This window comes from Pseudorasbora parva, chromosome 12, assembly GCF_024679245.1.
Source record: "Pseudorasbora parva isolate DD20220531a chromosome 12, ASM2467924v1, whole genome shotgun sequence".
Lineage (NCBI taxonomy): Eukaryota > Metazoa > Chordata > Actinopteri > Cypriniformes > Gobionidae > Pseudorasbora > Pseudorasbora parva.
Genome location: NC_090183.1, coordinates 27,604,707 through 27,717,296, shown reverse-complemented (window position 1 = coordinate 27,717,296; position 112,590 = coordinate 27,604,707). Strand labels below are relative to the sequence as shown.

Below are 112,590 nucleotides of genomic sequence, written 5' to 3'. Positions count from 1 at the left end.
TGTCAAGTTTTTTTTTGAACAGAAGACATACAAATATCAATACAAGTATAAAAAGATACATGTAAAAACATGCACAAACATAATATAAGTTTATAATAGGTTAAGGTTTATTTATCATAGGTTTATTTTCTCTTCTTTTTAATCTTTTTCAGGAAACATTTGGCTAAGTGGACAGCTGTTTTTTTATTAGAAGTTGGATACTGGGGGAATAACGCGTTGTAGGCTAGAGAAGGCACAAGTACCTTTTATTGGGTCTTGGCAGGCACAAAGTGCACAATTCTATTACTAGTAAAAGTAAAAGTACTACTGGTCAAATTTTAGAAAAGAAAGAAAACTGAAACACTTTCATATGGCCATGGGTGCACACACTGTGCCGAGGAACCATCTTCCATTTTTCTAAACTGATCAGTGTTCAAAAAATGTTGGGGAACTTCACATGACCTTACAAGAGTCATTACTGATAGGCTGTCTGTAAAACAAACAAACAAACAAAACAAGCTTTTAAAAGAAGGAAAAAAAATGACTTTCCACTGACTTCAAAGCTGCTACAGAAATTACTTTTGACTTTCAGGACTTTGAGAGAAATGTAGTGCAGTAAAAAGTATGATATTTGTCTTTCAAATGTAGTGAAAAAGAAAACTGTTTACAGAAAAAATAATAATAGTCAAGTACAGTACAGATACTCAAAAGAGTATACTTAAGTACAGTACTCAAGTAAATGTACTTTACTGTGAACCTCTGGGCAGGCAGAAAGGCTTCCTGTGAGATTCTGTGAGGACAGCATAGCTACCATGATTTTATTCTTCAGTATATTGTTTTTTCCCCCAGTATAAAAACATCAAAAAAGATCAGAAATGCATGAATTACATGATTCATTGGCATCAAAAGTAGAACATCCCTTATTTAATAACGATGGCCTTTAGTTCAGGGCCAGTTGCAAAAACTGCTCAGACTTAGTCATCTAATTTTTTTAAGCCACTTTTAAAGGTTGTCTAATTTGGATCAGAAAAGTAAGACTACATGGTTACCTCGTCTTACTGCCAGCTGGTCAAACTATAGTTCTCAACACACATATGCTATGATGCAACTGACCCCTGCATTATTCAGTATAATATTACAGATCAGGCATAACATTATGGCCACTGAGAGATGAAGTGAATAACACTGACAGCAAGAGAACATTTTGTCCTCAAAGTTGATGTGTTACAAGCAGGAAAAATGAGTAAGTGTAAGAATTTGAGTGAGTTTGACAAGGGCCAAATTGTAATGGCTGACTGGGTCGGAGCATCTCCAAAGCAGCAGCTCTTTTGGGGTGTTCAGGTCTACAGTGGTCAGTATCTATCAAAAGTGGTCCAAGGAAGAAACAGTGGTGAACCCGCGGTCATGAGTGGACAAGGCTCATTGATGCACGAAGGCTGGCCCGTGTGGTCCAATCAAACGGATGAGTGTAGCTCAAATTCAGTGTATCATTCAAGCATGTGCTGCTGACATCTTGGTTCCAGATACCACAGCACACCTTCAACACTCTAAAAACTAATACTATGATTTACTCAATTTTTTTGGTGAAACATTTTTACACTAAAAAAATTGAGTACATTTTAGAGCAGTGAAATCAATTATAGACACCATAAGAACTGAGTAAATGTAAGTAAAAAAATTAAGTAGATCTGAGTAACTGCATTTGTTACATTAACAAATTCAATTGAGTAGAAAAAATTGGGTAAAAAGCATTTTAAATACCAATATTTATGACTAATATGAACTGTTTTTATTTATGAGTATTACTAACTTGTATAGTATAACTTTAATTTCCTCTAAACCTTTGTAAAATACTCCACAGTCCACACAAACACACGTATACATGACATGGCCTTTATTGTCGACGAGTACAGCAATAACGTTACAGCATATATTAGGCTACTGTTTTGACATGTAAAGAATAACAGTTATTTTACAACACTTAACGCATGTAACAAACATTTTAGAAGTAAAAATTAAACATTTAAAAGTAATTCAAGTGTAATCAACCGGTCTGTTATCCCATTTCCACCGTATCAGCGCTGTTCCTCGAGCCTGAGAAGGACTAACGTTAGCGGTCTGCGGGTGGACTTTGAACTTGAGACCGCTGTCCTGCGTTTCATTCGTAGCTGAAAGATGCTGTGACGCGCCAGACTCCATAACCTGACAATAAACAAACAGTGCCCAGTTTTAATAAGATTTTATCATCCAAATTCATTATATTCATTATCTTTACGAATAAAGTTGTGTGTTTTGAGCAACACAGCAGCCGTTTCAAAGACCAATGCCACACGTTAACTTAAAGTGACTCACATTGTCCCTGTATGTTGTTTTGAATTAAATAAAATGACTTTTAGCACAGTAATGATTATATAGATTTTAAAAAAAACATACAAACCTGAATTTCACAGAGGAAATGCCCCAATTCTGCGACGCTGAGAAGAAGAAACTGCTCTGGTGACTGAGGAGAATTCAAATATCCGCACTCACTCAACCGTCGAGCTGTCAGCTGTCGTCACGTCAGAGGGTGGGGGAGGGGTGCATTGTTTTAATCGAGTAAACTTACTCAATTTCTTCAGTGTGTGTTAAATATTAATAATCTTGATTTTAATTAAGTAATATTTGTGGTTCTTGAAACAGATTGGTTTAATTCTCCATTCTCAATTATTTTGAAATAAATTTCACAAATGTATTAAGTATATTTAATATATATAATTGGTTATTTGAATACTAAATTATTTTAGTGAAAAAAACTTAAATATAACTATACATTTTAGACAAAATTAACTGTTGGATTTTTAGTCAATTATTTTGGTATGTTTAACTAAAACCATCAAGTAAATGATATTGAGAGATTTTATTAAGTTAATAAAGTTAATTATTACAGTGATATTTACTAAGCCACTGAATTATTTTTTAGAGTGAAGGGTCTAGTGGAGTCCATGCCTCGACGGGTCAGGGCTGTTTTGGCAGTAAAAGTGGAACCAACACAATATTAGATGTTATACCATTGGTGTAGTCAGTATATATTTTGCTCAGAGGTTTTTGCCAACATCTATCCATCTGTTCATCTATCTTCTGCAGTTGTTTGCATGAAAGTGTAGAAGCTGACAGGCATCTTCATATGATAAAATGAAAACAAAGTACACTTTGAAAAGTAAGAATCACCCAAAGAGCCTGGGTTATGTTAATGTTGATCTTGTTTTAACTCCTCATCAAGCCTAAAATGTATGCTTGTTGGCTTTTTAAAGATATTTTGGAGAATTAAGTTTTGATTAGGCTAATCTTGGCTCAGTTATATAAGAATTAGACACTTCCTGTCAATAGGTGCAAGTGCCTTTGGTATCATCATCAGAATTTGCTCTGAGCAAGTGACATGGTGATAAATTAACCAAATGATATCAGTTCTCAACATTATTTTTGCAAAACATTGTATAAAAACAGAATCACTTTTACATAGGCCTAGGCCTAATGTTCTTCAATAGGCGCTGGTCTCCTTGAGGAAATTAATAGGCTCCAATTAGCTTGGCAGACTATTTCTTCTAAGGCTATGTGGATTTTCCCAGAATAATCAAAAAAGTAAATCGAATAATAATTATTATTTTTAGAGGACTAATAAATGTAGATCTACCTAGGCTATTTCACAATTATTAATCTGGTATAAGGATAAAATGTTCCATAACCTCCCCAAAAGCCAAAATGTGAACCATAGAATATTTTTCGCTTTAACAAAAAAATCATAAGAATAATCAATACGTAATCTAAATAAAATCTCTCTAACACACGATTAGCTGGAATTATCGATGCACGTCTTCTTTACTGCTGATGAGTCTATTTTCGGTCACGTGACAATGACAAACTCAGACCAGAAGATCTAAGGTGTGTTCGACATCGGCTGCGGCTGGATGGATGCGATCGGCGAGAGTAGCCGAGTGCAGGCGGGGAGGAGCTGCAAACGGAGACGTGAAGTCGGACACTTTCTGCTTCCCGTGGTGACGCTTGAGCTGTGTTTGCAAACTTTATCACAGCTGAAGTTAAATAAATGCAGTATTTCTCAAATACACAGATGTTTCAAATGACATTTTCATCCAATACTTTATGTACTGTTTAATAAAGCGTCTATTTGGAAAAAGATTAAAGTTCAACATATAAACCTACACTATCAATGAAGTGTTGTCAACGGTTTTTATCAGTTTTAGTTTGATAAACATGACAATATAACATCGCGACTACTTGAAAAGAGGTTTTACTGTTATAAATAAATGATTTGTGAGCATTAGTGTAACATAAGGTTTTAGAATAAACATGAAACACACGTGGTCGCTGTCATGCGGTGAATCGGCCAATCGTGGATCAGCTGTGTCGTCATCAGAGCTCGAGCAGCCTCCTGCAGTCCACCTTGAGAATCTGCACCGGCTGCATCAGCCGGCTACTGGGCTGCTCTCGAATCGCTCTCGCGGTACTTTGTTGACATACGTCACAGTCACGTGCCGTCGGCGCTGTCTCAAGTCGGACAAAATTTCTAACCGGCATGCACTGCTTCAAGTCAGCCGCCGATCGGTCTGCGCATCGCTAGGTGAAGTCGAACAAGCCTCTCGTAAAGTGGCCAACTATTTTGTTTATTCAATAACACTGATTACATATCTACCCCCAAATCATGGGCCTAAATATGGACCATAGTACATTTTTTATCTTTAACAAAAAAATCACCCGAATAATCAAATCATTTGCGGTCACGTGACAATGGCAAACTAAGATCCAGTCGAGTATTATTTTGTTTATTCAATAACACATTACAAATGACATAAATCATAGGCTACAACAAGGGGATGCATCATGGTAGAAAAAAATATTACAATTTATTCCAAAGACAGTGGGCTACTTGCACAACAAAATTAAAGACGCATCCATGTTAGAGGCAGGCAACAAGTGTCATGTCGTGTCGCATACAGTCGCAACCAAGCAGGTCTAGAACGCTACTCTTTATTTTTTTACACTCTATGCTTTTTATTCATCAAAGCTAAAGTCGCGTGCTTACGTCACGTCTAGACTACTTTCAAGCCAAGCGCGTACATGTGGAACTAGCGACAGGACGCTGATATTTACGACACAGTTTGACGTGGACCGTCACCACAGCAATGGCGGATGCTGTAGGGGAAGTGCTTCAAGGCAGCTGGTAAGAAAACACCACTGATCAATTCTCCCGCTGAATGATTCACCGGTCCCAGACTGGTATTATCACTTGGAACTTGACGTCCGTTGAAGAAAGATTATTAATCTCGTAGCTTTTCCACGATATCCGTTTGAGTGGCAGTGAGACAGCGATGCTGTGCTAAGCAGCTATTCTGCTAGTCAAAAGCAGTTAGTGTATTGTTTTGAGACTCCAGCTGTTTATCAGTCCTTCTTAGCAGTTTCACATAGTCATTTTATTCTTATGGCGATCTTATAATAAGTCTTCTAAGATATTAAATATGTCATTGTTATGTTTCCTTAGGAGTTGGTTAACGTTATATTAAAACAGCGTTTGCTAGGTTAGCGTAGCTTTGCACACAATAGAGTTGTGATAATTATGATTATCTGATTATATAATCTAAGTTTTTGTGACCACGTCACTGTTTTTTTTTGCCACTAATATGGTATTTATGGTTTTGTTTTTTTTACGGTGTGAGGCTCTGTTTATTCTTGAAATTTTAATTCTTCTGTTTAGCTATGTAAGACATCTTTAGCTGTGTTTTTGGAATTGGAAAATGGGAGGCACGTTTTTTTGTAACGTTACTTTCTGTAGTGATTCTGTTGAATGGATGCTTTGATGAATGTTTTATGTACATGGATTTTATGTCTTGTATATGAGAGTTGAAACAAGTATGAACTCCTCCCAAGTTATAAATGCTTGAGGAATGAATGAGTAGATTGCCCTTTGATAGCCAAACTACACTGACAACTTATGTCAATACCCCCCCGCGCTTTATTGTTTATCTGAACTGTGGCAAAGAAATAAGTTCAACAGAATTATTCTGAAAATAATTTTGAATCTTGATGTCATTCACAGCCATGGCATTTGTAATCTGTCACCTGTAACTGTAAAGCACACATTTTCTTACAATAATCAATTATATAGTTTTCTAAAGGGGTTTGCTTAACAGTCTAGAGAGGAACTGTGTAATGACCAGTTAGTTTGGCAAAAGTAGTTTAACCCTAGATTTTGAATGATTCCTCTTAACTAAAGAACACACACACACACACACACACACACACACACACACACACACACACACACACACACACACACATTTACGCCTATTTTAGTGAGCCTGAATATGGACCTTCCTGTTTTCAGAGACAATGACCAGGAAGACGAATGACTCCCTAGAGGAGATAAACGGAGCAAAGTTTGTGGCAGGGTAGTCTATGTTAGCCTGTGATTGCTAAGTCCATTATTAACCACATATAGATTTACTTGATCTTTGGCGCCTGTTGCACCTAAAATGACGCTTTATTGAACTCTGAAGCTTCCAATCTCATTATTCAGGCATTCATCCAAAAGATCTAGGCTGGAGGAAGCAGCTTTCGCCCCGGTTTGGAATGCTTGTTGTTAGACAACATTTTTTGCTTGTATTATTTAGTGATTATTAATAATAATGATTATATAATTATTGTTGCTAAGAATATATTGTTCAACAAAATAAGACATATTACTATTACAATAAAATTTGTATTATTAAAAATACAAAATAGAGTATTTAATATTGCTGGGGAGTTTTTTTGGGGATTATTAGCATCCAAAATGTAAGTTGTGTTTACATAATATATTTGTGTGTACTATGCATAATATATATATATATATATATATATATATATATATATATATATATTATGCATAGTACACACAAATATATTATGTAAACACAACTTACATTTTGGATGCTAATAAAAAACTAAAAAAAAAAAAACTCCCCAGCTCTATTAAATAGTCTATTTATTTTTTTAAATACACATGCATGTATACATTTAAAAAAAATGTAAAAATATTTTTTTATTGTTATTTTACATGTTTGAGCAGCGTTTACTACTGATCACAGATGCGCTCTTTCTATGATTAAACGTGCAGCCCTAATCTGCGGTGTGTTTGCATGAGTGATGCACATTGTTTGATTTCAGCATAGTTGTTTTTAGCAGTTGTGTGTGTGTGTGTGTGTGTGTGTTTGTGTGTGAGTAGGGCTTTGTCTGAGAATTTCTTTACCTCTGCTGCCAGTATAGCAGATGGTAAAGAGACCTCAGAGGATTTCTTTCTGTTTTTTTCCTTAGCTAAAAATGCAATTTACTGCAAGTCGAGTGTTTTTTTTCTCTCTCCTGAAGAACCCTGTACCAGGCTCTTGGCTTCTGCTGCTAGTGTCTCTAGAATGTGTAGCTCTAGCTCTGAGAGAAACCCAGAGGAGAGGGAAGTGCAGAGAGATTGAGCATCAAGCTGTGCCTTTTTGAATTTTGAATTCTCAGTAATGTGGATTCATTGCACAGCCATGTCAGCTACCATGTGTACACACGCACACACACCCTATTTGTTGTGGTGATATACATTTTTGTATAGCTGCTCAGCATATTGCTCATAAATGATTCATGTCAGGGACTGTTCACACAAGATGCTTTTTGCCTGTGCTACTTTTTGTTTCTTATATACAAAAATGCATTAGACTATGGGCCCTATCATACACCAGGCACGACACAAGTGTTTTTTGCTAGTTTCAGCCCAACGCAGTTATCATTTTCATGTCCAGCTTGCGCCACGTTGTTTAAATAGCAAATGCACTAGCACCCATCTGTTCGCCCATGGGCGTGCTGGTCTGAGATTGGGGTGTGTTCAAGCACATTGTTGGTGAGTTGCTATTTTGAGGCAACTATAAATGACTGCCCGTCATTGACCAACAAAAACCAGGTCTAAAGTCAATAGCACAGTATTTTTTGTGTTATTTAAAGGGCAAGTTACTACGGTTATATGCGCCTATAGGTGGGTAAACAATGCTTGTACACTTTTTTGTACACCTTTTTGTTCACCAAAAATGAAAATGGTCATCAATTACTCGCCCTCATGCCATTCCAAAACTTTTGTTCATCTTTGGAAATAAACGTTAATCTTGATAACGAATTCTGAGTGATTTCTGTTATTAAAACTTCTTTGTTAAAATGTTTATTTAGGCTTTTATTATAAACTTTTTTAGTGATCGTTAGGGCTGTGCAATATTGAAGAAAAATGCGATATGCAAAATCTTGTTAAATAATGCGATATTTGATATTCGATACGATATTGCTATTAGTGTGTAAAATCTATTTAAATTATATTTAAAAAAAATATTTTTCCAAACAAAATTTGCATTGCAAAAAGCATCAATGACATTTAACTTTTAATGCTGATAAAGCCTGGCATAGTTTGGCATAGTGGGGGGACAATGCACACAAATGTTCCAATAAATCACGTTGAAACTAGGCCCTTAATCTCCTATTGTTTATTTTTTATATATATTTTTCAGTTAATGCAGGTTATAAACCAAACTTTATAGTGATATTTCAGAGCTTACTAAAATACTTTAGCAGTTAGCCGCAAATTCCTCTTCAGAGTGAAGACGGAGCGGTGTTTCTGATATCGGGGAGTGGGAGATGGTGAACCCGGAGCGGAGGGATTCTTGAATGCATAGAGCTTGGAGGGGAAATTGCTGCTGCTCCACTCCGTTCACATACTCTGGTGACTGGTGTTGACTCGCAAGACTCGCAGCGGGGCGTGGCATCACGATGGTGTTTTTCCATCGTGATGTCTGTGATGACATCATCCATCGGCACAACCCTATACAGCTCATGAAAACCCAAAATTCCTATCTCAAAAAATTAGCATATTTCATCCGACCAATAAAAGAAAAGTGTTTTTAATACAAAAAAAGTCAACCTTCAAATAATTATGTTCAGTTATGCACTCAATACTTGGTTGCGAATCCTTTTGCAGAAATGACTGCTTCAATGCAGCGTGGCGTGGAGGCCATCAGCCTGTGGCACTGCTGAGGTGTTCTGGAGGCCCAGGATGCTTCGATAGCGGCCTTAAGCTCATCCAGAGTGTTGGGTCTCTCTTGCGTCTCTCAACTTTCTCTTCACAATATCCCACAGATTCTCTATGGGGTTCAGGTCAGGAGAGTTGGCAGGCCAATTGAGCACAGTAATACCATGGTCAGTAAACCATTTACCAGTGGTTTTGGCACTGTGAGCAGGTGCCAGGTCGTGCTGAAAAACGAAATCTTCATCTCCATAAAGCTTTTCAGCAGATGGAAGCATGAAGTGCTCCACAATCTCCTGATAGCTAGCTGCATTGACCCTGCCCTTGATAAAACCCAGTGGACCAACACCAGCAGCTGTCATGGCACCCCAGACCATCACTGACTGTGGGAACTTGACACTGGACTTCAGGCATTTCGGCATTTCCTTCTCCCCAGTCTTCCTCCAGACTCTGGCACCTTGATTTCCGAATGACATGCAAAATTTGCTATCATCCGAAAAAAGTACTTTGGACCACTGAGCAACAGTCCAGTGCTGCTTCTCTGTAGCCCAAAAGTGGGTTGACCTGGGGAATGCGGCACCTGTAGCCCATTTCCTGCACACGCCTGTGCACGGTGGCTCTGGATGTTTCTACTCCTGACTCAGTCCACTGCTTCCGCAGGTCCCCCCAAGGTCTGGAATCGGTCCTTCTCCAAAAATCTTCCTCAGGGTCCGGTCACCTCTTCTCGTTGTGCAGCGTTTTTTGCCACACTTTTTCCTTCTCACAGACTTCCCACTGAGGTGCCTTGATACAGCACTCTGGGAACAGCCTATTCGTTCAGATATTTCTTTCTGTGTCTTACTCTCTCGCTTGAGGGTGTCAAAGATGGCCTTCTGGACAGCAGTCAGGTCGGTCTTACCCATGATTGCGGTTTTGAGTAATGAACCAGGCTGGGAGTTTTTAAAAGCCTCAGGAATCTTTTGCAGGTGTTTAGAGTTAATTAGTTGATTCAGATGATTAGGTTAATAGCTCGTTTAGAGAACCTTTTCATGATATGCTAATTTCTTTAGATTTAGATAAAAAAAATGAGCTGTATGTTTTTTATGAGCTGTATCCCAAAATCATCAGTATTAAAACAATAAAAGACCTGAAATATTTCAGTTGGTGTGCAATGAATCTAAAATATATGAAAGTTTAATTTGTATCATTACATTATGGAAAATAATTAACTTTATCACAATATGCTAATTTTATCAGAAGGACCTGTAGTTATATCAACCTAAAACTGAACATCAAGAGCATCCTGTTAAAAAAAACACCCTCCTGAACTAGGGGTGGACGATTATTTTTGTTATTTTAATTTATCTTTGTTATTAAAAATAAGAACTAAAAATAGTAGTCTTGGCATGCATTAAATATATACTGTGTATAGACAGTGGCAGGTTTACTGTATTAGCCGCCTGTCACTTTAAGAGCTAATGCATGGATCCTATTGACACACTGCTTCTTTCCCCGACTGATATTGTTCACTTAAAGCATAACCGACTGTGTTTGAATGAATAATCATCAAGATGGCCATTTTGACATAACTGTGTGTGTGTATATTCACAATGTTGAATTAGCCTATTAAAAGCATTCAGATATCGTGTGCCATATGCATATTGCTATATGTAAATTTGCGATATTTCGATAATTTCAATATATTGCACAGCCCTAGTGAACATACATTAATTTGTGAAGATTTTTTAATGAAATTTAAGGATGCATTTTATTGATCAAAAGTGACGGTACAGACATTTATGATGTTACAAATTATTTATATGTAAAATAAATTCTGTTCTTGTGAACTTTCTATTTATGAAAAATCATAAAATGATGGTTTACACAAATTAGCCGAACAACTGTTTTAAACATTGATTGTTACTTGAGCACCAAATCATATTAAAATGATTTCTGAAGGATTATATGACTGATGACTGGAGTAATGACTGCAGAAAATTCAGCTTTGCCATAACAGAAATAAATTACATCTTAAATTAAAATATATGTTTTCAATACCCTTCTGTTTTTGCTTGCATAGTTCTATGTAGGTAATGAAAGCATTTGATTTCAGAGCCCTTTAATGGGGTCAAAATCAAAGACTTCTGCTGATTGAAGACTTCTCATGTTTGCGTTTACTGTGTGTGTTTTCTGAAGGAATCAGGATCTGGCAGATGCTCTTGACTCGGCAGAATGTGATCTGGACGGTGATCAGGATGGTGTCATCCAGGTCCGAAATCTTCCCCCACCTCAGCGAGCCAAGTTATGGATGGTAAGTGTCTAAAGTCTAAATCGCTGTGTAGTCTCATGTGGCAAATATCTGAATAATGAAAAAGCTTTGGATGGAAAAACTGTACATGATGTGTGTTGATGACCCAAAAGTGTTATACGTAGAATACATAAGAAAATACATAAGAGATCCATCCAGGGCTCGGTTTCAAAGAAATTCCTTAGAGTCAATGGGTCCCAAAGGGCTTTAAAGAGCCTCTCTATCGATCAGATGGCCATTAAGGAAACTGTAGCTTAGCTTGGAGTGTAGGACCCTTTAAACTTCTACCCCATGGGAGATTAGCTTATATCTGATGGTGTGCTGATAGAGCCTGATAGAACTGTAGCTGTTTTCTTTGTTTAATTTCCCATACATGTTTCTTTTTTTTCTTTTTTCTTTTGGTTTCTGATGTCCAACATGTTTATGTGTTGACAGATTGCTTTGAACGTGTCTGGTAAAGGAGATAGTCTGTCCTCATGGGATGGGGCTTTGGACCTAGCAGAACAGACGCTTATTCACAGCCGCAGTCAGCAGATCATTGGTGAATAACCTTTGCACCCCTCACCTCATTTTCAATGTGCCATTTATATTATATATATATATTGGGGCTAAACGATTCCTCAAGTAACTCGAGTTACTCGAATTGAAAAAATCCTTGAGGCAAAATCATCTGCCTTGACGCTTCATTTAGTCCATTTAGCTACACACAGATGTTAAAGAAATACATTTTTTTTTTTTTTTTTTTTTTTTTGCGTAAGGACTCGGAATATGTGCGGATTGCGGTTATATCCGTGGTTCAAGTGGGTAAACGTCCCAAAAAATGCGGGTGGATTTTAAAAAGACACAGAAAGTGTCGCTCTTTAACTTTCGTTTTCAGCTCATGTCGAGATCAAAGACTGCAATGCGAGAGAGAGCGGCATCAACACTGCTAATATAATTTAGTCTCGCTATTTTTAAATGAAGACAACTGTGTGTTGAGCTTCAGGATGCGACGCTGAACATTCAAGTTTAATTCGCGGCAGTCCGCGCGTCAGCTGAGGAGATACGAGCAACTCCAAACACATGAACGCGATGGAGTTTGCACATGGATCACCGTCATTATGATGTGCGTGAAATCTTTAATGAGTATTTATATTTGATAATATCTTCGAAATACACCATTAAAATGTTCTCAACGCTAGGTGCAACAAACATCAGAACGAGCTGTTAATCGCGTGCGTGTGTGTGAGATGCGCATCGGTCATGCTGTTAAAGCTGCATGCTTTCATTGATTTGGTATTTTAAATCTCACACTTTAATCATATTTATATTACTACCAACTTAATAAAACAAGCTGTGTTACAATGATGGATGATTATCCGAATTAAATACAAACTCATATCTCTCACGTTTGCTCACGCTCCAGCGGTTTCTCCTCGTCTGCTTTAGGTTGTCAACCCTGTTATTTAAAACATGTAATTTTTTTTAAAGCAACATCATGCTTAACCTGAGGATTTGTATTTGTGATGATCGGGTGAGGGTGAATGGTTTGTTTTTAACAGCGGATTCGCTGATCCGCGCATCTCTAGGCCTACGCTTGTTCTTATTTCAAGTCACCTTCCTGTCCAATATTTTTTGCTTTTTACAAAAGCCACGAATCCTTCAGAAGACAGTAAATGTCATGCCTGAACTAAAGCTGAAACTTTTAAGTTAAGGTGCACAACATAGGTACAATGTTTAGGCATTATTGTTATTTATATTACTATTATTTTGGTTTATTGGCTGTAAGTTTAGTTTTAGAATGAACTATGTTTTTAAAGTCATTTGAAATAGATTTTTATATAATATGGCAATTGAATGCATTCAAATTGTTTAGTTTCACAGTTATTAATGTATGCAATTTCAGCAATAAAACATTTTTTCCTGAAAAGAAAACAAATTACAGCCGTTTCACACCGCAAGTGTGAGCGACGCGTGAGCAGCGCATATTTTTTTCGGCGCCCATGTTAATCAATGAGTGCATTCACACCGGGAGCAGGAGCAGCGCGTGAGCGTCGCGTGAGCAGCAGTGAAGCGGGGGTTTCGGCGGCGAGCCTATTTTTGCTGCGCTGCTGACGCTCCTGATGCTCAATTAAAGTAAAAGGACACGTTTAAAGGACAAAATAAATGTGATTTCAGACAAAAAGTGCCTAAAATGCACACAGGAAGCACGTGTAGTGTATTTGAACAATAACTGGAGTATGTCAGAAAAGAAAACGAAGAATAAAAAATATCTGTGGAAGATTTTATCAAATGATTATTCAGTTTGGGTGAACGTATTGTAATGATTATAAAAAATAAAGTAAACTAGCCAGAAAATATAACAAGCTTTCGTTTAGTATTTAATAGGCTATTCAGACAGGTAAAGGCGGAAAAAAAAAGCGAAAGCACACTTTTGATGGACAAAATAAATATAATATCACAAAAGCGCTCAATGCACACAAGAAGCACGTGGTGTGTTTTAACAATAACTGGAGTATGTAGCCTAATTAAAGAAAACGAAGAATAAAAATCATCTGTAGAAGATTTATTTAAACTAGTTTTAATTATTCAGTTTGGGTGAAAGTATTATAAAAATTATAGTAAACTAGCCAGAAAATATAATAATTTTTAGTTTTAGTTAAACTAGTTTTAGTTTAGTATTTAATACTCAGACAGGTACAGGCTCTATCATTGTGGGAGCCGCTGCTGTGACGCTGCACCAACGCTTCCAGTGTGAATACTCTCGCGCGTCTGCAGCTGCAGTCACGGTCTAGTTACGCTGAAGTGTTGCTCACGCGCTGCTCACGCTTGCGGTGTGAAACAGGCGTTAGATGTTAATTTTAAGATACCTGTCTTATTTTCTGTTATATATTTAGTATTACTTTTTAAATAACGAAAAAGTAATTATTATCCGATTACTTGATTAATCGATGGAATAATCAGTAGAATACTCGAATATTACTGAAAGAATCGATAGCTACAGCCCTGATATATATCTGTATTCATTAAAAAAAAAAAACTGTTACACAAATCCTGCCGAATGTTGTTCTACAAACAATGTTCATATTGAAGGCTATGAAAACAAATGTAGTGTATGAAGTCAGACATTTTACATTATAGGCCTGCTGGGTATTCAGAACAACGTGTGGCATATTGTACGTTCCGCACATTATTTCAAAATGTTGGTGTGTCTTTTTGCAGTTTTAAGACAGATACACTTACTGTTTTATAATAAGTTTAATTGTAAAGCATGTCTTTATTAGCAAACAATTTTTAGTTCAGGAGAACTTGTCTGATAACCACATTTTTTTAATGTAATGTTGTAATGCATCTACATCTAAGTATGTATTTTACATAGAAGGTTTTTTGGAGAATTTGTTCAGTAAACATGTTTGAAAGGTGCCCTAGAATGAAAAATTGAATTTACCTTGCCATAGTGAAATGATAAGAGTTCAGTACATGGACATCACATACTGTGAGTCTCAAACACCATTGCCTCCTACTTCTTATGTAAATCTCGTAAATCAAAAACACCACAGAAAAAAAGTGCTTGTCAACATAAACCCAACCGTGACGCAAGCATTGGGGATCATTTGTATGCATGCCCCAACATTTGCATCTGTCCAAACATGTTCATTGTCAGACGGAGCCGAATCATCAAACGACACTTGAGGATCGTAAAAATGGCTCTCATGACACACGTCATGTTCAGGCTGTGCAGGGGACTGTTGTTTATATATCAACAGTCATGGTTGAGGTTTATTATAATTGGATACCACAACAATTTATTTAAAAATCGTTTGTTTGTTCGGTCCATTTCAAGGAAGCTTTGCTCAGCATCTTAAACTGAAGAAAAGGGGCAACTATATTCCTGCAAGCAGTAAGTAGCCTAGTGATTTATCCACTTATTGACTAGCTGTTTAAACAATTTCTGATTAAATTGAAAGTTTCTCAGAGAGACTGCATTGTCTAGATAACTCAAGGTGCTAGTACAGTAACAATAGGAAATTTCAAGATTCTCGATTAAAAAAATTAATCTAATTAATTAGAGGCTTTGTAATTAATTAATCGAAATTAATCGCATTTTAATTGCATATAAATATTTGACCTGAGAACAGTGAGAAGTAATTTTTCAGATGGTTTTTAGTATACCATTGAATAATGACTGAATACATAAGCTTAATTAACAAAATATTGTTTATTTATTTCAGTCCGGCAGACCAGCGCAATGTTTGCCATTAAGTTTAGCAAAAGCGTTTTTGTGATATTTGATGCTCGATGTGCTGCGGGGAAACGCAAATTCCTTGTTTAGCTTGCACACAACCATTCTCTTGTCGATGCTTTCATCCTTTCGTTTTTTAAAACAAAATTTCCCATCCATGGGGCCAATTTAATTAATCTTAATTAACGCGTTAAAGTCCTGTAATTAATTAATCTTAATTAACGCGTTAAAGTCCCGGGCCTAATAAACATGCAATATCGTTGGCGAAAAAAGACTAGTCTAAAATGTAGACTGAATGACATTAAGCAGAACATCTCAAATGGAGATTTCTGAAATGCAGCTTACTTGTTTAGAGAGAGAGAGCTCGTGTGCATATGGTTGCTAGATTGGACATAGGTAAAACACCGGATATTATACAGGTTTTTTTCACAGAAAAGCTCTGTTTGCCGGATTTAACTACTGAAATCTGGCAACCACAAACATGCAAGCTCTTTTTCGCGCGCGGATGATCTGAAAACTTCAATAAACAAGTAAGCTGCATTTTATCAATCTCCATTTGAGATGTTTTTCTTAAAAGTGTCATTCAGTCGGTCTGTGTTCTGTCAGGACTCACGAGCCGCTTCGCAGAACTGCTGTGCTGTGAGCTGCTGAAATAAGCCAATCAGAGCAGAGTTCAGCATTAATATTCATGACTCTTCCAAATAAGGCAAAAACAGAGCATTACATCCTAGGGACTATTGTTTCAAATCATTCTAGGGCACCTTGAAGTTGGATTTAGGGGTGGGCGATATGACAAATCTTTTTTCATGAATGTGAGAGTTTATTTTACAATAATGTTATATATCACAATATAGTAATTTTTTGTTCTTTATTTTGTTATTAAAAATAATAAAAAAAGTCAGTTACAAATACAATAGAACAAAAATATCAATTAAATAAAGTTTAATTTTAAACATTTTTTATTTTAATTTTCAGTCATTTTATTTAATGTGTATTAAGAAATACTACAGAATAACCAAATGTAACAATGCATAGGCTTCATTGTATGAATTAAGTATAAATTGAGATTAAGGATGCAAAAGTCATTTAGACAAAAGCATTGAGTCTTTTGCTGTTAACATTAAATTACATAAATAGACAGTGTCTATGATCTAATAAACTGACACAAATCTAATGTTTTCACCAGGCTGTTTAAGGACATTTTATTCATTCACATATTGTCATGCTGGCCATCCCTTTTAAGCATGAAATTTAATTTAATCTTTAATCTGTAAATGCTTGTTATTGATCTTATTGTGATTTATCCACAATCGACTGCAAGCTCCCATTTTTTATAATTTGTTTTGTTTCAGTCACTATATCATAATGCGGAAGAAAAGATATATAATTTTTTCCATTTCATTGTGAATTTAAGTACAATTGAAAAATCCTTCCCCCCCCAAAAAATATATATTTTATGTGTATAGAATATTTAGTTAGTTAGTTCCTTGTTCTTTCTATAGCTGACATGGCAAGAACAAGGCATCAAGCAATGTGCTACTACTTTAACACAATAAAATAGCTTACAGTGTAATATAGTAAAATACAGCCCCATAAAAATCAGTAAGATTTTATCATGCTAATCTTTCATCTGCAATCTTTGCATATAGATGAGCTGGGGATACCAGTCGAGGAAGGGCGGGACCTGGTGTCAGATGTGGAGTCAGTGATCACCTTCTACTGCAAGTCCAGAAATGTCACCTTCACTCCAGATCTCAGCTGGCCACACATCCTCAAACCACTCTTGGGCTTACAGCTGTCCCGCAGAGACCTCTACAACTGCTTCTACGCCATCATGAATAAATACGTCCCACGGTAGGTGTCCTCTCATATAAAACAAAAAACATTTTTTTGCCATTCCAAAAGTTCCATTCTTACCCAATCCAGGATTTTATTTGTGCAATGACACAAGTTTAATTTGAGGTAATTTGATAAAACAATTATAATTATTATAATACAAAAATATTGTGTATCATGTATAAAATCAGAATGATCATGTCCATGATCCAGTTTTGAAATGTTCATTATTGCTCAAGGTTATACAATGGGGCGGCAGTGGCTCAGTGGTTCATGTAGGTTGTCTACAAACCAGAAGGTTGGTGGTTCAATCCCCGGTTCCACCTGACCAAGTGTCGAAGTGTCCATGAGTAAGACACCTAACCCCAGCTGCTCCAGACGAGCTGGATGGCGCCTTACATGGCTGACATCGCCGTCTGTGTATAAATGGGCTATAAATAAAAGCGCTTTATAAATGCAGTCCATACAATGCCATCAAGTTGGCATTGTATGGCTGAAAAGATCACTTGAAACACGGTTTGCAGAGGGAAAAGCAGGCTTTGTATCAGTTTCCTTGATTTAGTGTCAATTATCTGTCCTTTGCAGAGACTGTTTTGTGAAAGGACGACCATTTCACCTGTTCAGGCTCCTGTTGCAGTACCATGAGCCTGAACTCTGCTCCTTCCTGGACACAAAAAAGATCACTCCTGATTCCTACGCCATCAGCTGGGTTAGTCTTTCTCTGGTCTGTCTGAATAGTTTCTGAAATATTTGGCTTAGTACAGCAGTGTCCAAACCTGCTCGTGGAGGACCAACGAGCTTAGCTTCAACTCGAGCTTGTTTAACTGGTTCAGGTGTGTTAAATGGAAGCTAAAGTATGCAGGACAGTGATCGATTGGAAACCCCTGACTTAGTATATAAATACATAACTTATACATGCTATGGAGCAAGAAAGAAATGTATCAAATATCCATTATCCATTTTGCTAAAGAACTTGACTCTCATGTACTTTTTGTTTTACATTCCTGTTTCCTGCAGCTGGGCAGTCTCTTTTCTAGCCACTGTCTCCCTGAGGTCACACAGGCCTTGTGGGATGTTTATCTCCAACAGGCTGACCCTTTTCTCATCTTCTTCCTCATGCTCATCATCCTTGTCAATGCCAAGTATGTGAAGTTTAGACTCTTCAGCGCATCAGTTGAGTAAAGGTGTCCTATTATGCTCATTTACAGGTTCATAATTTGGTTTATGGCATCTACTAAATATGTTCATACATTACAATTTACATTGTTGCAGCACCTGTTTTCACCCTCTGTTGGATTTTTTTTTAAAACCCACCTTCTGAAAAGCCGAGTCTGCTTTGATTGGTCAGCTGCCCCAGTTTGTTATACAGTAGTTGGGCCACCACTTAAAGAGTGTAATGGGAATGTAATGCCCTTACCATGACCTGCGAGTAACAGCTCCGGAGACTTACTGTTACTACGCTAACCACGCCAGTTTAATAATAGTCTGATAATAACAGTCCAGAAGAGCACCTGATCAACCTGAACCACCTTAACAAGCACAACTTGTGCTGGATGTTTCACAGTGGTAATTATTTTATACCTCTTTACATTTCAGGTGTGATATTATAACTGTTATTTTTATCATCCGGCCTGCATTGAACTGCATGGTTCAGAAAGCAGTCGTTAGAAAAACGGTGAGATCACATCAAAAGGTTGTGATTTGTATACTTCTAAGGAATCATGTTAAAATAGTAAATGTATCCACTGTTTCCTAAGTTCGTCTGCCTTCAGATGGAAAAAAAAAGCTCTTGGACATGAAGACAACACATAACTAATGCAACCAGGTCTTTTTTTCTGTATGTCTTGAGCAAGATTTATTTAAATGAGAAATATTGACAAGTACATGTACGTCCAGAAAAGTGCTGATATAGAGAATAACTGCCTTTGGAGTGAACTTTGTGCTTTCTAACTTTGCAGACATATTTCATGCTCAAACAGCAACATTACATGGTAAAGAAAGTTGAAAATGTAAAAAAGCATAATAGGACCATTAAAATAAATAAGGCAGTTCATTCAAACCTGTTTAAGATGTTTATCCTTGTTTTATGACGTCCAGAGACGGCATTCTTTCCCAAGAAGGAGATGGCAGAGAGGAGATAATCAGTAAATTTTTTGATGCATTATTTAATTTACAAACACATTACAAAAACATTACATTGTCCTGGTTTACAAGTGTGCAGCTGTCATTTTTGTAATGTTTTTTTCTTTTCAGAAATGCTGGTGCAGTCACCGGCATTACTAGAGGCAGAGGACATTGAAGACTTGTTCTCTTTAGCACAGTATTACAACAGCAAGACGCCTCTATCTCTTAGAAAGGTAAGTGTTACATATAGCTGTGTTCTTTTGGCCGGGTATTACCAACTTCTTAGAGATATAATGCACATCACAATTGATCAGGAACCATGGTGTATCACAGTGACATCATTTAATAGCATAATTAAAAGTTTAAAAATCACTTTTGGCTGTTTTTCCACCATCAAATTTAATACCTTTTAAACTATTTAAAGGGTTAGTTATACCACTTAAGATATTTGGACCCACTTTATATTAGGTGGCCTTAAAGGTGGGATAAGTGTTATTTCAAAACCGTTTTAGAAAAATGACACGGGCCGAGTGGAATAACAAACTTGTAGCCAATCAGCAGGTATGGGGCGTGTCTACTATTGATGGTGAGAAGAGCTCTCGCTCTGTGCACATCATTATTCAAAACACACGAGTCACACATGACGGACATTAGCCGACAACTAGTCTAATATATGCTGCTTGACTATGCTCGTGTGTCATGTTCGCTTGTTAGTCCATTTGCGATCGTATTGTCTCACTTCAGTGATGATAAAGACCCGTTCATTTCCACACCCTATGGAGCATCTAAATCTCCTCACTGTGTCCTTCAAGCATCAGCTCACACAATGTCTCCGACAAGTAAGATATTATACTCCTAATATATGTTTGCTTACTCTTTTCATGATCTATATAACCCTTATCCAGTCATAATTGTATTATGTCGTCGTGCTTGTGTTCTATCGAGTTGTTCATGAGAACAGTTTGATCGCTATCTCTAATCTTGTCATAATTGTAATATAGGGGTGTGTTTGTTTTGGTGATTTGAAATATCAACAATGGTTACCATAAAGCACCTACCCCACCTTTAACTACTATGTACAACATTATAACTAATAATTTGATAAAATGCACTTATTGTATACATACATGTTTTTACATTGTACTTACATTTGAAAAAATACCTGCATGTATTTACATTTGTAATTAATTTCTGTAGTTACATTTGTAATTACACAGTTGGCATTTCCCACACCTAACCCTACCCTTAAACTTGCCCATCCCAACACACCTGTCCCTAACTCTACCCGTATCCAACCTCAGTATCAGCAAAGGTGTTTTGCAATACAATTTGGCCACCTTATATAAATCGGGCCAGATATTTTATGTCCTTACATTTCACAAAATTGTGGACCTGCAGGCAATGTTCCCTCTGATTTATTTTCTCCCTGAGCAAAACTTCTCAATTGGGTGGACATTTTGGTCACATGAGCAAAAACATTCTTTATATCAGATCTGTACAGCATATGTAAACACACACAAAAAGTGCTTTCTTCATGCAGTTATAACTTTTAACTTAAATGTGCCGTTTCTATTTTATTTAACCCTTGATGTAACTTAGTGATGTGTTATATATATATAAAAAAGCAAAGTCAGATGAAGCACATTTTAATTTGACTGAGATTTTGTTTGGCTTCTTTTTTTAAAAACTTTGTAATGGCAGATCCCTAAACAATCCCCTTGTGAGATCAATTCTTTATTAGACTTAGCTTATAATATAATTATAACAGCCTATAGTATAATATAAAAACTAACTGAAGTCTTTAAACTGATAAAGCCTATTATCCACTTCAGCTTAGCACCCCACTTTTGAGTACAAATTTGCATATGTCATACTTGTGATGCAGAGCTGAAGTGGTTAAATCAGTTTAATGCTTAAATTTGTAAAAAATAAATAAACTAAAGTCATTAAATAGATTCAATAGCTAAGTATGTTCAAGGGAATATGTGAACTCTTCTATAGTTATCTAAACACCTCTGAAACCCAAACCACACACACATCTATTTAAACTGATGTGTTACTGATGTGTTTTGAGTTTGCATGCTACACTTGGGGTGGGTGTAACTGTAAATGTCTGTTTTGTTACCATGCTGTGTGTGCCCATCATCAGTTATTTCCACCACTTAATCAAGCCATTCTTCTTTAATACATGATGACGTCTTACTTCAGGTCTTTGTGTTTCACGCTGTCTCTCATATTGAGCTATTTGGACCGCAAACATGACTCGCTGCCACTCACGCCATATCATTCTCTATGAAACCTGTAAACTGCAATCACTGGTTCTAACACTATAGCGATACTACATACAACACTATCGACTGTACTATAAAATATTCAAACTATCAAGCCATGAGGTATTACATACTATATGTAGTTGCTATTTTATCTTGTTGTATGTGTGTGCAGGAGAACCATAATCTGTTTGGCAGCAGTCTGGTTGCCCTGAAAGAAGAGGACATGGACCTGAGTCAAGCGCTTTGTCTGCCTGTATCTGTCCCTGAGATCCTGCAAGCCAACCAGCTACAACCTGTGAGTCTCTGCTCCAAGATTACTGTTCAAAAGACTTCTCCAAATAATCTTTGATGATTAATGTTGTTGATCAGGACTCAACATTAAAGGGATAGTTCAACCAGAAATCAAATTTGTTATTTACTAATTTTACTCCCTCATACCTTTTTTGGAACTATGGCAAATTCATATAATTTTAATGTTTTCATGTTATTCATGAAGCAATTTAATCAGTTAAGTCTTCTGAAGAGATTTGGTCATTTTATAAGCTGAACCGATTTAATTTAGGCTTTTATTCACATATAAACATTGATCATCGCACATACATAAAGCACATCAAATATGGTAAACATGCTTGACACGTGAGAAGAAACCTTTGTGTCAAGCATGCATGTTTGAGCTTCTGTTGACCACATTTGATGTGCTCTATGCATGGAAATAGCAACAATAAAACATGCATCTGACCTTAAAAAAATAGACATTTTCTAACCATCTTTCTGACAGCTGTGCATCAGAATCATCAACATAGAATCAGTTTTCAGCATGTGATGCCCTATTTCAAGTGATGTTATTCTTGTTGTTTTATGCTGCTTAGGAGGGTGTAAGGTTTTTTGTAGTCGACTGCCGTCCTGCAGAGCAGTACAATGCTGGTCACCTCTCTACTGCCTTTCACTTGGATTCTGACCTGGTAAGAATTTTTCGAAAATGCAATTGCATTTGTACATATTAGACCTAATATGAAATGGTCAAATAGAGATCGGTTTCCTTCAGATCCACTTTGTTTCCACAAAAATGCAATGTTTTTTATTTGTAGATAGATTCACATCAGTAATAGTGTAATGAAATGGTATTGGTTCACAGATGCTCCATAACCCCTCTGAGTTTGCCCTGTCAGTGAAGTCTCTTCTGGAGGCACAGAAGCAGTCTCTAGAGTCAGGCTCTGTGGCCAGCGGAGAGCATCTGTGCTTCATGGGCAGTGGACGGGAAGAAGAGGACATGTACATGAACATGGTGCTTGCCCACTTTCTACAGGTCAGAACTGTGTCTGCTGCTATATATTGAATTTTTGTGTAATTTATTATTGAAAGAATTTCATAACTATTAGAATTTTTTTTTTTCTGTTTGTCTAGAAAAATAAAGAGTTTGTGAGCATAGCAAAAGGTGGATTTATGGGTAAGTACTATTTTCAGTTGCAACATTAACACTTTTCTAAACTTTCATTTGTCTAGTACTGTACCTTGTGGCCAGATTTGGAAACAAAATATAATTGATGAATATAATATCAACAAACAATGAAATAAGTAAAACGAAAGCAGTAAAAATCTTTCCAAACAAAGATCACAGCAGAACCATAACGCATCTCACAGCAACAGTGTGTTACTGAATGATTCAGTGTTTTGAATGAATTGGTTGAATCAAAGATTAAAGGTGCACTATGTAGGATTTTTGCTGTAAAATATCCAAAAACTACTATGCCAGTGTTATATATTTGGATCAGATGAGGTCAGAAATGGCGCCGGCGACTGTCACATCAAAAGTCCCACTGCTCGTGAGCTGTTTTGCGTTAACCGAGTCCTTATCCCAATTCTTTTCCACTGGCTGTGAGATGAAAACCACTTCCCAAGATTCTGAGCTTGGCGTCATCAAGCTACGGCTTTGTTTTGAATTAGGCGCCCTCTAGTGGAAGAGAAAGTTACATAGTGCAGATTTAAATAACCTATTCGTAAACGACTGCAGCCCTGTCCCAAATGGCACATTTCATGTGCACTTTCGGTCTTGTGGATTTATGGCCGCTGCATGCAGGTGTTCGTTAAGTCTGCAAGACCTTCTTTAAGCTTAAAGAAGGGTGCCCGTGGGCGCCCCCTTTGCGGCTGCTATGCGCCCTCGATGCACAATTCCATGAGCTACTCAGATGACTTCTGTTCTGCAGTCAAAGCAGCATTAAGTCATGAAAGTGCGGACTCAGAGGAAGGCCATAAGGGTTTAGGATGCCGTTTGGGACAGGGCCTGTCTCATTCTTAAATGAATTAGCCGTTTGAATCGTTTGAAATTATGACTCAATGCCTTGCTGCCACCTACTGGTCATTTAGTTTCATTTTTTAAACATTCTTTCCAACATTTATTATTTGTATATTCAAAAATATTTAAAACAATGTCATAACTTCATCATTAATTAATTCGTAAATTATTTAATTTGATTGGTAACAGTACTATAGAGTCTTATTCAAATTTAATTTATAGATCAAATTAAAGAATATTTAATGACAGCTAAAGCATAGCCTATGCTAAGATTATGGAAAAAGCTGGTTGAACACTGGTGAGAATATTGCTTCAGAATAAGTTATATTTACAACAACAACAAAACAAAAACAATTCCGGACAAGCACATTTTTGTGAATGACATTTATTTGCTCCAAGAACTAGCACGTGAGCCGGCTTCATGTCGATCCCTATATGTTAATTGTTTATGGAACTGTCATATGAAATCAGTGTCATTTTGGTATTCAGGAAAACAGCACTTTTGGTGATGTTGCTTAACTATATATATATATATATATATATATATATATATATATATATAATATTTATTAACTATGTATACACATACTTACAATCTTATCAGCAGTTTTGCATGTTTACAGCAGCATTTTTTTGTGCTGATGAGACTGACTGCTTTTTTGTTTCTTTTATGCTCAGCATTGCAGCAGCACCTGGCAGATATTAATGTTGAAGGGCCGGATAATGTTTATATTCACTGGATTGTGAGCACCTCAGGATCTCACAGTAGCCTCAGCTCAGCTGATGTGAGTTTTGAGTGTGTGTGTGTGTGTCTGTGTGAGAGAGTGAATGATGCCCTTTACATCATCAGGTTGTGCATTAAAGCTGTGCTACTCATTTACATTTGTGGCCCATGTTCTTCCTCATCAAGATTTTCTTAATCCATTTTCAAAATATTTATGGTACTTCTCTGAAGATATATCCACCTTTTTACGTAAGAGCATGTATGGACATTTTTATCTTTCTGCTTCCAGTTACTTTAGCTGTACAAGAGAAATCTGTTGACTGCTTGATGTTGCAAAATTGTAATATATTATAGACATTTCTTATTGTAATTAAAAACATCGTATGTAGCTCAAATAGTTGTACTGCTTACTGCACTATTCTTCTAGGTAATTGTTTATAGTGGCTGCTGAATCTGCAGTCTCCACACATTCACAGGAAACAGCTTACTTCCCTTTTGAAAAATAAGCTGAATATCTGTAGCATATTCCTTTCTTTTTCTTTTTTGGGTGGCATTTAGTCCCATCTAGTGGACACTGTATGTAAAGCAAGCCATTCCATCTTTCAACTTCCATTGTGATAAGCAAATGTCTCTTTAGTCTTGCATTAAGTTTCCAAAATAATTCAGCCCATCTCTTATATTGATACAGGGGGAACTGAACAGCACAGATGGCAAAGGCGTTAAATCACTTGTCAACAAAATGACTTTTGCACTCAAGTCAAAGTCAGTTAATGTAAAGGAGAAGGTGATCAGCTTCATTGAAAACACTTCCACACCGGTGGACAGGTGAGCATCTTCAATCTTCAGTTTATTGAACAGGCATTCTTTCACATCCTTCTCTGTAGATATGTCCGTCTGTGGATTCAGATAAAGCAGAATTTATCCGATTTTTTATTTATTTATTTAAATTAGTAGATCTCTTTTGATTTGTTTAGTTATTTTAAACCCCTTAAAAAAATAACTTAAAGGGATAGTTCACCCAAAAATGAAAATTAGCCCATGATTTACTCACTCTCAAGTCATCATAGGTGTATATGACATTCTTCTTTCAGACAAACATAGTTGGAGTTATATTAAAAAAAATGTCCTGGCTCTTCAAAGCTTTATAATGGCAGTGAATGCCTGTTTCTGTTTTGAAGTCCATAAAAGTACCTCCATCCATCACAAAAGTGCTTCACACGACTCTGGGAGGTTTATAAAGGCCTTCAGATGCAAAGTGATGTGTTTGTGTTAAAAAAATTATCCATATTTAAAACTTTACAAAGTAAAATAACTAGCTTCCAACAGACGGAAGTACGCATCGATTTACGGCGAAAGGATAGACCCTGACCTGACACGTGATGTATTGATGAACGTGGCAGTACAGAGGATGGAGCAAAACACAACAGAGCTCATGAATTAGAAGTCTAAAACAAGAATTTTTCAAGAGAAAGGTGGAGGATTTCGATAAAGGGAAGAGGGGCTTGGATTGTTGCCCAGCCCTATTTGTTTGAACCGCAAGAGGCGACAACTTGCCATACTCCTACATCCTGCGTCATGGGTTATTCTTTTGCCATAAATCAACTTGCATAGGCCAGACGGTAGCTAGTTATTTTAGTTTTTCAAAGTTTTAAATATGGATGGCTTACACAAATGTTCATTTTTGTGTGAACTATCCCTTTAAATATTACATAGAGGTGTTTATTTAAAGTGATTGATTTTCTGAAGTTTTCCTTTTTTATTCCTCCCAACCTATGCCCTGTTATTTCACACTAGAATGTCTTTCAATCTACCCTGGCCAGAAAAGGGAATACTGGATCGGTAAGACTTCATTACTGTTTGTCTGTGCCCCCTTCAGCGTGCATCTGGTTTCCGCAACTTGCCCTCTCAAGGTGGCGCTGTCAGCTTTAGCTCATTGTATTAAAGATTAAATGGCACACTCATGTCTGTCTAACACCATATGCATCTGCATCTACAAATATCCTATTCAAGTCTTTTGAATTTCCTGTTTCATGCTAAAATTCTTCAGAGAATATCATCAGAGTTGAGTAATATTCTAGAATTTTTGATTTTTGTCATTCACCACCAGACATTCACATGCATGTATAGTAGAATTTACAAATACCACAAATGGTGGAAGCTGTGAACCACAGGTCTTTTTGTTACTTTATGACCTCTATCACTGCATTTGCCACTTCGTGCCTTTCTTTGTTTTATGCCAGCAGTTTCTGTCTCACAGCCTGAAGTCCTCTTTGATGCCCCTAACTTGTGTGCAGGGAGACTGCAGTCCTTTGTCTTTACACAGATTTGATCACTGCTGTGGAAGGCTAGGGCAATTGATTTTAATGTTAAAGTTGTTCAGTTTTACTGTTAAATGGACTCCGTCTTAAAAGATTCACTTTCTAAACTCTGGCCTTTCACACTGTGATTCTCATCCATGTCAAAATGCAAACATGTTGATTTTCCCCTCTTCCAACTAACAGTACTTGCCTTTCTAATCCTAGAGGAACACCTCATCTCACCTCCATGCTCTTAGAATGCCTGTATTAGGACAAGGAAGACAATGCTGCTGTGAAGGACAAACCTTTATTCTTCTAGTGGCTCTTGTAGGTACTTTTAATGTCTTTTCTTTTTTTTTTCTTTAGGCATGTAAGCAGCAGTGATCGGGTGGGGAAGCCATACAGGGGTGTGAAGCCTGTTTTCAGCATCGGAGATGAGGAAGAGTATGATACAGGTGAATACACCGGTCCATCAAAACCAGGGACATTCAACCTGCTCCAGGCAACTCTACTAGCTCTTTCCTGCAGTTTAGTTTAAACTCCAATCATACACACATTAGCTGATGTTTGAAATGAAGCTGAAATACTACATGAAATGTGTAAACTTGAACTTAATCGTTTCAATTAGTTGAACTTCCATAGCAACTTTTCTCATTTTCAATTGCCGAATCACTAAAATTGAAATAAAAATAAATAAAATCTAAATAGAAAATAAGAAAAACGAATCAAATTACAAAACGCCATAACAATTTCTAAAATGTCACTAAAATAAAAGCTGATTCAAAATTTTAATACACACTATAATAGTATATTAATAATACTAAAAGAGGAGAAAGAGAAAAAACTGACACATTTAAGCTGGAAAGAAATTCAATAGTATCACTGAATTTATCCCATGTGACAAACAAACTAAAATGTTTTTTGTGGAAATCTTTACATTGGATGTTACTCTCCTATTCCTGCCATGTCATACTGGTTCACATACCTTGCTTAATAGAAATTATGTTATGAAAAAGTTATTATAGAACCAAAAAAAAAAAAAAAGGTTTTATTACTAAATTAACAAAATAACCTACCCTTTATCCAAGACAATATTCAAAGGTCCTGTAGCAACTACTACTGTAATAACTGCACATCATTTCTATTATGTACATTTTTATAAAACAGTACATTTTTGAAAAATAAAAGCTAGTCTTAAACTACCTGCAAAATGCAACAATTAAATATTTATATTATTATTATTAATGTTAATAATGTTTAATAATAATAAGGTTTGCATGAATATTTAAATCCGTTGCATTTTGCAGGTAGTTTAAGACTGTATTGTGAGGGAATACTAATATTTCTGTTTTAAAAGCTATTACAATAATGGTAATATGACATGTTTATAACGTAAAACATTTCTTATTATGTAAAAATCTTATTACATTATGAGCACTTTTTTTACTTTGAGAAAATTATTACATTATGAACATATACAATAATAATGTAATGCGTATTACATTTATGTGCAGTTTTTACATTATGCAGTTATTACATTGAGTTGCTACAGGCCTTCTTCATAAGCTGACATGTATCCCTGTAACTTGTATAATGTATTATTTATATAATTATATAAAAATGTAATGTCAGTTTAATCTTGTTCATTATTTCTTTTTGGACATGTGTGTTTTTTTGTTAGCAGTTAATTAAGAGTAATTACATAGCTACAATGAATTTGTTGAGTCCTCGTACCCCAAGCTGAGAACCACTGTACTAGACCTAACTTCTAGATATTGATAAATTCAGCATTTGTTACTACACTCCATCTCATGTTTGGGTCCCTGTGTATTTCCTCATGTTTCCCTTTTAGATGAGATTGACAGTTCATCAATATCAGACGATGACAGGAAAGAGATTGTCAATATACAGACTTGGACCAACAAACCAGATGTCAAGCACCATATTCCATGCAATGAAGTTAAGGAGACTGGACACATGTTCCCAAGGTGAGGCCACATTGATAATGTACAATAATGTACATACGAGTATATCTGCGTTATTCAGAGAAACCTCGCTGTTGAAGCTAAAACAAAGCTTTTCCTAATCTATATGATTGAATGCATTTAAGATTAAATTAAATTGTATTATATAATTTTATATATGGATTATATAATACAATTAATGTACTATACTTGAATGTAATTATAGTTATGTTAGGATGAAATATAACTTAACATGATTATGAAGCCATACACAGAGTAAGTTCTTTTTGTGCACACGTTGTTTCAGTTCTTATGTTTTTTGGTAAATTTAGGGAAAAAATTATAACAACCTTTGGTGAATTGCGATTTTATTCTTAAAATCGTTTCTCACGCACAAATTTGTGCGTAAGCATGCTTAGTGAAAGAGACCCATTATCATTTCTGTCTTACAATAATTCTGTAGTTAGTGCTTCAAATGAAGGTTGTATCAATTACATAATTACACCAGTAGGTGGCGACAAGTGACAAAAATATATTTGTCATTGAATCATTCAAGAGATTTGTTCAAAAATATTCTGTAATGAAACAAGTCTTTATGTGCAAGTCATTGAAACTGTTTTTATTTTATTTTATTTTTTTAATGATTTTGAATGAAATATTTAGTTTGGTATTCGGAATAGTGAGAGAACTGTGATCTCTATTAAAAAAAAAAATTGGATTCTCAATTTGCTCTAGTGCAAATTATGAAGGGTAATTATTTTTTTTATTTTCCACAGCCATCTACTGATCACTGCAACACACATGTACTGTTTGAGAGAGATTGCCGCCCGCAAAGGTTTTGCTTACATCCAGTCCAGACAGGCCCTAAACTCTGTGGTGAAGATCACCTCCAAGAAGAAGCATCCAGAACTCATCACTTTTAAGTTTGGCAACAACAATGCTGCAGGAGTGGAGATAGTGGCTGTGGAGAGGTACGGTGACTATGACAAGGACTACAAAAAACGTTATGCATTTAAACTATTCACATTACCTTCTGGTCACAGTATTGTTTTAGTATTATTTATATACTATTGCTGTTTTTATTAATATTTTGAATTGGCACTTTCAGTTTTAATTTAATTCTATTTTTTTTTTTTTTCCAATTGCGCTCTTGCCATTTTTATATGTTTTCATACGTTTTCTTTTTTTAAATTTAAAAATTACTATTATAATAATTCTATTTAATATATGTTTTTTTGTTTGTTCAGTTTTGATTATTACTTAAAGGGATAGTTCACCCCTAAATTAAATTTCTGTCTTTAGTTACCCTTATTTCGTTCCAAACCTGCAAGATCTTTGTTCAGCATTGGAACACAAATGTAGATATTTGTGATGAAATGAGAGCTTTCTGACCCCTCCATAGACGGCAACACCACGACCACTTTCAAAGCACAGAAAAGTAGCAAAGACATCATTAAAATAGTCCATCAACCTTAAAGGGATCCCCTGGTGTTGAGACTTGTATGGCTTAATATAACATAAATGATGTTTCTTACTGAAATATGTAGTAGAAAACCCATGAAAGATCTACGTTATTTAAAAAATCGATTTTATATTTGGACCATGGGCGGCGCCATTTTGTTTGCGTTCTAGGTTGATGACGTAGATTGGTTGAACTCCTCAATCAGCTGGCGTTACCCATAGCTATTTTTACCACAACGCAACTCGAAAATTGTTTCAGAGTTAAACAAAACCAATGAATTGCTTTGTAATTGTACTTAAAACACACTCAAACATACATGTGCACACAAACTCACCTACACAAACAGATCGGCGGCCGGGCACACACATCTGACAGTTGTCTCAATCGAGATGTTGGGCTGCTCAGTCTCCATGACAGGGGCTGAATCTGAAATCGACCCCTATACCCTGAAATAGGGCATTATTTGAAGGGACGGCCATTTGTAGTGTTGTCCGACATCATAGTGGACATGTTCGAGTGCAGTCATTCAGTCTCACGTTGCACCGCAGTGTACAGCCGATTTACAACAGCTGTCCGACTTCACGCACCCAAACATACATGTGGACACAAACTCTCTCGCTCACACAGACTCACACACACCCCAACAGATCGGCGCAAACACACACACACACACACACACACACACACACACACATATGAGGCGCGAACAGATCGGCGCGAACACACACGCACTGCGTGCGCGCATACATCACTATTCCCTAGGGGTGTGCATTGGCACTGCCTTCACGATTCGATTCGATTACGATTCACCAGGTAACGATTCAATTCAATTCGATTCTACGATGCATTGTGATGAATCAAAATTCTACTGCACACAAAGCAAATTTTTCATCAGTCATGATGCAATACAAGCAGATATTAAACAACAGATTGTATTGGCTGCTATGTGTCTCCTGTATCTTTAACATAAAAGTTATTAAATAAAATAAAATGTAATTAAATAAAATGCAATTAACCCTTAAATGCATGACTGTTTCACCAAACATTCTTACATATTCAGGTCGTTAGCGACCCGGATCTATATTTAACATGGATAGACCTCTACCTGTCGTGATAATATATAAAACTCCTGATTTTAGAGTAACAGCTACAGAAGAATAAAATAAAACCTATTTCGTTACCTTTTGGAGCTTGGAAGGATTCAGTTTGAGCAGATGTTTAATACCATCATCATATGACCTCGTCAGAGTTTACTAGTATATTCAGCATCTGCTCATATTCGCGATCTCGAGCATATTCTCCAAACTCATTTTCAACGTCTTCAAAATCAATATTTTGATCACTGACAGCTTCTTGACCACATCCATCATCAAGAGACAGTGACACTAACATATGATTGTGTTTAGTACTTGCTCTCTGAAGTAAATCACTAACCCATTTCAAGTTTTGCAGATTATAATTATTGTTTCGTTTTCTGTCAGAGGTAACTATGAGTGAAACGTCACTTCATCATTGGGTATCAGACATTGCCACCTTGTGGAATAAAGGGGAATTGCACATAATCGATTATGGCACTTTGCCGCATCGATGCTGAATCGTTCATGCCCCGCATCGCGATGCATCGCCGAATCGATTATTGTTGACACCCCTACTATTCCCTGTGTTGATATCATAGATAGACTGTTGATATGCAGTAGATTAACTGTAATGCCTAATGTATCCAGCAGAGGGAAATATCTAGGTAGGATGATGGGATAAGTTAACGTGAGGAAGAGAGGCAGGATGTTTTGGTGATGATGCATGGGATTGGTTTGTGCATTAAAGTTTGAGCACGCTCAGTGAATTAACCTCAATCTTTAAACTTTCACTTTTAAGACACAAATTACTTTCGCTACTTTTGTTCCCTAATACAACTTGAAGGAGTGAATGAAGACGATCGAGTGCGTGAAGTCGGACAGCTGTTGTGTGTAAATCGGCTGTACACTCGTTATTGCGGTGAACGTGAGACTGAATGACTGCACTCGAACATGTCCCTAGGGTTTCGGACAACACTACAAATGGCCGTCCCTTCAAATAATGCCCTATTTCAAGGTATAGGGGGTCGATTTCGGATTCAGCCCCTGTCGTGGAGACTGAGCAGCCCAACATCTCGATTGAGACAGCGCAGTCTGTTAGGTGTGTGTGCGCGCCCGCTGATCTGTTTGTGACTTGTGTAGGTGAGTTTGTGTGCACATGTATGTTTGAGTGTGTTTTAAGTACAATTACAAAGCAATTCATTGGTTTTGTTTAACTCTGAAACAATTTTCGAGTTGCGTTGTGGTAAAAATCAAGGGGGTAATCTAGTGCTCGGAAAGCGTTCCACCCCTAGGGGCTGCCATTGCTAACCAAGCCATCACCTGCTGTTAGAATCCCATTGACTCCCATTCATTTTTGAGTCACTTTGACAGTGAATAACTTTACATCTGAGACGTTTAAAGACTCCATTTGTCCATTGTTTATTTCTAAAGAAACACGACAATGTATAAAATGCTCCATTACCTTGTATCTTACACTATCGCCCCGCAGAAGCTGTTTTTGTAAAAATAGGCTAACGATTGCGTCATAACCAACGCGACTCTGTCGCACAGTTGAGAAATTACCGTATAGACCTGAGGAGACGCTCGCAGGCAATCTTTTACTGTCTATGAGACAGTCGGGGGGACGTGGAGACATGTCCTGGAGACTAGTCTGATAAAGTCAAGGGGGAAGAATGGGGAGAAGCCGATAGTGAGCCAAAAGCAACGGGAGAAAATATTTAAACAACGTGATCCAGCTTACGCTTTCCACATCTACTAGAAGACTCACAGCTGTCAGACAGGAGGCTCACGTCACCTCTACGTCGTCAAGCTCAGTCTGAGCCTGCGCAGTTCGCTCAGCCATCAGGAAGTGAGTGCCCCTAGGTTGACTTCATTCTGTTGAATGACGCCGTTGACGTCAATGGGAACGCTCGGTCCATTTCTTTTACTGTCTATGGTAAAAATAGCTACGGGTAATGCCAGCTGATTGAGGAGATCAACCTAGAACACAAACAAAATGGCGCCGCCCATGGTCCAAATATAAAATCGATTTTTTAAAATAACGTAGATCTTTCATGGGTTTTCTACTACATAATTCAGTAAGAGACATCATTTATGTTATATTAAGCCATACAAGTCTCAACACCAGGGGATCCCTTTAATGTCACGATGCGACGAGAGTACTTTTTGTGCACAAATAACAAACAATAATGACTTTATAAAAATCAATGCATATGGTGCTCAGCCAGTAGTGAGCCAGCATTCTGCCGTAGATCCTGGAAGTGCTGCACTGTGTGAAGAGCCCAACAACATGTAGGGTGAGTGACACGGAAGAGAAGATATTGATGAATAAAGTCGTTCTTTTTGTTCGTTTTTTGTTCACAAAAAGTATTCTCGTCGCTCCATAACATTAAAGGATAAATCACGGCTGTCTATAGCCCTATTCGAACGGTAATTGTTTCTCATGTGGATGTCCGTTAAAATAAATTTGCATGCCACCTCAGTGATAAAACTTGTGCATTCGGATGGCGATTTATTCTTGGTGGTGGAGCGAGTTTTGTGATCCTGTGCACCTGCGAACGCTGCTCACGTGGTCAGTCTAATGATCGTCTGCTGTAAAAATGTCATATGCTTGGAATAATAAGAATAAGATTTAAGAAGAATTTAATAATAGGAAATCATTAATGATTTATTTATTTAGATATCCTGTTTAAAAATAGATATAAATTTCATTTTAAAATGTGTAAATGAGTGGATTTAGGTTAATAGAATGCTACAGATTTAACCTATATAACGTTAATTACTGCCATTTCACATGTTTGCGTGTTTTTCTTCTTTTTCTCCTTTGAGCGGTGATGAAAGATTTTTCTTGTAAATACTTTCCAGCATTTCGGTAAGAAAAGGGTAGGCTAGAAAATGCATCCATACTACAGGGAAACGCAGCGATACGGTGCTCCGTAGTGGTCAAAAACTCAGAGATGTGCCGGTCTAAAAACACAAGGTAATTCGGCCGGGGATTTTTATGCGGGTAGTGGGAGGAAAACACTGACATTTTGGATTCGTGCGGCAATAAAATCACAGACTAGCCCCTGTAAATTATGAAAATACCTTACGACCGCAAAAAACTATTATCGTCCAAATAGGGCTTATGGAGGGGTCAGAGAGCTCTTGGATTTCACCGAACATATCTCGATTTGTGTTCCAAAGATGAACGAAGGTATTATGGGTTTGGAATGACACGAGGGTGAGTAATCAATGACAGAAATGTAATTTTCGGGTGAACTAACCCTTTAACTGTATATGCAGAAGTTCTTAGCTTACTTGGAACATAGTATTTGGTGTCATTTTACTTGTCTTTGGATGGTTTGTAAGATTGAAAGCATTCTTCTAGAAAAGCAATTCAACAAGCTTAGCTCACCTATTCTGGCATGTGTAAAAAAAAGTTATTTGGGTTTTTTATTTGGGGTTACTTGCTTCCTGAAGACTTCCGTAAGACAACACAATGACAGTTGATTTTTGAAAATGCTCATGTTTTACACATTTAGTTTTCAGTTTTCAGATATTTCTTATCTTTTTGTTTCAAGGTATTTAATTCCAAATGCTGGTGACGCCACTAAAGTCATCAAACAGCAAATCATGAAAGTTTTGGATGCTATGGAGAGCTCTTAGTGACAGACATCAGCGATGCTTCACTCTGGTCATCCAGGAGACACAGCTCCAACCAAAACAGCCTGAAGGGGAAGGAGGGAGTAGAGCATTCCCACAGTTTTTTTTTTCTTTTTTTTTTTTTCTTCATGATCCCCCGCCTCCTCCCTGGGCAACACTGACGTGGACTAATGTCAAGACTCTTTGGGCACGTTGCCATCATGATTGACAGAAGTTCTAAGACTTTGGGCGTGGAGATGTCAATTTGAGCCTGCGTTAGAAATGGTTATTTTGTTCATTTTGCTTTATTTCGATTTCTGTTTTGAGAAACTGACCTAATTAAGCAAGTTCGATTTATTATCTCTATCTGTCTCGAGCCTTAATGAGCTATAGCTTTTTATATAGCGTCTTAAACAGGTCCTCTGGATGAGAAAACCGTTTTGGAACCTCAATTAAGGAACCATATTGCTCTTTATCTGCTTTAATGTTCTTTTGCTATTTGAAGATGTAAACATTATATATTGCTGAAAACTCATGTAACAGAAAAGTTTGACATATTTATCAGAGCAGTGTTTTTACAGCAAACCAATTCGCCAGGAGCCTCATCACAGGCATTGGGGTGAATATGTATACTTAATTTTCATATTTGGAAAGTACAGTTGCTTGCACAAGAGGCTGCACCAGTGTGACGCACATATACTTCCATACAACTCTGCTGCTCTCTGTACCGATTCACTCAAATGCTCAGAAATTGGTAACTTTTTTTTGTTTTGGATCACCTGGTTCCATGAAGTTGTCTTGTGATTGTGGCTTTCAAGATTAAAAGGAACGGTTGATGAGACTATGTCAGTAAACTGGGCCTTCTATATGTAATGACCGAGTTTACCAGAGAATGTGAATTGAGAAAGTTGAAGAGGCTAATAATTGAGTTAAGTGGATTAGCATCTTTTGAGAGTGGTTCAGTAAAACAAGTATAATGTATTGATGCTGAAGCATTAAAGAAAACTGGCTTGTGAATCCAGTGTCCATCAAAAATAAATGTATACGCAAACCTTTTATCAGTATCAATCAATCTATACATAAACCGTAAGAGGTCAAATGAATATGAGGGAAATTTTTCACACTACTACTAGTTCTACTTAACATGACCTGTAGGTTAAAGAGATGTTCATAGGATTGCCCCCAATGCTCAACTTTTTAACCTTGGTTTATTGTCTGTTAAAGCCACAGAATGCTATTTATAAAATCTCTGTTTGAATAAATCAAAATGAGGTCCACCCTGTCTTGACTCTTATATTTGAATGAAACCTGTTTGATTGACTTAAAGCTGCTGTCCGTAACTTTTTTTGTGTTCAAGATTTACAAAAATTATATAATGAGAACGTACAACGTGAATCCATTTTCCAAACCGTGTTTTTGTCTTACCCTGAATCATTATGGTACACTTACTATAAGTGTTTATATTGGGACTATTTCAGGCCAGACTGGTAGGTACCGCTGCGGAGGAGCACAGTCCCTGCGTGATCCGCCATAGACATAAGCAGAGAGAAGTAGCTCCGGCTGCAATGTTCTTCCGCAAGATGCATGCAGTTCTGTTTAATAACCACTAGAGTGCAAAAAGTTACGGACTGCAGCTTTAATTATACAAAAACAATGTTAAATGATATTTGTTTTATTTTTGGTTTATATCAAAATAAGTACATTGCAACATATTTACAATAATTCCTTATCAATAGTTTGATAAAGAATTGTTTACTCAGTTGTCAAATAAAAGTGAAATAAAAAAACTGTACAATATTGCCACAAAAGGCTAATAATGAGCATCGAGTGAATTGGAAATTGGTTTAAAAAAATACTGAAGCCATATTACATTGACAATGTACAAACACATCGGCCAATGAACCAATAAAATCACTCTTATACTTTTAGAGGCCAGTAAACAGCAATTCAATTCAATACTTACACACTGCAATTCTAGTATTGGAGTGTTTTCGACTCACAAATGAGAGATACAAAGGGTTTACAGTGTTACATAGAGGCTACATGACAACATCAGTCTTACACCACAAATAAAAATAGATGAATAACACTTTCTGTGACAATAGAGAACCATGTGCGATTCGAAATGCATACAATCAAAACCGACAGACATCAGCCTTTTAAAAATGACATTGTTCAACCGCAAGGAATTCTCTAAACAGTGATTACAATTAACACTAAAGCTCCAGCTGGAAGGAAAATGCTTGTTTTGTTCGGCTTTTATACAAGAAAAGAATAGAACAATAACGTAGAAATATACCTTTGGCCGTGTAAAAAGAAAAAGCAAGAAACCCCAAACGTTCAGTGTGTATTTTATGAGTAGTAACGACAGAATTTCTTAAGTGCTTTGTCTCAAGAAACAGTAAAAAAAAAAAAAAAAAAAAGACAACATCTAGCAAAGCACCATTTCCCCTCAGCCACAGCTGCTTGCGTTCATTAAAGGGGCTTGAAATGACAACCAGAGCTAAATCCACCAGAAGGAAATGAAACCATAAAGGACTTTAAGTGCATTTTATCTGCCCGTTTAAGTTTAAGTGAACTAGACTATGAGGCTCACAGTTTTTTTAATCATCACTTGCTTAGGAAAACTGTGAAACGATCTGGACCAACACCAAGTGTGTTAATTTAAAACAGAGAGAGTGTGTGTGTGTGTGCACAGCGAATGTACACTGTTGTATGTATTTATGTATAGCATGTTCATTCGCCCTCCTCCTTGATGCGCTGTTGCTTGTTGCGGCGAGAATCGGGAGCCAGGTCAAAGGAAAAATCGGTCCAGTCATCTCGCGGAGGGAAGGAAATGGTCTGACGGAGAGTGAAGCGCACCGCATCGATTACGCGCTCGCCTCTGGCTTCGGTGGAGCCCACGCTAACAGTGGATGTCCCGCTAGAGGTGCGCAAGATGTGGGGAGGTGGAGAAAACTCCATGGTCTGCCGGTACTCCATGATTCCTTTCCAGATTATGTGCTGGAATTCTGTGGGAATCTTCAGCCTGGACAAGTCCTGTGGATGGATATACCACAGAGCTCATGAATACGGCAGCCACTGCTCTCATCTCTCTGTCTCCACAGACATTCCAAACAACCCTGACATTTACTGTGCTGTAGTTCCGCATTAAACAATTCTAGGCAAAAGACTCTTAAGGAGAAAGGCAAATTCCTCACCTCCAAGTTGTAGTTCTCAATCTGGTAGATATTGCTCAGTCCTTGGGCTGTGAAATAGTCCAAACAGGCTGAACAGCCCAGCCTCAACAGGAAACTGCAATTGACAGATATTACATTTTAAAACAGTATTACAATAATGTCATTTCCCTTTCACTAATGTGCCATTTCAGGGAGACTTACTGCGAGTGTATTTGTGTACCTGGAAATACTGTTGTCCATTGGGTAGGGTGGAGGGGGTGTGCAGTGAGAGGAGGGCACCATTTGTAACTGAGGCTGCAGGGGGTTGGTTGGGCTCAGGCCACTCATGTCTGTGTTCATTGGAACAGGGCCACCCATCATGGGAGGGGTCACTGAAGGGAGGGGAAAGTGTTGAGACTGTAATAAACCTCAAAAAAAGGAAAGAAAAAAAGGGGGAAATAAAATGGTAACACTTTACAATAAGGTTCAATCAGTTAATTCATTAGTTATCACCAACATACTTGTACAGCATAATCACTTCTGCATATACTAATACAATTTTGACATTTCAAGTTGTGCAAATGAACATGACTGTGTAATGAACAAACATGCATTACCAATGAACAATGATTATGTGTACGCGTGCGTTTTTTAATGAATCATTACGATTTTTTTATTCTCTTATGCTCGGTAAAATCAATTTTGTGACATATTACATTTGCAAAGAACTTAAGGATATATTTTCTATTTGAATATATTTGAAGATTTTCAGCATCATTATTCCAGTCTTCAGTGTCACATGATCCTTCACAAATCATTCTAATATGATGATTTGCTGTTCAAAAAACCCTCTGATTACCAACAGTTTTTGCAGCTTAATATTTTCGGGGAAACTGTGATACGCTACCGTACAATACCATACATAAATTGAATCCAATTGCTGAATAAAGTATTAATCATAATGTTACAAAATATTTAATTTAATTTAAAATAAATTATGTTCTTTTGATCTGTTCATCAAATAATCCTGAAAAAACAGTTATAATATATCTCAGTATTAACGATTTTAATATATTTTTGATCAAATAAATGTGACCTTTGTGAGCATAAGAGTTGTTAAAAACTCGTAATGATACCAAAACTCACTCTCTCCCTATATATATATATATATATATATATATATATATATATATATATATATATATATATATATATATATATATATATATATATATATATATATATATGCTATTCATTGTTTATATTCATGATATCAAATGCATTAATGTTGTAATAAATCGATTTATTTGAACCTTATTGTAAAATGTTAACAATAAAATAAAAGTATGTAATATTCCCTTGTCCCTAAATTAATGTATTATAACCTATATATTATACATTAAATAAACACCCGAGGGCACCAAGTATGCATTAGCTGATTTTAGAAAACATGACACCTAAGGCATATTTCACAAAGCATATTTATCATGTAGAAGTACATTTTGACAGTGCAAGTGTGCCGAAGGGAAGGCAGATTCTCCCACAAAGATCTAGTTCAATTTTAAAAGGAAACTGTCGGTCAAAGTGACATTGAGAACTGAGAATTTATCAAGCCCAGACAGGATCTCCTTCACTGAGGAGAAAGGGTTTGTTTAACTTATACATTTGTAGATAGACGGCAGAAAAACGGCAGATTATCGAAATAAATGTTATGATCCAGGCTGTGCAGGGGACATGAGGACTTTTCATACACTTCCCACAAATAAAAAATGTCAACAGTCATGGTTCATGTCTATTTACAATCGGATACCGCAACAATTTAGTCCAAAGTTGTTTGTTTGCTCGGCCCATTTCACCACGGACAGTTTTTCTAACCTGGGACAATATCAAGCAGGATTCGCTCAGTGTCTAAAACTGAAGAAAGGGCCAATTCCAACCATATTCCTGCAAGCAGTAAGTAGTGATTTTAACCACTTCTTGACTGTCGAACCCATTTCTGATTAAATTGAAAGTTTCTTAGTAAGACAACATTAACAATAATATCCCCTGGGTTGTCTAGATCTATCGCAAGATGCTAGTACAGTAACATTGGAAACTCCAAGTAGCACATATAACAGTGCCAGTGTCATAAAATACAACAGTAGATACGTATGTCAATCCCTTTTGACGGCTTGAAATTAGCCTAAATTTCATCATCAACACAACTCAGAAGCAAATTACTACTACTGTTTAGTTGCTTACAGATCGCTCACGCGATCCTTGTAGCTAACGTCACCTTCTTCACCATCTAAGTTAAAACAGTCATTTGACAAGACTTCTAGTCAATTTGTTAAATAAATATAAAGTTTTGAGAACTGCAGTATGATTATTTTGCAGCAGGTGAGTAGTAAACATGACACTGACTATTTTGAGTGGCTTCTACATTACTTTGTTTGGCTAAATAAATCGACTTTTAAATCAGTACTCTACTGTCAAACTGTAACATTACTGTACAAACAACATATTTACGCTCTACACCTATCAGTTTGTGATTTAAAGTTAAGAAGCTATCATCAAATCCTTGCCATGACAGATGGTATAGATGTGTTATCTGTCATTGAAGCGTGCAGTGAAAAAGCAAATCAGAGCAGAGCTCAATATTAATATTCATGACTCTTCCAAATAAGGCAAAAACAGAGCATTACATCCTAGGAACAATTTCTAGGGTTGTAAATGGACCTGTAAAACCATATCTGGACAATGTTTGACCCTGAATAAGCCCCATACCCTCTATTTAGATATCAGAGAACAATTTAAAATATTGTTTCAAATCAATCTAGGGCACCTTTAAATAAAGGACTTACTGTCTGTTAGTCCGCCAGCCATGCTGGATGGGGTGAGTGTGTTGCGCTGTTGGGGGTTGATAAGCTGACTGACTGACGGCAGCTTGTTCTTGCCGAGGGTGGGTGAGCTGGAACCGAAATTAGGCTGGGGTGGCAGAGAGCTCCTGAGGGAGAGAGAAAGATAGAGGGTCTGATACGGTCATTGGATATTTGCTTTAACTGGTAGCTTAGACGTCCTCTATAGTTTACTGAACTCTTCCAATAAGCTTATATACCCAGACAGCAACATAGTGTTGGCCCAGATCATGTGGAATCCATGTTGACCAGATGTGGGCTGGATCTGGACAGAAACTATGTTGCTGTCCGGGTAGGCACATTGCAGAAAAGTGTGCTATGTTGTCATGATTAAATATTTTCTATAAATGTTTTGGACCTTATGAAAGGTCTCTAACATGTTTGTGTTGTTCTCAGCATAGAGGCAAAAATTGTATATATTCTGGTGTAGTAGTCTAAGTGTACAGAAATTGAAATTCAATCAATCAATCAATCAATCTATCTATCTATCTATCTATCTATCTATCTATCTATCTATCTATCTATCTATCTATCTATCTATCTATCTATCTATCTATCTATCTATCTATCTATCTATCTATCTATCTGTCTGTCTGTCTGTCTGTCTGTCTGTCTGTCTGTCTGTCTGTCTGTCTGTCTGTCTGTCTGTCTGTCTGTCTGTCTGTCTGTCTGTCTGTCTGTCTGTCTGTCTGTTCATCCCCATCCGAAAATCAAAATGGTTTGGTTTCCTACATTCTTTGAAATATATTTTCTTCCACAGAAAAACAAAAGTCATAAAGATTTGGAATGACATTAGAGTGAGTAAATTTTATTTTTGGGTCAACTATCCCTTTAACTTGCATCTGTTGCTTTCATTGTTCACATACAATATAACAACTACACTAGGTGTTTCGCTTCATTGATATTTTGAAAACCCTGCTGACTGAAAGAAAGGCCCTGACAATTCAAGGAAAATGAGAATCAACAAGATAAAGGAGAAAAAAAGAGAATAAGGAGGAAGTGTAGGGATAGGAACACAAAAGCAGAGAAGTTATTTATTGAATAGTAGTAACTGACAAAAGTGCAAGAGCCATTGAAAATACAACAACCATTAACTTCATATGAAATAACAAAAGGATCTGTCAACACTATAGCATTCATTTCCTTTTTCTCTTAACTGCCATGTACATAGCAGAAAATACTTTTTTTTTAAAGAAAATGCACAAATAATCAAGACAAAACGGACAAAAAAACTGCCCAGCAGTACATTTTACAAAACATGACCAGCATTATCAAAATTCAGTCATCAATAAAGTCTATCCCCCCACGTTTATAGACAACTCAGTGAGTCCAGCTCCAATAATAAAATGAAGACAGAGGCAAAAACAAAAAGCCATTTAAGATAAACCATCATCAAGAGTTTAAAGAAAAACTATGAGTCCCATAAAAAGGTGTGTGCTTGGTTCCTGGTCAGTTTTGACATCCAGGATTATTCAGAGAGTTAGAAAGAAGAAAAACAGATGGAAAGAAGAGACAGAGAGACAGGGGGGAGAAGAAGAGAGAAATAAGGTGGTCAGTTGACAAGTTGCTATACTGTTTATGTGCAATGTGTTTCTGTGCAATACCAGCAGATCATAATAAACACTGAGGCAACAAGCCGCTTCAGTTACAAGGGCCCTTTAAGAAACATCAAACACGGAAAATAAAATGTTTTCGACACTTCAGATTATTGAACAAGAATACTAATGCAACTAAATCTGAGTGTAGGGTGACTGTAAGCAAATTTAACACACAAATGGATCTTTTCAATTGATAAAGAAGCGCCACAGTCTAGAAAGTACACTTTGGAGGGACAAAATCATGCAATGGACTTTCCAAAATATATTTAAAATTACTTCACTTGAGAGCTCACATTTAAAACGAGGTCTTCAGGTGGTAGAAACAAAATCCTGCGTTCAGCCTATTTGTGGCATGTAAAAAGTCTAGGAGTTACCACAGGTGACACTTTGGAGAAGCACAAGGAGCCCCTTGAGGGGTAGAGGATGAGATGTAGAAGAGATGGAGATAGATGAGCGAAGATGCTCTGAGGGAAGAGGAATGTGATTCCTGTTTTCAGGAAGCACTGAAGCGCCTCTTCTGCTCACCTATTGGGTCCAGAAGCTCAGAGCGCAAGCGGGCCCTTAACAGACTGTAGGAAAGAATCAAAGATAGACAGTGAGAAAGAGAAATACAGGAAAATGCAGGCAGATGTGAGGAGAGAAGGGAGAAAAAGAGGTGGAGGAACAACAAAATGTCAGGAAAAATGAAAAAGATAACACCATTTGAACAGATATTACACTGTATCGTAAAATAAAAGAGATGAGGTGATGATAGGGTAACTGGAATTGTATTAGTCTAAAATAAATGAGGTATACATATGTACATATATACATATGTGTGAATCTACAAATCTTCAAAGCCTCGTTCATTTAAATAAAATTACATTATGTGATTTAAATGTGCTGAATGATATGTCAACCAAAGACCAAAAAAAGGCTTAGCAAACTAAGTTAAATCATCTGATATTAGGATGCATGATTTTTCTCCATCTTTTAGCATGTGCATGAATCATTCCACAAGGTGGCAGTAAGTTGCAACTATGGAAGTCATTTCTGTATTTAAACTGTAGAGACAGTGAGAAAGAACAAGGAGGAAATCAACAAAATAAAACGACCAACCCACTGAATCTATGAGAGAAAGAACTTTATTTAAAACGGAGGGTTGGGGAGAACAAACAGATTTATGATAGAAGAGGGAAGAAACAGCATGCAGACAAAGCTGAAAATGATCAAACCACACTTGTGCCAGGAAATGTTAAGTAAACCACCTATTTAATCAGGACAGGGATGCTTTTGTACTCCATTAACAGATACTCAAATGATAGCTTTGGAGAGCCAAACGATGCACATTTCACAGCCTCTGTGCTCTTTTCTTGTTCGTGTACAAAGAGACAAACAAACCCTAAAATCACCAGCCTTTCTTTTACATTTTCTCATCCTAATTAAAGCTGTTTAAACCCATTAAAGAATGATCATTTTAAGCCACGGGCTCCCTTTGGAATATCCATGGGTTTTTAGTAGCCTATAGCTGTTATTTATTTAAAAGTAAATGTGGTCTATGGTTAATATTACTAAAGTTTTTTTTACATTGAATATTAATAATCACAAGAACTGCCAAAAACATGTAACCAAATCTTTATCTTACTCCTAAATCTGAAAAAAGGCTTTTCTGAAAACCCATTAGAACTTCCCTAGGGAATCCATGGCGAATCCAGTTGACCTACAAACTGATGTCATGACTGAACAGCTCAGTTGGGTGTGGATGGTTTAAACGTTCTTAAGGAAATTTACAAGAAGAAAAGCATTAACATTTAAATTCTCATGGTCAGACATCAGTTGGCTTGTTAATGAGAAAAGCTGGCAAAAGCATTCATTAATGAAGGGCGACAAGGCCCATTTAAGGAATAATTACAGGTCTCTCCCTCCCCCTCTGTTGAGCACTATTACAGCAGATACAGAAGATGATTCTGAGGAAACTATGCCAAAGGTTAAGAGCAGACTAAATTTGCATTTACCACGAAGACCAATAAAATTTGCCTGCAGAGTATAAACTTGTTTGACTCGAATTAAGTTCTGTCGTAATCTTACCATCCAGTGGAAAAATGGGAATAAATCAGAGCAAGGTACACCCTTAATGAGAAGCCAAGCAGAATGCAAAAAATAGCTCATATAGTGTTTGATTAAGGTTTTGATTTGGTGTGATTAATGGCTAGTCGTTTAACATCATCAGTGATGCACAACACAAATCTCATGCAGATGCAATCCAAACGAATACGTCCATGCTGTAACCAAGATTATATCATCAGTGTGAGAGAATTAAATTGCCACGTTTAGTTCCATCATATGAGGTGGAAATGAATGGCTGATTAAGCAACCCAAACATTGAAATGGCAAAGCCAGTTCACAGTCAGTTAATGAGCAATCACAATCAAACCCATAAGCGTTGAAAGCAAGCAGGTTGATCAAGTTATAAAAACGCTGCCACAAATATCAATCTGTGGGTGGACCTTGCTAGCACAGTGTGATATTTGTCTATAGTTTTGCTGTGTCTAGTCACATTATAAAAAATGAGGAAGAGCTGAGGATCAATTTTCTCAATTCTCCAATGAGGCAGAATCAGCCCCATTTTGTTAGGGAATCTTTCTGCATGAGAAAGGTACTCACTGTTTCTGCAGTAGGTTCTGCTGTTGCTGTCTGTATGACTCAATAGTGTGCTGAGGGAGGAACTGCATGAGTTCCAAAGACTCTTTGATTTTCACCAAAATCTCATAGATTTCACGGCCTTTAATCTGAAGCACAGAGAGGGAGAGAGGAGGGGTAAGTCTGGATGTCAAACGTATAAATAAGAACATAAAAAGCATAATGCATACATTTAAGGCATTCTTTAAAATGTATTAACTTTTCTTTCTGTAACACTTTTTATGAAGTATGAACGTTCGTCTTAATGCATTGTATAGGTATTCATAATTCATTTAATAATCTAGATTAATGTTAATTTATAAATACACTGTTGTTCATTTGCAATTCGAAATACTACTAAATACTACAATAAATAAATAATTAATAAATAGCATATGTAGAAATAATCAGAAAAATATTATTACATCAGGGTAATCATTTTAACCTAGATCGATAAATGCTGGTAAATTACAACCATTGTTACTTGATTGATATTATACCTAATTAACGGATTATCTTTTCATAAATTATTGTTTATTGTTATCATAACAGTTACAATACATTACTATAATAACATTTTCACAGTTAAAAAGTAGCATTTAAACTCTAGTTAACATATAGTTTGGTGTTTTTTAATAGGTTATATAATATAAATAATAATAAAAATGCATTATAAAAGCAGGCTTCATAGACAGTCGTGTTTAAAAAATAGCTAGATAGAGAGCAACAGAATGGAAGAAAAGTTCCAAAGTGTAAGTCTTGTCATTTATTTAAAATTAATAACTGATGTTGAATACTGCAGACAAAGTAGTGATACTCACAGGCAGACAAAACACTTCCTCATCGGTGGATCTTCGCTTCTTGATGGAGGGATGCTGAGACAGGTGAGAGGCCTGGCGGAAAGCTGTGGAAGACAGATATAGAGGGAGTGAAACGGCTGCAAGAGAAGATCTGCAAGCACGAGAGGCAGAGCTAAAGCACAGAACAGGAGGAAAAGTTGCAGTGTGTGTGTGGGTGTTTGCTCAAGAAGACATGCGGTATCTATAGAGAGGATAGGACTACCGAGGAAAAAGAAACATGCAATGTATTTGTGTTAGATGAAGCCCAGTCACCAGCCCCCAGCACTACTTACGGCGTTTCGTACCCTCACTGCTCTTTGTGCCGTCGCTGACATGCTGTTTGCGGATACTGTCCTCGTCAGCTTTGCGATCACGTCCAGGACACGCGCAGATGCGAGCCTCAAAACACCTTCGGCCCAAAACCTGACCACTGGAGAGACCATTGAGGAAATTTAAGCAGGGTTCCATATTTACTCTTCCACAAATGAGGGATATTTAATTAAGTACAATCCAATATGATTTAAAATAGTCTTACTCTCTGGTTTCCAAAGTGACAATGATAAGAATAGGCCGTCTGTTCATTCCGCCAACACAGCTGGAGTTACACATGAAATTGTACAGGATGGTTGTGAACTCTGTGCCCACCTGTTAATAGGGAAAAAACGTGTCATACACCACACAGTTGTTCTTTCTGTAGAGCTGTTATGTTGTTTTAAAGTTACATCTGTTAGGATTGATTTCAGGTGTGCAGGGTATGTAGGGAGAGCCAGGTTCATTGAGCTGTGTATGTGTGTGTGTGTGTGTGTGTGTGTGTGTGTGTGTGTGTGTGTGTGTAGTTGTTAACCCTACGTTATGAGGACCAAATGTCCCCACAACGAAAACTGCTTATAAATCATACTAAAGTGATATTTTTGCAAATGTAAAAATGCATAAAGTTTTGTGTGATGGGTAGGGGAAAGAATATACAGTTTGTACAGTATAAAAATCATTACCCCTATGAAATGCCCTCAAAATAATAGAAATACCAGTGTGTGTGTGTGTTTGTGTGTGTGTGAGAGAGAGAGAGCTACCTGAGGGGGCTCGTAAGGCACCAGCACACTCTGCCGCCCTGTAATGGAATCCTCCACGTATTGAGCGTGACTGTTCCCCTCAACCCTAATAAGGTGACTGGGTGGGGCTATTTGGCCTATTGAACACAAAAGTCAGTCGATTATATCACCCAGCTGAAGATTAAAAAAGCATTTAATGACATTTTTGGAGTACAAATTTAGAAGAGTGACATACCATCATTGAATTCTCGGCTCAGTTCATGGTTCGGGCAGCGTTTGACCACCTCAGTAACATGCTCAGCTTTCTTGTAGACAGGCATGGCCCGAATAACTGCACCCTGAGGTGGATTGGTAAGGACCTTGATTTGAATAGGACAGGTCTTGGCAATTTGACAGTACAACTTCTTCAGCTCTGTGGAGTACTAAAGAAAAGACAGAAGAGTTTGGTTAGTAAATGGGATAAAAAAAAATGACTATCTTTAATATCACTGCACACAATTCAAAAAAATCTTTTTTTGCTTTCTTTGAGAGCTTTTGCACAATGTTCATGTACAGAAAGGCTCTCGTAAACACAGCCAATGCAGAGGTAAAACAGCTGCAGTTTGGCAACCCTTTAGTGGAATAAGTGCCATATAACCATCTTTAAAGGGAAGAGCAGCTGGCACTAGCCGGCAGGACTTCTGGTTCTGTCCTACAGCTGTCATGGGTTGAGATATACCTGTGTTTAAGCACACGGAGATGTGTTTTCCAAACCACCTGAAGCATGATTTATCTACGAAGATGTCAGGACTCATTTTGTTGCTGATATCTGATGTAAAAAAAATTACCCTGATGTGATAATATTTCTGGTGTTGAGCCCTGAGCTCAAATGCCTTTAATATGCCTCATTCATAAAACAAATTTCTGTCTAAATCAGTGGTTTTCAACATTTTTAACCCTGCATGGTCAACAATATTTGCAGACCCCGCTCCCTTTTTAATTTACAGAAATGTGAAAGGTCCACATATTAAAATAGTACTAAAATAAATAAATTGTAGCATTCTAGAAGTTTAGGTGTGAATTTAATTGTTTGCCGTATTTAATAAGTCATATTGAGGACCCCTCAGATTATAACCAGTATAATTCATTAATAATAGCCTGGATACCAGCCGAACTCAGCCCCACCCACAACATTTGAGCTCGGGCAGTTCGGTCTGGACTTGATCTATAGAAGAGTGATTATGCCCGAACAGAAACTGTTCGGACCAATGAAATCATCAGGGTGGGCTTTAGACGATGATTGACAGAAGAGAAACAGAAACGTAATCATCCACGTCATCAAAGGCGCTTGTATTGAATTTGTTCAAATCCTTGGAGAGCTTGTTGTATATGCAGTCACTATTTCTCTCTGAAATGAAGATCATGTTGGTAAGTACTCTGTGTGAATTATTAAATTCTTTCTTTTACAACACCCGCAAAGATCATTTATTCCAACGCGCGTGCAGACAGGGTTGCCAAGTTTTTACAACAAAACCCGACAACTTTACCCGACAACAATAGCTTCTTAAGGGAGGTTCTCCGGGAAAAAAAAGTCATTTGGGGGGTAAAATGTGTGAAAAAAAAGTCATTTGGGGGGTAAAATGTGTGTAATTTGGCAAGATGTCCTGCTTAAATTTGCATTCCTGGGTCTATATATCACATAACTTTGACCCGCAGACATGTAAAACAACAAGCGGAAAAAATAGCAGACTTGGCAACACAGTGCAGTTGAGTACTGTTGACATTTGACGTTATGCGTCGCTTCGTTGCTCTGATTGGTTGTAGGTCTATCCATTTGAGCTCTTTCCTGGTTCGGTTGAAACACGCCTCATAATCATAGCCCAATGGAGCAGTTTCAGACTATTATTAGATATTAGCAGATATTCTGACTAGAATTGACCACGTCTACATTAATAATACTATTCTTATACAAATATGTTCAAATCAACAATTTAAGTAAGATTGGCTTTTTACACAGGAACAGGCTCTGCTGGAGTTTCGTTAGTTAGGTTTTTGTTTCTAAATGCATGAAAATTAACATTTAACTGCACTGTAAAAAAAAATTATATTATTTTTAAAATAAGTTACCTGGTTGCCTTAAAACTTTGAGTTAATTGAAATAAAAAGAGTTTTAAGAGAGTTTTAAAAGAGTTTTAAGTTAATACAATTAACATTTTTGAGAATCAACAACCTTTACTAAAATATTAAAAGATTTTTTTAAGCATATTGGGTAATTGTGCGTGTTTTATTTGTGATGACGCAGTAAAATTGTGCTATTTTCATGATTTATCAAATTTTTTATGTGGTTCAGATACAATAATATTTTGAGTTTCTACTTATTAAAGCAATTTCCTTCATTGTATCAACTCAAATTTTATATTTCAATAAAAAAAATTTTTTTTTAAAAGTTAAATCAACAGTTTTTTTAAAGTTTTTTTTTTTTTTTTTACAGTGTGTGCATATCATTATTAAATAGGAATCTTATGAAGTAAATCACAACTGCATTTCACAACATCCTCTTCATCACTGATGACAGCTTGATGTTCAGGGTGTCACTGACCACAAATATCTCAATTGCATCACACAGTGTGCTCAAATCATCCTCATCGCCACAGGCTAACACTCAGGTGGTTACTCATACAGCATCATCAAATGTTTAAGATGCTGTCTTACCACACACAATAGGTCCAGGTCAGATCTACGTGATTAAACGGTCTCACAAAGTGTAACCGCCAACATTGTGACAACTTCAAATCACCACTCAGCCACCATCAATGTTGCAAAACCTAATGGTATGTCATAGATTTTGTACTGAAGATAATAATGGCTGGTTGCACATCACTTGTTTTTCAAGGAAAATAGAATAGACCGCGATTTTCTTTGCAGCTTTGAAATGAACTCTTGTGCTGAAAGCAGCGTTGCAAGTACATGGAAAATAACCATGAAGAAAACTTTCCTGTCAAGTTCATTTGAAAAGGTGAAGGAGATGAAGAAGAAAGAAAGAAAAAAAGGCTGTGAACATCGCCCAGGGCTGTTCTGAAGAACAATGCCACATTAAATTCCATTTCTATTAACTTTTGATATGAAGTGTTCCAATGAGAGGAGCCCGTCCCAACACCTGCTTGAGAGCTTTCAGAGTATTACACAATCTTGACAAGAACAAACACACATACACAAATCCTGGCCATTTCCTGAAGGAATTGGTAAGAACAATCTGGATGGTGTAGAAAAACAAAACAAAAAAACACAGTTAAAAGAAAAGAGAAGAATAATCATAAACAAGGAATTTGCCTCCCCATACAGTCTATGATTTTACTGTTACAATTAAGACCATGAAGATACAAGAAACTTTAACAGCATTTACTAATCAAGAATAATGTTAATTTCTACATGTAATAATCAAGCGGCAACCTCCGCCAGTTTCTCTTGAAGCCAATACGGAAGTGACTTAACCTGCAATTCCTGGACTGGCGGCTAGAGACAGGCTCCAGAAGGGAGCAGAATCTCATGTTAAAATGCCCAACTTTACAGCAGAAAAAAACATAATATAGCCTGGTACAAATTGTTGTTTCGGTCTGTACAGTATAGCTAATATTGCCCTTCAGGACATCTGTGAGGGGGGTGAATTTTTTATAACTCATTCGCTTACATTACATAAAGACTTAACATTCTGCATAATTAAGGGCGTGGCCACTTGAGTGACAGGTGGATAGCAGTTTGTCTGTCTGTCTGTTAGTCACCTCAGCTCTGCCCACGTCCCGCCTCTTTGCCCATTTACTGTTATCCGGCAGTGACACGCTGCCAAGATGGCAATGGCTAGCTCTACCATATTTTACGCTTCTATACTGCTCGTCAGAATCCTATGGGTGACGTCATGGACACTACATCAATATTTATTTACAATCTATGGTAATAATACATTTTAACAGGTTTAAAGGTGCACTATGAAACTTTCCGTCCACTGGAGGGCGCCTATTCTAAACAATATGCGTAGTTTGATGACGCCAAGTTTGAGTGCAGCATTTTGGGAAATCAAGACGGGACGAGACGCAGTCGCCGGGCGCGCGCACTATTTCCACTTTTCATGAGTATAAGGTAAAGCAGTTTTGTTAATCATATTAGATACATTTAAGTGTATTTAAAATGATGTTATGATGTTACTCTGTGCGTTTGCTCGGCGCTACTGTGACATATGTTCAAACTGCTAAGAGAAAAGCGCTTCTGCCAAATAAAACCGAGGGTAACGCAGATATGACGCGATTGACAGGCGACTCCCTCAAACGCTATGCTGACACGTCCCGGGTCCCGGGTCCTACATAGTGCACCTTTAATAAACAATAATGAATTAACATTTAATTCACAAATTAACATTAAATATTATGCATGAACAATAGTAACATTATAAAATGTAATGTTTAACAATTTCTGTTATTTTAAAGATTAATAAATTGCTTTACATAATATATCATTACTATAATTTATATTATGCAGTACAATTCATTGTTAGTTCACGACTAATGCATTAACTGATATTAAGTGTTTTTTTGTACACGTTTTTGTCAGCTCCACTGAAAATAGGTCTGCTATACGGTCCATATTTTCACCTCCCTGACTTGTCATATCTCTTGCATTCGCTGATGATGTCTTCATCAGAAAATCAACAGCATACAGCACCTACTCATCATCTGCACTCTCACAAATGACTTGACCCATTTTAGCTCCCGACTAAATTAGCGCCAGGTTGCTTTCACCGAGGGATGATGGAGGTGTTTTGTGCGTGAACTGAACGCACTTTTTGAAAGGTGTTCTATAAAAAAGAAAGATAAATAACTGTAATTGCCCTTCTGCTCCCAACTTGATATGCCCTGTACGCTCCTGTCATTCAGTTAAATGAGGTGAGGGAGAGAAGGGGAGAGGGGAGATCATGTAGGACCAAAGGGAGAGTTGTAGACATGAATGCCAAAGGGTCAGTCGCGCAGAGGCCGCGGCAAAAAAGCCAGAGACAGATATACATGACAGTAGCTTGACATGCTGACAACAAACACCATTCTTACGTATTTTGTAACATCGTAAACTTCAACCTACAAAACTTAACACACAAACAAAGCAGTTGATATACCAACTCTAGCCCTAAAGCAACACATTTTGAGAATGCAAATATGTGTGGAGGCTCCTGTGTTTGCTTAGGGCCAAATGAGCTGCTTCTGACAGGGAAAACACACACACACACACACACACACGCACACACACGCACACACACGCACACACACGCACACACACGCACACACACACACACACACACACACACACACACACACACACACACACACACACACACACACACACACACACACACACACACACACACACACACACACACACACACACACACACACACACACACACACACACACACACACACACACACACACACACATCCATGAAGGGTGGGGCCACACAGTGATCTGATGAATTGGAGGCATTGGCTGCTTTACAGGGAGGGGCACAGTGGTGTTAACATGTAATTATGTTCCAGTCATGGGCTACAATGGGAATTGCACAGCTTGGGAATGTAACAAAAAGTTTAGACTAACTCTTTGAACAAAAAAGGAACTTTTTACAAAAAGGTTTAAATTGTCAATATTATACATTAGGTATCATAAACTAAATAATATTAATGCTTTTATAAATTGATGTTAATTCATAAACATTCTATTGTTTATTGCTATTTAATGTTTATTCATAAATTGTATGATTAATATATAGTCAATGTTAAAGCATAATTTCATTATTATTTATATACTATCATAAAAATGTATTCATATTTTGAATTAACTCTAATCAACTTAAACTTACTTATTTTGAGGCAACATTTCTAAATTTTATTTAAGTTTTTATTTTATTTTATTTTAATTCAGCTTTTATCAAGTACTGAAAACGTTTTTTATTTTTTTATTTTTTAGTTAACAGTAACACCTCATTAGTATACATTATGATATATTAGTATACTTACAAATGTTCATGTTAACAAATTGAACCTTATTGTAAAATGTTCCCCAGAATTAGACTTTGGCAAACTTCAAGATGTTCTCTTGCAAATCACATCTGTATTTTATCAGCTGACAATCAGCCTAATTGATTTTTTTTAGCATGACTGTAATGCATATTTATTCCATATGTAAGGATGTTCTGGTCTTTTACTAATGTAAAATGATGTCAAATTGACACTACAGGCAATCTGTTTTTATGCATCTGTCAAAATTTAGATTTTGGACTTTTTGGCTTTTCAAAAAGTAATTTTTTAGGACTAGTGGAAAGAAAACATCCAAAATACACTTTTAAGTGTATCCTTTATAGCATTTTATCTATTTGTGTCTGTAGATTTCAATTATAGTACAAATCTTTAAAGGCAGTTTTCTCAAAAATGAATTTTCCTCCCTGCACAGTCAGGTGTGAGAAATCTCCACTTTAAAACACTTACATACAGCAAACTTTACCATTTTATTGATCTATATTTCAAAGATTTTTAAAGAGGGGTTTGTTCATTTATTTGGCTGATTTTATACATTTTATTCCCACAAAATTGTAAAAAGTCTAATGTTAGAAAAACAATAATGCAAATTAGAACATATTTAATTATATAATGCCTTGTTTGCATATTTAAAAATGTCAAAAAAAAGTAAAAAAAAAAAAAAAAAAGTTATCTCTTACTGTAATCAATAAAAATCAGAAGTATGGTGATATCTATTAGTTCTATTAGTTATAAAATAAAAAGTGATGATATGGTCCAACTGTTTCTTGATTTATTTTCCATGTCTTTGAAAATGATTACGTGCACTTAGACATAAATCTTATTATTTTTTTATTTTTTTATACATACAGAGATTTATATGTAAACCGCAATCACATATACAACAAACGCACACACATACAGTGCAGTACGTGTTGTGACAAGTTTGCAGCTGTAGTGTGTGTGTTTGAGCAGAGCATGGCTGCGGGCTAAGGCTGTATTCGTGTCTCAGCATGGCGAGGCGGGTTGGCCCAACGCTCTGGCGCCTCTGGTCTTGTCCCACCTCATACCTGACATGTACTATCACGCCCGTTGCTTCTTTCAAAACCAGTTTCATTCGGAAAGAAATAAAATTGTTTTTTTTTTTCTCCCTTTGGCGCAGTGAGGAAAAAAAATGGATAAAAACACCTGTTTGGTGAGTTTGGAAAGCAAAACATTTGCACCCCCTACACTCAAATACGCAGGAAAATGCTAATCTGTAAAATTTCACAGGACATTGCGCATGATCCGTGCTTATTATATTTCATGCTAGAAATGATGTGGGCAAAGTAGAGTTTGCCCATGATTGCATGCTTTTTACACTAGAATACATGGGGAACAATTGTGTTGCATGTTTGGAGCACTTTAGTTGTTGAGCAGGATGCACGCATGATAACCTTCACACCTAAAAACTTTGCAAGGTGTTTATGCATATTTCCCTCAACTGGTTAAAAGGTGAAAATCAGTCCTTTTGTGCAAAAAAGGTGCATATCAACATTTAAATGCAATGCAAAATGCAAATCAGCACCTCTGTTAAGTGCATTTGGAGGGAGATCTTCCTGCAAACTACCCTCATCGAATTCATACTTTCTTGAGTGATGTAAACAAATGCCCCAATGCTTCCTGGCACTAGTTAATGCCCTGTGATTAAATTATATGCTTTGGAAATGTGATCTTTCCCAGAAAATGTGTGACAAGCTTTGGTGTAATTATGCTGGATTTCCCCTCGTTTTGCTCAATGGTCCCCCTGAGTGCTGCCAAATTCTTTCCTCACAGCTACCTTTAGTTCTTCTTTTGCTGAAAATGAAGGTGTTTGCATTTCTGTTCTCGTTCAATTATGCTCTGAAGGTGTCAGACAAAAGGTGGGCTTTAAGGTCACGTCTAATAAGTAGATGCCGGTCCTTTTCAGAGCGCACCATTGTATCTCGACTGCACGAGAAGATGGAGATTATGATCGTGCAAGCGAGCTAATGCCGATGCGTCGGCTACACTGGTGCTGACAGACTGATATCCTCTTTAACCCGGTTCTACCTCTTGCATGGTCTTTAAAAGCACAGGTAACCTTTCATTGTTCAAAAATACAAAACAATGATGAACAACAAATCTCCAAACAGAACCTGTCAGAGAAGTGGCCTTTTCCAGATACGCCTTTCTTAGAAATCATTTCCCTATCATAAAAATCTTTTCAGCCTCAGATTTTTTTTTTTTTGTAAATTAACCTCTCCCTCCTTTTCTTCTTCGTCTGCTTGCTCTAGGTTTTAGGGCTTTTTGTGGCAATGTCAGGGCGAGTCTCGACAAGCTCGTTGACACAAACAAGTCTCAGCTCCATCTCACGAGGCGTGGGACGGGCCTGCAGATGTTCCGCGGACAAGTCTTATCTTGCCACCTTTCGCTGGAACACTCGTCTCTTTGAACGCTATCCTCCCCCAACTTCTATCCTCGTTCTCATCTCCTTGTCCCGCGGCATTATGAGAGACGCAGTCAAAAAGCTTTACTCATTGAGCAGGGAACAGGCCCTTTGGCACTGCAGGGTTCAGGAGGAAGGCATGGAGTATTTACACGAGTATTACTGACCCATTCTTCTAATCCCCAGCTCACTTCTTGAGACAACAACCCTAGTGGTCGCATTCCTTCAATCGTGCCATTCTATACAGGTGAATCAACGGGCAAACAAAACCGTGCCATACCACTGGATGCGTTGATGGGTTGACAGTAAAATGCAAATTGAGGCTCTGCTCTAAAGAACATCAAACAAAACAAAAACTAAGGAGCCAAAGAAAACTGAAAATGATTGAAGGGATGGGTTTCCTCTGAAAATCGAAAATGAACAAACAAGGTTCATGTATGGTTTGTCTTATCGCTGACATCAACCAAAAAAGCAGGATTGCAAAAGCATTCCCGTAAATGATGAGCAGTAGGATGCAATGCCAGGAAATGTGTGTGTGTGTGGGTGTGTGTCATGGAAGCTATATGCAGGATTAGTCTGAGCTGCGTATGGAGAACAAGCGTGGGTTGCATAAAATGCACCCCCCCCCACCAAAAAAAAAAAACCTTACAGTTTGCTAAATTGTTGCATTTCAATTAAAAGCAGAGAAAGTTATTATAACATTCTATTCACTGTGAGAAACGGAAATGTGCATGAGTAGGGACAACATAAACGAGACAACCAAGGGTGTGGTGTCTTTCTCACACCCAGAAGTCTTCTCTAAGTACGGTGAGGTGTCTGACAACTGCTGCCGTATTGGTGAAGTCAAGAAGTGAGGATGACAAGGGCTGTTGTGGGAATAGGGTAAATGTCACAATCCCACACTGCGCTGTAGCCAATGAGCACTGAGCAACTTGCAAACCAATCTCCGCTCAACTTGTTTACTCAAAGATGTAAGACTGCATTACCTCAACTGACTCACTGGTTTTTCAAGACCACAATCTGCCAAAATTCCAGATTAACGAGACATTGGTTTATAATGGCTGGGATCAATTAACCTCAAATAAAGTATTTATCTTATTTAATGTCTGTGATTAAAGAAATTCTACTGAAGCACTCAGGTTAGCCTTGTCAGAAATAAATGCATCACATTTAGCGCAAAAATACAGCAGGTGGGGAAATGAAGAAACAGTATGAAGAAAAGGTTGATCAGACCTCAATTAGCTATAACTAGCTAGCATCCGCTAGGGTGCATTGTCCAACCGAAAACCAGTTTTATTTAGTACTTTTTAGCTGACAGAGATAAGGCTCAGTGCACTGATGGGATTTTTCCCGTGCTACTATAACTAGCCTAGCAAGTTTAGTCAGTTTGATTATAAAGGGGTGACACTTATCTATGCAAAACAAAGCGGCAGCGGCTCAGCTACTGTAATGCTCACTGATGCGCATTGTTTCCGCTATGTGGACATAGCGGTATATGAAAAAAAAAGAACACTCACCAGCAGGGGTCAGTCATGGCCCTTTTTGAACAGTATTTTCCTTTCGTTTTGAATTTTGAATTAAATAATTTCAGATATAAATAATAAAAAAAAAGTATTACATTTTTTATTTTAGAAATGTAGTTACTGCCTACAAGTATTAATCAGATAAAACATTTTGTTGATTAATTTTTTTATATTTTATTTTTAATAACTGCTTATGTTTATTTATACCTGAGTTTGATAAAATCCTTAAAAAGTCACAAAGTAGTACACCATTGAGCAGTAATCGAGGCCAGTTTAAATCTGTGGGGCCTTTTCCCCCTCAGCCAGAGAGAGTTTTGTAACTGACAACTTTCATATAGATCACAGAAGTGCCTAAAGCTGAGATCAGACAGACAAAAACGTTACTATCCTCCTAGAGGAAGAGAACCCTTGACAGCAGAAATCAACTGCTTTAATAAGCACATCACAGAGTCTTTGTCCTTGTGTAACATAGAACCACAATACATTGTCATAACAGAACAAAACACTCCAAATGCCATATATAGATGATTTGTAACCAGAGGGCAGGAGGTCCAATTTCCTGGCGAGGAAATATTTGGTTGTTTCCCTAAAGCCAGACACTTAACCCCAATAGAGATTTAAGGGACAACATGGTATCCTTTCTCCCTTACACCATAAATAAAAGGTATCTGAATAAAGGTTGATTTTTTTAGTTTGTGTGTGTGTGTGTGTGTGTATGTTTCTTGTGATGGGTAGGTTTAGGGGTGTAGGGGGATATAATGTACAGTTTGTACAGTATAAAAACCATTACGCCTATATAATTTCCCCACTTATATAGCGAAACAAACCAGTGAGAGTGTGTGCGCTTGTTTTTGTGAAATATCAGGACACAAATATGTATAATGACATGGGTATGACATAGGTATTACAAGGAGGACATTACCCATGTCCCCACTTTCAAAAGGCTTATAAATCATACAGAATTCGTTTTTTTGAGAAAGTAAAAATGCAGAATGTTTCTTGTGATGGGTAGGTTTATGGGCAGGGGCAGTGTAGGTGGATAGAAAATACGGTTTGTACAGTATAAAAACCATTACGCCTATGGAATGTCCCCACATTTCACAAAAACAAACTGTGTGTGTGTGTGTGTTTGAGTGTAAATAAACAGTATAATGGTATTGTTCGTAGTTTACTAGCAATATATCATAATATAAAATGTATAAAAGTCACACAAAAGTCATATACACAGTTGCTATGACTTACCGTCCAGGTGGCTGACTTGGCTGTGCTGGACTGCTGAAAGGACACATCAAAGGTGTGTGGGCCAGCATAGTCTGTGTTGGATGGGATGGCAGGTGATGGAGACAGGGCCTCGAAGGTTGAACTGGGCTGGGCGTAGGGTGATGGTGCCGTTACATTGTTCTGAGCATGATCGTTGTTGTAGGGGCTGGTGGAGGTGGAGCCACCATTTTGATCCATGCCATTGAGAAGCCCCAGACTTGTATACTGTGGCTAGAGGAAAAACAGGGAGTATTTTGATCAGTATACAATTTTTTCAAGTGTTTATGGTATTAGCAATGTCATATGAACAAAGACGCAATATTCATCAAAACATTAATGAGTTGTTGCCACAATACAGCTTCTTTTGATGTTAATACATCAGGCTATAATGTAATGGTGGGCTTAGAGAAACAGATGATGTGCACAACAGCCAGTGCTCGGCAGACTTAAATCAGTCTTTGTACAGTATGTGCAAGGCAGAGAGAATTATGACCCAAGAGGTTATGCTCTTTATCAAATTGCTCATTAAACAGCCACACTGTACAAAAAAAATTCAGGCCCCAATTGAACATTTTCTAGTGACTGATCACATCTAAATATTTTAGTTGGCCAAATTGAAATTTTGTGAATTAAATTGCATCAAATCTCGGAAATTGGGGCCAGACTTTTTTTTTTTTTAAAGTGCATGTTTGTGTACTTCTAAGAAAGGCAGTAAAAGTCCTTCTATAACAGCATCATATGTCAATCAAGACAGATGAGAAGAATTACCACAAGAATAGTGATGCATTATATAACCATTATTAATTTACTAGATGTAAATTAGTTATAATAATGTTCAATTATTATATATCAGTTATGTTATGTTCTTCCAAGAGTTTTATCTAAAAATGAACGTATTTAGAAAAAAAAAAGCCATGATTCAGTGTGTAATGATTGCTAAGCATCTATTGCCTAAGCATATTTTCAAAGAATCGAAAGTAGCCTAACATCTAACAGGAACAAATAGAGTCTTAAATATGGCACTTCAAATTAACTCATAATTTGCTACTTCTAGCAAAATTCCTTATCCCAGTACATTTTTTTTCTATAGCTGTGAACTGCAGTTGTTTACAATGTAAACAATAATCATATTCAGGACCAATTAAATCTTTAGCACACCTTAATTGCTCTAAGGTTGTTGGTGGGCTCTGTAGGAATGAATAAAGACACTGAATGAACTGGAAGACGCAGTAATAACAAAGGAAGGTGGGGTCAGCGAGGGGGACGGGCAGTGAATGGGGATGCACAGTTCACACGGCTCCTGTTGCCTTGTTCCAGTGAAGGCGCAGAGAGGAATTAAAATGACTGTCATTTGAGAGAAGGAAGAATGTTCTGGAGGTAAGCCAGTCTTTTCCAGCCCCACTCCTCCAGTCCATTCCTTTCCATTTATATATTCCACATTCCTGGATGAGGTGCCATGGTTGTGTGGCTCTTTAGACAGTCATTAATCTCAACCGAGTCCCTTGTTTATTTCAGGCATGGATGGAGACAGCTGTCCAGCTTGCACGCTTCTCCCCTTTCTCTCTCTTTTCCTGTCTCTTTCTTTTTCACTCCCTCCCGATAAAATTCTCCTGGTGCTGCTCGTGGCTCAGGAGAATCGCCAATGGGCCACAATCAAAGATGGGCTCTTTTCTCAGACTGTGATGACGTTTTTCCAATATAGCAAAGTCTTTTTATATTTTCATTTTAAAAACAATATAGGTAATAGTTTAGAATAATGGTTATTAGTTAACATTAGTTAACACAAACTAATAATGAACTGCACTTATAAAGCATTAATTTATCTTTGTTAATGTTAATTTCAATATTAACATTATTCAAATCTTGTTAACATTAGTTCATGCACTGTGAACTAACATTAACAAACCACGATCAGCTGTATTTTTAACAAAGATGAACAATTACACTAACACATATACTGCTCGGTTAGCTCATGTTAGTTATTACATTAACTAATGTTAACTAATGACCATTATTCTAAAGTGTTACCCCTATATACATGTATTACACTATAGTAGCTGTTAAATTATCATTTTAAAATTGGTTAATGATGCTGCATGTTCATGTTGCTAAAACAATGGCTGAGGGAGTGGCTGCAAATGTGATATTTCTCTCTTCTGACCAACAAAATCAATCAATTTTTCCTCTTTTGGAAAGTCCTAAAATGCCATCATTTATTATTATTATTATTATTTTAAAAATAACCCATTTTGTACACCCAAGCACCTGAGAGGGCCACTTCCCCTAAGAATACAGTGCCGTAAGGCATTAGAAAAGAGAGGTGCCATTTGCACTGTACAGACAGGGGTTGGTCATTGTGTGTGTGTGTGCCACGAGTCTGCTCAGCCTCCTGGAAACAATGAGTCTCAGCCTTTTAAGAGCCTGTCTGAAGAAACAATAGACCAGGTCTATTGGGGTATGAAAAGAAGTGTATTGTAACAGCAGACACACATACCCACACAAAGAGAACCCAAACACTACTAGAGCTGTACCCTCCGGCCCCAATAGAACTTCTCAAACACACACGTCCTTACAATGAAGCAATTAGGACATAATGGAATCTTTTAGAGACAGTAAGGCCAAGCAATTCAATCCGTGTCTCTGATCCCACTATAGAGGTCTAGGGCAGTGCACGTCTACCTCAAGCGATTAGCAATACATTAGCATTCAATTGAAATTATAATTAAAGAATCATAAAAAAAAATAATACAAAAAAAAAAAAAAAACCCACAAAAGGACAATCTACACAAGCATTTAAACTGTAAGAAAAAAAATGCAGCTATAAAAATGTAACCTAAAATATAAAGTAGAGTTGTAAGGTGTCTAGAGGAATTCATTGCTTAAATCATCATAACATCTTTGTTTGTGAGGCCTATTCATGTATTAAGCTCAAAAACTGGTCCAATGCAGTGTAGTAGTGCTCAGTAGTGATCAGATGCTTATGAAATTATTCTGAGCTAACCTAAATGAGTCGTATGGTACGCAGATACCTTTTAATTTATTTTTACATAAAGTCACAAGTGAAACTACCCACATTTCCTAATTTCTAAGAATCATTAGAGCTGCTCAAAGAAAAAAAAAGTGAGGGGAAAGAGGAACTGTGCGTATGCTATGAGGAAATACAAAATCATAATTCAACAAGTTTGTGTAGACAAAACATCCAGTAATAGCTTTTTTACTGAACATATATCCCACCTGTTTGATCAGTGTATAATTTTCTCTAGCACCTTTTTTATCAAATACTACTCCACAATGCAACAACTGCTTTAGCTGCTCTTAAAAATACCACCCTGTTTATAGCCTCCTTGGAGAGAGAGCCCCTGGGATGTGTGAATGCTTAAGCAGAACCATAAATCAGATGGCTATGACAGGTTTCCCCTTTTATAATAGCAATGAAAGTTAACAATATGCAGTGATTGCTGATAAACAAATTGGAATGGAAAGAAACAAACATTTTAAGGAAAGACTGATTTCCAAAAGAAATGGCTGCAGGTGCAATCTTTAATGACAAGATGCCACGATATATGTTGATATGACTGTTTAGCCATGCAATTCTTTCTTCTGGAGGTCTACCTTCCTGCAGAGTAATGTAATTAATGTAATATAATATAATTAGATCAAACTTTAGAGTACTACCAAGGTCGTGGGTTGGATTCCCAGGGAATGCATGAACTGACAAAATGTATACCTTGAATGCAAAATAAGTCACTTTGGATAACAGTTTCTGCCTAACACATAAATATAAATGTAATATGTAGACAAGCAAAACCCTCACAAGCAAAACCCTCTCCATAATATGTAGACAAGCAAAACCCTCTCCATTGCTGCCCTTGTGCCTAAATGCACACATGGATTTTTTTGTGAACTCAAGGCAATCTAAAAGCTAAAATGATGGATCAGTTTCTGAGAAAACGATTCCAGCAAGAGCAACTCATAAATATTTCAGTTTTCAATTCTGGAATTACAGTCTTCAATGAATTCCAAAGAACTCCAGTTCCATCGTTAAACAATGTTAAAACAATGTGCTGTTGACAGGTGCCAGCAGCATACAATTGGTTTTCAGCCTCGAAAGCTACCGGTCTTGGTCCTAGATTCCACAAAAAAGTATCATAATGACCAAAACCACAAAATTACTACTACTTCATTCTGACAACTACTTATGTCTTGAGTTTGAGAGCAAAATGAGAGCTCCTAACTCAAGAGCAGTGACAGGAGCTCAGGCTGCCCTGGCCTGGGGGTTGAAATGGCTGCCATTCCTGGGTGTGTTCCAGTGACCTGGGCAGTTTGTAACCCGGGATGGGTGTTGAGAACATCTGTGAGGCCTTGATGAGTGACCACAGGGGTAGAAAGCATTAAGCACTAAATTGAAGGCAGCGGAGGGGGGGTTAGGTGGGATTGCTCTTACTCTCTTCGCACTTCATACCCAGTGGGCTGGGCAGAGCAGATGATTGTATCTGTATCCACCAGAGTTAAAACAATTACAATTCCAAGACTTCTCAGGATCACTTTGATGCACACATTCTTCAAAGCGGCTCCGCAATCTATCACTCAGACTAGTGGGAGTTTAACCCGAAGACCCTTTGCTGAGAGAAAGATGGACGAATCTTAAGGGACAACCTGCTCTCAAAGACCTAAACCTCACCTTTACCTAAAAGTTAAGGAACCTCACCTAAAAAACATAGCTTAGGATGCAAATGAGCTAATTTGATCTATTCGAACCATCATTTATGTGGTAAATCAAAACATACACAGTACTATCTAATTTCACATAAATTCCTTGCACCTCCATGTCTCCTCTTACAACACAAAACATGCTTGTCTACGGACCCATAACCCCTACCATGATTAAAGACAGTGAGAGACAGAGCATTTAAAAGCATTAATCAAAGCTGTGTGGGCAGTGGATTGGTTACCTAAAACCAGCTTTAAAAGTGTGTGTGTGTGTGTGTGTGTCGGAGGGGGGGATACCGGACTGTTTTTCTACCAACAGGTTTGTCTCTGAGCTAACGGTGTTGTGTTGACAACAGCTTTGTGCAAGAGAATGGCAGCACTGAAATCACAGTTTGAACTACCACCTGTCAGGAAGGAATGGGGGTGCTTTTAGAGAACAAACACAGATCCCGCTATCTTAGATAGCTTAGAACAATTAAAACTTTAGTAAAGCTCTGTAGTATGAAAGTTCGGTAGAAAAATTATGCAACAGAAGATATTTTTTTATTTTAATATATTTTTATTTTATTTTAATATTTTTTAAAAGGTCAAAACAGTGTAATTTTGGTCAATGATTAAATGTGCTCTCCATATATAAGTGTTAAAGAAAAAGCAGTGATGGCATATTACTGCAGTTCAACAAAATACACCCAGAAATTTGCTAACTTCCCTCCATGACCATTCAAAACACATTAGCAACCTGACACGAAATTCAAGCTTAGCTGTGAAATCACGATCCCTTTTTCACCTCACTCAATTATATTGGCTTAAAGTATTAATCTTCTTTTTCTTTCCTGCTGCAGCAATAACTATATATGACATCTGGATGTTTAAGTGCTTTTAAGGTGAAACTGTTTGTAATCTAAAGTAACAATTTAATAAATTATATTAAGGTTAAGTAAAAGTAGACTCCACGAAAACTTTCTCAAAGCAAACTGCCCAATCGCAGCCTATTGTTCTATACAAACAAGATTATCAGTCTCACCGTCTCAGACAAATCCATTATTTGCCAAATACCTTGACTCAACCCAACAGGAGTACACCGTAGACAAAACAGCAGCTAGGCAAACCATTAAAGCAATACATGTAGATTTTTATCTGAAGATACACATGTCCGTTTTTCACAGCCACAAACCATCGTAAAATCCATCGCAGTTTAACCAACATGATTTATTAAATGCAAACATTTACTTTCTAAAATGTCAGTATAAAAAAGTTTAGCTAACATGCACGAAAAAAAAATCAAAACCAATGAATATATATTAAAAATAAAATAAAAAAGGAACGTAAATCAAAAATGCTGTCAGAGCAGGACAACAAATATAACAAAAATAATTGCATCCCCTCAAACGTTTTAGGTTGACAACATAAAAAAAGATTACAAGAATGTGCGCAATACATATCCCAATGCCTTTGTAAGGCCTACTTTTGATGCCACTCTTGCCACTCCACATGGTTCCCTGAGAACCCAAAATTTAGCACGGGGACCAACTCATTCTCCAGATGAGCAGTGGTAGCGTAATGTCCTTACCTCACTGTATGATGTGGGAGGATTGGTCTCCAGGTACAACATATTGGCGCTGAGGTTGAGCAGTGCAGCCGCTGTTTGCTCCACAGGCTCCAGGATTCTTACCCCTTGTTTTCCTCCTTTTATCCCCTAAAAGTGTGATGTGGGCTACAGAGGTGAACGGGACAGGCTTAAAGTCTCTATAGGAATTCAATGGGATTGCCATATATACCAGGGACAAGAAGGGAGGTCCTGAGAAATTACCTGTCCAATACCTGAGTCCAATACCACACCCTACTTTTGTGAAGGTGTTGCCTGTCTTCTGGCTCTTCCTTTAAGATTTAACCCTAAGGAGAATGCACCAGACCTAGACGTCTTCCCATGCAGATTTTCGGGGGGTTTTTTCAGATTGTTTTCCCTTTTTTTTACTTTTTACGCATTATAAATGTATACTTTTTTTGTTTTTTTGATTAAAGTGAATTTATTTTACTTTTCCATTAACACATTTCAAAGCAAGTATAATGTAAATCACACACTTTTCATAACCATGAAAAAAAATCTGTTGAAGTCTGATTATTCATTTTTAAAATGATAAGCAATGAAACATCTCTAATACCAAAACCTAAAAAAAAATTCAGTCAAAAGAAAATCTCTAATTAAAACAGAGATTAGCCATTTAATTTACTTTTTCATTTTTATATTCATTTTACGTCAAATTATATATTTGTAAAAATCGAATAAATTATATATAAATTAGATTTTTTGTTTACTGAAATAATTAAAACTATTTGAAACTTTAATAATTTCAGTATTTCATGACATGTTGATAGTGTGTGTGTTTGTGTGTGTGTGTGTGTGTGTGGGGGGGGGGGAAGAAATATCATGGATGGAATTTTGAGACACAGTAAATGACTGCACTGAAACATGGAGCCTCCAGACACATAATTCTAGAATCCTTTTTCTAGTTCTACAAAGACCTTCGAGCACTAAATTCTCTCTAGTAGTAGCATCCATAGCCCCATTTGCATAAGAATGAGCCTCTCCCAACCTCCCAAAGAGCCTCTAGCATGGCCCTATGACAGTCTCATCAGAAACAATAGGACTACAGTTGACAGCTTGTATCTATCAGAGATGACTGGTGTAGATTTGTTGACAATATACTAATGTTGTTTCAGATAGGGTCGAACCAACCCACTCCTTTGTGAATATTTAAATGTCTTCATGTTAGATTCATCAGATGATACGGAAAAAAAGCCATTAAAGCCCAATTTACACACTACATATAAGTGCAATGTGACCAGTCATGCAATTTATTGAATGGTTACTGTGAGCTACACATACCGTATCTCATTTATGATATTTGCCTTTTCCATTTAATTTGAATTGTTATATCAGCAAATGTTGCTATCTTTGCAAACCTACCAATTAGCAGATGTACTTGTAAACCGACTGAATGTGCTAAATGTCTGTCTGTTTAACACGCTGACTTAAGAGAAAATTGTTCACTTTGTATTCCAAAGGGTGGCAACTACAACCCACTGTACAGCAGTCTCATGCCAACTTAGTCACCTCTGAGAAGGGCAAACTGTCTCCTTAATGCACTATGAGTCATAAATATGCCATTAAACTAGCATCAAAAAGCACATTCAAACTATTACCCCATCTAACACCCAGAGCACGCTTTTAAATTCTTCAAAACAGTAGCTCACACCCTCCTGGGGGTAGCTGTTATTCAGAGCATTTGATGGGGGGCAATTAGGGTTAGCTAAACAAACTTCTAATTATGTTAGAAAAACATTGGTTGCAATCTACAGTAGGATTTAAGGCCCGTTGAAGAACTGGAATCACAGTGTGCTGCTGCTATCAACTCATCTAAAGGTGTTGTGATTAAGCTGGCTGCAACTGCAAAAGTCTAACATCATTTCATAGACCACAGCTAAATATGTTTCCTTACTTACAGTATACTGATAATAAACAATGTATTATGTCTATTTGCTATTTATTATGCAATGTTCTCTAAAGGAAAAAAGAAAACCTTCTGTCTAAAATTATAGCAAAACAAGTTCTATCAATTTATTAGAAATTCGGAAGAATGTCCATACACTAGCACTTCCATGCGCTCAGTAAGATTCATTAATACTTTTATATACAAGTGTGCATTAAAACGTGTCAGTAAACGCTTTTAATGTTACAAAAGTTTTCCTTTTAAAATATTGAAAAAGTTGTTCTTTCTATTCAAAGAATCTTACAAATGCATCCACAAAAATATTAAAAAGCAAAATGGTTTTCAACATTGATAAAAAATATTTGAGTGCCAAATATCAGAATGATTTCTGTGAAACCATGTAATGAGTAATGGCGTCTGAAAATTTTGTTTTACTATATTTTTGATCCAATAAACACAGCCTTAGTGAGTGTTAAAGTCCTATAAGCATAAAAAAAAAATCTTAATATAGCAATATTTGTCTGCTCTTTAATTGTTCCTATATCTAAGGCAGGGGACACACTGCAAGCGTGCCGTGAGCGTCTCGGCTGCGTGGCGTGTCCGTTTTTATTTCGGCTCCCATGTTAACCGCGCGGAAAACACGTGCATGCTTCAAATAGAAGAGACGCCTATTTTTCACGCGACACGCGAGCGTGTTGGATGCGTTTCTAGGCAAAATAGCATAGGAAAAGATGTTTATATGCCATTTTGACACGAATACATATTAATAAATGACATTTTCATGTTTGAAAGTCTTTAGGTTAACATAAATGCAGATATATGCCTACTTGTAAATTAAAAACAACATAATTATCGATTTTGAAATATTAAACCTGTCAATACAGAACGAAATATTCTGTAGCCTATTTTGCCGTCAATTCCATATGTATGGTCAATAGGCTACTGCCGACGTTGTCTTTGGTGTATCAATAGGCAATATATTTATATTTAACATGAAGTATAGGGCTTCCTAGCAGCAGCAGCGCCGCCTCAGACACGCTTCTGGTGTGCAAAGACAGAGAAAATGCCAGGCAGCCGCCCCGCGGCTGACACGCAGCAGAAACGCCAAGCTTGCAGTGTCTCCGGTCTAAGATTGTTTGTGTTGTATATGTGCTGTATTAACGCATGTTAATATGATATGTAAAAAAAAATAAAAAAAATAAAAAATATTAATAATTGGGTGGGGGTTATTGCACTGACTTGAAAAGCTATTCCTGGTCGAGAAGTTATTTATGTGTCCCGTGGGGGTCAGAGGTGACAGCATTAAGGGACAGCCTCGGGTGACAATAGTCACGGTGCACAAAGGGCTGGACTCCTAAACCTGACCCACCTAACAATCACAAATTACACCGCAGACTGCAGTTAGGAGAAGTAAGCCCTTAAAAAAGGTTTTGCTTTAGGGAGGCATGGCCATTCATGACTAGAACAGAATATGTAGATTATATTGGTTGAGATAGATCATTTTCGAAAGGGTGACTGTCCTGGTTATTGTATATGAGATTGCATAAATCTTGAAATCTTTTCAAGGCTTTCATTTTAAATTTAGATTATTTTTGATACAATTTTGTTAGAATTTTGAATTGTATATGAGATTGCATAAATCTTTTTTTATGCAATTGCATAAAAATTTTAAATTTAGATTAGATAATGGTGAGAGACTTTTTTAATTAGATTTTTGTATACACTCTTGTTACAGCAAACGTAATATTTTTTGCTACCCCTTGTCAAATGAATAAAGAACTTAACAGGTCAACTCTGATTCATGAGGCGAATATATAGTCTTTACACTCATTCAAAACAATTAGGCTAAATTAGGCAACCGCTGTGAGGCAATAAACAGACTCTGCAAAAAAGGTGGTGAACCCAATTGAAGCTTCCCAGTGGCTCAGACAAAGGATGCTGCACTTAGATCTATATGGACACTTAAAGGACTGTTTGGGCTTACAACTCTAGGATTAGTGAGGTGTCATGTGTCAGGTGGCTTGTGTTTTGAGAGACACCTGTTCAAGAAAATCTGCATTGCCCTTTTAACAGAGGAGTGAGAAATGTTATTATATTTTTGTTTTATATTTATTCAGTATTTTATTTCTTACGAATACTGTATTTATGGCAAATCTTTTAAGAGATGCACATGATTCATTTTATATAAAGAGGTGTAAGAAGTACATAAAGAAATACATACATATATATACACACATACATACACACACACTCCTGGTCATATAATTAAAATATCATCAAAAAGTTTATTTATTTAGCTAATTCCTTTAAAAAAGTGAAACTTGTATATTACATTCATTCATTACACGCAGACTGATATCTTTTAAAATGTTTATTTATTGTAATTTTGATGATTATAACTAAAAACTAAGGAAAATCCCAAAATCGGTATCTCAGAAAATTAGAACATTGTGAAAAGGTACAATATTGAAGACACTTGGTGCCACACTCAAATCAGCTAATTAACTCAAAACACATGAAAGGCCTTTAAATGGTCTCTCGGTCTAGTTCAGTAGGCTACACAATCATGGGGAAGACTGCTGACTTGACAGTTGTCCAAAAGACGACCATTGACACCTTGCACAAGGGGGGCAAGACATAAAAGGTCATTGCAAAAGAGGCTGGCTGTTCACAGAGCTGTGTCCAAGGACATGAATATAGAGGTGAAGGGAAGGAAAAAATGTGGTAGAAAAAAAGTGTACAAGCAATAGGGATAACCTCACCCTGGAGAAGATTGTGAAAAAAAACCCCTTCAAAAATGTGTGGGAGATTCACAAAGAGTGGACTGCAGCTGGAGTCAGTGCTTCAAGAACCACTACGCACAGACGTATACAAGACATGGGTTTCAGCTGTCGCATTCCTTGTGTCAAGCCACTCTTGAACAACAGACAGCATCAGTAGCATCTCACCTGGGCTAAAGACAAAAAGGACTGCTGAGTGGTCCAAAGTTATGTTCTCTGATAAAAGTACATTTTGCATTTCCTCTGGAAATCAGGGTCCCAGAGTCTGGATGAAGAAAGGAGAGGCATACAATCCACGTTGCTTAAGTTCCAGTGCAAAGTTTCCACAGTCAGTGATGGTTTGGGGTGCCAAGTCATCTGTTGGTGTTGGTCCAATGTGTTTTCTGAGGTCCAAGGCCAACGCAGCCATATACCAGGACATTTTAGAGCACTTCATGCTTCCTGCTGCTGACCAACTTTATGGAGATGCAGATTTAATCTTCCAACAGGACTTGGCACCTGCACACAGTGCCAAAGAAACCAAAACCTGGTTTAAGGATCATGGCATCCCTGCTCTTAATTGGCCAGCAAACTCGCCTGACCATAACCCCATAGAAAACCTATGGGGTATTGTGAAGAGGATGCGATATGCAAGACCCAACAATGCAGAAGAGCTGAAGGCCACTATCAGAGCAACCTGCGGGCTCTCATGAAACCTGAGCAGTGCCACAGACTGAACGACTCCATGCCATGCAGCATTGCTGCAGTAATTCAGGAAAAAGGAGCCCCAACTAAGTATCGAGTGCTGTACATGCTCATACTTTGTTCATATACTTTTCAGTTGGCCAAGATTTCTAAAAATCCTTTCTTTGTATTGGTCTTAAATAATATTATAATTTTCTGAGATACTGAATTTAGGATTTTCCCTAGTTGTCAGTTATAATCATCAAAATTAAAATAAATAAACATTTAAATGAATATCATTCATCAGTATATGGAAATGAATGAATATAATATACAAGTTTCAGTTTTTGAATGGAATTAATGAAATAAATAAACTTTTGATGATATTCTAATTATATGACCATACACACACACATGCACACGCACACGCACACGCACACGCACACGCACACACACACAATTATTAATATATAATTATAATAATTATTATATATATTATAATTATATATTAGATTTATTTTTATTATAAATAATTATTATATTATATAATTATTATATTGTAATAATTATAATATATATTGAACATATTATATAACACTTTTTATATATTTATAATTTTTATTTTACTGAATCTATGCTTTTGAAACTCCTCTATGGGTCAATCTGCTTTAACTGAGTTAGCTCATGGGTAACAGTGCTACAGTTCAGGATAATAAGCTGTTTGTGATGTCAAAGACTAAACACCTGCAGACATCACAGAGCAAATGTCAACACCTGCACTCTGAACTTAAGAACTGTTTTACAGCATAATTTGCACTAGTTCTGACTATCCTGTTTTAATCCTAGTCTAGTCTTCGAGGAATGGTTGTATTCTGTTAATAGTTAAAAGTTATTAGTTTTAAAATCAGCATGATGAGAGACTTAAAAGAGAGAGAAAAAAAACGGTATCCTATCAGCCGTTGACAAGGGGGAAAAACACGGTATACATGTAATATATTTCAAAAAGACATAATAAAATGGCAACTCCTACACAGTCAATTAAACATGCAGGGCATTTCAATCAAACTAGGTTAAGGGTCACTGCTATGATTTTCAGTATGAGACAGAGTAGGAAGTCTTGAAGATTAAATTATTCAGAAATAAGTTCTATAATTTTTTTCTTTAGTTTTGCATTTATAGTGATTTTTCTATTTGTGAAAATTATATTTAGAATGGCAACAACACTGATTCTACAAATCCTAATTACTTCCTAATGCCTTGATGTATATTAGTAAAAGAGAAAAAAAATAGGTAAGTAGAAAGGAAGAGAGTGGAAGAAAGGAGAGAGAGACAGTGGAAAAAAAGCGATAAATGTTTACATGGCAGTACTGTTTCATTTTGCTTGAGGCAAACTGGTGGGGTGACGAGTCAGCAGTGATTTAAACTGTGGAGTTATATCTCAAATCAAGAGCAAGTATGTATGTATGTATGTATGCATGCATCTCTCTCTCTCTCTCTCTCTCTCTCTCTCTCTATATATATATATATATATATATATAGAGAGAGAGAGTGAGAGAGAGAGAGAGAGCAAGAGAGAGAGAGCAAGAGAGAGAGAGAGAGAGAGAGAGAGAGAGAGAGAGAGAGAGAGAGAGAGAGAGAGAAAGAGAGAGAGTTACTTAAGTAATCAAGTTACTTTTATTTTCCTATTTATTGACTAACAGACCTCTTGTCCTCAATTTTAAGAAAAATCGGGAGTAAGTGCAATGGCTTTGTACAGTATGTTTATTGTAGTTCTAGACTAGGGCCCTATCATACACCCGGCGCAATGCACTGCCAGGCGCGACAAGAGTTTTTTTGCTAAACAACACATAACTGCCAACGCAGTAATCATCTTTACGTCCAGTGCCATGTTGTTTAAATAGCAAATGCATTGAGTCGTGCCCATCTGTGTGCTGGTCTGAAAGTGAGGTGTGTTCAGACGCATTGTTGGTGTGTTGCAATTTTGAGGCAACGGTAAACAACTGTGTCATTAACCAACAAAAACCTGGTCTAAAATCAATAGTGCAGTATTTTTTGTCATTTAAAGGGTGCGTTAGTACCTGCGCATATATGTGGGTAAACAACACGTGTACACTCTGCTTATTATACACGCAGGCAGCGGCACATAAACATTTTTAAATATAAAGAATGAAAGGATTTCTCTCTGGAAAAGTGTTCAGTCTTTCTGCTTGCAAATCCCACCATGTAAATAGTGAATCTGCCATGGAGTAAGTGCAACTGGCTTTTAAAGGGAATGGGAGATGAGACTCCCATAGTCCCATACACCTGCCCAAAACACACTCATTACTCATTAAGAGAATAGGTACCCTTTTGGACCATGCGCCTGGTGCGCAGACTGTCATTAAACTAGAAAAAGTGGAATAAAGTGCTAAGTGAACATGGACTTTGGACCATGCGGTCAGACCGTTAAAATAGGGCCCTTAATGTGAGCATGCATTTACTAATCTTACTTGCACAAAAAAGACTCAGTATTCCTCAAAATGAATAAAATCTGTGAAATGCAAAATCAGAATATTATGCAAATCTCCAATAATTAAATATGAAAACAAAAACTAAATAAAATAAAAAACAAATCATTTTATGCATTTATTCTCACTTTATTAACCACTTTATGTACTTGCTGATGACCTTTGATGATTTTGTTAAACCATAAGCAAATTTCTTCTTTTTTTTATTGAATTTAGTGAACTTCTCTTGCATGCAGAATGGCAGCACAGCTGAAAGGTTTGTTTGAGCTGTGCCCGCTACTGCACACGCATGAGGCCTGTGAAAGGGCCTTTACATTTTCCCCAAAATAGAACTTTGTTATTAAAAAAACAGTCCCAGGTGAGAAACAAAACATGCAAATGTAATGTGTAACATTACTTTTCTTAACATGTAACTAAGTAACACAATTAGGGAGTAACACAATATTTTAATGTATTACTTTAAGTTTTTTTAAGTAACTTTCTCAACACTGTGTGTTTGTGCGTGTGTGTGTGTATATGTATATATAAATTATAATGGGCTAATATATATATAGTCACTGTAGAGACTTTGACCATCTAAACAGAACATGCATCAACACTATGAAATCCATCACAATAAATAAAATGCATTAAATAACATTAATAAAACGGAGAATAAAGTAAGAGACTGATTTTATATATCAATAAAAATCTGATTTTATAATTATTTTATAAATCACTATTTGTAATAATTTACAAGACACATTTAGGATAAAATATAAATCAAACAGTAGCTACAGAGTGCATGAATGGCGGTAAGGAAGCACGCCTTCATTATGTGTTCCTGCCTAATGCTGAGTCAGGCTCTACTTGAAAGAGCGCTACAAATGACTAATCATGGGCTAGGACACAACACAGCCTAAACAAACCATTGCCTCACCACCTCCAATGTATTCAAGGGATAGATTATGTTGAATTCTTGCTGCTCAGCAACACCCAGACCAAAAAAAAAGTACTCAATAGACATCCATTCTCTCCATCCAATGCTTCTAATAGACCCTTTTCACAGACTGTGATGATGCATTTTAACGGTCATCAATATCGTAAATCCTACAAAGTTTTTTGTATATTTTTTTTTTAAACGTATGAACATTTTTAACCCTAAGTTACCACTGCTTTGAGGGTGTTTCTAATAAAGCGTCTATGGGAGGTGTTGATGGTAAAAATTAATCGTTCTCTCTTTTAACTGCCGTTATCAATCTCACTCAATTTTTTTTCCTCTTTTTGAAAGTAGTGAAATCACTATTGTGGAGTTTTTCTTTTGCTATTTGCGCAAATGGGGACACATGCAAAAATATATTTAATGTACTCTCATTCACAGCTATAAAATTTCACCCAACTATGACAACTTCTGGAAATGTGAAAAGGGTCTATTAAAGCATTTTGTAAAATATAGAGTCTGCTAATGTGTAATTTTGTGTAATAATCTACCTCTGACTGAAGTGTTATTGTGTGTCATCCAGACAAACTTTATACACATTATTTAGTTAGAATGATACAAAATATTTCTACTTCATAAAAATGCTGTGTTTTAGAACTTTAAAATATATTGAAATAGTAAATATTCATTTTAAATTATAATGGGCTAATATTGTACAATATTACTATTTTTTACAGTATTAATCTAATATTAATAATATTATTAATCTTTTATTTTTTTTAATTTATCAGTTTAACTATCATATTACCAATAACTGAGATTAGACTGAAACAAGTACAGCATTAAAAGAAGTCTTCCAAAAACCTAAAAAAAAGTAAAGCATTATCTCTTTTTATATATTAAAATATCCTTTAATTTTAATAAGATGTGGGGAAATACATCTTCTAATGAAAAAAATGCATCTAATGAAAAAGTGGATTTGAAAAAAGTCTGATGAGGGTAGTATCAAATCTATCATGAACATGTAGAAAATAATTATTACAAGGTGCGCACAGTAATTTATAAAAAAAAAATATATATATATTTTTTTAATTTATGGCACTGGCAGGTGTCATGGGCACCAACAAGGATACATCATCATACATAAGCAAAACGTTTAATTTACTATTGTCATGACAAAAAGAATAAATAAAGGCATTTTTAATATAAAAAATGTTGTCTCCCTTTTCTTTGGCTATTTCATCATATAGAAAAATACTAGCTCTGTGTTCACCACGTTTAGCTGAGTAACTGCTCTATCTGGTCATGATATCAGCTGAGCTCTTGGATGCCAGGACACAACCTTTCCTCTGTCACATTTTTCCATTCTACCTGACTTGACACCTCTCTCTCTCTCTCTCTCTCTCTCTCTCTCTCTCTCTCTCTCTCTCTCTCTCCTCCCCTATCTCACAGAGACAGAATAGGACGCAAGCCTCAGTTACTCACAGTGGCAGGTGCTGTACAAAATTGTTGCCCTGCAGCTACAGAGAAAACACACCTCCACAAGAAAGAGCAATTTTTGAATATCTGAAAAAGGGCTTTAAACCTCTTCATTATACAAGGACAGAGGACCCTGAGGGTGCCAAACAGTGCACATCATTTGATAATTAATGAAAGGCAGCTAACCTTTTTCTTAATTCTTGTTCTTTTGGTGAAAGAGTTCACAGATCACTCATAAGCTGGTTATCAAGGGGATAGTTTATCCAAAAAGGAAAATTCTGTCTCTGTATTTTATGTTCAATGTTGTTTGGACACCAACACTTTTCAAGATATCCACAGAAGAAAGATTCATACAGGTTCGGAATGACTTGAGGGTGAGTAAATGATGACAATTTTAGAATAATGGTCATTAGTTAACATAATAACTAACACGAACTAACCATGAGTTATTTGCATTACTTACATTTGCGATACTACATTTGTTCATCTTTGTTAACATTAGCTAATAAAAATACAGTTATTCATGTTTTGTTCATGTTAGTTCACAGTGCATTAACTAATGTTAGCAATTTTAATAATGCATTAGTAAATGTTGAAATTAACATTAACAAAGATAAATAAATGCTTTATAAGTGCAGTTCATTATTAGTTAATGTTAACTAATGGCCATTATTCTAAAGTGTTATACAATTTTCATTTAAACTATCCCTTTAATGGGATGGGCAACAATGACCACTGCAGTCTTTCCTCAAAAGTTGGTTCTTCAGAGTTTAATTAGCGATTGGCAGGTTGCCACTGTTTCCACCTTTTCGATCAACACGAATGCTAGCTGGCAAGGGATGGAGTGTTAGCGTGCCATTCCGCGCACCACACCCGACCTTTACTGCGAGGAAGATGGGGGAGGGTGGTGTTGTATGGGGGGGTATTAATCACCAGATCAAGAGAAAAGTTAATCCCTCAGGGCCAGAGAGGCAAAGCGTTGCTCAGTCTCTCCCTTTTTTCCCATCTTTACTACCGGACAACTACATTCCTCTGCTGGGAGGGGAACCACAACCACCTAATTCTCCTGTGCGCCCAGAGAAAATCTACAAGGCCTCAGCGTCAGGTCATACACTTAAATGTCAAACTTTCCATTGCTCTTCTGTTTTGTATAAACACTATGTTAGAACTCTACGTGTTGATAGAATCTGCCCGAGGGATACATCAATTTTGCTTGACTTACATCAACTTTAAGCAAATTAACTGTTGTTAAACAGTGTTAAAGTTCACTAACTAATTTTTACAAGATTTATATTTTAGAAAAGAGGAGGATTAAATAGTTTAGGCTTCTTGTCTAGAGTATAGAGAGGCAAAATAATAATACAAAAAGTTAACTTACACTATAGAAGAAATTGTCTGATGTGTAGTGTTGTTGTAAATCTTCATCTTCATAATTCATTGATCCACTTCAGTCCCTTAATTTTTTAAAAGCTGTTGCATGACACAATGCTACTTCTGAAGCACTTCAGATCGGATGCGCCATTCTAGCAGAGTAAGGACTTCTTCAGGACTTTTATATTTAGCACTGTTCATCCGGACCGGGACATCCCTTTTGAAAATTGTTGCGACTAAAACTATCCAGAATGACCAGGGAAAACCCATAATACCCCCAATAAACAGCAACACCCCCACATGCAAGGCTAACTTAACAGTTTCTGCTGGGGCTTACCACTGAATTCCCCATTACTGAAATTATTCACTTGAGTGATCACACTAAACAAAACCAAGTTTCATATGTGATCAAATAATTGTGTTTCTTTGCTTAAGACTTTTTTTTATATGTGCATACAAAAAATAGTTTACTGCAATTCGATATTTAAAAATGTAATTACATTAAAAAGACAAACAAACAAACAAATACAAAAGGAGCTAAAACTATTTGGCCAAAAAAGACAGAAATGCTTCTTATGGTTTTGAAAAGCTAACTAACAATCTCACGCTTCCATCAAATGCCTGTCTGAGACAATTCAGGGGGAGGTTTAAAAAAAATCCCCATGTACATTTGTTTTAAACTTTGTGGGGGATTTTAGAAGAATTGAACAATGAAATGCTTCAGTACTACAAGCAGTCAGAAAATAAGCTGTACTATGTGAAATTACAGAAAATTCAACAGCATACGGCAAGGCCTTGGAATCATCGCTATTACATTACCGGTAATAGACGGTATATATCTGGGTGATATTTTGAGCCAATAATGAATTAATATTCCCATATTTAAAGCTTAGATACTCATTCGAGAAGATCAAAACTTGCATTTTACATAATCTGACATCTTGATATGTGTCAAGAACAGGGTCACAGAGAAACTGCTCAGATCCTAATGACACAGCAATATTCTTCTGAGAAGAGAAATTGTTATTTAATGACACTTTGTTGCAGTTTTTAAATCTGCAGATGTAAGTGTGAGCAGCTGTGTGTTTAGTGGAAATGAAGCACTCACTGTAAGGGGCTCCTCAGGCCCACGCATTGTGATGCAGTCCATGCTAATCTGTATGGTATTGGATGCGGATCCGACTGCAGAGCCCTCAGAGAAGTTGAGCTCGATAGGCTGCATTGAATGTAGTGCAGACCTAGAACAGAGACCAATGAAGTGATTACTGGTGAACATTGTATGGGGCTGAGTAGACAATGTCGCAATATATAGTGATATTTCATTTTTCATTTAATTGATTGAATTATTTATTTATTAAAAAGCTTGAGTTAAATAAAATGTCAATTTATTTAATAAGTGGGTGTGTCTGCTTATAGTGGTTAGGTATAATGCATTATAAAGTTGTTCATAATGCACTTTAAAGAGCACTATATATTTTACTAAAATAATTGTTACTGAATTTAAAATTCATTTTAATCTGAATTTGGTTGTTTGTCGAGTTTGCATTTACTTACTGTTTCTAAAAGTGTAATAATAAAGAGAAAGTATTATAATGTATTAATCAATTGTGGCTACAGTTATTCCACACAGCGCATTACAAGGCATAATTAATGCATTAAAAATACTTTTATAATGCATTACATATAAAGGCTTTAAGTAAAGTGTTTTACCGTATTATGAATTAAAGTACAAGTGAATTTATAAGGTACTTCATAACTCACTGATCCAGCATCTCCAGTAGCTGGTTGAGGACGTCTTGTCCGAGGATATCTGTACCCTGAGATCCTTGGCCCTGTGACATGGAGGCCAGGAAAGAACCTTCAGCCCATGAGAGACAAGCTGCTGCTGGCTCTCTCAATCTAGAGAGATGGAAACAAAAGATATTTCAATATTTGTTTCCTCATACAGTCTCAATACATTTTGGATACACTTACATTGCATTATAAACGAATTAACCTAAACATTTCTGAAGAAAATTTTTGGTTTTCGCCCATGCTTAAGTTATGTGCTAGGTTTTTTTTGTTGCTTCTCCCAATTCTCTTTGATATTTTTGTCACTAGATATGTCATTTTCAGCTCCTTTATCTATTGTAAACCAGGCAAAACAATAAATAAAGCACTGCACTTCTTTGGGTAAGTAAAAGTAAAAGCACAACCCATTCTTAATTATCCCTCCTCTCCCTCCACAAAGGCCATACTCTGTGCCTGTCTAATGCAACACCAATAACCGATGTTAACATGACATTTAAGAGCAAGTAGAGAGAATAAGACTGTCAGTGAAAACATGATGACCCTCTCCATCTGAAATTCGACACCAAGCCAGAGCCCGGCGTCTCATTGTTCCTGCTGAGGAGCAGCACACGCTGAGGACCAAGCAGAGCGGAATTCCCCCTCGCTGTCTATATGATAGCAACACCACCGCTATGCAGCATTAGGAATGTGTGTGGCTGAACTGGGCTTGGCTGTGGAAGGGGGTTGAAGGTAGTAAATGTATGTATCTGCGTGCGTGTGTGTGTGAGCGTCTGGGAGTTGGGGTGTCAACCCATAATCTAACGTTGGCACTCGGGTGTGGGGCCGGAATTCCCCTACATTCTGTGCTGTGGGGAGATATTAATATACTAAGCTATGTAGGCATGCCTAATAAATGTTGAATGCTTTTAGGTCGAAGGATGTCAAATTACTGTATCCTAGACAGAGATACAATGCAACACTAGTCTTTGATATCACTGTAAAGTGACACTTCGATACCAGCCTTTGAAAAGAAACTTCATTTTATAATAGGTCTATTTATTCTGCCTAGCATCACAAAGCTTTTGTACAAAATAAATGTATAAGTTTGATATGACGAGCTAAAAAAACGTAACCCAACGAATGTGTTTCGTCACATTTTCATGTATAAGATCTTGTGTTTCTTAAAATGGATAATTGCTAAATACTTTTTGCATTTTCTTTATATTGTGGAACACAAAAGAGTATGTGTATGTATGTATTTATATGGGGGGGGGGGGGGGGGGTAGAACGCTGTTTTGACCCTAGTGTTTGGAATAACATGAGGCCTAAATGATGACAAAATGCTCCTTTTCCTTTTTGGCCGAACTATCGGATTGCATTTTAGGAAATGCCCACATTCACTTTTACAATGTATTAAAACTAAAGGGAAAAAAAGTAGGAGGTGCAAAAGAAGCATTTGGAATTCAGCTTCAATACCATGAAAAATCCCTCTTTTCCCTTTTGGGTTCCCCAAACACAGCTCTTCAGAAGAAAAGCAAGGTATATACTTTTTTTTTTTTTGGTCTTTGTTCAGCTGAAGAGGTGTGGCACAAAGTGAATGCTAGAGTTGAATTACTGGGACAACGGTGTGCTGCCAGGCCTGTCACTGGGGATAAAAGCTTTTTCAATGCTAATGTTTACTTTAAGCCTCATAGATATTGTCATTTGGCACACTGGAAGACACACAAATGCCAAGCCCAATGCGTCAATTGTCACGGTGCATCCACAGGTCCATACCTCAGCATTCCTACCTCCCATTGTAAGATACAAATCTAAACCCCTCTGCATTTTGCACTGTCAACCTGAAAAGTCTGAGGGGCTTTTAAGGAAGTAAGCAAATAAAAATGAACACTGGGACAGCTTACTGACAGCTATTCATATATAGTTAGCTCTATTAATGAACCCATCCCCCATTACATGTAGCTAAAGAGAAGGTAATGCAGAATATTTTATTAGATGTAATTTTTAAATGGGTGGGATATAGATGCACAACACTGAGTATGACATTGAGATGATTTTGCTTCTCTCCCCCCCCCCCCCATTATTTTATTAAAATAAAAAGAGGCAGTTCAGTGTTATGAATTTTTTTTATCTTGCTGTCATTCATTATAGTGTGAAGAATTAGATGTTGTTTTATGATAGCACAACCACTATCACTGTAAGTAATATTTTTAGTATTGGTTGATTTACTTATGATGTCTTTTTTTCTGCTGCAGGATGCTCAAATTCCGATAGATACCATATGCCAATAAATATAAAATATTAAAATTCAACATTATGGGCCAGATTTATTAACAAATCCTCTTTAGCATTAAAAAAACTGCTGTCAGGATTTACTAAAGACACACAGTGAAACATTTGCGGTGAAAAGGTGTGGACTGTGGATTTTTGCGGCTGAACTTATTGCATATTTATTTGCATGTGAGTTTCTCTTTCAGGAGCAACATTTATGGGAGGAGAGTATTTCAATGAAACAAAACAGGGTGATTTACTAAGATTTGCGCTCGTCAATTTACTGGTGTTTGAGCCATTATTTACCACCCAAAAAAGCATGTCTTAAACTAGACACTAACTGGTAGTTTGAATTGGTCATGATGGAAATGATTCAGCTGTGTCCGTTTTCATGAATTTACGTCAGAATCACATGCAGAACTGTTTGCTCCCATCTGCGCTTTTATGGAATTGCGCTCTCACGCTAATTTGCCCTGTTTAGTAAATCTGGCCCTATATTGGCAAAATAAATTTTAATTTGAATAAAATAAAATAATAATAATAATAATAATAATACGTATCACAACTAATTAATATTATTAAAAATATATTTTTTGAGATTTCTGAAAGACTACATTTAAAAATGTCATTAAAATATAAGTGTTTTAAAAGAGTAACATGCACAATTATTTGAAGCTTAATTGTTGATTCTTAAAAAAAAAAAAAAAATTTATATATATATATATATATATATATATATATATATATATATATATATATATATATATATATATATATATATATATATATATATATATATATATATATATATGGCCCAAAAATTAAAAAAAATATGTTTATCTGCTTACCCTCGGTGCATCCAAAATGTAGGTGTCTTTGTTTCTTCAGTAGAACACAAATTAAGATTTTTAACTCCAACTGTTGCTGTGTGTAGGTCATATAATGCATGTGAATGGGTGACAATTCTATGAGAAAATCGAGCTAATTTATATACTTTTTTACCTCAAATAGAACGCTATATCCAACAGCCTGAAACATGCTTCACTTCCGGTAATGATGGTCAATATACATACTCTGGCGTTGTGTACAAGATTAACTTCTGCATTGCCGTAAACGACGCCAGATCGTTGTGTATACCGGAAGTGATGTCTTTACACGTACACGACGCCAGAGCGTGTATATTGACCTTCCTTACCGGAAGTGAAGCGTGTTTTAGGCTGTTGGATATAGCATTGTATTTGAGGTAAAAAATTATATAAATACGGCTCGAGTTCTCACACAAACTGATCGTTTGGTGTCTTAAGATATCAATGTGTCTTCATGAGCCACAGGGCTCTTTGTGCATTTTGTATAAGCATGTTTTTTTTTTTTGCTCTCATAGAATTGTTACCCATTCACATGCATTATATGACTGGCACACAGCAACAGTTGAAGTTAAAAATCTTTATTTTGTGTTCTAATGAAGAAACAAACACACATGTTGGATGCACTGGGGGTAAACAGATAAACATCACATCTTCATTTTGGGGTGAACTATCCCTTTAAGGTTGTGATACCATTGTAGTTTTTTTTTGTTTTTTGAAACAACAATTAAGCTTCAGTTAATTTCCCTTGTTTTTTCATCATCACTAAAAAAGGCTCATAAACGTTGCATTAAGAAGTGACAAGCTATAAAGAAGCGGAAGCAACTTAAGCAAAGTGTTTATGTCAAAGGGGTATGTCATCTATATCATATATCATGGAAGACTATGTTTCATTTATAGTGCTCCAAGAGTGCTAAATGGCTCTACAATTGTCAGTACGCTTAGATTTAGCTTTTGCTATCACACTCAACAAAACCACAAAACAAGATACTACTTCTCTTATGTCAGAGAATGTAGTAGCTAATAACCTTACACAAGGTTCCAGCAGCTCTCTGTATAGGGATTACATGTCTCTCTCTATCGCATTGATATGTTATTGCATTTAATATTGTCAACATTACAGGTTGGTGAGAGCATGAGGACTATATAGGTCTCCAGCAGGTGCTGAGTGGCTGCTGTCTCAGGTCACACATTGCGACAGACATGTTTCAGATCCCTGGCTGAGAGCTGGGTTGACAGCCCTGGGGTCATGACATCATCATCATCATCATCATAAATCCTTTGCCAGGGGAATTATCCAATTAAAGTCAAGAGAGGATGCGTGCTCGGCAAAAGTTCCAAAAACTCCTGAACGGATGCTAGATAGTAGCTAGAAATACAATATGGTTGACAGGGATATTTAGCCAAGAATGACATCATGGTCCCACAAAATGTGCAGCACCCATGCGCAAAAATATCCAACTTTGATTTACACCCACAGAAATGACAGATGAAGTTTATGGGCAGATTTCTGAGGCATCATCAGCTAAAGTGAGAATGGTCATTTCATTAATTAAATATCCAGACACTTTATGTTTACGTAATAATTGGATCAAACATAATAGTACTCATAAAGTCTTATAAAACAAATAGTGCAACCTAAAATGAGTAATTCAGAAGCCACACAGCAAAGGAATACAGTTTAAAGGGTTGAATCACCCAAAAAAGAAAATTGTCATTACTTGTCGTTTCATTCGACACCCATAAGACTTCCATTCATCTTCGGAACACAAATGAAGATATTTTTGTTGAAATCTGATGGCTCAGAAAGGCTTTCATTTACACCAATGTCATTTCCTCTCTCAAGACCCATAAAGGCACTAAAGACGTCGTTACAAAGCCCATTTCACTACAGTGGCTCTACAATAATTTTATGATGTGACGAGAATAGTTTTTGTGCACAAAAAAAACTAACAAATAATGACTTGTATAGTGATGGGCCGATTCCAAAAAAATCGGCCCATCACTATACAAGTCGTTATTTATTTTTTTATTCTCGTCTTTTCATAAAATTATTGTAGAGCCACTGTAGTAAGATGGGCTTTGTAACAACGTCTTTAGTGCCTTTTATGAATCTTGAGAGAGGAAATGACATTTTTGTCAATGGAGGCCTGTCTACGCCAACAGATTTCACAACAAATATCTTCATTTGTGTTCTTAAAAATGAACGGAGGCCTTAGGGGTGTCGAACTACATGACAGTGACAAACTTAAAGGGTTAGTTCCCCCCAAAATGAAAATTTGGTCATTAATTACTCTTTCTCCATCAAATTACCAAAGCCTATATTTTCAGAACTCTGCTTTACCACGGTTGCTGCCACATCTGTCATTATGTCAGCCATCGCATCCCACATATAGCCAAGGAACCATGCTTCTTATCCTCATTAATAAAAAGATTTTAGAGATTTTAGAAAAGATTAATAATTATTTCAGGGCTAAGCTTCAATTTGACACCTTTAAAAAAATGCAAAATAAACTTCTTCGGTACAATAGTCAACTGTAGTTTTTCACTGTGGATATGTGTTGGGTGGGTTTCATCTCTAGTGGTAGCTTCTTTGGAAGCTGTGGGTGGGTGTCTGGTTACTGGGGGAGTTATGCATTCTGCCTGAGGGAGAGGCTGCACTGCGTCCACTTAAACACAGACCAGGCCCCTCGCAGACAGGACGGGGTCAAAAGTCACAGCTTAACAGGGCTGCCCATTGTCTCCTGACAGGTTGGGCACATCCAGCGATGAAAATGCAATCAAAACAAACAGAGCCCTGCAATCTGGGGAGACAAGTGAGAGGGGCTTCTCCACTATCTTCATTAATCAGAGGGCAGGTAACGTTCAAAGGGATCTGCCGACCCCTTCCCTCATCCCTCAAACCCGTCTGCAGGATGGACATGGTGGCTTAGACAAAAGAATAGTGGCCCCGTGATTTTTCCTCCATTTAGGCACGTGCTTTCATTGTGAATGAAAAAATTCAAAATTCTATTGAATGTGGCAAAGGAGAAATGTGTCCCAATCTCATATATATATATATTTATATATATATTTTTTTTACGTTTTATGTCTGCTTGCCAATTAGGAAAAGTCATTAAATATCTCATCTACAAGTATAACAGAGTAAACTGGTGTGAGGCAATTTGATTGGACTGTTTGGCAACTAAATATAATTTAAAAGTAATTAAATTTAGGTCAATCACAAAATCTACTCAACACCCCTTCCCCCTCCCCCCACTCCATCACTCCAAGAGGGTTTAAGAACTAAAGTTTCAGTCTGATTTTGTAGTATTCAGTTAGTAAAGGAAACGCACATTTTATTTTAAGAATTTCTGTTGATGTTATTTTTAATCTTTACACGTCTGTTTCTTTTGTTTTGTGGTGTAGATGAGACCTACTGATAGGAGCCGGATTAGTCACAAAAACAACCGTCTCTGCAGGTATACCCACATGCGTTCACGGGCTAAGACCTAACAATATAGCGGTAAGGGAGACCGCATGTTGTCACACAGGGCAGTTGTCACAAGGGATTTATTACAGTAACTATATCCAATAACGTGTGATTTCTCTAACAGTGGTTTGTTACATTATTGCCATATTTTCTTTGCCTTAGCTGTTAGATAGTTAAATAAATGAATAATAAAAACACACTGGGATTCAGGCAAGTGTCAAAAGTGTTAATAAAGGCATATTTAAAGAACTGTGTTCTTTCAGGTCAGGGCAAGTTTAACACTTTAACTGGATCAAGTTGTCCCATATGTTTAACATTTTACAGATTTACACAATTTAATAAAGTCATTTTTTTTTAATTCTTTGTTTTATATAAATGTGTTTTATATTTGCAATTTTAATGTTTAATCAATTGAATCAATTCATTTTGCCAATAAATATGGCAGGTTCCCTTCTGACAACCTTCCTCATATAGTGTGACATCATGCCTCACTGCATGTTTTTCCTTTAAATTATCTGCATATACTGAAATTGAGAAATAGCTCTTCTAGTCTCCTCTAAATCATAACGTCACATGACATGACCAATTAATTACATGGCTTTCACCTGAAATGTACATATTACAGCAACAACAACCTCTATACATTTAAGTACATTTAAACAATATATTTTTGTTAATTTTACAGGCCTGAAAAATTCTATACTCTCACATTGAAAAGCATTCGTTCTTCCACCTTAAACAAAATTAGTATCTCAAAATAAACTATAATGTTGTTCATATTACATAATCCATCTAACCATAACAATTTATTTAATAGAGAGATTTATATTTAGAGCAGCGAAGGAAACCTGGCATTTGAAAATGTATATAGTATATATGAAATTAATATTTAAATTGCCGCTAAGAGGTGTCAATACTCCATTGAAATGGAATACTACATTAGGACGTCATTAATGGATGCAAGCATGAGAATTTAATCCTTAGCTATTAATAAGACTGTATTTAGAGTTGAACTCTGTTCAGATCCACAAAACAAATGTCCAGTAACGAGTGCACGAAGAGCTAACAAGCAAGCAAGCTGAGGATTTTGAGTATAGACAGTTCACTCTAAACTGCACGAATCACTTCCTTTCGCCATAAGACCGCTACACCTATAAATACCATAGCCAGGCAGCAGCTGGAGAACCAGACAAAACTGTTAGCACCTCCAGCACGTCTCAGTCCAGACAGCAACTCTTTAATGTTCTATCTAGACCATAGAAACAACCACATGTTGCTTTGCAATGTGTGCTCATATCTATTTACAAATGAAGCCACTAAATAAAACCATGTGTGCATGCCCAAGTAAGTGGTCAATATAAACCTGGCGACCTTAAAATGGCTTTTCAGAATTGGCCAACAAATTGGCACAAACAGTAGCTCCTGTCTTACCGTTGAAAGGCTCGCTCTGGGCAGAATTGTACTGCTGCATAAGGAGAGGTCATACTGCCAGACTGGGGTCTTTACTGAGGTCGTCAAGGTTATCGGCAAGTGGCCCAAGCACATGTATTACAGCAGATCTGGAGTTATAAATAAATAAAAAACATGAAAAACATAAACAAAAAAGAAACTGTGAGGCAGATTAAAGTGCTAGAAGGTCAAGTGCACAGGAGTGAATCAAGTGTGGAGGATGATTTAATTTTGGTTTAATCTTTCTACAGCCCACAAGCAAAGGGGCGGCGTCAATGCCAACATGCTGACCAATCCCTGACAACAACTGGACATGGTATCATACCCATTCAGTTGCTAGGATATAGATATTAAGCAACAACCCCCACCCATTCCATTCCTAGCCCATGTCCCCAGCGATGTCTGTCTAAGCACTAACCTGAAAAGCACATTCCGCTGTCCATTCGCTGGCTGCCGTTTCTATCCAGAATCCCAGGAGCTTTCAGCCATGCGTGGTGATTGCATCACGCTGGCCGCTAGCTTCTATTTTAACCTGACCAGGTGAAATAGATGTCACATCAAATAGCCTTCTGTGACCACGGTGGCTTCCTGACCTGTCAATAGGGCTGAAACTCTGTGTTAGAAGTTTATCGCCCCGCATCCCTTCATCCGCTACCATGCAGAGCAAGCGCCTGTGACATGACAGACTAATCTTAATTGGTGGATTCCTGCTGTCATTGAATATGATTAATAAAACCAACATTATAAACTCAAACTGATGCTCTCCTCTTGATGTCAGCTTGTTGGTTGCTACCAATTATACACTGCAAATTAAATTAGAACTGCTACTGTATGTCCTTCAATGTTCTCTAAACACAACACAGTTGGATTTAAAAAAAAAAAAAGAGCCAACGTTATGCACACAGAAATTATTGAAAAATCTTACTTGATTCACACCTGCCAATGGTATAGTCCAGAGGCTGTAAAGTTAGAGGTGTTTTGCGGTTTTTAGGGGTTGAATTGCAGATGAATCAGAGGTCTAAAATAAAGGGGAGGTCACAGAGGGGAGAAGGATAATAAATAGATGCTGGGTATCCAGGGAACACGATCCGGTGTGGCGGACTTTTGTACCTTTAAAGAGAGCCTCAGTCAAGTGTCTTCCTTCTTCTATCCTATTCCACCAACCATAATGAACTATAAAGGGAAACCTTATAATGTGGACAGTGTACACTGAACTATTATGTTCAGGAAATAGGTCGTTTGTACATGAACTATCGTTCGCAAACCCAGTTTACTAATCGGAGATTTAACAGTAAAAGTGAAAAATGGGGCAGGCCTCAATTTTATCTGTTTGGAAAAAATGGACTGGATTCTGAAAACTGGAAGTCCCATACCAGAATGGCACCAGACTCGATTGTAGGATTATTCAATAGCCTATGCGAAATGATGATAGCAAATAAGGAAAGAGCATGATATATTCTGATTTAAAAAATGCAGAAAAAAATCACTTTACTGTTATTGGCAACGGCACGCAATATCTGAATGACTTTAATAGGCTACTTCAACATTGTGAATATACACACACAGTTATGTCAAATTGGCCATCTTGATTCATGCCCAGTCGGTTATGCTTTAATTGAATGATATCAGTTGGGGAAAGTAACCAAATGTGTGTCAATAGGATCCGTGCATTAGTTCTTAAAGAGACAGGCGGCTAATACAGTAAACCTGCCACTGTCTGTCAAACAACAGAAGAACAAGGAAAATAATCACTGTTCTTGGCTGAATAACCTTTGTAGCTTTATGATGTATCAGTGTAAATTTTATTCATGTGAAGACTACTGTTTTTAGTTCTTATTTTTAATAACAAAGATAAATTAAAGGTGCACTATGTAATTAGCCTAGAAATCTAGACAAACCCTAGCGGCAGCAAATTTAATCTGCCTGCAAGTGTCGTCTAGCAACTCTCAATACCCTTCTGAGCTGTTTTCCCCTAACTCTTGCCGGGCCAATAACATCGTGTATGGAGTCGTTGGGCGGGGCCATAATGACGACGGCCGAGTTGCGTTTGCGTGCTTCTAGTAAACACAGAAACTGGCGAACGGCGGTCTTTCGAATCAGCTTTGACCGCGACTCTAGAAGACTTGAGTTAAGCTTTTCTCTGAGAAAAGAATGGCACTGATGTCATTCTTAAAAAGGGAAGATGTGTTTGGAGTTTTGCTGACCGGATACGGCTAATGTTTAATCTATCAACAAGCTCTGTTTCACTTTCGTTGCTCTGGTTGGTGGTAGCGCTATCCTATCGCGTGCAGAGGGAGTTTGAAAGACAACCGTTTATCCCGCCCCTAGGATTGAGCCCTGTCTATGGTGAGTTTCCAGACCAAACATCTTGATGTGGGTCTGACTTGTCAGGCTACTATCTAGTATTTTTGCAGTAAAATATCCGAAAACCACCAGGCCAGTGTTTCATATTTTGTTCAGTTGAGTACTTACAATATCCCAAATGTTTCAAACTATTTGTAAATTTTGAGAAAATTGCTATTTTAACCAAGGACCCAGGATGTGTCAGCATTTGTCAGCAACTTCCTAGCGTTTGAGGAAGTCGCCTGTCAATTGCGTCATATCTGCGTTACCCTTGGTTTTATTTGGCAGAAGCGCTTTTCTCTTAGCAGTGTGAACATATGTCACGAACGCACAGAGTAACATCATAACACCATTTTAAACACACTTTAATGTATCTAATATGATGAGCAGAGCTGCATCACCTTATACTCATGACCGGAAAAGCGGAAATAGTGCAGGCGTCCGGTGACTGTGTCCCGTCATAATAAAAGTCCCAGTGCTTGTGAGCCGTGTTTGTGTAACAATCACTCCAGCAGCCGTGCTCAGCTCCACAACACTCGGTCCTGCTCTGCTTTACACTACAGTAACGTTAGTAACCGCATCCGTGAACATTATTTTTGCCCGTGTCCTATTTTCCACTGGCTGTGAGGTGAAGACCACGTCCCAAGATTCTGAGCTCAAACTTGGCATTATTAAACTAAGCCTTTGTTTTGAATAGTCGCCCTCTAGTGGACGGAAAGTTGCATAGTGCACCTTTAAAAAGTAATATAATAAAATAATAGTAATAAATAGTAATAAAATAATAATCATCTACCCCTAGTTTAGGTGTTTTTGTTTACCTGAATATTCTTGATGTTCAGTTTAGGTTGATACAACTATAATATTAGCAAGTCAAGCAAAGAGTTTTTGGTATTTAAATACTGGCATTACATTTTTTGTTGTTAAAACTATATTGTCAGATTTATGACATACATTTTTGCTAAAACACTGCTGTTCACTTTCAGAAGTTGTAGCAATGCTTTCTTTTTCCAGAAAGAATGTGAAACACATAAATGGTATCATTCTGTTTTTAATTTTTTTTTAAAATATATAATTTAAATAGATTTGACACACTAATAGCAGTATCGTATTGCATATCGAATATCGCATTATTTAAAGCTACACTGTTTGATATTTTCCCCCATCTAGCGGTGAAAAGGTATATGACCATCCAGTGAATATTAGTTTGTCCAAGATTAACATGGCTTCCAGTTCGACCTCGTCCATGAGTGTTCCTTCAAGTGATGAGGTTACTTTAGAAAACTATCATAATTTGCAGTTATTTAATTTGTCAGTTAACATGTAGGTTATGACATCTACCGGTATGTAAAATGAATAATAGTTTTACGTTTTCGTTATTTTTTTTTTTTTAACTATTTCATTGCTAACATCAGCTCAGGTTCCCAGATGAATGCAAGCTAATCTTAGTAAAGTAACTTTTATCAGTGCTATTGTTTTTCTGTATATTGTACGACATCACAAGCGTAAGGCAAAGTTTACATTGTACGCTATATCATTTTCCCCCGGGTGAGCAGATATCAGTTGATGTGACGGAGGTGCGTTGCCGTTCTTAATTCTCTTTTCCGCTTCTTAAGCGACTCTGATACATATCCTCGAGAATAAGAGTGATCCTCCATCAGCAACAGACTTTCAAAAAGGCTTTCAGGTATTCATATAGCAGTCTCAAGCAATCCCCCTCTTCACATTCGACACAGTGTTAAAACACGAAAGGCGAAGCTTGAATTTACGGGTATGTCCCTCTTTGGCTTATGTTCTTTTAAGATGGAGGGGCAACATGGCGACCGGCATTCGAAACCCTCACCCGTATGCATTTTCAATGGCATATTATAAGCTTACGAGAATACTTTATTACTTGAAAGAAGTAAATATACATTAATGAGCACATATTTTTGAAAGAACTAAGTGTTTTTAGCTAAAAATAAACAAAAAATGTACACAGTGTAGCTTTAAGATATTGTATATCGCATCTTTTTTTTTTACAGTAGTTATTATAAATTATTTATCTATGCATATCATTATGTTTAAAGGGGTACTTCAGCGCTGGGAAGATGAATCTGTATTTAAATTGGGTCATTAATGTATTAGAAATGTGATATAATTTTTTAATTTGGTGCTTTCTAGACTGAGAAAAGACAGAAAATGTATTTTTGTCTCATGGGGATGAAAGACAACAATTCCCAGAATGCTTTGCTGCCCTACGAGGCCACTCCCAAAGCCACCGCTACTAGATAACTGAATCATTGTGACTGGATCACTTTCACTTTCCCACCGCGACCATTTTCATAAAATGAGTTTAGTTAGAGAACAGACACTACAATTAAAAACTGAACGTGTCTGTTCAATATAATGTGATTTAGCCGCTGAGAAAGTGTCACAGCCCAAAACGCAGTAGGAGTCAAATTACATACATTCCTGATGAGCTAAATGAGCTCTTGTGATGAGAGCTGAGGTAAACGTGACCGTGGCATAGATTCACAGCGCGTGTTTAGTCTGGGGCGTTTTCAGTTCATGCCTTAAGCTTAACTTTAAAATTAATTTGAGAAAATGAAACACTCACTTTGCTCCGCCGACCGCACTGTTCTAGTGTTGTCACGATACCAAAATTATGACTTCGATACGATACCAGACTAAAATATCGATATATCGATACTAAATTGATACCACAGTAAAAAAAATTTTAAAAAAAAGATAAGATAAGATGTTTAATATGACAACAGAACTTGTTATTATTCATTGTTATTTTTTACTAAAAATTCACGTGGCCAGCATGTTCCTTAGGGTTGGGCATCGTTTTGATTTGAACAATTATTGATCAATTACTATTAAAATTATCTCAATGTATTTTTTACAATGGGGTAATTGTGTTGCAATAGCTTACACACAGCACAAGAAAGCTTGATTTCAAATGGTAAAGTGAATTAAAAAAAGACGAGTAAACAGTAATAAAATAAGAACAAATAAACAGAGTACAAACAATAGCACATATAAATACAATAGAATAGAAGATACAAATTAAATAGACTGCTTTATTTTTTCAGGTAGGTCTAACATTCAGATAAGAAACTGAATAAAAAAAATGCATAGTAATTACAATTAAAACAACATTGGATAATGTTCTTTGTAAAAAATTCAATAGCGTACAGATGAAACTATTAAAGTTACACAAGTTGATCAGTCAAGAGCAGTTGATCGTTTGTCTTTTTGTAGTTTGAATAACAAATGACTGCGGTCCCTTTAAGACTAACGGACGCATGGATCCTCCTGTTACTCGTTCTTCCTGAACTGTTTGCGACTGTGTTTACAATAATACTCTTCCAAATGTGCACTGATAATTTTATAGTGTATTTGACCAGTAATAAGCTGGAAAAAGAAGCAAATGTTTGCACTTGTATCATGTCAGAGGCGGCTTTATTACGGTAGGCTGTGTGTGTGCGCTTCAGATGTGAGCACGAAATCTGCGGGGATTAGTAGAATTAATTTATGTGCAATCCCGCGCGAAATTCAGACCGATCACACACTAACACTAACACACTGTCATGAGGAAAAAGTCCAGCAGAAGGCGTGTTCGCGGTGCTCAGAGGTTAACCGGGCTGAGTGAGAATATGCCGGTGTGTGTCAACTCGCTTTCGGTCGGAGAGGAGAGCGCAGCTGGTATTGATACTGTAAAAACTGATAATCATATCGTTTGAGATATTCCAGTATCGATACATATCGAAATATCGATATTTTTGACAACACTACACTGTTCACATGAATGCCTGCGGCTGCCCGAGCTGAGTGCTGTGAGTTAGATCCCACTCCCCCATGCGTGGGTTGAAAACATGTGGAAATAGCCCCCTCTGCTGGCTGTAGTCTTTAGCCTCTGGCCAAAAAAATCTCTGATGACGCAAATTGACGATATTTGCGTCATAGGAGGAATTGTTCCAGAAATAAAATGCATAAAGCTCTTGTCTCAAGGGGATATGATGGGGGGGAGCACGATCATTTGAATACTCAAGGGTTTCTACTGATACAAAGCCATATGTTAATCGCTGAAGTAACCCTTTAAATTCATGTGCCTTGTGATTTTAAGTTGGCATGAAACAAAAGTTGTGTATACATCCGAGTGAAATGGTTTCTCAATCAAAAAAAAATGTAGGGTGGGACTCATTTGTTGGGAATTGATTGTAATATTGGATCGTTGTCGATTGCTAGCCTAGTGATCTCTTGCGAGTGAAAGGTTGTCCCGTCCTTGAATATTGTCTTCCGCTTCATGCCAACTGTATCCAAAGCCGCTTTAAAGGAAGCCTTCAATATTCGAAAATATGTAAATGTGGCGGTACGCAATGAAGACCTGAGGCCTTTTTTTAAATCATCAATGTCAATGGAGTAGAGACACGAAGAGAAGTCACAAATAATTTTCCAACAGGATTCTGGCAAGTAGCATGGATCTTTTTCCTTGATAACCAATCAAATTACAGCCTTAATGTCTGAATTTCTGTAGTTTTATGATTTTCAATGACATTAAGGCTGTAATGCGATTGGTTATCAAGGCACACATGATCCAAATGAACCGTTACACTTTCTCCAATGGTAGAGCCACAGACCTAATAAGACCACCTCCCAGTCTCTTTGATATATCTTACGCTACACATGCCAAGCAGCAAGTTATTTTAGACCAACCCCCCTACACACACCCAACACACAGTTAAGCATACACTGCACACACCCAGGCAGATAACTTTACAAACATCTGCAAATTGTGTGTCCTCATTTTGCCATTACTGAGCTGAATCCAACTTTAACTAATGATTTGCCCTGCTGTACTTGGCTTTAGTTCATGGATGGTGGCAGATTCCCACATACCCACAACCAAAGTGTACCAAAAATACTTTTAAGTTAATTGTCACTTGATACAATTCAATCATATTTTCTGTTCACTGGATAAATATTAAATAACTAAAAGCATTAGAGAAGTGTTTTTGCATCTCTTTAAGGAGGAAGAATACTTCAAAGCCACGGCAAAATAAATCGTACCTGTGTTCTTCTGAATGAGTTTGCAATCTGAGTTGAATGTGATAAGATAAAAAATAATTGCAAGAAAATATGCCTGTCTATCAAGTTGCAGGGCTCTAGAGTCTGACCAATTTGGGCACACATGCGTCCAAAATTTGCAAAGGTGCGACAATTTTTTTTCCTAGGTCCCACCAGCGCACCTAACATCCTTGCATTCCGCTGCCTGTCCACGAGCAAAGCACTTGTTTGTTCTCCTTTGACAGAATTTAGGTCCTGTTCCAAATGGCACCCTAAACCCTCACAATCTTTCTCTGAGTCCGCATACAGCGGAAGAAGTGCGCTGAGTAACCTGCATCAGTGCGGGCTTAGCAAAAGTACGCATAGAGAACGCATATCGACCTCAAGGGGGGCGCTCTCGAGCACCCTTCTGACACCTAAAATGACATATGAGACACCCTGCGGGCTTAACGGACACATGCACGTAGCAGCCATTGTAAGTCCAAAAGACTGAAAGTGTACATGAAGTGTGCCATTTGGGACAGACAACAGAAGACCAATGGAAAATGAAAAAGTTGCAATTATCTAGACCGATATGACTAGGAACTATACTTTTATTCCTGCATAATAATCAATGAACTTTGCTGCCGTACCATGGGTTCTGAAAATAGGCTAACTTCCGTCAACATAACCAACGTGACAACCTGCTTGAAAAGAGAGCGTGCTGGGGCGCAGCTGAATAATCTTCATTTTCCTAGTCCAATGTTAATAGTGTAATGTCTAGCAATAGTTATATGACAAATTCAAGATAAAGTCCAAGATAAATCTTTTCATTAGAAGCTGACAGTTAACAAATTGAATGATTATTAAAGGGTTAGTTTACCCAAAAATGACCAACATATTTTGATTAAATCAAAAGTTCTACATCAGATGTTTGAGGTGTATAGCTTAAATGATAAAATGTTGGTTATACGTGTCACTGTCCATCATTTATGTATAGCCAAACAGTAGTTTTCTTCAAATCTGCCAGTTACAGAGGGTTTGGGGTAACCGGATACACCAAAAAGGGAGGTATTCCAGAAAGCAAGGTTAATTACCGTCACATATACCCTGAAGTCTCGATTAATTAACCCAAACCTTGTTTACTTGAGGTATGCTGGTTCCAAAACTGGAGTAACCCAGAATAAGAAACAGAGTTAACCATGACCACACTAGTGCTATGTCCGAAATTGCCCCTTATACCTACATTCATTAATCCCTAACACTAATCCAATTATAAAGTCCACTTGAAGGTGTGAAAGAAAACGAGTAATTGAATCCGGACACTGAATGCGCCGGATGGGCTGCCGCTTTTGCATAACCTACTTTGTGCCTTGCGGTTTAAAGGGGGGGTGAAACACTCAGTTTCAGTCAGTGTCATGTCAATCTTGAGTACCTATAGCATTGCATCCTGCATATCTCTGAAAAGTCTTTATTTTTTTTATAATTATATAAGAAAGATGCGCTGTTCCGAGTCTTTCCGAAAAAAGCCGAGCGGGTGGGGGCGTATCGTGTGAGCAGAGCTAAATAATGACGTGTGCGCGCCGCTGTTATTGTGTTGAGTGCGTCGTAAAGCTGTGTCATCCCTAACAGCGGGAAAAAACTTTATTCAAAATAAAAATATGGCTTTTAATCAGATACAGCCATACATCTATGATCCGGAATCAGACCCAGAGGCTGAAGTTCAACAGAGGCAGCAGCAAAAACGACTGAGCAGGACGTGTTTATGTGGTACAAGTTATACACTAACTATATAATATGCTTAGCGGCTTGTGTTATTTACATATTTATACTTGAATTATATCGTCGTATTTTTGTCTCTGAAGGTGTACATGTGGGAAGTGCAGTTGTGCACGTGTGTGTGTGTGTGTGTTTACGCGTGGATTGTGTAGACAATTGTAACGTTATTAAGCGGACTGGTTTTGCACGGCAGGTTAAGTTAGTGTTTACATAGAAAGACACGGAATAGTAGCACATTTGAATGAAGAAGCGCGCTTATTTAGTTCAACATATTTCCCCACTCTTTGTGTATTGTTGTTTGGAGTGCTTTTACAATACACAAACATAAAGTTACACATATAGTGGCCAGCTAAACAAATGTACACGCACTACACATCGCATGCTCCATTGATCAATTAACTATACGTGATCATGTTTGGGCTACTTGATGAGCATAGGCAAAAACACAGACATTTGAATCAGTCTAACTCACCGCCTGCGGTTCTAACGTTGGGACCTTTATCGTTGGGACTGCTCCAGCATTCAGCATTAGGCGATCAGAAAATCCGGCGTCGAGCTGGGCCTTGTTTATGAAACAGTCGGCACCGAAATGCAGTGAACAGACATAAACCTTTGCGCAACTCAGTTGCTGATCCAGAAAAGCAAATTACATCCACTGTTGCCTTAACGTGGGGTTTTTTGGCAATCTGTACAGGACTGTCTTGGTCTGGCAACCAAAAACGCACTTTTTTGGTGACATTGTTAATTTCTTGAAGTCACATCACCTGTGCAGCGCAGCCTACGAGCCCCGCTTTGATGGGCGTAGCCTGTTGCTTTCGCTCTCTCTCTCTCACGCTCTTCCGGTAGAATTGTCCGTACGGCCCATACAAGGAAATTCCGAAACTTTAACGTCAAGTGGACCCATGATCGAAAAAAAATTGCCAAACCTTATGACTAACCGGAAGTAGTATTTTTGACAAAGAAATACTCCCATCAAACGCCCACCTTAACTTTTGAAACTTTGTCTATGTTTAGTATGGGATTCCAAGTCTTTAACAGTGTAAAAAGATCAGTATGTATGAAACAGCATTTCACCCCCCCTTTAATAATTTAAAATCTTGTAAACTGGCAGCTCCTTGCCTAATGAAACGATTTATCTTGAACTTTGTCATGGAAACTAACATGTATAAATATTAATCAAACTATTTAATAATTAATTAAAAAGGAATCCCTGTGATATTAGACTGGACCAGTGCAGGTTGGAAAATGGATGGATGACTGATTCAACTCCTGGCGCCATCTACTGGCATGATGTGGGAATACATTCAGCGCCCGGCTCTCAAAGTGCATTATGGGTATTCTCTAGCCATTGAGCGTACACCAATTATTGGGTGTTTCTCAAAGAAGAAGGTTTTGTCTTACATTTCAAAATGAACTCAGACAAGTTCAGTACAGACTCATTTTCCATTAGTTTATTTTGTGTGAATTTAAATGTGCGCTAAGGCTTGTGGGTGATTTAAGGCTGTAAAGGATACATCCAAAAAATCCTTCAAAACAGGCCAAATGAAGGACGCAAAACGAAGGCTGCCTTCCAAGGATCCTTCAAATTGAGATGCCATCATCAGCAACTTTTTGATGACATGGCAGCCGAGAAATGGAGCCTCAGTAGGAGGCAGCCTTCCATTTGAGAAACACCCATAAACTTGTTATTGCAGTGCATTGTGGGATTGAACGAGTGCACTCAATAACGCCCACTATGGTTTTGGACTTCACTACAAATGGCTGATATAAGCGAATAAATAGGATAAATAAATGAAAGGTAGAGTAGGCTATTTTGTAGGGCTGGGTAAAAAAAAATAGCTTTGTCGATTTTAATCAATTCTCATTTTTACAAACCGATTTTGATTCTTAAAACCAAGAATCGATTAGTCATCCTGTTTTCAGTTAATGAATGAACGGGAAATTGTAGTGCTCCTCCCGTCCAACAAATCACAATGATCTTCTCTTCCACCTTAATACCAGTTGCAGTGCAAAATAAACATGAATGAGCATCTGAAAGTGAGTTAAAAGATAGAGAGTAAAACTTACAGAAATCGGTATCATGTCACAATCTCTATCAGTTTTTCAACCTTGGAAAGAATGTCATATAAGGTCACATTTACCTCAGAAAAACCATATCCATGGTCCATAAAATCATTAGTCAGCTAGAAAAATAACTCCAGAGAGGAGCATTATATATGCACCATATTAGGCTACATATTCATTATACTTTTTAATGTTCTTGAATAATTCATGCATGTTTGAAAGTCTTTTTTATGATAGCCACCATTTAAATGTCTATATTTCATATGACTTTATTATTATAATAATAATAAAAAAAGTGATTTAAGTGTTTGTATACAAATCCGCTATTTGTAGGCTAATGCTAGTAGGCTACAAATAACTCCCACAGTTTATTAGTTAGAGTTATGTTCGCCCAAAAATGAAAATGTGATGTTTATCTGCTTACCCCCAGGGCATCCAAGATGTTGGTGTGTTTGTTTCTTCAGTAGAACACAAAAGAAGATCTCCAACAGTTGCTCGTAAAATGCATGTCAGTGGGGTGTATTTCTATGAGAGCCACTATGAGAGTAAAAAACACAGACATACGAATCCATTTTAAACCCTTTGGCTTGTGAATACACATTGATGTCTTAAGACACGAAATTATAGTAGTGAGACCAATGATATTGTATGATTTGGAGACAGTTGCACTGAGGAAAAGACTGGAGGAAGAGCTAAAGGTAGCAGAGCTGAAGATGTTGAGGTTCTCTTTGGGATTGACGAGGATGGATAGGATCAGGAATGAGTACATCAGAGAACATGTGAGATGTTTTGGAGACTAAATTAGAGAGGCCAGGTTGAGATGATTTGGACATGTTCAGAGGAGGGAGAGCGAATATATTGGTAAAAGGATGCTGAGGATAGAGCTGCCAGGCAGGAGGTCAAGATCTGAAGGTCTGAGAGAAGAGGATATAGAGGATAGGACTAGACGGAGGCAGATGAGTCGCTGTGGCAACCCCTGAAGGGAACAGCTGAAAGAAAAAGAAGAAGAGACAAATCTCATCTATTATTTCCAATTCCATTACTTCCGTAGAGTAAGGTCAAAAAACCCGCGTGAACATAGATAGATTCTTCATTAGTGCCTGGATGCTCATATTGACTGTTTAACCGTTAACCGACAGTAAGCATTTTGACCGATTAATACTATCAGTTAAGCTAGTTTTTCTCAACGGGGGCGGTAGCCTACCGTTCAGAGAATATCGGGGGGGCGCTGGACATAATATTTTTGAAAGGGGGGCGTTGAGGTGTTCTTGGGGGGCGTTTGTTTAATGCAAGTTTACATCAAAGATTTACAGGCTCAATTCAGTCTATGGCTCAAACTCGTGGATATGTAAAATGGTCTGCAACATTCTAACTGTCTACACCGGTGCATCATTTGATACATCAGACGTCACGTCGTCACGATGTCTGCATAGATAAACAGCTACACATTACTGACGTTTCTACGTGACGTAATATTTGCGTGTACGTCTCCATATAAAATAAATGGAGACGTACACGCATGAATACACGTGTGTTATCTGTCGTGCTTGTCAGTCTCGTCGCCGAATGGAACATTCCGAGTGCCATAAGAATGTGTTCACGGATGCCATAGCAACTCTCAATGACCACTAGGACTTATACGGTTTTATAAAAACTATTTATGTGTTGTAAAGTGTAATAATCATCTCAGAAAAATAAATTCTTCTGTTAGGCGCAGTTGAAGTAAAAAGTGCCTGGGACAAATGCTGTCAAAATGAGGGTGTATGTAGCCAGACTGTCTGTGTCATTATGCCAAAATTATCTTCATAACATATATATTAATAAAAAGTTTAATTTTTTTACCCCTCAGAAAAAATTAACTTTCCTCTCTTGTCAGCATTATATCCTAGTCTGCATGAGCGCGGCCTGTGCTCCTCAGTGATGAAGGCGCGCGCTATATATCGCGTCACATAAGGATGCACACTCACAGTAATCGGGTCAGGTCGTTTACATGGTACAATTTTTAGTTAGATCAGTTGATGGAAAGGTTTATCCCACCCCTCTCAAAATGATTACAATTTCATTCGGGTTTGGGCATTTGTATTCCTATTGAGGTGTTTATGGAGCATTTTCATTCGGATTGGACTTTTAAACCGATTACAGTGCTCCATGTTAACGCACATAGTGTTTCTGTTAGCTTTCAGTATGGCAGCTGCTGAACTTCCAGTGAAAACAAGAGAATTTATCATTCACACACACACACACAAACACACACAATATAAAAACTATGCTTTTTTCTTCTTCATGTGGTTTTCAGTTGGAGATATATATATATATATATATATATATATATATATATATATATATATATGAAAGCTACTTGTTTGTTGATTGGCTGCAGTTTGTGATAATCTACGAAATTTCAATGCCAAATTTCTAAAGCGTTTGTTCAACAGTAATAAATATAATTGCAATTCACATAACCTTTTTTTTCTCTTTGGGGTTGGGAAGCGAATGATAACGGTATCCCAACTGTTCATTCAAATCAAATCTGTTATGTGGCATTCAATGACTAATGATAGTATTATTATAAATAATATTTACCAAAATATATTATAAATAAAAATATATAATATACACAACTGCAAGTTTAGGGTCAGTAAGATTTTTTATTTTATTTTTTGTAAATGTTTTTGAAAGAAGTCTCTTCTGCTCACCAAGGCTGCATTTATTTGATCAAATACAAGTGTAAAGAGTACCTAAAAACACATCTGGTAAAAGTACAGATTCCTTACAGAGAAAATTACAATTACAGGTTACAAGTTACAGGTTAAATTACAATTACAGGTTAGCAATTGGCAGGTTTTGTTGTGAAAACCTGGCAACCCTGTTTTTGACCTAACTTGACGGAAGTAATGGCATTGGGAATACTAGATGAGATTTGTCTGATATGAGGTTAAAAAAACATCAATGCGTCTTCACAAGCTGTGTGGTTTATTATGGATTCGTATAGTTTGTGTTTTTTACTTGTGGCTCTCATAGAAACCCAATTGACATGCATTAAACAAGCAACGGTTGGATATAAACAATTTCAATTGTGTTCAAATAAAGAAACAATCACACATCTTGGGTGTCCTGGGGGAAAGCAGATAAACGTCAAATTTTCATTTCTGGGTGAACTATCCCTTTAAAAGATTAGTTTTCCTTGAGAATATTGCAATATTGTACCTGATATCCAAATAAATCCAATAATCGCTGAATTGAATTTGTGCAATGTCCTACTATTTTGGAGCAGCTAACAATAACAAGTTAGCTTAGCTCCCACCCTTCAGAGTCTTCACTCCTCCAAAACACATGAACACACACAGCAGATTCTGCAAGCAGCGTCGATAAAGCGACCTCATGTCTCAACTCTCAAAGAACATAACATTACAATAAAGAACGTAAACAACTTACAGCTCTTTCACCACCTGATTGCTTCAAATTCATTTCAGTGTTGTTGATAGTGTGACATAGAGAAACACATAAATCCCATTATGAGGACATGAACAGCTCAGGCAGAATGTCACAGGTTGTCATTATGGTTAAGCGTGAATGCAGCATGCGGTTCTAATCTGGACTCTGGGGGAACTGTAAAAGGCGGCTGCTGTTTGTTTTTGGCGCTCGGTGGCTGTCTGTCTCTATACGGTCTGTCTTCCCATAGTCATACACTGCGCGATTTTCGCCAGATTTTTGAGCCGAATTCTGGCTCGTGTCTACTCTTTCTTTGAGCAGGGCCGAATTGCAGCTTTGTCGCGCGTCGTTTGTCGTGCAGGGGATTGGACGGTCTAATGCATTTCTGACATTTTGGTTACCCCAATGTCACGTGACGTATCGCAATCGCACGGCACAGTTGAAGCACAGCTACAAACCGAATGAAGAAAAAAAAAAGAAAAGAAAAAAAGCTACAAACCGAATGCCTGCGCGAAAAAGAAGTTATACCATTTAATCTCTAATGCAGAAAGAAGGAAACCAAGAAAACGAAAAGGAGGAGATCTATGTTCTATCAAACTAACTGCAATTTAACAAACTTGCTTACCTCCTCCAGCAGAGTTCTGACAGTTCACCTGCATCAGCCATACGGTAGGCTAGCTCCTCTTTTCTTGAGCAAATGAAGTACTTGTTTCACTTTTCTCGTTTATTTAATATATTTATTTTATATTATATATATTTTTATATATAAAATAAAATAAATGTATTTATATATATTTTATTTTTTACATTTATTTTATACATGTATTTATACATTTATATATATATATATATATATATATATATATATATATACATATATATATATATATATAATTTTATTATCACATTGTGAACTGGCTGGTGCATATTCTCTCAGAGACACCAAGAGATTTATCTACTTGCTGATAATATCGGTCTAATTCTCTTTATTTTCAGAAAATATTGTGAATTAAAAAAATGAGAAGAGAAGAATTTAGTTAAATTTATTTTTGAAATAAAACATTAGACAAAAATAGAAAATTATTGCAGTGTTTGAACATATTAGACTGTTGATCATTTTAATTATAGGCCTATAGTTCATTGTATATACCTAAATGTTAATTTAATGAGGGGTACGCTTAAAATAATCTGTCTAATCTTATCCGACCTCCATCATGCGCTGAATACCTCAAAAAAATCCAATATTCAATATGCGTTATGGAAGAACATTGCTTTAGTGTGTAAAATTAATATACATTATCAATATATATATTAAAAAAACTCTTTACTCAACTTCGTTTCTTTATAGGGGAATCAAAAGGAGTAGCCTACATACTTCAGCTCTGAACACCTCTGCGTCGACAGGAGCTGGTAAAATTCTATCTTTTGGGTTTGCTAATGCTAACGCTGGCGATGTAGGCTACTCTTGCACTTCTCCCCATCACAGTTTACGCTCTGAGATGATGTTGCAATTGAGCGGTCTTACACCCCTAGGTCAAGACTGTCCTCATGCAGTGGCACTTGGTAGTAAGCATCAGTCATGTCGATGGTAGAGAAAGCAGTAGAACCTTTTAGAGTAGTTCATCCATGTGTGGCAATGGAAAGGAGTCCACGATCACTGCTTTATTTAGCTTTCTGAGGTTAACGCACATCCTAATTTTAACTGACTTTCTGCGTAACAACAATTGGTGACACTCATGCAAAGGCATCGATGCATTCTATTTCCCCAGCTGCCTGCAAGCAATATAATTCCTCTGACACAGCATTACAAACAGAGAGTGGCTGCGAAGCGGCAACATTTTTGACGCACAGTTGTGACGGTTTCATCTTTCCTGGTGTATAAGTTTTTAGCACATCCAAACTCAATATTGACTCAGCAACACGCACTGAAGGAATGGCACGGGAGAAGCAGGAACATGAGGGGCATTAGGAGACGGGGGTTGGTTGTTTTCAATCCTCGCATACAGTGCAGATATTAGATCCCTCCTTTGTCAACAGTGAAGAATGTAGCAGGAACGGAGTGGTCATGTAGGGAAATGTCTGTTGACAAACATCCAACCACTGGAAATTAGGCTTTTGAATACATCACCAGCCTGGTTGTAGTTACTGAAATAGCATACATAAGTGCTGTAAGGCAGGATAGATACGGAAGACCCACTGTCAACCACCTCCACCGCAACAAGTCTGTGAGTCAGAAGTAGATACAGTGCTGTGAGTAAAAGCTGAATATTCCATGTATAGTCCAGTAACTTCAGATAATTCAATTTCACAGACCTTGAACGAATTTTGATTGTGCTGATCAGCACAGTTTAGTGTAATGTTCCATCTTTTTTACACTTCTTGCATGTCGAATTGGAGCTGGTCAGTTTGCAGCATTAGCTCAGTGTGCCTCCAGTCCACAGAAAAAACAAGACTTCCTCTTATTCACCTGAGCAAAATTAAGAGTCATGGCTGCCAGTCAGATGTTTTAGATGTTTTGTTCGGCCATCTGGAGCCGATCATAGAGAGGCGGATATGTCACAGCTGGCTTTTGTTTTAATCATTACTTTCATGAATCATGCCTTTTTTCAAACTAATTGATTTTCCCAATTCTTTCCATATTTAGTATGGATAGTATGTGAATAGAATAGAGATAGAATTAGTATGTCCCAAATCGTATTATGCTGAAAAGAGTATTCCAAAGATCCAGTATTCCAAAGATCCAGAAAGTACGGATCGACGCTCACTTTAACGGCTGATATTGCCCACAACCCATTGCGAGTTGGACGAGGATTCGATTAGAACTTCAAACGGGGATAAAAAGTGTAAAAAAACTACAAACATGACGGATGTGCGAGTCCGAAGGTTAAGTAGAGAGGTTTAGATAAAGTTTGAGTGATCAATTATCAGTATTTAACCTGACGAAAAGATATTTATTCAGTGTTATCCACATTATATTTCACATGCAGAAGCATTGGGAACTTTTGTAATGATACGTCTGCCCATTAAAGCAGCATTAGGTAACTTTTCAACCTTCATAATATATTTTCAAGACTCTTGTGATGATAAATCGACTTACAATGGGTTGAATGACACGTCTGCCATAGCTTGATGGGGACACCCACACTTCCTTAAATTCGGACGTGCGAGCCCAACTTTGTTCATTGGATAATAGTCATGTCCGAAGCAGCACAGACAAATAAGAAAGAAAAGGTTTTGTTGGAGGAAAGCAATAAGAGGAAACGAAAAAGTGATGGGATTAAAGGCGGGACGAGGATCAACATGTGACCAGCGTTTGCTTGTTGGCGTGAGCTGAAGGAGGCGTGCCCGACCGATGCTGTCATGCTTGTTATGGTGATTACCCACCACTCACACATTGAACTGAAGTATCATATAGATTCTGTAAAACGGTAACCAATAGACTACTATAATGACACTGGCTTGTAAACGTGAGCATCGTGATTATTTGGCGTTTGAAAAAAATAAAACCCATGAAATTATATTCATATGACATGCTGAAACATGCCACTGACTGTACCTGGGATGAAGACATTTCACACGCACCGCAAGCAGAACACCTGCATGTGAACTCCTCCTGCAGTGTTCAGGGGAACTGTTAGTGCTGCACCAACCCGCGGGTCCCGCTTTTATGAAGTTATTTGGCCCGCCCCGCACCACTGTATATATTTTACAACCCGCCCCGCACCCGCGACCATTAAATAGACATACGGGTCCCCGGGTTATGAGACGACCCACGCATTACTAGTTCAGGGCTATCAGGGTTATCAGGGTTATCATGTCAACAAATGCACGCGCGATGGCATCCCCTGTTGTAGGATGACAGCTTACAACAGTAGTTGAGGACATTATTTTTTCCCAACTGTAGGGGGACCCCGAGGGCAAAAGTTGCCAAGTGCTGCTTTAACGTTTAAATGCGTCATTATATTTAAACTGCAAACACATGAGGAGAGTCTCTAAAAACCACACATGGCAGATCAACGTGCGGCTACGTTTCTCTCCAATATGGTAGGAAATTAAACTGAATTAACTGTGATGATGATTGACAGGGCAATTTAAACAGTGACGGATTGCATGTAACTAAGCGATAGTCCGTTGGATGTCGCTTAGTTAAAAGGAAGATGACGAAGTAGTATGTCCCAAAGCTTGCATACTTTTCTGCTACACACTCAAAAGTATGTACTTTTTCTTCACACAAATAGTTTTAGGTCATAGTATAAGGGACGTATGTGGATTGGGACGCCCCACTGAGTGGCAAAAAGACTGACATCCCTGTGCCCCCCTCTGGACCGAGGTAAACGACCCTCGAAATGACTGACAGTGATAAATATTTGTATCAAAATCAGGGTCATATAACTGTCAGGAAAATACGATTCATGGTTGCATGTCAATATGCACGGATCACTGGATATTTGGTAAGTTGTAATGAACACTATAGCCTATCGAGCACAACCTTTAGTTTAACTAATAATCGTTTGTTTTACTCGCGTTTTCCCCTATTAACTCCAGTCATGCAGCAGCTCTTCTGCAACTCAGTCCCGGATGAGGGGGCGTGTTCCGGCGGGAAAATGCCATCTATGTATAGCCCTCATGTTTGGTGAGTTTATGTAAATGCTCCAGTTTGTTTCATGTTCATGCTCTAGTCAAGCCAAGTCTTTGTTTTGCATCTGTTTAAGTTGAATTTGATAAACTGCACTTTGGTTGGTTTGTTTATCAAGCTCGCCTTCCATGGACTTCCTTACACTGGTCCTCATTGCCAATTATTGGGATCTGTTAGGAGTTAGTAAGCAGCAATAAAGCACACAAAATAGGAGTAGCAAAATTCCCCCATCTTGTTTACACTCCGTCACTTCCGTTCTCACACACACTACATGATTACACAACACTTCAAAATAGTCACAACATAATTAACTCATGAACACAACACTTGAAAAAAAGCTATAAATCATAGACACCTGTGACCTGCGGTAATCAGTGATGAGTCAGGTCTTGTTACAATAGATTCACAAAGTGCTGTAAAAAAATGAGATGGCAAAACATCTTTAAACATTTCCTACAATTTAAAAGGTCTATAATAAACGTATTACCGATACATCAAATATAATTACTAATATATTTTAAAGAAATATAGCACAAACAAACAAGCAAAACTTTCCACAAAAAAATAAGTTTGTGTTAAAAAGTATAACGCCTATTGTGGACATTTAAATCGACCATGAAATCCAAATTAAAAATCTTATTTTTATTGGAATATTGCAGTATTTATTTATTTATTTATTTATTTATTTATTTATTAAAATATGTATCTGTTAACATCATTAAAACATTTTTCATGTGTCCTCATAATCTTTAATCATAATCTTTAATTAACTCTTCCATTTGGTTACCGAGAGAGCTCAACACACTGCAACAGAGCTCAATGCACTGCAACTGAAGAAAACACCATGCGACAATTTGCACCATGCAAATAAAAAAAAAACCCAGCAAATTAAGAAGACCTCAGTTTCAGTTTGACAACACATGTGCTGCAAAAACTCACAACGCAACCAAATACAGAAACACGCTGCAGACATGTTGGACGAGAAGGCCTGGCTCACAATCTCCGCTTTAATTCATCCCAAAGGTGTTCAATCGGGTTGAGGTCAGGACTCTGTGTAGGCCAGTCAAGTTCCTCCACACCAAACTTGCGTACCAATTTGTGGCTGAGTTGCTGCTGTTCCCAATTGCTCCCAATACTTTGTTATAATACCACTAACAGTTGACCGTAGAATATTTAGTAGCGAGAAAATTTCATGAATCAGCTTATTGCACAGGTGGCAACCTATCTCGGTACCACGCTTGAATTGACTGAGCTCCTGAGAGTGACTCATTCATTCACAAATGCCTGTAGAAGCAGTCTGCAGTGCTTGATTTTATACACCTTCGGCCATAGAAATGATTGGAACACTTGAATTGAATGCTTTATGTCCTAATCCTTTTAGCAATATAGTGTATATTGAAGCAAGAAAAGACTATCGCAAATTATGTTTCATTAAAATAATTATTTGGTTACCTTCTGGTTATTAAACATAGTGACCACAGTTAATGTGATGAACAACATGTTTTGAATTTGGTTACTTTGTTTGGAAACCTGTGGGATGGGAAGTGACTTCATACATCTACTAAAATCACCTTTAGACCAGTTGGTTAAAGTCATTTTAAAAATATCAGTTTAATGATGCCACTTAATTTTTAGTTATTTCTTTTTTTAAATGTAATGCAGTACATACATTCCTGTGATTGAAGTGTTCAACCTTGACAAACACTCACTGGCTACAGGAATTAGTGTAGTGTAGTTTTTCTTGTTTTAACATCTATATTTGGGGAAAAAATCCTTTAAATTTGGACCATACACTGTAGTGGTTACCACTCCTGCTCTCTAAGCAAGGACAAAATATCATTACTGATCTCTAGTTGAGTTCATGTTATATTGCAGATGACACATGAAACCCTACATCACTGCAGTGTTAATTGCTCTTAAAATGCAGAGATTGGATGTTAGTCACTCCATCCCTATTACTTCATATGAAATGATTACGTCAGTCTCTACAGTGGGCTGTGGCCTGTGTCCAATCTCACATCTTTAATGAGCTGATTATCTCTTTGCAGTGTCAATCACAGTGTGTTGCTGGCTTGATCTGCAAAGTTAAACCCATGTTAATCCGTGCTTGCATAGATGGGTTAAAAGTAGTTGTTTATAAGGCAATGACTGAAGCACATGCAACTTTAAGTACATCATCCCTCCTAATTCGTCTTTATGCCTTTTATCTTCCTTTATGCATCATGGTACGGCAGTTCACACCGCCTATTACTGTCCTGTGCTTGCATACAGCAGTTGTCGGGGGGCAGCTGGCGAGGACGGTCTTCAACATGAGGTCAAGCGTACACTGCGTGGGACGAACATACGCCAGCCACTCTCAGGCACTGTGTAGGGGTCAAGCATATGCGTATGTGTCTGTATCGCCCGCTGTGACTAATGGTGCGGGTATCCATATGAGTCAGAGGGACCCATGTTCAGTGCAGTGTTTGAGAGGTGATAATTCATGGAGTACAGAGGCTTCGGAACAATTCCAAAACTGCCCGGCAACTCACCAGTGTTTACATCAGCCTGTCACATTAAGCATGAAGAGGGATTATTCCTTTTAAGAACAACATAAAGTGAAATAGTCCACTTGCTATTGATGGAATAACATATTAACAAACACTACAATTGTGACAATGACAAAAAAAGAGTGTCTGATAAAGAAATATAAGTCTATAAAGTGCCCCTATTATAGTTTCCCTTTCGTGCTGGTTTGTAATATAGCTGTTAATGTAAACGTTCTGCAAAGTTGTAAAGTCGAAAGGCACAATAAATAAAGTTATTGCCTCCTAAAAGAAAGAATAGACTCTGAACGGCCCTATACGAGTCGTTTGTATTTTGAATCTCACTGCGTGGCAGTTCTATGTCACTAAAAATACATTTGCATAAAGCCTGCCTATATATATATATATATATATATATATATATATATATATATATATATATATATATATATTACCAGGTGTTCAGAATATGTAGTTTTGAGTTTTATATTGTGTTTAAGTATTATTATTATACGTTTCTGGCTAACCGACTTATTCATATTATTAAAGGATTAGTTCACCCAAAAATCTCACTCTTACTCACCCTCATGTCGTTGGACACCCGTAACACCTTCGTTCATCTTCAGAACACAAATGAAGATATTTTTGTTGAAAGCTGATGACTGAGAAAGGCTTCAGAAAGGCCTCCATTGGCATTCAGTATATTTCCACTGACCCACTCACAAGACCCATAAAAGGCACTAAAGACGTCGTTACAAAGTCCATCTCACTACAGTGGCTGTACAATAATGTTACGAAGCGACGAGGATAGTTTTTGTGAGCAAAAAAATTGAAATAATTACTTTATCTGTCAAGTTATTGTCTTCCGTGTAGGTCTCAGACGTGAACTCACGCAATAGCGGCACTCCTCTTCTGGGTCATGAATCGAACGGCGGATCTGCATCATATTCTCGCGCATGCATCGAGTTCACGTCAATAACTTGGTGGATAAAGTCATTATTTTTGATTTTTGTGTGCACAATAACTATTTTCGTCGCATTGTAAAATTATTGCACAGCCACTGTAGTGAGTTGGGACTATGTAATGTAATTGTCATTTTTTATCTTTTGGTATTTGCTAGAATCCATGATACATTGTATCTGAACAAGATGTCCTGGACCTCCAGCAAAAAAATAGGCCCACAACATTAAAGATCCAGTGGTATTTTTAGCCGTGGGCATGGGGTACTTTTTATTCCTCTTTGCACCAAACCCATCTGGTAGATTTGCTGTTTAATAGTTTCTATTTATTTTAGAAACTATTTTATAGTTTCATCTGACCACAGAACCCAGTCCCTTTTGACTTTCCAGTCGTGTCTGACAACTGAATATGCTGGAGTTTGTTTCTGGATGAGCGAGGAGGATTTTTCTTGAATCCCTCCCAAACAACATGTGGTGATGTACGGGTTGTTTGATTTTTTTATTTTAGGCTTTCTGACCCCAAGACTCAACTAATCTCTGTGATTCTCCATCAATTGTGACCAACGTGTTTTAGAGAAAAGCATTTATTTCATAATGTGATTTACCCCCCATTTTCAATTATTTTGCTTAAATGAAAGGTTGGATTTTTGTGCATTTTTTAAATAAAAGATCAAAAGGATAAACAATGCAGATTCTTTTTTTTTACAGCCATATTTGATCATATTTACCAGGGGTACCAACAATTTTGACCACGGCTGTATACTGAATGCCAATGGGGCCTTTCTGAAGCCTTTCTCAGCTATCAGCTTATAACAAAAATATCTTCATCTGTGTTCCGAAGATGAATGTTGGTCTTACAGGTGTCCAACGACATGAGGGTGAGTAATTCATGAAATAATTTTCATTTTTGGGTGAACTAACCCTTTAATGTCTTACTGAAAGAGTTCTGCTAAGCTGCTGTGGACCACTATTAACTAAAACTGTGTAAGTTAAGATTATCTCTTGTTCTTCTTACTTTAAGTAAAGATAATGGATTGAGCAAGATTTGTTTTACAAACTTTAATGTTCCATCAGTCATTCACGTTAGTGGTCAGCTAACGTATGCGCTTTTATTGATAAAGTTCCTGCATGTGCAATGCAATTCAATTAGAAATATACACATCGGCTTGTTGATGGACGTACAGTTGTTAACACTGATGGTGAGGAATTACTGTTACAACATCTCATAATGTACCTCAAACTCAATGTATTACTGAGAAACGTCCTGCTCATGATGTCCTTGTTGTGGCAGTTCGGCTGAATTCTTCCAATGTTTCATCATGGGACTCGCACTTTATTGATATGGTAAAATCAACGTCATTGTTACTGTCTTTACAGTGCGTACAATCGCTGAGTTTTAGGAAGCCTCTGGAGCTGATGTTCAGTTATGGTGATGGGTGTTTAACTTCCGAACGGTAGACCAATCTAGTCAGCTAGGCCTCACTGTGCAAGTAAACCTCACTCCTCTGATCTCAAGAGATGCTCTAGCGACTGACATCTGAGGTTGCAGCCTTATAGCCTCCTTGTTAGAGCGTCCGACTCTCATGCCTGCAGACCCGGGTTTGAGTTCCACTTGGAGCAGAGTGGTTCGAACAGAAGGGGGTTACATAGGTCATGGAAAGGAGGGATTTAAAGAGACTGATTCATACCTTGATCCGTTGAATCACTGAAAAATGTAGTGATGTGCAATGTATATGAGAAAATGAAACAGTTTTTTGACCTTTGATGCAGGTAAACCTGTTTTAGGAGAACGCCAAAGCAAAATTACTGTAGGAGCCGTTAAACAGCATAAAAGGGCTACTTAAAAAAGTTCTAGAAAAATGTAATTACTCTAAAATGTCAAGCGTCGCAATAACATTTTCATAACCCCTTGAATACATGTGAGTGTGCACATTTAATTTATAATTTTCATATATATAATTATTTTAAAAATAAGTTTTTCATAGTATGAAGTTCTTAAATATCATTATTATGTTTTTGGAGTCACACCACATTATATTTTACAACCAGAACTAACCTTGCTATGTCATACAATATTTGCTCTATTTTCGTCGTTATGATTAGGACAGTTGTTTTATGTCCTCTGCAACAAATAAATACATACATTTTTTTTTTTTTTGCATGTAACAAATAACATTCAGAAGTTAAAAACATCCTCACCATAAAATATACTGAAGTTATTACAGTATATGTAAAATTGCAATTTTAATGGTTTTGAGTCAAATAGATCCTATTAAAATGACCAAGTAACAAGTGATTGACATTTTTGAAACAATGATATAAAGCATCATATAAAAAACTTCACTTCTCACATGCTGTCATTAAAGAGATAATACTAGTTTGTTCACCTTGTTATTGTTCTAAGCACAAAACTGTAGACAAAGATGAATACTTTCCCACGTTGTGAATCACACTATACTACCCTCAGCACACTTTTGTCACAGTGACTTCTCCACCTAAAATCAGTTGTGTCGCCATTCATGGGAAAATTCATGTTGCTGATGGCAAGGAGTAAAAGGCTAAATGCCAACTTTGAATCATCCTGTAGGACTGCTTTTGGTGGGAACCAGATTTGTTTTCTTTCTTTCTTTTTTTTTCCTTTTTTTATATCCTCTGTTGCATTATTAATGACAAACTGGTTTGGGATTATTGCTGAATAATTCACATCTAGTAAAAGCTGTTAGTCCACAAACAAAACAAATGATTTGTTTTGTTATTTGTCTTGCAGCTGTGTTGCACCATTTGCAAAACATGTAACCCTTCCTGAACTGTATATTACTGCTGTTTTTGCACAACACACTTCCTTCTTCACCTTTGCATTTGTTCTTGTGCATGTGCCAGTTAAAACGCAAAAATGCAGTTAATGCTGCAAAGGCTAAATTTATGTAAAGAACTAAAAATAATGTGCATGCATCATAGATGATATTCACAGACTATCTAAGCAACATTTATCTAATCACAGTGCAGTAATCACAATAAGATTATAATTGTTAATTATCAGTTGTTAAACAGATTTGTGTTCAAAAAGGTAACAAAGAAAAACACCTTTCAACTGATAATATAAAAAATTGGAGCACACATTACGACACATGGATAAGCCGCTGTTCGTTTAAACAGGTTTTTCTGGACTTTGTTTTTTACCTCTCCAGTAGGCTACAGAATCCTTTCATTTACAGAGGAAAATACTCAGTAAACATGAAACAATATTCATAGTTCTAAGCAACAGTCATTTCAAGCCTCACATCTCAAACCTAGTTCACATTGCTTCACGCATTACTGAAAGTTCGGTCAGTGCTAGTTGTTTTTTATTAGGCAAAACTTCTGGTAATCACCACTGCTAAGATGTC

General features: G+C 37.1%; 2 protein-coding genes across 19 annotated transcripts; one reads left to right on the top strand and one right to left on the bottom strand.

The window, feature by feature from the left end:
• The first annotated feature begins 4,974 nt into the window (after positions 1 to 4,974).
• Positions 4,975 to 36,511, top strand: tbc1d23 (TBC1 domain family, member 23). Of its 2 annotated transcripts, XM_067459656.1 has the most exons (19): positions 4,975 to 5,194; positions 11,228 to 11,342; positions 11,775 to 11,880; positions 17,211 to 17,415; positions 17,983 to 18,106; positions 18,415 to 18,539; positions 19,495 to 19,541; positions 19,651 to 19,754; positions 21,967 to 22,089; positions 22,664 to 22,756; positions 22,930 to 23,100; positions 23,199 to 23,241; positions 24,766 to 24,872; positions 25,500 to 25,636; positions 26,606 to 26,650; positions 27,475 to 27,563; positions 28,961 to 29,096; positions 29,849 to 30,043; positions 35,174 to 36,511. In XM_067459656.1, exons 1-19 carry the CDS (start codon positions 5,157 to 5,159, stop codon positions 35,256 to 35,258), a joined length of 2,088 nt encoding a protein of 695 aa, XP_067315757.1. In that variant the 5' UTR covers positions 4,975 to 5,156; the 3' UTR covers positions 35,259 to 36,511. The 2 variants fall into 2 exon arrangements, with proteins under 2 accessions (XP_067315757.1, XP_067315759.1); XM_067459658.1 differs by lacking the exon at positions 26,606 to 26,650 and having other exon boundaries at positions 4,976 to 5,194.
• A 398-nt stretch (positions 36,512 to 36,909) lies between these two features.
• Positions 36,910 to 101,459, bottom strand: tp63 (tumor protein p63). 17 transcript variants are annotated; one of them, XM_067459639.1, is made up of 17 exons: positions 101,088 to 101,459; positions 98,077 to 98,189; positions 86,854 to 86,967; positions 86,418 to 86,545; positions 78,372 to 78,509; positions 77,719 to 77,848; positions 58,673 to 58,921; positions 47,669 to 47,855; positions 47,455 to 47,570; positions 46,920 to 47,029; positions 46,678 to 46,814; positions 46,367 to 46,449; positions 45,531 to 45,655; positions 41,236 to 41,378; positions 38,634 to 38,820; positions 38,435 to 38,528; positions 36,910 to 38,273 (listed from the first exon to the last, which is right to left on the bottom strand). In XM_067459639.1, the coding sequence occupies exons 4-17, from the start codon at positions 86,468 to 86,470 to the stop codon at positions 37,971 to 37,973; spliced, it is 2,055 nt and encodes a 684-aa protein (XP_067315740.1). In that variant the 5' UTR covers positions 86,471 to 86,545; positions 86,854 to 86,967; positions 98,077 to 98,189; positions 101,088 to 101,459; the 3' UTR covers positions 36,910 to 37,970. The 17 variants fall into 17 exon arrangements, with proteins under 17 accessions (XP_067315740.1, XP_067315739.1, XP_067315745.1 ...); XM_067459638.1 differs by lacking the exon at positions 98,077 to 98,189; XM_067459644.1 differs by lacking the exon at positions 101,088 to 101,459 and having other exon boundaries at positions 38,634 to 38,784; positions 98,077 to 98,668.
• Positions 101,460 to 112,590: the final 11,131 nt, after the last annotated feature.

Coding starts and splice junctions, on each gene's coding strand:
- tbc1d23 (XM_067459656.1), top strand. CDS start 5,157: ATGGCGGATGCTGTAGGGGAAGTGCTTCAAGGCAGCTG. Junction 22,757..22,929: donor TTCACTTGGATTCTGACCTG/GTAAGAATTTTT, acceptor ATTGGTTCACAG/ATGCTCCATAACCCCTCTGA. Junction 30,044..35,173: donor GAGATAGTGGCTGTGGAGAG/GTACGGTGACTA, acceptor TTTTGTTTCAAG/GTATTTAATTCCAAATGCTG.
- tp63 (XM_067459639.1), bottom strand. CDS start 86,470: ATGACCTCTCCTTATGCAGCAGTACAATTCTGCCCAGAGCGAGCCTTT. Junction 45,656..46,366: donor AGGAAGTGTTTTGTCTGCCT/GTGAGTATCACT, acceptor TCTGTGCTTCAG/ATTAAAGGCCGTGAAATCTA. Junction 38,274..38,434: donor TTGAGAACTACAACTTGGAG/GTGAGGAATTTG, acceptor ATCCATCCACAG/GACTTGTCCAGGCTGAAGAT.